The 144,179-nt window shown below is 43.7% G+C and overlaps 4 protein-coding genes and 1 long non-coding RNA gene across 9 annotated transcripts in view; 1 reads left to right on the top strand and 4 right to left on the bottom strand.

The window, feature by feature from the left end:
• Positions 1–8,384, bottom strand: part of TBATA (thymus, brain and testes associated) — a 19,611-nt gene extending 11,227 nt beyond the window's left edge. Inside the window, exons 1-5 of one of the 3 annotated variants that reach the window (XM_069979178.1) lie at positions 8,309–8,384; positions 5,504–5,568; positions 3,951–4,006; positions 772–1,019; positions 341–505 (exon numbers count right to left, since the gene is read on the bottom strand). In XM_069979178.1, coding sequence (XP_069835279.1) covers positions 341–505; positions 772–1,019; positions 3,951–3,997 — 460 coding nt within the window. In that variant the 5' untranslated portion in view covers positions 3,998–4,006; positions 5,504–5,568; positions 8,309–8,384. Of the gene's footprint in view, positions 1–340; positions 506–771; positions 1,020–3,950; positions 4,007–5,503; positions 5,569–7,453; positions 7,532–8,308 lie in introns of those variants that run through there. The other 2 variants (XM_069979177.1, XM_069979179.1) reach the window with 2 other exon arrangements.
• A 26,287-nt stretch (positions 8,385–34,671) lies between these two features.
• LOC138799450 (protransforming growth factor alpha-like) lies at positions 34,672–53,157 on the bottom strand. Of its 2 annotated transcripts, none has more exons than XM_069980633.1 (6): positions 52,890–53,157; positions 47,650–47,730; positions 44,589–44,709; positions 36,683–36,820; positions 35,538–35,587; positions 34,672–34,824 (listed from the first exon to the last, which is right to left on the bottom strand). In XM_069980633.1, the coding sequence occupies exons 2-6, from the start codon at positions 47,678–47,680 to the stop codon at positions 34,817–34,819; spliced, it is 348 nt and encodes a 115-aa protein (XP_069836734.1). In that variant the 5' UTR covers positions 47,681–47,730; positions 52,890–53,157; the 3' UTR covers positions 34,672–34,816. The 2 variants fall into 2 exon arrangements, with proteins under 2 accessions (XP_069836734.1, XP_069836735.1); XM_069980634.1 differs by lacking the exon at positions 52,890–53,157 and adding an exon at positions 52,740–52,883.
• Positions 53,074–95,983, top strand: SGPL1 (sphingosine-1-phosphate lyase 1). Of its 2 annotated transcripts, none has more exons than XM_069980631.1 (14): positions 53,074–53,277; positions 66,154–66,319; positions 67,820–67,887; positions 70,222–70,369; positions 71,382–71,461; positions 72,999–73,127; positions 76,552–76,640; positions 77,137–77,245; positions 78,160–78,258; positions 80,420–80,566; positions 81,135–81,373; positions 84,015–84,161; positions 91,915–92,035; positions 92,880–95,983. In XM_069980631.1, the coding sequence occupies exons 1-14, from the start codon at positions 53,266–53,268 to the stop codon at positions 93,018–93,020; spliced, it is 1,695 nt and encodes a 564-aa protein (XP_069836732.1). In that variant the 5' UTR covers positions 53,074–53,265; the 3' UTR covers positions 93,021–95,983. The 2 variants fall into 2 exon arrangements, with proteins under 2 accessions (XP_069836732.1, XP_069836733.1); XM_069980632.1 differs by lacking the exon at positions 53,074–53,277 and adding an exon at positions 61,642–61,751.
• A 10,586-nt stretch (positions 95,984–106,569) lies between these two features.
• Positions 106,570–116,315, bottom strand: PCBD1 (pterin-4 alpha-carbinolamine dehydratase 1). Its single transcript, XM_069979176.1, has 4 exons — positions 116,224–116,315; positions 110,240–110,371; positions 109,456–109,536; positions 106,570–107,063 (listed from the first exon to the last, which is right to left on the bottom strand). Exons 1-4 carry the CDS (start codon positions 116,224–116,226, stop codon positions 106,965–106,967), a joined length of 315 nt encoding a protein of 104 aa, XP_069835277.1. The 5' UTR covers positions 116,227–116,315; the 3' UTR covers positions 106,570–106,964.
• Positions 116,316–136,431: 20,116 nt separating this feature from the next.
• On the bottom strand, positions 136,432–138,723 carry LOC138798638 (uncharacterized). The gene is made up of 3 exons (XR_011364122.1): positions 138,479–138,723; positions 137,661–137,711; positions 136,432–136,638 (listed from the first exon to the last, which is right to left on the bottom strand). It is a non-coding gene; the product is annotated as an uncharacterized lncRNA (long non-coding RNA).
• Between the last annotated feature and the right edge of the window lie 5,456 nt (positions 138,724–144,179).

The following is a 144,179-nucleotide window of genomic DNA, read 5'->3' as shown; positions in this document are numbered from 1 at the left end:
CTCAGCCTCCGGGTCCTGAGCCCAAATAGCGTTTACAGTTAATTGCCAGCTATTCTTGAGTTTTCCCCCCCTGCTTTTAACCTTTACAGAAGGTGCCCAGTTTTTGCCGCTGTGTTACTTGCACCAAAAAAGGTCTCTGCTCCCAAGGGCCTGCTAAATCCTGGAGCCAACCCTGCATGTAAAACCTCCTGTTTGTTAAGAAGGCTACTCACTTTATAACTTTTCCCCCAGTAAACAAAAATGGATCACTGTTGTGTACTTTACAAATGTTAACTGTTATTTCAAATAAATCATTACAATTATACAGTAAAAATGTACAATATTTCTTATAATACCGTACCTGCTCCAAGAAATGGATTTATGTTACCATGTGGATCTCCTACAGGCAAACTGGGTACACCCAGGAGATTTGTTGAAATTTTGCTTTTTATCATGGGATGAGGGAAGAGGGGAGATGTCACATTCCACTCATCGTTGACAATACATATAGGGATTCCATTAAGTCCTGTTGTTAAAAAACACACCGAAATCTAGTAAAAATATGCACCAGTCATGCTGTTGTACATTTTTTGCTAGAGGGAAGCAGTAGGTAAATATATGCTTTTGTTGTGGTAACACTAACTACTAGAAAATAGTCAGACCATTGTAATAAGGAAGCCGATGTCTCATCATTAGCTCGAGCAGCATGAAAACTTGCAGCATGAAAAAATGTTTCCCCTAAAACTGCATTTTTATTTTATATGCTACAATTTTATGTCCACCAGAACATACCTTGAATATGTGTAACCCGATGAGGGTGAGGATTGTGTCTGGAAAAGAATGAATGGTGACTAAAGGTACCAAACCGAGAGTTGCTTTTAGTTGGAGGTCTCATGGCTTCATCACTGAAACGTAGTGGGGTGTTCTGAGCAAGGTTTTCCAATTTTTCAGCCAAATCAGTAACCTCTTGACTTTTAAATGTACTAGACACAGGATTCTTCAAATGTTCCATCTTTTCTTTTGCAGTAATGCGTTTGTTGCTATAATGTAATAAAACAATAGCTATTAATACTTACACAAGGCAGTACTGTGCGTATCAGCATTCAGTTCACCAAGCAGGGATACTATGCTCCATGTATGCTATGGAAATATACATCTATATCTCAATTAATGCATAAATATATTACAGCCCATGAGTGCATTGCCTGGGCATTGTGGGCAGACATGTTTATGTACTCATCTGTAGAGGTGAATGCAAATATTCCAATCTGTAATAATTTGTTGTCACAATAAATAGAAATATTAAAGCTGAAACAGTAGTAGATGCTTAGAATAAACTTCAGGCAGATGTGGTAGGCAAATCCACAGTAACAGAATGGAGCAGAGTGTTAAAGTGGCCATTGGCGGTGCTGAACTCTCCTGGGTGTGGGGAGGACTGGCGGCAGGTACTGAAGGTGTATGACCGTCTTTAAAGCCCTCAATGTTATCTCCCTTGTCCAGCTCCAAGACGTAGAAGTTGGACTTCTCCAGATTGCTCCACAAGTATGGTCCTAGTGTGGGTAGCAGTTGGTCCTCAAGCACCAGAGAGCAGGCTGAGTAGGGGTAGTCAGCAAGCCAGGTAATTATTGAGGGAGTCATTGCAGTACCAGGGATGAGATGGCTGAGGTAAATGGTACAAGGATCAGACAGACAAGAGTAAACCAAGGAACACACATGGGTAAGAAAACAGGAAATCATCAGATTTACAGAACATTGCTTGTTGGGAATGCAATGATCCAACAACGCTCAGGCAAGAAGGAATGAGTGGAATGACCTTAAATAGATGCAAGTGGATCTGGATTGGCAGAAGGCAGGCAAAGCCTAGTGGACAGAGGTGGCATTTCAGAAGAGGATGTATCTGTCCCTAATCACTAAAAACAAGTATAGACAATACATTCTCTTTAAAGGGAATCTGTCAGCAGTAATTCATGTTCCAAACTACTGACACTATAGAATAGAAGCATTTTTACATTCTGGAAGCACAGACAGATGTATGAAAGGTACCTCTCTTGGACTAAGAGCTGTCAAACAGTGTCAGTAGTTTGTAACGTAAACTGCAGCTGACAGATGCCCTGTAAGTACATAATATAGGACAAAAACAAGTACAATAACCAAATACAGAGGGGCTAGAATTTACTAGTAAACACTAATCTTACTTCAAATGGGATTTTATATGAAAAAAATAGCTAAAACTAGAGTTGGCCTAAAGAATGAAGTTTATGTCATATTGTTGTACCTTGTCTTTGTGTTGATTAATGTATAGGCAAGCTGGAGAGAGCAGCCGATGCAGAAAACATAAGAGATGTTATGTACTGAATTTTATTCCATCATTTAATTGATTATAAAACATGAAATCCAGCAGCAATGCTCTGCAGCAATATTAACCTTTTGCATTATTCATCTGGAATGCTATAGACCCTTGCACATAAATCTATATAGTCATTTTTACGAATGACCTCAGCATCTAATAAACTCAAGTCAATATCCGTTTCTTGGAACAGAACAGTAATAGGGCTGCATGGTAATATTTCAGCAACATTTCAATGAAGGCATAAACATTTAACACCATGTATAATTAAAGGGAAACAGTAAAAGTGATTATGGGTTATATTTGTAGATAAAACTATACAGAACAGACAGTTCCCAAATCAATGTTTAATCATTTTCACAATCATCTCATCAAGTCTAAATAATCTTGTTATAAAAAAAAGTATGGCTGCAGCAAGCATGGTTATGGCAATTGGTTTTCCCTAATGGGACTGCTAACCCACCAATCCCAATGTTGGAAATAACTGTCCTAGCAAAACAGGCCTATGCTGGCTATATACTAGTGATTTTATAGTGTTGTATTTAGACACAGCATTAGGGTTTAGGTCTTTAAAAGAGCACATCTCTATTTTTTTTTTTAAATGTGCCCTATTATCTGTTCCTGGCTTTGGATTCAATAGCTGCAATTAAACCTGAGCATGTGAACACACCTTTAGGGCTGTATACCTGAATCTTTGCCCCAGGTGAAGGAAAGCCTAGCGACACCTCAGATATTGGTCATCTGTAATTACAGATTTAGACCACTTATTTGCATTAGTCACACTTTTTGTAACACAAAAGATTGTGTCAATTTGTGACTGGAGGCAAATCATAAAAATTTTAAAAGGTCATGATGTACACTGACCCAATCAGCTTGCGGTTCATTCCACCGACAGAAGTTTGGGTATCCATGGATATGACTATGAAGTCAGTTCGGTTCTGATCCAATAGGGCTTGTGCACAGAACTTATCTGGCATAATCGTATCCATAGACATCCAAACAGAATGGACTGCACATCAATCAGGTCAGCATACATCATGACAAGTTTGCTTTAAAGAAGCACCTCCTAATTTTTTTTCCAGTTGGCCAGCACCATAGTGTCTAGCTCAGTAACCCACTACCAACATTGCATTTTTTGCCCTGCAGGACACTGTTCCTGTCGGCTGTGGGGCCCACATGAACCCTCTCTAACCAGCTCCATGTTTTTGCTGCTTTGAAGAGACCAGAAATCACTTCTTTGTATGTTTCTATGGGACGCTTGATCTAGCATCCCAGAGAGAAACATGCAGAGCAGTAACATGCAAGCAGCAATAAAATGGAGCTGTCAGAGACACAGGGGCCCAAGAGCTTGTCTGGAACAGTGTCCCTGAGTGCAAAAAATGCTTTCTCGGGAACGACAGTCAGGAGTGGGTGAGTGAGTGAAACACCTTGGTGCTGGTCACCCCCCAAAAAAATCTATATAGTATGTAGCGATGGTGCAAGGTACTGATATATTTACATGAATAGAACAATGCTTCACCTCCACCACCAAGTACAAGACAGTAAAACACTGGAGATCTCTTGACTTTACGTTGTAGAAAAGTTTCACAATTAGAATCTCTGTTTTTTTTTTGTCAGTACTTACTGTGTTTGACGTAAAACAGGCTGAGGATCTTTTGCCTCACCTGGCATTTTATTGTCCTGTGAAATAATAAAAAGCAAAACATTACAAGATTTTAACTGTACCAGCTGTTGGGTATATATTAAATGCGGGTGCCTATGTAGAAACACATTCCTAACGGCAAAACAAGAAAAATCTTAAAGCAAATATGAACTGATTCATATCATGTCTTCCTCTTCAACTTCTTTGTCCTCAGCAACGCCCCCAGGTGGGATTTCTCCTCTAATGCGATGTGTTCCCCCCAAAGGAGGCACCAGGACCAATTTCTACCCTGCGATGGGAAAGGACTCAACGTCAGCTAACTATCAGTACCTGTAGTTTGGAAGGGTTGTGGGTGGTTACAGGTAGCTACAGTAGGTCACAGGTGTACATTGTAATAAATTTGGCAGGTGTTGAGGCTACACCCCTCTCCACAGACAGCTATGCCCTTGGTGAGCACTGTGCAAACCTGGTAGCATTGTACACTCTTTGCCTGATCTGCACCAGGCACTGCCTTGATGAATCTCTGCCATCATGTTCAGCTTCCCCTTACGCTTTCCCATCTGTCTACGAAAGGTAGATTGCAGTGCAACAAAGCTTTCAGCTCTATTCCCAGGTGTCTACTATGGTTCACCTTATGGTGTGCCCTAGGAAACAGCTTCCCTACAAAACTGGTGCCTGCCTAATTTACTTCCCCCTAAAACTATATTTGTGAGGCAATGCAACTCCATAAAAGAGTTTCTGTAAACATTGCATATATTTTAAGTAGAAGTGAAATTTAAGGTAAAATGTGAGATAAAAGCTACACCACTTGATGCTGTTGTTCCAGACGTGTAGCCAAATGTAGTAAACTAAGAACCATATACACCACTTTACTGAGATACCTATGAAGCCAATTGTCTTACGCTTCACAGTGCACCTTTCCAGCTAATTCTGCTTTGTCCTGTGAGCCAAAAGTTACACAAAATATACTCTAAACACACATGAAAAAGTTTGGCAACTGCTGTAGCCTTTTTATGTGTCACAGAAACCAGTTCAGAATAAGTAGGAAATGTTCCTTATTTATCATTGTCAAGCTTACACAATACTTGTAGGAACACAATGAATGTTATTGTGGAAACTGTAGTGTCTATTCTAGGAAGGCATAAAGTAAATGATTTACGCAGAAATCATTGATCATTTCAAATATCTAGTAGTCCACTATTATATAGACTGACACCCCCTTAGGGAAGCCCAGTCTATGCTCCCTTATCAGCAAAATCCCCATAATGCACAGATTCTATTATTACAATTATCAGGACTCCTGGTTTTCATTTACTCTATAAGTGTTGATCTGCAGGGAGTCTGACCCTTGGAACAGCCACTACAGATAGACTATTAGTGTTTGTGGTCATGAAGAATCCAATTTATCTTATGTTAAGAGTGAAGCATATACATACTGGGCACCATGAAGTAAATATACACAATTGCTCTATTGTAGAGTTTTTCTATGTAAAATAAGTGTCAAAATTAGAACATCTATGGGCGGCTTCCTTTACCTGTTATGTGTTGCTATGCAGATGTCCTATCAATGTAGGTGAATGAGGCTTGCTTGTTCACACTCCTGTGAAACACAGAACAATAGCCTGTAAATTAGTATTTTAAAAGACAGGCAAGGTTACCATAGATCCATGCCTGGAGAGCACAACACCAAGTGAGAGTCTCAGAGGATAACAATGCTCACCCTAAACATTCATGACGTACAATGAAAGGCATTAAGTTCTCCCTCCTTACACAATATTCCATTGTCATCCATTTCCCAGTATGATTGATGTACCATGTCTAGTTTTACAGCTCACTGCATGTCGACAAAAATGAGAAAACGTGGACTACTGTTTTAGGTTATTGCATTTAGCTCTTTTCCTCACATAATATACCCTTCAGACATGGAAGATTTATGAAGGCAGTACACATTACAAGACTAGTTTTAGTTGCCTCCTCAGGTTCCAATATTAGCATGCTTCTTATTTCTGATTTTCCTTTAGAAATACAGCTAAGAGCCCTTGACTTTAAGGCCACATCTTGGATTTACAAATATGCCACCTAGATACTGCTCACTGAAATAATACTTATACACCCAAATCTTTTTTTTTCCTCAGTGGTCCTTATACTATGAGCAAAGACCTGTCTCCACTGAGGGTCCTAGTTCGTAGGGTTGCACCATCATAGTCTTTAGAGAGGCTATACTGCCTGCCCTGCCTCGACACAGCTAGTAGGTCCCACCAGTCACCACAGACAGAAACTGCCATCGTCTTCCTTGCTGCTACACCACTACCTTTCAAGGCATCTCAATTCCCAACTCCCTTGGCCGCAAACATGCAATGACCATCTCTTTGACATTACATTGTATGGAGGACTAGAGTGGAGATGGATAGAAAGAGTGACAGAGAAGACATTTAGAAGTTCAAGCAAGAACACTAATTTCACATATGATATCATTCCTGTTTATTTCACCATTAAATTTATAATCTCCTCCCTGTCTTGGTATGGGGAGGGGGGTGATGGGGAGTATATTGCCATCTTATTAAATTGGTTAATATCTTAAGTGCTCAGCTCTTTCTCATCTGTTAGTTTACAAATAAATAAATTCCTGTAATCTGCCTCCAGCCTATACGATCTTCGGGAACTTATGTTTGTCAAGTGTAATTCTTTATTTGTCTTGGGTTCTCTGTAGTGAGGTTGACAAAACAAAGATGTCATTAAAGCAAATAACTTAAGAGTTGTGAATAGCAAGTACAAATACAGTGGCCATATGCCAGGGAAAATATATGGGACAGAGACAATGGACGGCTGAAGTCGGGAGGTTGATAACACAGAGTAAAATTAGTTTTCATTCTAATAAAAAATATATTTTTAAAAGACATATTTATTCACCTATTATAAGATGGAACATGTTAGTTAGGGGCATCTAGAAAATATTAATATTCTGCCCAATATGTAATGCCCCAAACTGAAGATATGAGCCTTGTGCTTGACTTTTACCACCTGATGAAATCCTCATCTAACCAGTAAATCTTCCATTTTAGTTGACTGAGACATAGACTTATGGGCTTGTGGAAGTAACCCATGTTTATATTTGCGGCATTAGTATGGCTGGTATAGGGCACAGACTGGCTGACCTAATATCATCTCTTACATTGACCATTACATTTTGGTGCCAGTGTCAGTTCTATATGTGTTTTTTTTAATCTAATAAATCTATTAATCCTATAAGAACTCTTAAGATTAAGCATAAATCTCCCCTTGTATATTGAAATAATTATGTATCAGACACATTTAAAGTAGCATTTGCAATAATCTGTGAAAATTGTTACAAAAAGTTTTTCTCTTCACCATAATGCAACCCGAGCTTAGTCCTAAGTAAAAGAATTAATGTCTAATGAGCTGTAAATATCCTTCCCCACTAAGCAGCTATTAGCATTGCATTTGATATATGAGAACTCCTGTACCTTCTAGCTGCTGCTGCTGCATGTAGATGCTTCCTCTCTAGCAGGAGCCTGGCCGGACTTGCACAGTCACCTCTATAGAGCTGTGTTTGCATTCATGTCTCTGTCTTATTGAGACTATGTTGCTTAGTTACACTTTTCTTGTCAACAGCAGGACAACCCCCTCCTCCCCACTAAGTGCCAGTGGACATGCGTTTTGACATTGACAAAATTCCTTATTTACCTCCTGTCTGCTTAACACTTCAATATCCTTTCTGAAGCATTTACTGAAGCCTCAACTATAAACCATATGGTCTTGGTCAAGTTAACACCCAAAAAATGTTCAGGATTTACAAATATTAGTACCTCTATTCTAAGCGTACACCATAATTCCAGCTTTTGTTCATTAATATCTCACCTTGAAAATCTTATTTTCCTAGCACCCCACAATGTTTTTGCATTGGGCCCAACTTGGGAAAATGCAGAATTTTACAGGAACTCTTTGTTTAAGGCTAGATCCTAGAGATGAGTGAACCTCGAGCACACTTGGGTTCGTCTCACCCCGAGTGTGCAGCATTTGATTACTGGTACCTGAAGAAGTTAGATGCAGCCCTAGGGAGTCATAGGCTGTATCCATGTAGGCCATAGGCTGTATCCATGTAGGCCATAGGCTTTATACATGTTTTCTAGAAAGCCTTAGGGCTGCATTCAATTTATTTAGCCATACACTCAGGTTTGAACGAACCCAAGCCTGCTCAAGGGTTGCTCATCTTTAGAGGCTCACATCATAGATCCCTAACCTGCTGATAGTTAAAGTTGGATTGAGGTATAAAAAAAGGTTATATATTGCCTGAGTAAAAAATAAAAAAAAGGTGATACCTATGGTCCCTGCAGTTCATTTCAGCTCCTTCTGGTTCCCCAACTGCCTGTAGCTTTGTCCTGCTTTCGGTAGGTCCTTCCTGCTCAGACAATAACTGGCCATAGTAGTGACCTGCCGTGACCTGTGATTGGCTAAATGAGCAGATCAAGCTAACACATCTCATCTTGGAAGCAGAGAGAAAAAAACAAGAGTGGGGGATATAAATGAGTTGAAATGGAAGCTTTAGGGCATTGATATAGAACTAAAGTATAACTTTCTTTATCATTGTTACACTAGCTCCATCACTGTATAAATCTTTTTATACCAGAGTACCCCTTTAATGAAGGCTTTTGGGCATGTAGGCCTTTAATATGGGCATTTGAAACTAGCTGGAGTGTTAAAAGTAAGTTATATCTTCTTTGTATAGCCTGACCAATGTTGTTGCCTTCCTGCAATTATTGTTAAAGTGGGTTTGAGGGAGGGAGGGGGGAGGGGGGCTGGTACTTTAAGGTGGGTGGGGGGAGGATGGGGGGTTTGTGTTGTTTGTATGTTCAACAAAAAAGGCACGCTTTTTGTGTGTGGAAAATTGCCAATAAAAATGATCTAATTTAAAAAAAAAGTATGTTATATGAATAGTATGAGTGGGAATGTTATAGGAAATATTCTTCATAAATTAGATAAATTTGAAGAATTATCCACATATACATGTAAAATCCTACATTCAACATCCTATTACAAGGCTCAAATATTTTCTCCAGGAGGATGATTTGTGCTGTGTTCCAGTATTCTCTATAGTAGGGCATGTGCTGTTTGATGGGCGACGTGATCAGGCAATTAACGACAGCTTATTCATTGTCTGATTGCTGTCCCTATTACACAGAGCGATATCATTCATATATTCTTATCATAGGTCTCTAAGCTCCTTGTCTTTTATGTGCTCTGCTGCCCATGACTATACGTAATATTCTGTGTGTGGTCTGAACAGTGATTTGTAAAGAGTAACTATAAATTATTTACAAGCCTTGGCTACCATGCTGGGATGTCCATGTGAATAATGGCTGGTGCAGCACTCTGCTTCTGTCATTCCTCACGTGCTCCATTACACATGAAGGTTTGCGGACATCAAGCTACTCTTTTTTGTAGCTTAAAACACCACAGTTGCTCTTTCCTTAGCTGATCACTGTCCCTCTTTACGTTTACTCTCCTTATACAACAAACCCTGAATAAAGGCCTTGAAGGAATCCCAAACCATCTGGATACCTGCAGAGTTCTTATTTACTTGCCAGAAGAACTGTATTTCACAGTCTATTTTCCTGTCATCATCTATTATTGAGAGCCAGTGAGGATTCAACCGAAATATATAACCCCCCGGGTTTCTTCCCTCTCGTACTTGAATTGCAACTACCATAGGAGAGTGATCAGAGATAGTTTTTACTTCATAAGACATTTTAGTAACCATCCTCAAGACAGAAAAATTACAGAGAGAAAGATCTATGCGAGATGCAGTATGGTGTGTAGTACTAAAGCAAGAGAATTCTCATCTATCACCATACAGATACCTCCAAATGTCATTCCAGCCAACCTCCCGGGCAAATTTAGCCAGGGGGGATGTCTGGACGACCGATGGCCCCTGACTTGATTCTCTGTCCAAAACAGGATTCATTACCATATTAAAGTCACCATTGACTATAAGCGGGATGCCAGCCTTATCTTGCATAAACTTAACCAACGCTACTAATACTTCATATGAGTATGGTGGCAGTATATAGACAAAGGCAGTGACTATATCTACACCCTCCAGGCGGCCATAAAGAAAGACATATCGCCCCCGGTCATCTATCTTTTTTTCCCTAATTTCATAATTGATCTGCCTGTGTATACATACCGAGACCCCGGATGAATAGGAAGAGAGACTAGAGTGGAAGGATTGTGATGCCAAAGAGCGAGTAATTCTTCACACAGTATCAGGCGTGCTATGAGATTCCAACAAACAAACTATCGCGGGGAGATACCTTCTTATTCGGTCAAAAATGGCACACCTTTTAGTCGGGTCCCCCACCCCCCTCACATTCCATGTTATTATTCTAAGCAGACCCCGCAGCAACGGCCCAACCCTTCCCCTCTAGCTCCACCCCCCATCCCCCCACCAAACCCCCCCATCCCGAACCCCCGAGGGACCCACTCCACCCAACCCCCCCCCCCTACTCTGTGACCCATTCCACTTAATGGGTCTCTTAACCTGGCATACCACCCATCACCTGCCGGCACCAGTAAACAAAATTATCATGAGTGAGCGCATTGGTCAACTAACTGATCATGCCTTAAAGCCCTGTAAATCCATCCACTCAGATGCTTCCTCAGTTTTAACAAAGAAGTGGGATTTATCTTGGTATTTTACCCTGAGTTTGGCCGGGAACAACAATGAGTATTTGACACCATTAACCTGAAGTTTCTTTTTTACACCGTAAAAACTAGACCTTTTCTTTTGTGTCTCTGTGGCATAGTCAGGATAGGCTGAAATTCTAGATCCCATACATGTCCAGCTTTCATCTTTACCACTTTCCCTCGCGGATCTAAGAATGACTTCTCTGTCCCGTGAGCACATAAGCTTCAGAATGATAGCTCTAGGCCTACCTCCCTGAGGAGGTGCCCTCATTTGGATCCGGTGGGCATGCTCAACACAATAGAATGACAACAGTTTCCCATTGCCCACCGCTTTTCCCAACCACTCCTGGATAAACCTCCCTGTGTCTTGGCCCTCAACCCCCTTGGGGAATCCGATCAGTTGTAGATTGGACCTTCTAGCCCTGTCCTCCATATCAGTCACCTTATCATTTAGGGTTTTGTTACTGATCAATAGTTCGTCTAGCTCTTTCCTCTTTTTTCAAGTTCATCTTCTGTAGAAGAAATACGGGACTCTGCTTTGGAGCATCTGTCCCTGACTTTCCTTAAGTCTTCCCTAATCAGGGAAACCTCCGCCCCCACACCCTCAATCCGAGTAGACAGCCCTTCCACCGAAGAGACACATTTATTAATAGCATCAAAGATGGCTGATAGAGAGGGACCTTCACTTTCACTCATGTCCGAGCTACCACTTTGGTCCACCCTCCTCTCATGGGTGTGGCCAGAGGGGGTTTTGCCACCTTTTTTGCTAATTGCTGGCGAGGCAAGGTAGTTATCCATCTTCTCAGATCCCTTTGAACTGTCCTTATTGGGACTGACTGCCTTCTTGACTGGCATCTTTTCAGGGCTAGATGTCTCTTCTCCAGAGGAGCACCTCACTACTGATTCTTTGCTTTTACCTTTCTCTTTCCTCTTTCTTACTTTTTCTCCTGCCACCTTTCAGCTTAACCCTTTTCTTTTCCCTATTCAGAAACAGTATCAGTACAAGAAGCTCTTATACTGTGTAATAATATTATAAGGAACGATTATAGCAGGCAATTTTGAGAAGAGTAAGTCCCAATAGCCAATTCCTTGCAGACTTATGGACAGGTCTTAATTTCTAGTATGTACTTATACCCTATTTGGACAATTTTTCAGGTATTATAACCGCCAACAGACAGTGACAAGCAAAAAACATGCAAGCAGATGAATATAGTTAATTCACACAAGCGCCTAGTAGACTCCAAAGAAGCAACAGTCTAAATAGTCCATCGCAGTGTGGATCAATAAAAAAAAATTCACTGCAGCAAAGCTCTGAGCTAATCAGACTAGGAGGCCGAATGGTGAAACCGAACAGAGTACAATTACAGAGTCTTTAAGGAGTAAACTTGACAGATTCAATTCAGCCAGACAGCTCAAGTCCCTCAGAACATGGGTACACAGGGAGAGGAGCTTTGATCAGATGCTTAGTAAGGTTAGCAGCAAATGCAGCAAGGGTAAATGGCTCCTCAAGCAGGAAAGTCAGTTGTTTCCAGGTAGGTATCCAAAAGCATAGAATGTGAATAGTACAACAGTTACTGAGCTTTCAGATTACCAGAGGCTTTGCCCAATAAACATGCAGGAGGAACACACTGAGGCAAAGAGGAGTCTGTATTCTGTTAGTTATGGAGACTCAGTCTGCTTGAATGGCAAAACCACAAGTAACTTTTCAGACAGGGACAAGATGTGGGTCCAAGCTATTAGTAGGATTAATAGTGCGGACTTCACAGCCACCAGACGTAATACTGAGACACAGACTAGCTGTACTGCAGCAATCTTCAAGAGAGACAACCAGAGGAGACACTTAGCAGACTAGTCAGAGTGCAATGAGCACATCAGTTAGTAAACTTTCCCAGAACAGGAGCAGAGTAAGAGCAATAAAGACAGCCCCTAGATGCCAGATAAGCTCCTCACGCACAGCATCAAAACAAACAGGGCTTAGTTCTTAACTGCAGTCCAGGGCTATGAGCCAAGTCCTTGCTCCATAGATAACTCACTGCTCCAACCCCCTGCCCCTCATCCCATCACACCAGGGGCGTAGCTAGGGGTTCAGCCTAGGGGGGGCGAGTGAGTCTGAGTGGGCCCCCAACCGATTATGTTACCCATAGGGAACCTTGGCAGACGACAATGTTTTCTGAATAACAAAGTCTATATTCTACTACATTACTCATAGTGAATAAGGATTGAGAAAAGTGTTAGAGGCTTCTACATTTCACATATAGAACATGTAAAAATGTAAAGGGTTATCTAAGGTTAGAAAAACATTGCTGCTTTCTTCCAAAAATGGCACCACTACCTATCTATCTATCTATCTATCTATCTATCTATCTATCTATCTATCTATCTATCCATCTATCTATCTCCTATCTATCTATCTATCTCCTATCTATCTATCTATCTATCTATCTATCTACGTATCTATCTATCTATCTATCTATCTATCTATCTATCTATCTCCTATCTATCTCCTATCTATCTATCTATCTATCTATCTATCTATCTATCTATCGCCTATCTATCTATCTATCTATCTATCTATCTATCTATCTATCTATCTATCTAGACATTGTATCAGTCCCAGGGTCAGCATACACTCTTCTCTTCAGCTAGTCCATACAGCCAAGCATTAGCATGTAGTCAGCATGGACTCACAGCAGGCTCCTCTGCAAGGTATCATCAGTGCTCACACATCACAGTAGAGGGCAGCCGCATGGTGCCGGTGTGTGGGAGGAGCACGTTCACCTGGCTCCCATCATGCCTCCGTTCCTAACCATTTTCACTCACTGCCCCTCTTACCCAGGGTAATATTGGCCTATAATCATCCCGTGTAATATGGCCCTTAAGGCCCATTCACATCATGTTTTCTGTGTACATTGCTGGTATACATTGGGATATCAATAACAAAATGTGCTGACATACATCAAGGTGGGCTAGGGCACCAGGAATCAGCAACAAGCAGGGGGGCTCACTAGACCACTAGACCACTAGACCACCTGCCGCTGCACCCAGCGATTTCACTTGATCCCTGACTGATAGAGTGAGGAGGAGCTACCAGCATCCCGCTCTACCAATCACTCTAGTGGCCGCTCTCTGCTCTCTTTCCTTAGAGAAAGGATACAGTATTGAGTGTGTGTGTGGGGGGGGGGGGGGGGGGGGAGGGGGTTATCTACCAGGGGGACTACCAATGGGGGATGTCTACTAGACAAGAGGGGAATAGCCTGACTAGAATACTGATGCACAAAGGAAAGCCCATATATATGAACAGCGGTATTATCCAGTCACTGTATGCATAGTATGACATGATAATTTGTCCTGAATATACTGGTTATATTGGTAATATTTGTGTTTATATTATGGATTTTTTTCATTAACAGTAGAGTGGTATTAGTCATTATGCGGTGGTTATGGAAGTCATTGTATGGTGGTACTATCTGTTACATGTATATTGCTATTATTGGTAATATTGGTCTCGGTACATAGAATCTGCTCAGTAACACTATGGTGGTTATATAATATTCCTCCTTGTATTCTGGTATTTTTTGGGAACTGTATGAACTACTAGGTTATATACAATATTATCATTCATAGAAAATTGTCTTACTATATTAATGTTTTACGTTTATGTGTATTACTGTAACAAGTAGATGGCAATGCGCTAGGCATCTGCTAAAACACAGCGCCCAGCACCTTATGAAGAGGAGCAGTGCAGGAGGGTGCGCCATGGGGCTGTCAGCTGCCACTCTGGTGGTGTTAGCTGCTCACCATGCCCACAATAAAGAGCCGTGTAAGAGCCACCCTGTGGAGGTCCTGAAGGTTATAGAGGGGTAATAGAGGTGCATATGCTCTGTGCAGGGACTGTAGGGCAGAGTGGACATGACATGAGGGTATGGGCAGGGCCGGCCTTTGGGGTGTGGGACCTGTGCGCTTGCACAGGGCGCCTCCCTCCCGGCCAGCTAGGGGGCGCTCCTGCAGACAGAGTGCTGCACTGCACATCTAACTTAAAAATGGAAGTTAGATGTGCTGCCTGTGTGCCCCCCCCCCCAGCTGGCCGCCTGCCTCTTCCATGCTGCAGGGGTGGAGAAAGCTGAGGGAGAAGCAGAGAGGGAGAACTGGGACCGGGGAGGAGGCACAGACAGAAGGTGGGAGAGACAGCAGCTGCACGGGGGAGGGCAGACACACAGGAAGTGCTGCAGGAGACACGGCCCTCCCGGGAACAGGCAGGTGAGAGATGTGGTGCCGCTGGTACAGAACACAATCACCAGCACTGAGGAGAGGAGAAGGGCTGTCACCCGGAAATGCTGCTCTTAGCTGGGGGAAAGGTGAGCGCTGTGCTTCCTGTACATAAAGAATGACTGCACCTGTACACACCACACACAGGCATGTCTGTCATGTATCACTCTCCACAGGCTGCAGGGATGGCCTGGAATGACCTCCTCTCTGTGTTATTGAAAGACTCTCCTTATAGCTCCTTCCCCTGTGCCTGCTGCAGGGCAGCATCATAACAGTGACAGGCACTATACACTGGGGGCTGCCATGGTGTGTGATGAGGGGCCCTGTATACAGTGGAGGCTGCCATAGAATGTGATGAGAAGCCAGGACTTGGGGGGGGGGGTGTCGGGGGTCTGCTGCACAACTGCAACTCCCAGCATACTCCCAACTCCCAACAGGTATGCTGGGATTTGTTGTCCACAAGAAGGTATGCTGGAAATTGTTGTCCACAAGAAGGTATGCTGGGAATTGTTGTGCAGAGGGAGGTATGCTGGGAGTTGGAGTTGTGCAGCAGCAGCCTTCTGACACCACAACAACTCCCAGCATACCATCTTGTGCACAAACATCCCAGCATCATATCCGCAGTCAGGGCAGGGGTCATTACATTTGTATTTTTTAGCATCTCCTCCCCCCAAAAACTTTATTAAGTATTAAACTGGTATCGAATATTGGAATAAAATTCTGGTATCGTGACATAACTAGTGTGTACATAGCTCTATCTTGTGTCTGTCTGTGTGATGTGCCTATCTCTGTCGTGTGTGTGTGTGTGTGTGTACATAGCTCTGCCATGTGTCTGTCTGTGTGATGTGCCTATCTCTGTCGTGTGTGTGTGTTTGTACATAGCTCTGCCATGTATCAGTCTGTGTGATGTGCCTATCTCTGTCGTGTGTGTGTGTGTGTGTGTACATAGCTCTGCCATGTGTCTGTCTGTGTGATGTGCCTATCTCTGTCGTGTGTGTGTGTGTGTACATAGCTCTGCCATGTGTCTGTCTGTGTGATGTGCCTATCTCTGTCGTGTGTGTGTGTGTGTGTACATAGCTCTGTCATGTGTCTGTCTGTGTGATGTGCCTATCTCTGTCGTGTGTGTGTGTGTGTGTGTGTACATAGCTCTGTCATGTGTGTGTCTGTCTGTATGTGTGTATAAAGCTTCTGGTATAGCTCTGTCATGTGTCTGGTATAAAGCTTCTGCAGCAGCCACGGCCAGTACGTGCCACGGATGCTGCAGGAGCTTTATACAGTGCTCCTGGGAACCATATCAGCCCAATTGGGCTGATTGGTTCCATTTTAAGTGTCCTTTCCACTTTGCTGATAGACTGCAGATTTTCTGCACTCAGACCTGCTGCAGAAAATCCTTAAAGGGTGCCTTCACACCTACCGGATCCACAGAGGATCTCACTTCTGCGCATTCGTAGCGAGATCAGCTGCGGATCCGGTACCATTGACCCCCTATGATAGCACATACTCGCAGCGGGATTGACATCCCGCTGTCAGTATGTGCTTTAACCCCCCCGCTGCCCGCAGCCCTGCCGCCAGAATCTACCATTCTCGGCCGCATCAGTCCATACTCGGCCGCATTAGCCCATCCCCAGCCGCATCCAGTAGCCCGCCGCCGTCTGCATCCCCCATCCCCGGCTGCATCCCCCCATCCCCGGCCGCATCAGTCTATCCCCGGCGCATTCTCCCATCCCCGGCCGCCTACCGCAGCCACCCGCATCTCCGATCCCCGGCGCATCCTCCCATCCCCGGCCACATCCCGCAGCCCGCCGCCGAGAGCATACAGTACCTGCTCGGCGGCGGGCATCGGCCGGGGGTGGGGGGATGCGCCGGGGATCAGAGATGCGGGCAGTGGCAGGCTGAAGGATGTGGCCGGGGATGGGGGAATGCGGCCGGGGATGGTAGATTCGGGCGGCGGGGCTGCGGGCAGCGGGGGGTTAAAGCACATACTGACAGCGGGATGTCAATCCCGCTGCGAGTATGTGCTATCATAGGGGGTCAATGGTACCGGTTCCGCAGCTGATCTCGCTACGAATCTGCAGAAGTGAGATCCGCTGTGGATCCGGTAGGTGTGAAGGCACCCTAAAGGGGTTATCCAGCGCTACAAAAACATGGCCACTTTCCCCCTACTGTTGTCTCCAGATTGGGTGGGGTTTTAAAACTCAGTTCCATTGAAGTAAATGGAGCTTAATTGCAAACTGCACCTGAACTGGAGACAACAGTAGGGGGAAAAGTGGCCATGTTTTTGTAGCGCTGGATAACCCCTTTAAAGTGACTGTACCACCAGGCCCAGGTTGAAGCACTGGAGGCGGGCCGACCCACCCTTGGAGGAAACTCCAGCCCCACCATGACGTGACTCTATTAGAATCAATGGAACCCTATCATAGAGGCACTGGGGTTTCCTCCCACTAAGGGTGGGTTGGCCGCCTCCAGTGCTTCAGCCTGGGCCTGGTGGTACAGTCACTTTAATGTATCTGCCCTTGTATGAATAGACCCTTGGTGTGGAGGATTATGTGTGTGTCTGCATATGCTGTGCATATGTATGTGTGCTGTGTGTGTCTATCTGTGCTGTGCTGTGTGTGTATGTATGTGTGGGGGGCTGTAGTTGTGTGGGGGGCTGAGGGTGGTAGTTGTTTAGGGGGCTGGGGGTTGAAGCTGTGTGTATGGCTGGGGAGTAGTTGTGTGAATGGCCGGGGGGGGGGGGGGAGGGGTTGTTTGTTGTGTGTATGGCTGGCGGGGTAGATGTGTGAATGGTGGAGGGGTAGTTGCATGTATGGCTGGGGGGGGTAGGGTAGTTGTGTGTTTGGCGGGAGTAGTTGTGTGCATGGCGGGGGGGCCAGGTGATGGATGTTGTCTGGAGGGCTTGGAGGCTTAAGGAGCTTCATGTTACCTTAAAGGTGTGTGTGTGTGGGGGGCGCCGAAAAAGAGTTTCGCACAGGGCGCCATTTATCCTAAGGCCGGCCCTGGGTATGGGCATGCCACTGCATTATAGAGGAGGCACTGTATACAGACTTGTTTAAATGTCTGCAGGATTTTATTGATACAGCCGCACTTTCGACTCTCCCAGCATCATATTGATACATGATGCCAGGAGGACTATGAGTCAGCTGCACAGCTACACCCTCTTCAGGGTCCGTAGATCACGGAGCATGAGAATAAGGTCTTAGGCTATTGACCATGTATAAATTAACCCTTGGATTACTAGATTTTGTGGGTTGGTGGGATTTGTTTGCCAGGGCTTCTTTTTGGTCCCAGTCCGGCCCTGCTATGGCACTTTATGATGTTTTCCCCCAACACTACATCCTCCCTGTACCTACAACATAGTAAGACATCCATCAGATTGGAGTCCTGTATCCGGCTTATTGATGGACTGGAAAATTAGTTGCAGGGATCCTGCCATCTCCTGCTTGCCTATTACAAGGTTCATCAATCCACAACAACAAAAGCAAATGAGAATAGCAATGTGTGTAGTGTGTCCTGCTAATGATATGTGTAATGAGAGTGCTAGATGTATTGTCAATAGTATATGTCCATTGTATTTAATTTTTTTTTACAATTTCTAGAATACCAGCCCTTTCTTCCGGGTGCCTTGCTTAGTCTGGCCTCTCCCCATTGACCTGTCTGGCACAGGTGACCCGACAGGAGTATTACTCCCGCCAGCTTAGCTCATTGGATCACCAAAGTACACAAGCTCCCTTACCACATCAAGGTGAAGGCCATTCCACCCTAGCCCGATTACCCATCCCAACCCTTAATTTACCTGTCCTTTGCTAACATGGAGCCTCCCGGCGCCCTTCCCAGTCCAGGAACACCCCAGTACCTTAACACGGACCCTCCTAGCGCCCTTCCCAGCACAGGCCTGCCCCAGCCCCCTAATGCAGACCCTCCCGGCGCCCTTCTGAGCCAAGGCCCTCCCCAGTCTTCTTCCTCTTCTTCTTATACTTCTCCTCTTCTTCTTTATCTCCTCTTCTTCCCAACCCAGGTCCACCCCAGCCCCCTAACACAGACCCTCCCATGCCCTTTCCAGCCCAGGCCTGCCCCAGCCCCTTAAAGCGCACACTCGCGACACCCTTCCCAGCCCAGGCCCGCCACAGCCCCCTAACTCGGACCCTCCCGACGCCCTTCCCAGCCCAGGCCCGCCCCAGTCTTCTTCTTCCTCCTCTTCTTCCCAGCCCAAGCCCGCCCCAGCCCTCTAACATGGACCCTCCCGCCCCCTTCCCAGCCCAAGCCCGCTCCAACCCCTAACATGAACCCTCCCGGCGCCCTTCCCAACCCAGGCCCACCCCAGGCCCCTAACACAAACCCTCCCAGTACCCTTTCCAGCCCAGGCCTTCCTCAGGCCCCTATCGCAGACCCTCCCAGTGCCCTTTCCAGCCCAGGCCTGCCCCAGCCCGCTAACACGGACCCTCCCAATGCCCTTCCCAGCCCAGGCCTGTCCCAGTCTTCTTCATTTTCCTCCTCTTCTTTCCAGCCCAGGCCCACCCAAGCCTTCTAACGTGGACCTTACCAGCGCCCTTCCCAGCCCAGGCCCGCCCCAGCCCCCTAATGCGGACCCACCCAGCAACCTTCCCAGCCATAAATGTCAGATAGTTACTTGGCCCCCTAACATGACCATTCTCCCTCCACGATCAGTGTTCCTCTCCGCTGTCCTGTGTGCCATGGGCACCAGTAACACTTACCAGTAGATGTTCTGGGATGTATCGAGGAGCTGTGCCGTCCATCAATGGTCTGTGACAGTAAAGTTGGGTAGAAAATTGCCTCTCAGCAACCATAAGCCGCCACAAGACATGTTTACAGCTCCAGTGATCGTGGCAGTTGGTCGCCAGCCTCACCAGCCAATTCAAATCATACATTGCGTGATTTGACAATGACTTTTTTTTTGTGAAGTAGCTTTATTAACAACCAGAAACTTGACTAGTTCATAAGAAAAAGATGAGGGCACTCACCGCCTATGTGATCTTTTTTATTTCAATTCATCTCTTTGCGTGCATAAGTAGTACAGGGCATACTGGGCTTTAGCGTGGACGCCAGACACCCACCGGGGGTAACAGCTGTTTCACGCGCATGCGTGCTTCTTGGTAGAAGCGCGCATGTGCGTGAAACAGCTGTTACCCGATCTGGTGGGTGTCTGGCGTCCACGCTAAAGCCCAGTATGCCCTGTACTACTTATGTACGCAAAGAGATGAATTGAAATAAAAAAGATCACATAGGCGGTGAGTGCCCTCATCTTTTTCTTATGAACTAGTCAAGTTTCTATGTATCTAAACTCGTAGTGAGCACCAACCAGTGATCACCGATCTGTCTCTGTTCGTCCGTGGGATCCGAAAGTGTGGAAGCCTAGGTTCAGCTGTGCCGGTGGCTATTTGTCTACTAAGTGCTGTTTATTAACAACCAGTTATCTTTAGCACACATACAATGTACTGTGTAGTAGTATAAAGCTGTAAAAAGGCTTATATATTTCCCAGTGATAGGCTAGCACATTTTGCAATAGATTTTGTTGGGTATATGGTGTTTTTTTCACAATGCAGCCTGCTGTAGGTATATAATATATTATGGGTGTTTATTTACTATTTTTAAGCCTATGGACTGATGATCACACAACATTTTTTCAGCTCCATTTTGAAAATTACGTCCGTCATTTTGAGTCTAAAATAACGGATGTCATTTAACTGTCTAGCCTTTCCATTTAACAGCTGTTGGTGCATTATTCTAGTTTGGGTTACTAATTGGCCTTGGGGTGCGGTTTAATTGAAAAGTCCATTGAATTTAATAGTAAAAACGGAGAAAGAACAGTTACAAAAGAAAAACTGTGTGTGAACAACTAATAAAAAACGTCCGCTGTTTGCAAAAGACAGAAAATAATGATCATGTTAATTATTTTGACGTCTATGGTAAAAACGTCCGTTATTCAATACATTGTGTGCATTGGACTGTCTTTGCATTGACTTAAATGCATTGCCGTTGCAGTCAGTTAAATCACAGCAATAAGGGATGTTTTTTTAAATATCAAAATCGGCCGCCTTTTCTCTATTTTTGATGTGTGAACACAGATTTACTTTGTAGCTTGGACCAGCCTGATATGTGAATGCCCTTCCGTGTTGTTCTTTTTTTAAAAAAATGCTGCGCCGCCCCCAGTGTGACTATATCCCCTCCCCTCTCTGACGTGACACCATTGATTCTATTGGAGCCGCATAACAGAAAGGAGGGGATATCATCACATGGGGGGGGCAGCGGTTTAAACGCACTTGTCCTCTATCTACAGTATAGGGGACAAGTATGAGATTCTGACCTCCGTGCCCTCTGGGATCTCTAGATTTTTGCCCTGACTCCTTTGTTAAGAATGGAGCTGCAGGTCGGCTTGTGGCTTGCAGCTCCATTCATTCTCTGTGGAGAAGCCGGAGAGAGCCAAGCTCAGCACTCGACTCTTTCCAGCGGTTCCTTAAAGGATGAATAGAGCTGCAGGTCACACACCAACCCGCAGCTGCATTCATAGCAAAGCCGGTGCACAGATCTAGAGATCCTGTGGATAGGGGACAAGTAAGCTTAAATCTGAAAACCCCTTTAAACATGTTTAACGTAAACCAGACAGCAAGTGGGCCTCTACGCTCTCCAGGGCTGAATTTTATTCCCAGTCCGGCCCTGCTATACACCTTCTATAACTGTTACCTCTCCCATCTTCTGCATACACATAAATATTTGGTGGGAGGGGTATGATGCAGTCAGATAGCTCAGAGAGCAGCTAATTCCTTGTAGAACAAAGGGGTAAGGCAGTAAAAATTTATCATGCCCATCCAACTTGGGGTCTTTTTATTACGTTAGTGGTACTTGTCTTCCGTTTATTTTATTACGTTGGTGGTTCTTATTTTCTGTTTTTATTACGTTAGTGGTGCTTATTTTCTGTTTTTATTACGGTAGTGGTGCTTGTTTTCTAAATGCCTTGAATGAATTCAATTTTCCAGCAGATATGGTAAATTGGTAAATGTATTCATACCTCCTCATTACCCAACAGAGAATGATTTTGGTTTCCTTTTGGCGCTATATGTATATATGATATACAGTTTTTTTAAATAATTTGTAAGCACATTAGAAAGCATATGATGGATGCCACTAAGTAGCTTCTGTCATAGGTATATTCTGGAGGGATAAGTGGGGGAAATCCACTGATGTATCCACTGATGTATACCTTTGATGCAGAACGCAGTTTGAGAATAGCCATAATCTTTACCATAATGTACATGATAACACTTACTGTATCAGCTCCTTCGCCATACATCAGGTGTAGTATCTGAACAATGTAGAGGCACCTTTGACTTGTACAGCGGTTTCATGTTTGTTCAGCTTTACAACTTTGTTATGGCATGTCAGCACCTGAAATGTCTTTATGTGTTCCAATATTTACAGAGTTTTGTTTCCTTTATTCTAGTGACTGATCTACCAACATTACTGCGGAGAATAAACGGTCTGTAGGAGGCATACCACATGCTGAGGCGATCCTCACATACAGACATGAGAAAACAGAAAACCCAAAAATGTCCTGTGGGTATGGTGCTTCCCTTTTCCCCACTGACTCTCAGCTAACATCTGGCCGCAGCGTTTTTGAGCCAAAAAAATGTCATGCAATTCATTGGCATATTGAGTTGGGTCTGAAGCAGTGTTTGTGTGATGCATGGACATAGATACCCCACAGTGAGAGGCACTATTTATAGTCATTGCAGACTAAAGCTAGTTGAATAGAATTTCCCTCCATGCAAAGTGACTGTGTAGAACAAAGGGAGTATCAGGACCTCCACCAATGACTATCAGGACCTCCACCAATCCCTAGAATGAAGGAGCTATAGTAAAAGGCTGCGGTTTCTTTCATCTTTCTCTGGAAAGTGATGTTTCTGGCCATCCACTATTCAGTGCACTGCACTACAGCCAGCTTGGACTAATTTTTTCAGGAAATACCAATTATTCTGTAGTATTACATTTGTTCTGCCTACAGTACACATGTCAAACATGTGGACCTCCTTCTGCTGCAAAACTACAATTCCTATCATGCATGGACAGACAAAACCAATGCTTATGAAAATTGTAGTTTTGCAACCACTAGAAGGCCACAGGTTTGACGCCACCGGTCCATGGCATGTGTCTATAGCCATCACATCTGATCAAAAAACTCATGACATTCTCAAACCTTATACAGCTGAAATACTATCTTATAGAAACCATATGAAGTCAGAGGCATATGGAGGCACCACTAAGACACACTCTCCTGCCTGACTATCCACAAAACATTGTCCCGGCCTTCCAAAGCATGCTTGTTGTCCAGGATTTGTGGAAAGTAAGGTGGCATCCACTGCAGGAACAAGAAATGGTGCCCATTGGGTGTTATTTCTGAAAGTCAGAGAGACAAAAAGTGTTGTACTGAAAATGGCAACTCTGTTACATTTTTCTGGTTTCATTCAAATATCACAAGATGATATGATTAGAGCAGTCTGCATTATATCTGAGGGAACACTGACACACCAGACCTTAACAATACCGCCATACTGTGACTGGATAACACCGCCATACCAGACCTGACCAATAGCGCCATATTGTGACCGGATAACACCGCCATACCAGACCTGACCAATACCACCATAAACCCCCCCCCCCCCCCCCCCCCCCCCCCCCCGCCCAAAAGGACGCCAGATTTACTGGCAAGTGTGAAAGGAAGATGGGAGACTAAAAAAAAGTTTTTTCCTTCCCCCTGCTCCCTGGTGCTGCCCCCCTGCAAGGTTCTGCCCGGGGCACAGGTGCCTAATGGTAAATACGGCCCTGCACAAGACAGCTTGATAATATGCAGAGTAATCTAAAGTTCCCCTTTATTAAATTTACTTTGCTTAAAGTACATTATATTCTGTATACAATGATAAAAAGTGTCCTGTTCTCTCTCTTAGTATTTCTTGGCTAAGTGGCCACTACTTCTTTAGAAACATAAATCTTGTACACAGAGCATAACACAAGAGACTAGCTAACAATTCCTCTCTAAAGTGAAGTAGTGGCAGCGACAAACAGGATTTTTATTTGGATGGTTTCCAAGTACATTGGTGCCAGTGATTATGACGGAAGTTTCCCCCTCTTCCCATTCCCAACCAATTATACAACTGTGGTGATCTGGTGCAGAAATCTGTGTCCCTTTCAGTTTAAGAAAAAAACTTTTCACCAGTCAGGGTCTGGGTGTTTAAACCACCGCAGATCATTAAACAGAGCTGGGAGATGCTCTCAGCTAAAAGCCGTATTACACGGTATAATGTTCAAGGGAAAGTGAGCGCTGACTCTCTGCCAGTGCTATTACACACACAGACAGCAAAAGGAAGGAGCGGGAGCAGAGGGTAGGGATGCCCGGACGATCCTTAGATCATTCGAGTTGCCCATTGTAGTCAGCGGTGGTCTGCTGCCGCTCCTGTTACACAGAGCAATGCGTAGCAGACCTCAGCTGCCCTAATAGCGATCTTTCAGCATGTTGTAAGACCATGATCAGATGACATTTCCTATTACACAAAACGATTAACGGCCAAGCAGGGTCTACAATCGTTTCATGTAATGGTGTTTCACTCCCTGGCTCACTGTGATCTCTGTCTTAATGGAGGTGATGGGCACTTAAATTTTTCTCAAATATACCTAATGATTGGTAAAAAAATCCATCTCCATTGGTTACAATAGGAGATTTTGTACCATGTGGTTAAAGAAATGACATGTTTTTTCACATGAAACCACCCTGAAGCCCCCAGTAAAGTCAATGGTAGCTTCACGATAGGACCCCATCATACTGACCACAGCTCTAAGAAAACAGTGGTGCAACATTGCACCCCAGTAAGGTTTTTCGTCCAAATGGACAGTCTTTCGTCCAAATGGACAGTCTAAAGCCCCTATTACATGGGGCAATGAGAGGTGTGTAGGGCGGGAGAGCTGCAGGGGGGCTCTCTGAATAAACTTTAGTTCAACCGGGGAGCAGCCGATAATGGCTTCGTATAATAGGGCCTTCAGAGTTTTCCACCTATAGACATAACTTGAAGCATTTGGGCCCCAACGTAAACTCTATTAATGCCCCACATTGACTTATGATAAGTGAAATGGCTGCACAGAAATGAGACATAAAAGTACAACCTGTCTGGATGAACCAGCCACAGTACATTATGTTACAGGCATACACTAGTGGATGTACCTCTATTGATACAGAGGTCATTTCTTCTGAAGTCTGTTGTCCACTCTATTAGTCAATGAGTTTGCATGTGGTAAATATCTTGCTGCCAACCAGACACTTAATCTGTGTGCATACAACAGTTTGATCTCAGCCATTTACCCTTCCAGACTGCGGACTGTTCAATTTTCTGTTTATTAAACTAAAGATTAATGATGTGATTAAACACTAAAGCATACTATATGTGGGGGCAGACATGCGAGCAGCACGCTGAAATGTTACGCTTGTTTATTAGATAGAGACGCGATGGTGAAATCTTATACTTTTCATTTTAAAAAGGGTATTTGTAACCCTTTCATTACCTCATGTACAATGCAGGATTTATAAACCGTATAGTTCCATATTTAAATGGTATTTCTAAAAATTCAGTCCATACAATAGCCAATCTGACTCCTAACAATTTTGTGCATCATTCACTTTCCAAAGATGACTCCTTACTCTAGAAAGATAGCTATGAAATATTGTCCACTAGGAGTCTCCCTTCTGTGCAATCTGCTGTCCACTGTCTGTTGGTAGAGGAAATCCATCTCTAGTAACAGCCTCAGAAAGGCAGATTACAGGAAGTGGGGGTGGGTATTAGCACTGCTTTGTACAGGAGAGAGCAGAAACATAGCAAATGGGCACTGGACTGTGTACCCGCACCTTTGACTGTCCATGCAAGGTAAATCAAGGCTTCCCAGCAGCAGCAGCGCTTAGTGTAACCCTCTCCTTCCTTTGTTTCTGCTATTTATTTCATTTCTGCTCACAGCACTTTGCAAAGCCAGTGCATCTGCAACCCCCTCTCTCTGGCATGCTGACATCTATAGTAATGCATGTTAGCACAAATCTTCCCTCAACATAGTGCCAGCCTGTTCAGTGCTTAGAGTAACCCTTTCCTTGCTGCCTTGTTTTTTCTATGTCTGTTCATATAGCACCTTGCAAAAACCCAGTGTGTCAGTAACCCTTCCACCACATGTCATTTATAGTAATGTACTGTTTAAATCATCAGCTCAGCTCAGTGCAAGAATTTTCATTGTACTTTCAGCCGATTATCGCTCCCGTGGAATAGTCCCCTAAGGCTAGGCTCAGCTCTGCAGCATGGAGTGGACTCTGGGGCTCAATAACATCAAAGATATCTCTGTCACAACCCTAAAGGGTAACTCTAATAAAAACATGCATTTGGAAATGACGGGTATGCTTTAAGCCTTGAACATCTTAGAATATGGGAGTAAAGGTGCACATGCTCATGGAGCACAATGCAATTAAAATGCAAGGGAAGTTTTCAATAATGAAGCACAATTCTTAAATGGAACCTGTCACCCTGGGCAGCCTCCCTTCCCCCCAAACCCACCCCACCCCTGGACAAGGCCCAGCATACACACTAGCTCCTGCAAGTCACCGCTCCCGGTCACGTCGTGGAGATCTGGTCGTTGGCTCAGCTGCGTGCTCCATATGCAAATTTCACAGTGCTGTACTTCCTCAGCTTTTCCAAAGTTGTGTGCTGTGGCCCCATTTTGACAACCAGTTTCCCTCTACTAAGGTTAAAACAGACCCTATGATGTGAAAATTGAAGCAACTAGCACATCACCCTTTCTAAGACCAGTGTAGAGGACAATATAAAAGTTTGGCACCAGTAAGAAGAGAGTGCAGCACAGCCACAAAGTGAGCAGGGCTTCCTCTGCTGGGGGTGGCGGACACAGTACTGAATACCTACCACAGTATTGAATACAATAATACAATACAATAAATGCCAAGAATCATGATCCTTCAGGATGAGATAGTCGGCTGTGCTGTCAAGTACTGAACAATGAAAGGGCCGGCTGAGCAATATTCTTGTAGGGAGCGCAAAAGCTGTTGACACATGTTGTGACTAAGAAGACCATGATCAGCCTCAAGAAACTAATAATGAACCTCATGCAGGAGTAGTTGACCCAAAAGCCTGCCCAGTGAGCCAAAGACTGTACTAAGAACATTATCCCAAATGCTGATTATAATTGGCTATAAAATAGTGCCTCACCTGCTGGTCAATACGTTTCTATAGTTTGTAAATTATTAAAATAGTCTGCCAGCATTTGGGCTACTACTGGTATTCTAAGTGGTAGGCAGGCCCATTGGACTGTTAGTGATAGTGCCCCCTTCTGGAGTAATAAGAAACACCCCATAGAGTTTGCATTTTTTTATCTTTACAAATTTTATCTCACATTTTTTTTATAACATGTTTTATTAGTCAGTGGTATATACATAAGATACAGACAGTCTCCAGGTACTAAGTTATCATATAAAATAGTATATATTAGAAAAAGTCTACATTCAGTATATGCACAAATACGGTAAACATAAAAACCCTAAGGAATACAGGTTGGACAGTTTAATAATCATCTACAATGAACCTTACTAAGAGAAGATCATTAATTATTGTGACTGTGATGAAGCAAATGACTAAGACATGATTGATTATGTAAGTGAATAAAATTGGGGCAATGTACCTAAAATGTAAATAACAATATATGAGCTAACATGGCCTGTGTCCAAAAACCAGAGGAGAAACTACAAAGATATACCCACAAGGAATCCTATTTGATAAGAAGTGAGAGTTGCTCTATTTATATCATTTGGTGTTTTTCTATTATAATGCAAAGGAAGGGAATACTCCAGTTGTAGTTGACATAAGTAAGAAGCTCATTTTAATATAGGGTAATTGTCCCTTTCCAGTACTTGGCACAAATAGTCTTCACCTAAAGTAGAACATTTACATACATTAGATGGTTATAACTGGGAAGGGGGGGGATCTACTGGGTCTGTATGTAAAAGCACAAGGGGTTGTCCAGCCTAAACCTCTAATATATTCTGCTGCAGGGGCTGTGGGCGACATAAAAGTGTTGTACATTTACTCTGTACCTGTCGCAAATGCAAGTTCCCTGGCCGCCTGCTGTCAACTGTTCTCTGCCGCTGTCATCCTGCCATCTGACATAAACAGCACTATACAGTCTATGATGAGCAGCCAGTCAGAAGGGCACGTTAGCAGAAGTTGGTACAATAATAAGGGATGGGGAGACTATCAGGTACAGCAACAGATGACAAAGAAGACTATTGGGTACAGCAACAGTGAACATGGGGGTGATATTAGGTACAGTAACAGGGGACAGGGGTGACGATCAAGGTAGAAAGGGGTTAAAGGGAACCAATCACACACAAATTGGCCATAAAGATAAGGAAACGTGCTGGTACATCAGCCAGCACGCTTCCTAACCATCCCCCTGTCCCCTCCGTCCCATGAACATTCAGCCCGCAAAGTTAGTTTAATAGTGTCCCGCGCTGTATGCAAATTACCATGTAAGTAGTCAAGGTGGGCGGGCGGCTGGTCAAGTAGTCCCGGTGGGCGGGGGCTTCGTCATGTAGTCACAGGCTCCTGGGCCGCCTCCGGTGCTGTAATCACGCCCCTCCGGGCGTGTTGTAAAGCGGCTCCTGGTGACGTCACTCGGGGGGGCCGGCATTGCACGTCGGCCACGCCGACGTCTTTACTAAGCTGCGCATGCGCAGTGCAGCCTGAGAAGACGCTGCTGTACTGCACTTGCGCGGCGTAGTACAGCAGCGGCTTCACCCACTGTACTGCGCACGCGCAGCTTAGTAAAGACGTCGGCGCGGCCGACGTGCAATGCCGGCCCCCCCGAGTGACGTCACTAGGAGCCGCTTTACAACACGCCCGGAGGGGCGTGATTACAGCACCGGAGGCGGCCCAGGAGCCTGTGACTACATGACGAAGCCCCCGCCCACCGGGACTACTTGACCAGCCGCCCGCCCACCTTGACTACTTACATGGTAATTTGCATACAGCGCGGGACACTATTAAACTAACTTTGCGGGCTGAATGTTCATGGGACGGAGGGGACAGGGGGATGGTTAGGAAGCGTGCTGGCTGATGTACCAGCACGTTTCCTTATCTTTATGGCCAATTTGTGTGTGATTGGTTCCCTTTAAATTGTGTTTGTACAGTATGTGTTTCACATGTTACTTTGCTGCAGGGCTGTTCTCTTCTGACTCTAAACTCCTTCCACACACAATGGAGGAGTTCAGAGCCAGGAGAGTTGTCAGAAACCAGTCCCTGTCATTCCACACTGTGATTGGTCCTTGGGCCAAATGGGCTAAGGTGAGCAGTGGCAGATCAGTGATAAGGCTGGTTACCAGGTTACCTGGTTACCAGGACCTGTCACCACTTTCTGACGTCACTCAAAAATAAATAATAATTTTGCACAGTTTAGCGCATTCAAGTGCATGTAGGTGGGGTTTCACAACCCTTGGTGTACATATAGAATTAGATGTAATTATAGAATGAGATGAGCAACATTGAGGCAAATCTGTGATCACTTTCTGCCTTTTACACCTGTATTTTTCCATTGTAATTTCATTATGTGACAAAATAGATTTTTTTATTTTTTTACTTTTTAGTGTGTTTTCGATGTTTAGTTCTTTTAAATGAGCTGGATTTGGAAGTGACTCTAGTTCTGCATCAATAAACGTTCAGCGTTTTTAATTTCGATTAACGTCTCTTTTAGATGTTTATCACAAAGCTGACAAACCTGAACTTGCTTCTTTGTATAGAATGTCACGCTGTACAGTAGTTGTTTATTAATTACCACTCTATTTACCACACGCATAACATGCACATGACTCGATAAACCGCTCTATGCCAATGCACATAGCTTTTATAATACACCTCAAGGGGGAGGCTTGAAAGTCATGTGGCACCGGTTTACAAACAATGCCATTTGCTTACATGTTATTTAATGAATAGATGGTATGAGAGTTATACCCTGAACATGCTTTCCATCCTGACCTCAACCTGTCTAGGTATGATTGAACTTCCCCTCCCTCTACGTCTGCAGCACCTGAGTACAACACCTAGCCGATTGTCTTGGCACTGTAACATGAAAAAATATATATATGAACTGGTGCCAGAAAGTTCCAGAGACTTGTAATTTACTTCTATTAAAAAATCTCAAGTCTTCCAGAACTTGTCAGCTGCTGTATGTCCTGCACCACGCCATTTCCTGCAGGACATACAGCAGCTGATAAATACCAGAAGACTTGAGATTCGCAAACCACCTTATTACAATGGCTAGAAAACTGTGTGTCAGAGTATGTCCTAAACTTATGCAGATGTTACTTCCCACAAAAAAGAGCTCCAAGTCATGGACAGCCAAGCTCGCTGGGATCTTTTTAGTTCTAATCTTACAGAAGAATTACTGCAGCAAAAATTGTTCAGTAAAGTTTTGAGGACCATGGCAAAGAGTTCAGGGTGTTAATTTGGCTTCCAAATGCCCCAAAGCTTAACCAATCCACATCTCTGAGATGGTGCAGAGGTCTTGTGGAGTCCATGCCTGAGGAGTCAGAGCTGTTTTGGTAACAAGAGGGAGCCCAGTTATTGATGGCCTATCCTGTGAATAGGCTATCAATATATTTCCTCTGGGGCTATTCTTTATGCTATGTCTGAAAGGATCTTGAAAGTGTTTTCTTGCTTTTGTTTTACTGTGTGTAAACATAGCCTAAGAGTAGCGAATTCAAAGCTATATGTATATATATATATATATATATATATATATATATATATATATGGTTCAGGGAAGAAAAAGAGTGCTGCACCTCACACCTATGGCTGATACTAGTACCTCTCGGCTGCATAAAAAACATCAGAATTCTGTATGCGAATTGATCAAGCCACACTGCCCCATGTACGGCGTGCAGGTATCTGATACACATGGGTCCCTACACTAAGTCCACACTGTGCCAGTCAGCGACCACCACCCCCGCAGGCGTGCACAGTCAGGGACGGGAGGCCATGGAATGGCCCTGCAACCCCCATGCCACAAGACCAGACCCAAAAATGCCACACCAAAACCCAGCCTGCACCACCGGCGGAGGAAGCTGCCCCCAAACAGCACAAGTCTGGATAAGGTATTGCACTCACCATAGCTATCAAAGATAGAATGCGACAGACAGGAGGGATTAAAACCATGAGCACTCAAGTGTCTCCTGCTAATTGCGGTCATGTGGGTCTCACCAGGAGGAGTGCAAAACACGGAGAAAAGAGAGAAACAAAATACGGTTCAGGGAAGAAAAAGAGTGCTGCACCTCACACCTATGGCTGATACTAGTACCTCTCGTCTGCATAAAAAACATCAGAATTCTGTATGTGAATTGATCAAGCCACACTGCCCCATGTACCGCGTGCAGGTATCTAATACACATGGGTTCCTACACTAAGTCCACACTATGCCAGTCAGCGACCACCACCCTCGCAGGCGTGCACAGTCAGGGAAGGGAGGCCATGGAGCGGCCCTGCAACCCCCATGCCACAGGACCAGACCCAAAAATGCCACACCAAAACCCAGCCGCTGACCGGCACAGTGTGGACTTAGTGTAGGGACCCATGTGTATCAGATACCTGCACGAGGTACATGGGGCAGTGTGGCTTGATCAATTCACATACAGAATTCTGATGATTTTTATGCAGCCGAGAGGTACTAGTATCAGCCATAGGTGTGAGGTGCAGCACTCTTTTTCTTCCCTGAACCATATATATATATATATATATATATATATATATATATATATATATATATATATACTAGAAAATGTACCCGGCGCTGCCCGGGTATAAAGTTTCAGTCTGTTAATAAAATTTATTCTATTATTCTGTTTATGTAAATTGTAGCTTATACACATTAGAAATAAACTAAACACTTCAAACATCCATCCTGTATACCTGTAGTGTATAGTTGGGGGGGGCTGTATATCTGTAGTGTATAGTTGAGGGGGTCCTGTATACCTGTAGTGTGTAATTAGGGGGGATTGTATACCTGTAGTGTATAGTTGAGGGAGGTCCTGTTTACCAGTAGTGTATAATGGGGGGGCTGTGTACCTGTACTGTATAGTTTGGGAAGTACTGTATACCTGCAGTGCATAGCTAGTAGAGGTCCTGTAATATATAGTTGGTGAAGGTGCTGTATACCTGTAATGTATAGTTGGTGGAGGTCTTCTATACCTGTAGTTTATAGTTTGAGGGTCCTGGATACCTGTAGTGTATAGCTGGTGAAGGTCTTGTATACTTGTAGTATATAGTTTGGGGGTCCTGTATACCTGTAGTGTATAGTTTGGGGGTCCTGTGTACCTGTAGTGTACAGTTTTGGGGTCTTGTATACCTGTAGTATATAGTTGATAGAGGTCCTGTATACCTGTAGTGTATAGTTTGGGATCCTTTAAACCTGTAGTATAGAGTTGGTGGGGGTCCTGTATACCTGTAGTATAGAATTGGTGGAGGTGCTGTATACCTGTAGTATAGAGTTGGTGGAGATCTTATATACCTGAAGTATATAGTTCGGGGGTCCTGTATACCTGTTGTGTATAGTTTGAGGGTCCTGTATACCTGTAGTATATAGTTGGTGGAGTTCCTGTATACCTGTAGTATATATTTTTGGGGTCCTGTATACCTGTAGTGTATAGTTTGGGGTCCTGTATACCTGTAGTATAGAGTTGGTGGGGGTGCTGTATACCTGTAGTGTATAGTTTTGGGTTCCTGTATACCTGTAGTGTATAGTTTGGGGTCCTGTATACCTGTAGTGTATAGTTGGTGGAGGTCCTGTATACCTGTAGTGTATAGTTTTGGGGTCCTGTATACCTGTAGTGTTCTGTAGTATATAGTTCGGGGGTCCTGTATACCTGTACAGTATAGTTTGAGGGTCCTGTATACCTGTAGTATAGAGTTGGTGGAGGTGCTGTATACCTGTAGTGTATAGTTTGGGGTCCTGTATACCTGTCGTATATAGTTGAAGTTCCTGTATACCTGTAGTGTATAGTTTTGGGTCATTTATACCTGTAGTATAGAGTTGGTGGAGGTCCTGTATACCTGTAGTGAATAGTTTGGGTCCTGTATACCTGTCATATATAGTTGGCTGAGGTCCCGTGCACCTGTAGTGTATAGTTTTTATAGTATTTACCATTAGGCACTCGTGGTCTGCCTAGGGCAGCACCTTGCATGGCTGCAGCACCAGGGAGCAGGGGGAAGGAAACAACTTTTACATTTTTTTTATTTTTCTAGTCTTCCACCTCCTGTTCAGACTTGCCAGAAAATCTAGTCTTTTCGAAGGGGGGTACGGAAGTATTGGTCAGGTCTGGTGTGGCAGTGTTATCCAGTCACGGTATGGTGGTATTGGTCAGGTGTGGTATGGCGGTGTTATCCAGTCACAGTATGGCGGTATTGCTCAGGTCTGGTATGGCAGTGTTATCCATTCACAGTATGGCGGTATTGGTCAAGTCTTGTATGGCGGTGTTATCCAGTCACAGTATGGTGGTATTGGTCACCTCTGGTATGGAAGTGTTATCCAGTCACAGTGTGGCGGTATTGGTCAGGTCTGGTATGGCGGTGTTATCCAGCCACAGTGTGTCGGTATTGGTCTGGTCTGGTATGGCAGTGTTATCCAGTCACAGTGTGGCGGTATTGGTCAGGTCTGGTATGGCAGTGTTATCCAGTCACAGTATGGCAGTATTGGTCAGGTCTGGCAGTGTTATCCAGTCACAGTGTGGCGGTATTGGTCAGGTCTTGTATGGCAGTGTTATCCAGTCACAGTATGGTGGTATTGGTCGGGTCTGGTATGGCAGTGTTATCCAGTCACAGTGTGGCGGTATTGGTCAGGTCTGGTATGGCGGTGTTATCCAGTCACAGTGTGGCGGTATTGGTCAGGTTAGGTATGGCAGTGTTATCCAGTCACAGTGTGGCGGTATTGGTCAGGTCTGGTATGGCAGTGTTATCCAGTCACAGTGTTCCGGTATTGGTCAGGTCTGGTATGGCGGTATTGGTCAGGTCTGATATGGTGGTGTTAAATGTGAACTCTGGAGCTATTATCTACCAATCTATCATGTTGCTAATTGGGGAGTGAGGATGGGGTGTCCTCAGGTTTAGTGCTTAGGGCAGCAGCAGCTGGTACTACGGCCCTGTATACATGTACTGTATAGATGGAGTAGGGGATCCTGTATACATGTACTGTATAGTTGGAGTAGGGGGTCTGCCAGTTATTTCTGTGGATGTTGTGAGGCAGCTGCCCTAGCAACCATTGCTCCCTGTGAAAATGAAAGTAGTAATCCTATTGGTTGCTAAGGCTCCCAACTGCCGTTTACTGCTGGGCAACTGCAGCTAATTATGTGACCTGTGTGTGCAGTGTGGAGATTTTCCCATTCATCTCTATGTGGCGGTCTTCTGCATCCCCCTCCCCTCCTGTACATCTTTCGGGGACGGGACCTTCGCTCTAACCTTCCCGGGCACCCAATGTATCTGCCTGCCAAATTTGGGGTCAAACGGTTCAGGCGTTTGGAAGTCTATATGGGACAGACAGACAAACAGACAGACTTTCATTTTTATGATAGATATATATATATATATATATATATATATATATATACACATACATCTGGTTTATACAGTAATGATGTACAACACTATACTTTATCAGTGGCTCTTTATATATAGAGATTCAAATAAATATAAAATGTTGTTACATGAAATATAACTGATAAAGCTATAATCCTCTGCATTTCATTTGTAGAAGAACACTTTTAGTGGAAATCCTCGCGTTCTTTTTCAGATTTAAACATCTATGAAAAAAATAAATAAATTATATAACACAGAAAAGTAAGTCATATATGCATTTTTTAAGACCGTTGGGTCAGTGGCTGGTTAAATGTACCCTGGGCCACAGGCTGTCCACCGAACCTGCCCCCCCCCCAGTGCACAGGCACACTGACATGGCCAGCTTGCTTGCATCAATGCACCCTCTGTGCATCCCCTATATGGTATATGGCCCCGTGTAGTCTCCCTTTAGTAGATGGCCCCCAGTGTAGGCTCCCCTACACAGTAGATATCCCTCTGTGTGGTCCCCCTTTAGTAGATGGGCCCCTCTTGTGTAGTCCCCTTACTGTAGATAGCCCCCTCCTGTGTAGTCCCCCTATTGTAGATGGCCCCTCCTGTTTAGTCCCCCTATTGTAGATGGCCCCCTTCTGTGTAGTCCCCTATAGTACATGGCTGAGCTCCTCTAAAGTAGATAAATATAAAAAAGAACAAAAAACTCTTCTCCAACACACTCCTCCATTGCTTCAGTTTGCTGCGCTCTCCTTTAAGGTGCATGCATAATTCAATAGAGCAATCACCCATTCCTGAGATGGCCCTGCAGCTGCACATGACATAGGAGCCCATCAGATGTGCTGCTGCAGTGACTGTTGAAATTGCAAAAGTCAATTTATACAATTTTTCTATGACACTTTGCTGCACATAAAGCATTGAATTTTTTAAAGTCTAAGCAAAAACTTACCCAGAACATCAATCTTTATTAGTTCATTCTGTGGCGTTCTTCTACATAAACTATAAAAGTAAATTCAGAAAGACAATTCAGAATTTAATTTGTCAGAAGGATTGGTACAAATGTCAGCGCTCAAGCACAATGCTGCCTTAGGCCTCTGTCTAACCTTCCAGCTTACATCCCAGTAATATGGTGCCTAAAGTGTAAACAGATCTACTCTATTGTCATATGTCCAATTCAATAGTCTGAAAGAATAAAAGGTATGGCCTTCTATAGAATATATTGCTATTGCTATAGAATATTCCTCTAATATGTGCAAAATAAGTGATCTGAAACTCTCCAGCCCACCCACACAGTCCGTACTGAATCCTACCACTGTGTTTGGTTTCTGAAAATCATTTAAATATTCTAAATAATTTGTTATGCAACATATTCACCACATCTGAATGTGGCCATAGAGCTGTAGGTAATCATGTGACTAGTCAACTGAATATAAACAGAATCAATATAGAAAATATGGAAAATATAGATCTCCAAAGTAAAAATCAAACTTGGCCTGCCAATGTGTTGTTGATGTTGACACCCAGGACAGAAAGGTCTTGTGCCTGCTGCTTCCCCTTTCCATGACCCTCCAGCCTTTAATCACCCTATGGCCCCGTTCACACTGAGCCGTGCTCAGTGTCCTGCTTTGAGTGAATGAGAGGGTGCGCACGCGTCCGCTTCCTCCCCTACCAATAAGATCTGTGTCTCTAAAAAGGGTGGTCCTATAAAGTTTTGTAAGACCATGTATACACCAGGGCTGTGCCTTAGAGATGCCGAAGTCTGCCTTTATGAAATGTATCCTTAACAATTGGGAGAATGAGGCGGGAGAAGACCTCGGTAAGCGCACTCTTCTCCAAGCTCTGTGTCACATGATATCAGTCAGGCTCCATAGAATTACATAGGCAATCAGTCGGAGCCCAATTGATCATGTGACACAGAGCCGGGAGAGGATCGCACTTACTGATGGGTACATGTCTGAACACTATTTTGACATGCCTCTATGACATGTCAAAGATTTTTACAAACGACAGTGACAGTTTAACTTCATAGATATTTTTCAGATAGTGATATTATAATATACAAATTCTGGGAAGTTAGATGGAGGCTATACTTACTAAATGCCAAGACATATGCTGCCGCTCATGGTTAGTGCAACCAGAAGTGCTGCTGCCAAAATAGAGTAAGGGTCACCAGTCATCATCTGCAACAAATCCGTTTTCTGGCATCTATTGCCAATGTAACCTTTGAAACATCTAAGAAAAAATATATGGAGCAAAACCCAAAAACAGGATGTCAATAAATGACAGGGTACCTAAAGATTATTTCACTATTTGTACAGTCATGGCCAAAAGTTTTGAGAATGACACAAATATTATATTTTCACATAATCTGCTGTCCTCTGGTTTTTATGTGTGCTTGTCAGATGTTTTTATCACATACAGAAATAAAATTGCAATCATATTATGAGTTACAAAAGCTTATACTGACAGTTAGAATGAGTTAATGCAGCAAGTCAATATTTGCAGTGTTGACCCTACTTCTTCAGGACCTCTGCAATTCTCCCTGGCATGCTCTCAACCAACTTCTGGACCAAATCCTGACTGATAGCAGTCCATTCTTGCACAATCAATGCTTGCATTTTGTCAGAATTTGTTTTTTGTGTGTCCACCCGTCTCTTGATGACTGATCACAAGTTCTCGATGGGATTAAGATCTAGGGAGTTTCCAGGCCATGGACCCAAAATCTCTATGTTTTGTTCCCTGAGACATTTAGTTATCACCTTTGCTTTATGGCAAGGTGCTCCATCATGCTGGAAAAGGCATTGTTGATCGCCAAACTGCTCTTGGACGGTTGGGAGAAGTTGCTCTTGGAGGACATTCTGGTACCATTCTTTATTCATGGCTGTGTTTTTAGGCAAGACTGTGAGAGAGCAGATTCCCTTGGATGAGAAGCAACCCGACACATGAATGGTTTCAGGATGCTTTACAGTTGGCATGAGACAAGACTGGTGGTAGCGCTCACCTCGTCTGCTCCGAATAAGCTGTTTTCCAGATGTCCCAAACAATCGGAAAGGGGATTAATCAGAGAAAATGACTTTACCCCAGTCCTCAGCAGTCCACTCCCTGTACCTTTGCAGAATATCAGTCTGTCCCTGATGTTTTTTCTGGAGAGAAGTGGCTTCTTTGCTGCCCTCCTTAAGACCAGGCCTTGCTCCAAGAGTATCCGCCTCACAGAGCGTGCAGATGCACTCACACCTGCCTGCTGCCATTCCTGAGCAAGCTCTGCACTGCTGGTAGCCCAAGCCCGCAGCTGAAACACTTTTAAGAGAAGGTCTTGACGCTTGCTGGTCTTTCTTGGGCGCCCTGGAGCCTTTTTAAACAACAACAGAACCTCTCCCCTTGAAGTTCTTGATGATGTGGTAGATTGTTGACTGAGGTGCAATCTTTCTAGCTGCGATACTCTTCCCTATTAGGCCATTTTTGTGCAGTGCATTGATGACTGCATGTGTTTCTTTACAGATAACCATGGTTAACAGAAGAGAAACAATGATGCCAAGAACCAGCCTCCTTTTAAAGTGTCCAGTGGTGTCATTATTACTTAATCATGACAGATTGATCTCCAGCCCTGTCCTCATCAACACCCACACCTGTGTTAATGAAGCAATCACTGAAACTATGTTAGCTGTCTTAAAGGCAGGGCTGCAATAATGTTGAAATGTGTTTTGGGAGATAAAGTTCATTTTCTAGGCAAATATTGACTTTGCAAGTACATGCAAATTGCCATTTTAAAAACTGAAGCAGTAGACTTTGTAAAAATTAATATTTGTATCATTCTCAAAACTTTTGCCCATGACTGTACATTGTTATGGGAGCTGCCATATTGCCTGGGCTGTTATAACAGCATTTAGTGACATGCTTTACGGCAAGACTCACGGGCATGGACAACAATAAAGACTCTTTCCCCTTGAGATGAATGTGAAACATTACTGAGAATGCTCTGTGACCTTTGAAAAGGTCATTCCACAGGGAGCTGCTATTGTCTTGTATTGATGCTATCTACTGGTATCACATAATGCTGTACCGATCAGTTTACAGCAGACTCCTCTTATCACTATAGACAGAACAGAAAGTCCCAGCTTAGTTTTAGCCCCACTGGTGAGCATGAAAATTGCAATATTTCTAGTATAATTTTATATTAAGTAGAGAAAAATAGAAAATTTGAAAAAATGTCACCTAAAATTCTAAACATTTAACATAAAATAATTATTCAAACAATATGTTGTTTTCTTGTGACACATTCCCTTTAAAAATCTCCAGTCTTCCGATACTTATCAGCTGTTGTATGTCCTGCAGGAAGTGGTGTATTGTTTTCAGTCTGGAGAGCAGGAGAGAATTTCTATGGGGATGGACAGTTCCTGACATGGACAGAGGTGGCAGCAGCGATCAGTGTCAGGATGGAAAGAATACACAACTTCCCTTTCGTCCCATTGGCATCACAACGATAGGGGTATTTTCGCCCCTGCGAGCCCCTGGGACGAAGGAATTTTTAATGAAAACAATAGTAAAGCTTTATTAACCCCTCCTACAGGAAGTATAAATAAGCCCTTCCCCATAATCACATCAGTCTTTTTTTCTTCGCCTAAGTATAGCCCCTAGGGACCTTGCTCCCTCCTATTATTATGCTTGTGGGTTAATGATACCTTTGGTATCTTAGAAGGACCGGGACCTCTGTGCCCGTTCTTTTCTTCTATACAGGTTCAGCGGAACATCTGTGGCTTGCAGGTGGAGGATACCGGGTCATTTTGGTATCCTGAAGCGCGACCGCCATCTTGATTCAGAGCTGTAGCGGTGCGCTGCGTCTGCGCATGCGCCTGCGGTTCACTTGCGTTCCACCACCGCGTCGGAGCGACGCAGCGTCGTGACGTCATCATTGGGGGCCGGAACTACACGCGGAGGCGGTAAGCTGATTCCTAGTCAGTTAAAAGGTGAGCATTCACCAGGAAGGACTGGGTCTGACTTCTTGTCCTACCTACGATCCGTGAGAGGTGGTTTTTGTCCTCAGACATTGCCTTCTCAAGCCTGCGTTGTCTTCGGTCTTTCTGCATATACAATTGATTGTAAGTAGTACTCTGCTGCCATCTAGTGGCCTTATTGAATATGACACTCTTACAGGTTTTTTCAGGCTAGGCCTGTTATTTATATTAAAATATTTTCCTATTTATGGCATAATTTATATTTAGATGTCGGCTATGGAGACTAGCCCATCAGGAAAGAGGACATCCAAGCGTAAACATCTAGCTTGTGTGGACTGTGAAAATCCCCTGCCGGATGGATATGAATATCGTACGCACCATCTTCTATCAAAATAAGGTTCCAATTTGACATTCATATGTTATGTTGATATATATGTATATATATTACAGTACGTTGTACGTCATGTCGCCCAAAAAATTCCGGTGAACCCGATACTCAGGATGTGGTTATATGGGTTAAGGATTATGTGGAAAAATCACTTGCTAATAGAGATTGCCGCCATAAGAAGAAATCTAAGCGTAGCATTTCTCCGTCAGTCTCTCATCCTGTGAGTATGTATTACTTAGGAGGATTGCAGGGATAGTTTTTTATCCCAGCTGAGAATATCTCTTTTTTCTACCCTAGGGGTCAGAATTTAAGGTGATAGATGAGGTTGGTTCTTCCTCCTCATCTGATTCATCTTCACCTTCTGAGGATGAGAAAGAGATTTTCAAGGGTTATTTCCCTATGGACAGCATCTACAAGCTACGCAGAGCTGTTCAGGCTGAAATTCACCCTGAGGAAATTGAGGATGGAGCCTCAGCTTCGAAAAAGCCGAGGGCTTTTTCGATCGGAGAAACGTCCATGTCTATGTTATATACTGAATGGAAGAAACCGGAAAAAGCTCCGGTTTTAAGTAAGAAGTTTAAGACCTTGTATGTCCTCAAGGAGGATCAATGCAAGGAATCGGCTGATCCTCCCAAAGTAGATACTGCTATAGCCAAGCTATCTAAGAATACGGTTTTGCCTGCTGATGACGGTTCTAATCTAAAAGATCCAATGGATAGGAGAATCGAAGTACCTTTTAAAAGATCCTACACGGCGGCAGCTGCCCAAGGGGCAGTTGCTATTTCTGCTTTTGAGGTATCCAGAAGTCTTAGATGATGGCTAGCTAAGGTACAGGAGGATCTCGAGTCCGGAGTGAACTGGGACAAGGTCCTCCGTTCATTTAAAAGGGTCAATATGGGAGTTGACTTTTTATGTGATGCAGCTTCACAGGAGACTCGCCTAGCAGCTAAGTCAATGGCCCTGTCAACTGCTGGTCGCCGTGCCCTATGGTTAAGACCGTGGGTTGGCGATTCTAACTCCAAATTCCAGCTATGTAATTTGGAGTATCAGCAGGGCCGGTTATTTGGCTCCGAATTAGATAAGATCATGGAAGAGATGCCGGACAAGAAGGGGAAATCCTTACCCCTTTCTTATGTTAGCGGATCATACAAAAGGCCGCGGGGATCCTTTCGTAGAGGCAGATCACCTCAACGTGGAAAGAGCCGTTACCAGTCCCGAGGAAGAGGAAGGTATTATAATAGAAGAGGTACCGGCAAGCAGCAAAATAAGGATTCTACCAAAAAAACGGACTTCTGACGCCAGAAGCGTACCTGTGGGAGGTCGTCTTGCTCTGTTTCTTCCTGCCTGGAAAAAACTAATAAAGGACGCGTGGGTTGTAAGCATTATTCAAAGTGGTTATGCGCTTCCTTTATTTCTCCTTCCTCCCCCAAAGTTTCTGGTGTCTCATTATTTAGGTCCAGTAAAGCATCCCATCATGGAAAAGGAAATTTGTCACCTTCTGGATATAGAAGCTCTAGAAGATGTTCCTCTGTTGGACGTCGGTCTGGGAGTCTACTCTCCAATTTTTCTCGTGCCCAAGCAGTCCGGAAAGTGGAGGCTTATTATCGATCTGCGTTACTTAAACAGATTCATGATAAAGAAAAAGTTCCGTATGGAAAATATCAGATCCGTAAAGACCATCCTTCAGGAGGGCGACTTTATAGTATCTATAGACCTCCAGGACGCGTACCTGCACGTTCCTATTCTGCCAGCGCACATAAAATATCTGCGGATTGCCATTCAGCTGCACGGGAAGGTAAGACATCTTCAGTTCAAGGTTCTTCCCTTCGGCATAACTTCAGCTCCCTTTGTATTCACAAAGGTGGTGTCGGCCATGATGGTTGTCTTCAGACTTCAGGGAATAAAGATCATTCCCTATCTAGACGACTGGTTGATTATGGCTCAGACTCAGAGTCTTCTGGTGTCTCAGCTGAATTATGTCTTGGACATTCTTTAGCAGCTAGGCTGGCTGATCAACCAGGAGAAGTCGGAACTGATTCCATCCAGAGTAAAAATTTTCTTGGGCTTTATCATAGATTCCATGTAGATGAAGCTGTTTCTATCAACACCCAGGCTGTTGAGGATACAGAGGGGTGCCCAGTTTCTTATTCCTCAACGTCAAGTGTCTCTTCAGACTCTAAGGAGATTCTTAGGACTCCTTTCGTCAGCCGCAGAAGCAGTTCCATGGGCATTATGGCGGATGAGGTACCTCCAGAGAGAAGTCCTGACTACCTGGAACCGGAGCCTGGAAGATTTGGAAACACTACATGTTCTATCTACAGAAACCAGACAGTCCCTAACCTGGTGGAGAGAGGTGAAGCACGGATCTTCCATAATCGAACCCCAGTGGATCACAATAACTACGGATGCATCAGGTTCGGGATGGGGTGCACATCTAGCGGAGTATGTGAAGTCGCCTCTACTTTTCAGGGAGGTAGAATCCATATTCAGATGGGCGGAACCCCGAATTGCCAGATTATCTGCTCTTCACATAAGAGGTATTCACAACACCCTAGCGGATCGTTTGAGCAGGGGATTGACGGTTCCAGGGGAATGGTCGCTTTCAAGGAAAGTGTTCCTGCAGTTAACCCAAAGATAGGGAATTCCTCAGATAGACCTCATGGCATCAGTAAACAATGCCAAACTGAGGAGGTTTTGTTCCCTATATACGGCCGACAATCCGACGACGGTGGATGCAATGTCAATCCCATGGAACTTCCAGATGGCATACATATTTCCACCCATCTCTATGATACCCAGAGTTCTGGTGAAGATCAGACTGGATCAGGCCTCGGTGATCATAATCACGCCGTTTTGGCCGAAGAGATCGTGGTTCACCCTGCTCATGAACATGAGCAGGGGCGAGTTCTGGAAACTACCGTTACAACCCGATTTGATATCCCAGGGACAGCACCTGTGCCAGGACCTAGTCAGCCTCAGCCTCACAGCCTGGAGGCTGAGAGGACCTTATTAGGTCCTGAAACCTTCTCTGAAAACGTCCTCCGAACATTGTCCCACGCACGTAGTGATTCCACGAACGCTTCGTATGCTCGTATTTGGAGGATATTTCAAACCTGGTGTACATCTAAGCAGTTGAGCTCTGTTTAACCCTCTACTCCTCAACTTCTTGAGTTTCTTCAGGAGGGATTTGACAGGGGTCTAACACCAGGATCCATTAAGGTCCAAATAGCGGCCTTTTCTGCAAAACGTGTCGGGGAGCTTCAGGCTCTTAGATCGACAGCCCCGTACATCATTTTCTCTGAAGACAAAGTGATACTAAGATTCTTACCAGGGTTTTTACCCAAGGTCGCTTCATTTGTGAACATTAATGAACCTATTGTTCTTCCAAAGTTTTCTCCTTCAAATTCATCCCAGCAGGATGTGGATGTTTCCCTTCTAGATGTACCTAGAACTTTAAGAATTTATTTGAATAGAACAAATTCTTTAAGGAAGGACGAGAATTTGTTGATCCTATTTTTAGGGAAGAACAAAGGGAAGAAAGCTTCTAAGCCTTCCATATCAAGATGGATATGTGAAGCCATCGAATTGTGTTATTCTTCCGCTGGAAAATCGCCTCCCTCCTTTACTAGGGCACATTCCACTAGAGCTGTTGCTTCTAGTTGGGCAGAACGATCCTTGGTGTCCCTAGAGAACATTTGTCAGGCTGCGTCTTGGTCATCCCTATCTACGTTTGTGAAACACTACAGACTAGACTCTAACTTTGCTGCTAGAACGGCCTTTGCTAGGTCAGTTCTTAATGCAGCTATGACGGAAAACCCACCCTCTGGGGATAGTACTTGCTAGTTCCCCTATCGTTGTGATGCCAATGGGACGAAAGGGAAGCTAAAATTATTGTGTTAATTTGTTTTCCCTTAGTACCATTGGCATCACAAGTCTCCCTCCCTGTTATGTTTTCTTGTAAATGACTGATGTGATTATGGGGAAGGGCTTATTTATACTTCCTGTAGGAGGGGTTAATAAAGCTTTACTATTGTTTTCATTAAAAATTCCTTCGTCCCAGGGGCTCGCAGGGGCGAAAATACCCCTATCGTTGTGATGCCAATGGTACTAAGGGAAAACAAATTAACACAATAATTTTAGCTTCCTGTAGGACAACCAGCAGCTGATATGTTCTGAAAGACTTAAGATTTTTTTTAATATAAGTAAATTACAAATCTCTGATCCTTTCTGGCACCAGTTGATTTGAAAGAAGAAAAAATCCCTGCAATATAATCAAAAGAGAAATCATGCATTACTTGATGCCAATATAAATTCCATAGGCTGGGTCCTCAGGAGAGAACATTACTGGCTACATTATTCCCATTCTCTGACAGCACTGTGCAAATACTATTTCCTGTGACATCACTATGTTCGTCATTCCTGCACTGAGAATAATGTAATTATTATCCCTGTACTGTGACATCACTATCTCTATTATATCTCTATGTACAGATGAATCATTACTGTATGTATTATTTATGTAATGTGACTTGTGGTTATTACCTATTATCCCATTACCTCCACCTATGACTGAGCATTACTCCTATCCAGTGGAAGCACTATATGGGGCAGACGTAGTCAAAGTAGAATTTCTATTCTACCAATGTTTGTACATACTTACATGCAAGAAGCTGTCCATTCTGATACCAAGAATCGGCACGTACCATGGAAACAAAAATGGGTGTATGTATCCGGACATTCAGCAAACAGAATCTGGGATGATGCAGTAACCACAAAAGAAGCTGTAAAGTTTGGAAATAAGTTTACAAATGAAAATACAATTTAATAGCCTAGAGATGGAAACTAACTGTAGAGTTAACATAGGTAGGTAGAACACTGGGCCAGGTTATACTACAACCTGCTGTGCAATGTACATTGTTAGGTTTATTTGTGATAGAATAAGGATTCCATTTACACAGAGAGATTATCTGACAGATTATCTGCCAAATATTTGAAGCCAAAGCCAGGAATGGATTTAAAAAGGTTAGAAATCTCAGTCTTTCTTTAAAGTCTGTTTCTGGCTTTGGCTTCAAATCTTTGGCAGATAATCTGTCAAATAATCTTTCTGTGTAAATGGACCCTAAGAAGATCTAATCCCTAAAATCAAAAATGCCTAGCAGATACATGCTCATCTCTCATTTACGGCTACTCATAGTGCACTGTCCTAGTCAGACTAGCTTCCATAAATAATTACAAGTAGATGGCTTCACTTGAAGAGTTCTATAAGGTTAGAGAAAATATGACATCGCTACTCTTGACGTGTGGTCATGTCTGGTATTGCAACCTGGCCTTATTTATGAAAATCGAAATTTTCAGTGAAAACAATCCATAGCTTTCAAACGGCATAATAAGGCTATGTACACACTGCGTAAGAGACCGGCTGTTCTGTGAGCCGTTAAGCAGAAGGACAATCGCTCTTATCTTCTCCCCTGGGCCCCCCTCCTGTACGGGCCCCATAGCAACTGCCTACCCTGTCTCTATGGTAGCTATGCCACTGTATATTACCATCAATGGCTTTATGGCCCAGATTTATCATTGTGTGAAAAGCAATAACTGGTGCAATTTGCTCATAGTAACCAACCACAAGCACTTAACTAGCAAAGTGATCAAGTGGTAACGTGAAGCCTTCGCTATGATTGGTTGCTATGGGAAAATTACAGTTTTTGTTTCAGTCACTAGTGCAACCAAACAGTACGCAAAGTTGGATACTTGGCTGTATAGCTAGAGGTATAACCAGCAGGAGGAGGGAGATTGTGATCCTGCTGTTTAGAGCTCTAGTGAGACCACATCTGGAATACTGTGTCCAGTTCTATTGATGCTATAGAATGGGTCTAAAGATGGGCTACAAAAATTTAACATAAAACAAGCTAGGAAAAATGTATCTGTATAGTCTGGAGGAAGGAAGGGAAGGGGGGGGGGGCATGATCAAAACCTTTAAAGTGAATGTACTACTAGGTGCATCGCTTTTTTGTTTATGAACAGACAGAAGCTGGCATCAGGGATGCCGGTGCTGCAGTTTTTTTTTTTTTAACCATGGTCCGATTCCCGCACACGGCATTGGTCTATCACCGAGCACAGGCCAGGCATGAAGCGCCGGCCCCCACTGTGATAAAACCCCTCTGTGATGCAGCTCCATTAAAATCAATGGAGCCGTGTCACAGAGGGGAGATCAACCCACTCGGGGCCAGCAGGCTCGACTCCAGTACTTAATGCCCGGCTGGTGCTCGGTAATATGTAATACAGGAGAATTGGGGCGTGGTTAAAAAAAAAAAAGGTTAATGTAACCTTTTACATGAACCGTGCCGTGGTTAATGTAGAAAACAAAAAAGTGATGCACCTAGTGGTACATTCATTTTGAGGCTGGGTTCACACTACGCATAAGGGCCAGTTCACACGGAGTAAAACTGGCAGAGTTAAAAAATGAAGATCATCCGGACAGTATTGCAGTACCGTCTGGATGATCAGTAACACTTTCACTGTTAGGGCCAGTTCACATGGAGTAAAACTGGTGGAATTCTTCGCCGCGGAATCCCGCCAGCCTCCGTGTCATACTGGCTGTCTATGGAAGGCTGGCGCGCCTCCTCTCTTTGCGCCTTTCCACTCGGAAGAATTGACATGACATTTCTTCTGCGCGGAGAGAGGAGGCGTGCAAGCCTCCCATAGACGGCCAGTATGGCACGGAGGCTGGCAGGATTTACTCCATGTGAACTGGCCCTAACACCGGCCGTTCTGTGACCCGGCCTGGTCAAAGAACGGCTGGAGTTACTGAAGATCATCCCGGCCGGTATTGCAGTACTGGCCAGATGATCTTCATTTTTAATAAATTGGGATGCTGGCGCATCATTGTGCGCTTGCATCACAATTCACTGCTGCACACAATGGAGCGTGCGGCCGGAGCACATGTTCTGTGCGGCCGCTATTCAATTAAACGGACATGTCAGTTTTTCGTGCTACCGGTTAGAATCCTGTCAGGAACGTATACTATGGGGGAGATTTATCAAAGGGTGTAAAATTTAGACTGGTGCAAACTGCCCACAGCAACCAATCACAGCTCCTCTTTCCTTTCACCAGAGCTGGAAGCTGAGCTGTGATTGGTTGCAGTGGCCAGTTTGCACCAGTCTAAATTTTACACCCTTTGATAAATCTCCCCCTATGTGTATACACTCCAGCCAGGATTCCATTCATTTACATACACAGTATGTTTTGATTAAATCACGGCTGTTGTTGCAAATTGCAACAATGGCCGTGATTTATACAAAAAAAAACGTTGTGTGAACATACCCTTAAACATAAAGGCTTAAATAAGGTTCAGGAGCTGAACACCACAACAGGAGGACGCAATCTGAGCTTAGTTGGGGTAAAATAAGAAGCAACATGAGAAAATATTACTTTACGGAAGAAGTAGTAGATGCTTGGAACAACCTTCCAGCAGATGTGGTTGGTAAATCTATAATTATTGACTATATCACCTATCAGATCCCTCCTGGCAGCTGTCAGACCCTTGACAGAATGCTGCTACTATCTCTATGGGACCAAGAGAGCAGTTATATACATAGTATATAGCTGCAGAGTTATGTTACTTCTCATCACACTGCCTGCCTCTGCAATGTGCTGTGAGTAGTGAGCCTGACATTGCTCTCCTCTGTGTAAGACATACAGTAATGGAGAAATGAATACTCAACCTGCAATAGCAAAAATGACCATTCCAAGCATGTTTGATGGGTTCTTTAGATGGAGAAACAGGTCTGCATGCAAGGTCTAACCTAAGTGATAGAAAAGACTGCAATTTGGTATCAGCTTTGTTGCACTTCCTTACATCTCATAAGATCTCTGCTTGCTGTCATTGAATGGGTACCTGTTTTGTCCCAGGGTGATAGAACTGGGCATACATACTGGTGAACAGCTGGTATCAGAGCTGTGGACACTGTGGGAGTAAAATGAGAGACCCCACTCGATGACAACAAGCAGATATTCTAAAAACCCGAAGCTCATTTGCAGAAAGCATGGCTTTGTTTAAATATTTGATGATATACCAGGCTTTTTTACTTATACATAATGTATTAATATTTTCAGCGTCTAGACAGGGTTATTATAGCTGCTCACTCCCAACGTACAAATATTTATTTAATATGCATAAAACTTCTATACTTTGGGGGACTCAAAATGTATTCATAGGGATTCCCATTAAGTGGCTAGCCTCAAACTTTCCCCAAAGAAGCAACGATTGACAATCTCTATAGCAGTCATTAGAATCATTACTTGTAGATCCTGATTTATACCTAAAAAATTGGAAACTAATATTGCATAGTGTGCACCTACTAGTAGTACAAACCATGCAGTATTTTTTATCTGTACAGAGCATTTTATCACTAAAATCAGGAACACTGACAACTCTGAAGCACTGAACGTATGGTCCTTATCAGTCCTTACACCCTCCTAATTGTGGGTTTGCCTGTTGCATAAGGAATAAGTGGGAGGCGCTCGGTAAACACCTTGAAAAACCTGCTGGGTAGAATCCGGTGAGCAGGCAGTAAGTGTGCACTGGGTTACTGTGTGCTCACAACTATTATTGTTTATAAGTGCGACAGAATGTAACCTGCTGATATCTCTCCGGGTCACTTACACCAACCTAAGCTTCTATGCCATTGTCAGGAATACACTTTTTGGCACTATGTAAGTAAAAATCAGGTGTAGTCTTTACTTTGGTTCCTAAATGGGTTACCCATAGGGTCCATTTACACAGAAAGATTATTTGACAGATTATCTGCCAAAGATTTAAAGCCAAAGCCAGAAATGGATTTGAAAGGAGGAGAAATCTAAGGCTTTCCTTTATGACCTGTTCCCTGTTTATAGTCTGTTTCTGGCTTTGGCTTCAAATCTTTGGCAGATAATCTCTCTGTGTAAATGGACCCTTAGGACAGGCCATTAAAGAAGAAGTACGGCAAAAATGTTTTCCCTGCACTTACTACTGCATCAAGGCTTCACTTCCTGGATAAAATGGTGATGTCACGACCCGACTCCCAGAGCTGTGCGGGCTGTGGCTGCTGGAGAGGATGATGGCAGAGGAATGTTCAGTGTCCCTCCAGTGCCCTGTGTCCCTCAGTGTCCCCCTGCCATCATCCTCTCCAGCAGCCACAGCCCACACAGCTCTGGGAGTCGGGTGGTGACATCACCATATTATCCAGGAAGTGAAGCCTTGATGCAGTAGTGCAGGGAAAAAAGTACTTAATAAGCATTTCCTGTAATAAGAGTATATTGGTGATTTGTATAACTTTTGGGAGGCAATACAATACTTTAATAAAAAAGTTCGCCAGACTTCTCATTTAATGTATTACGACAATGGTCAGACCCATCACCAGTCAGAAGGGGTCATTTAATTATGCATATTACATTTACTCCATTGTAAAAACTTGGGCAGAAGGATGAAGTAGTCGCATTCCGAGGCACCTGCAGTGTAGGAAACTGCGACACACTGCAATGTATATCACTGCGTTACTTAGCAGGTAATACAGTTAAGGATCAGCAGTGCCTAAGGGGAACTGTAACTCTTGACATCTCATTGTAACACCTTCCTTCTCCCATCAAAACCTTCAACATGTCAATATCACATGACAGAAGTTTGTGTGATAGTTGGAGCTTTGACTGATAAACATCAAGAGGGAGTCAAATACGCTTATCGGATTTATGAGGCCCTCATTGCCTTTAGCTGGTCCTACAGCTCCTTTATTCTGGGGGTTTGCGAGTGTCAGACCCCCACCAATAAGTAATCCGCTTTACTGACTTGCCATATAAATAATCATATAATGACACAAGTGTATTACAGTTTATTGTGCATGTTCTCATAGGATGAAATCCATGAGGAGTCTTCCTGACATTTACATAATCCCATGTTTTATCAAAGCAATGAGCACATCAAAGTAACAGATGGATGGGGTGAGGTCCCATCACAGCGGGGTACTCTTTCATGGGAGATTCAGGCACTTTGATTGAATGGATAACAGTAGGATTACGTATCTGCATATTGCTTCCTTCTGATCTCTATGGCATTAAAATAATAGGAATAGAACTATGATGGAGCTCTTAGTGCTCAATGGAGGCAAGTGTCAGTGTGTGCATGTGTGCGTTTGTGTGTATATGCACTGACAAAAAAAATAATGCATTAGAAGTTGTTGGAACTGAATAACACTTTGGGGGACATTTATTAAGCCAAAAATGTGTATTTTTTGGCGGAAAGGGGCCAGCTCCTTCGCAAATGGCCGTATTGCAAATAAAATATTCGCATTTGCCCACTTTCCACCCGGTACGCCAGGGGGGCGGGAAGGGGGTGTGGAGGGGGCGGAATGGGGGGCACGGACTCAGAGTCCGCTCTATTCATCATTTGGTTTGCAAAAAAATGGTCAGCAAACCTACTCCAGATCTGAGCTGGCGTAAGTTTCCTGGCAGTGCGCCTCTACATAAATCTCCGCACTGTCAGAGCTGCGGGGACATTTTTAAGTCTGGCGCAGAAAACGCCGGACTTAATAAATGTCCCCGTTTTATGTGTGAATGTAAAGATGATACATGTAATTACAATATTATAGCTAAAGGATAAGTTTATTGTGTTACACTGTACAATTGTAAGGGCTCTCTAGTAACCAGCTGGGCCACCCCCAGCCTGGATATAAGATGAGATACTTGGCATCCAGCAGCACATGTACAGATGTTGCAGCTGGACCTGTAGATCCTGCACATTTGTAGGTTGCTGAAGCTGGCGTCCCATCTGGTCCCATATATGCTGTATTGGGGATAAATCTGGTGACTGGGCAGGCCAAGGAAGTGTTACCATCTGGTGGTGACCGTCCTGGGAATCCTCTGTGTGGGGGTGAGCACTATGATGAAAGATGCCTGTTGGAAGCCCTGCCATGAGAGGCAACATATGTGGCCACAGGATGTCCTGTATATATCACTGAGCTGTTAGAGCCCTATTATACAGAGCTACAATATGTGATAGAGGCACAGATCAGCCAAAGAGTGCGCAAACTTACGGCTGATCCTCGTCCTTCCACAAGGTGCATCTCTTCCTGTAGTAGCTGATGCGCGCCAACACTTAATTGAAGTGAGAGCTAACAATGTCCATGCAGCATTGCCCGCACGATTATCAAGCTATGTAACAGGCTCAGTAAGTGAGCACCAATCTAGTTGATCGGTGCTCGCTTACCCCTCACACTGGGCTGGCTAATATGGCCTTTCGCACCCCTTGTTTGACTACTAGGAACGACCGACTGTCAAATGCAATTGATCCCCAAATGATAACATCAACAGTTGGAGTAGTGTTTCGCTCCATAGCAAAGGCAGGATGGAAGCCCGACCATGATCAGATCCCAAACAGAACTTAGATTCACTAAAGACAATAAGGTTCTATAGCAGCCCAGTTACCGATTTACAACAACGCTGCAAATGAAGGTGACACTAGGCAATGTGACACCAAACTTTCTTCTGATAAACGCATGGAAATGATCCAGGCAGAGACGGGTGTGTAGTAAAGGTGCCACATGTGTCTAGATAATGGACAAGGAAAATCTCTCTACTGGTGGTTCGCCTTGTGTGCCCTCATTTAAAGACTGCTCTCAACACCTCCATCTATATGCTGTCATTAAAACAACTATCCTGCTTCTTCCAGTCCAATGATGGGTCCTCTCTCAAAGTTTCTCAACTGGGCAAAATGTCTTTGAGTTTCTTGTATAGACATATCTAGCAGTCACCGATCTGATACCATGATACACTACCTAAAAGTAGCCTCTGAGAGCCTTTCTATAAGGCGCAAGGGGTGGGGTGTTACTTTTATGCCCTTTTGTGATAAGAACTTTGCTTTGGCTGGCCATGAAGGGGATTATAGTTTTGCAACAGCAGGAGGTTCCCTGAAGTTCCCTGTCGCTAGAGCGGCCCTGTAATCATTTACATATGGACACATAACTGTGCGGCGAGTTTTGCAGCCATACCACGCTTCTATCTGGAAGCCTTATTTCCTTTGGCGAGAAGTGTATGTAATATAGATACGGGGTCTAGTACGCTTATGCTTCAGCAGATGTGTCGAACTCAGGTCCTCCAGCAGTTTTAAAACTACAATTCCCATCATGCCTGGATAGCCAAAGCTAAAGCTAAAGCTTTGGCTGTCCAGGCATGATGGGACTTGTAGTTTTGCAACAGCTGGAGGGCCTGAGTTTGACACCCCTGTTCCATAGGGTCGGGGATATAACTAGCTGGTCCATGCAGTTTCAGTCACTGGGCCCCTCACCCAGGGGCGGATTACCTTTACCATAGGCCCCGGGCTGTTCACCAAGCCTGGGCCCCCCTACCCCACTGTAACTATGGCAGCAATAGCCTGGCGTTCATAGTACAGGATAGATAATGTCATGATGTCCTGATTTGTGCAAAATTGCCATAAAAAAACTGTGATTTTTTTTTTTGCAAATCATGGCGGAAGTGTAGTCAGGAGACAGTACACCACTGAAAGTCTTTTTGGGTGGTCATGGGCCCCCCAGGAGCTCAGGGCCCCGGGCTGCCGCCCAAAACGCCCGTATTATAATCCACTACTGCCCTCACCCATCAGATGAAGAGGGAGAAGTGACCCCTGATGTGACTGGAGGGCCCCATTCATCCTCTATGTACATAGCTGAGCACTGACACACACATATATGAAGAGCTTCGCTCCCTCCGGGGACATTTCATGGTTTTCATGATGGCTCAGCTAGTTATCCCCTATCTTATAGATAACTTATCACAGTGGGATAACCTTGGTAACTCTGCCTGGTCCTATAGTGATACATATGCAGCTAGTGCAGGGCTGATTTGTCAGTCAGGAATCTGGGACAGCCGGGTGGCTGCTCAGTGGACGGTCTGATTCATAGAAGCCTGTGCGATAAAACTATGATCAATTAGTTACTTGTGGACTGATCCCTGTCCGATCACCAGGCGCAGATAACATGTACAGCAGCCATGCACTTCCGTCCCTCCAGCGCTAGATGTCGCTAAAATCTGCAGTCGTTATTAACCCCCATTTGCGCGGCCTTGCGCCGTTGCTATGTGTGATGGCGTCGTATCTAAGCGTAAGACAAGGACAGGCGGCGGCCGCACACACGCCACTTCCGGCCGGCTGGGATGGAGGAGTGGTGAGGGAGCAGGAGGAGCTGGAGGAGCCGGCTGGCAATGAGCAGCACAGCTTTAAATCAAGGGAGCAGAGCGGCCCGGAGATAGGCGACCGTCCCAGCCGCTTCCCTCTCCTGTCACCAGTCACCGACTGTCCTGACTGACGCCCCGACATGGACGGACAGGTGAGACCACTCTCCTGCAACTGGTCACTAAGTGGGGAGCATGCTGGGAGTTGTAGTTTTACTTTGTTTTGAACGCTTTAAAGGGATCTCACAATAGAATGTTATTAGTAGTTACCATGTATTGATGCAAGGTTATTGAAGACAGGCTTGCTGGGAGTTGTAGTACCCGGTAGAGTCTGTGGAGGTTACATTAGGGCAGTAGTGTGGAATAAGTTCAGGCTCCATTGCAGTGTTATCTGTGGGGGGCGCTCCTCTATGTTCTATTGTGATAATAAAGTATCAGCACCTTCCCCAGCACAGATGGGGCCGTGTTCTCATTATATTTCCCCTTACACCTTTATCAGTTACTCTTCTCTATGGAGACCCCAAGAGTACGGGGAACATGGGCACCCAGACGTCCACAAGGAGACCATGAAGATCTATACACAAGTATCCTGCAGGGGTAGGTGGGAGTATATGGCAGCGGACCCCCCAGCACTACATGGTGACCCTGATACTTCTTCTCTGAGGAATAGAGAGCAGCCCCTAGGTGACCGGCAGCTGTCATCATAGGACCTGAGGATACAGGCCGGGCTAATGGGACGAGATCTATAAGACAGTGGTTATGGTCCCCAGATAGTGATCCAGTGATTGTGTTTTGTTCTTTATTTTTAGTAAAAGAATTGTTCGATATTTTATATACGTGGATGGTTGTGTAAGATATTTCAGCTCGGCCAAATTCACTTCAATGGCTCTTAGCTGCAATACCTGACCCAGCCTGTAGATAGTTGTGTTGCTGTTTCTAGAAGAGAGCTGCCATGTTTTTTATTTTTCTTTCTAATTTTAGACACTTCCTTTAAAGGGGTTATGAAGGATTAGAAGAACATCAACCTTCTTCTTCAAAAGCTTGTCTCCTCAGGTTGTGCGTGGTATGACAAGTTGGCTTCATTCAGTTTGTGGAATTAAAGGGGTACTCTGGGCTGGGGTAATTTTTATTGTATGGCCGGGGAGGGGGCGGATATAGAAGCCACCGGTCACTTACCTCCTCGGTTCCAGCGCCGGGTCCCAGATCGCGCCACCCCGTTCTTCCATCCTGGTCTGAGCTGCGGCATGAGACATGACTCCTCAAGGCAGCCGAGCCATTCAGCAGCCGAGGCGGGACTCCGCTACGACAGCTAAATGGCTGAGCTGCCTTGATACGTCACGTTTCATGCCGCAGCTCAGACGAGGAAGCAACAGCCGGATGGGAGAACGGGGGGAGCGCGATCTGGGACCCCGCGCTGGAACTGGGGAGGTAAGTGACCGGCAGCGTCTATATCTGCCCCCTCCCCGGCCGTAACCTACAAATGACCCCAGCCCGGAGTACCCCTTAAGGCTGTGTTCACACTACGTATATTTCAGTCAGTATATTTCAGTCAGTATTGCAACCAAAACCAGGAGTGGATTAAAAACACAGAAAGGATCTGTTCACACAATGGTGAAATTAAGTGGATGGCCGCCATATAACAAGAAATAACTGCCATTATTTCAATATAACAGCCGTTGTTCTAAAATAACAGCAAATATTTGCCATTAAATGGCAGCCATCCACTCAATTTCAACATTGTGTGAACAGAGCCTTTCTGTGTTTTTAATCCACTCCTGGTTTTGGTTGCAATACTGACTGAAATATACGTATTGTGTACGCAGTCTAAGGCTGGGTTCACACTAAGTATATTTGAGGCTGTATATTTGAGGCTGTATAGCAACCAAAACAAGGAGTGGATTGAAAACACAGAAAGGCTATGTTCACATAATGTTGTAATTGAGTGGATGGCCGTCATTTAATGGCAAATATTTGCTGTTATTTTAAAACAACGGCTGTTATATTGAAATAATGGCAGTTATTTACTGTTATATGACGGCCATCCACTCAATTTCAACATTGTGTGAACATAGTCTTTCTGTGTTTTCAATCCACTCCTGGTTTTGGTCACTATGAGGACCTGACTTGAGGACCAAATACTGCCTGAAATGTACGTAGTGTGAACATAGCCTAAAGAAGCAATGTCTAAGTCTGGATAATGCCTTTAAACTGTCATGGTCGTTTGCAAAAACTTTTGACATGTCACAGAGATGTCTAGAAAAAAAGTTGTCCGGCAGCATCCGGTAGTGGCCACCGTGTATGTTGTTTTGAATAAACCCTTGCACTTTGCACTACCGGATGATGTCGGACAACTTTCTGGATGCTATATGGTCTGCGGACCTTCTGTCGTGCAACCCTACTGAAATTACGGCGAATCTCTACACTCGGTGCTGTTGGACTATTTGTTTGATGATATGTCACTGAGATATGTCAAAGCTTTTGATTGGTCCAGGTCTAAATGTTTAGAGCCGTGGAGAGGACTGCGCTAAGTGTGATCCTCTGCCGACTCTGTGTCACATGATCAGATTGCCTGCCTAAGCCTGACTGATATCACATGACACGGAGCCAGGAGAGGGTCGCGCTTAGCGTGGTCTTCTCCCCGCTCATTCTACCAATCAATATGGGTCTGAACACTCACCCAGACCGATCAAAAATGTCAAAAATTTTTACAAATGACAGTGACACTTTAAGGGAAACAATACAAGACTTGTCTGTCAGCTGTCACATTCCATGTAGTGGCATCACGGTAGATACATAACCAGTATCCAATCAACGTTGATGTTATGGGCAGCGTTACATATGGTGGGCCAGTTGTTTAAGACTTCTTCAGCATTTTGTGTGCCCACCTCCAGGCTGACCCCATAAACAGATCACCTATAATGTCCTAGTTGCACTGAGCGGTCAGGTCCCCATTGTATGCAAAGTCACCGGGCAGGTTTTTCTAGCATACATCTGGTCTTGTTGGCTCATATGTTTTTGTTTTGCTTTTAGGATGATTTATTCCAGTTCTTATGATTTGTCAGTGCAGAATGCGGTCTGTGATCTCACTTTACAAACTGGTCCGACAGCACAATAATAAGTATAACTTTGTATCCACCTGTCCATCTAGTCAATAGGCCTTGTATAGCAAGACACCCGCAGACGTCTCCATTCATTTTACCAGTGCAGATTTGGAAGTGAAAGCTGAGATCTGATTGGCTACATTCTTTGTTTGGATACATAGGTGTCATCCCCAGTGTAGAGAAAGAGAGAGAGAGTAAGCTTATAGTATAATACACATAGGACTGCTCATTGCTTTGATATCTGTGGGGGAAGATTATCTCTCTCTGACTGAAGGCATTCATTAAGACTAACCAATTCTACAGAGTGATTCATGCCCAGTGAATCTGTAACATAGTAGGGATACCAACCATACGGTGAGATGTCCAACTGACTGCCAAGCAAGTTTAGATCACTTTGTTTCACGTTAGGCTGCATTCACACGTTCCGTGTTCTGCATGTAATGGACCCCCTCTCCACCCGCGCAGCATCTGTAATTCGATGCTGGGAGTGGGGGATCTGTATGCATATTGTTGCTTCATTACAGCGCGCCGCATATGCATTCAGTTCCCCCGCTCCAAGCATCTAATTACAGATGCTGCCCGGAGGAGGGGGAGTCCGTTACCTGCATTCCATGTCCGTGTTCCATGCAGATTACATGCACATACAGCGGGCGTGAGGAGCTGCCTGGACTATCCTAAGATCTTCCGTCCTGCCTGTTGTAGTCAGTCGGTGGTGATCTGGTACCGCCACTTCTATTACACAGGGTGACGTGCAGCAGACAATTTTTATTGTGTGATTTTTCAACCTGTTGAAAGACCATGATCAGCCGCTGTACATAGTGCATGTCTGCTGATCGTGGTCAGTTGCGTTTTTGCCACAATTTTGATAGAATCTTGGAATAAAAAGTTCCATCGGTTGTGCAGTTCATGACAAAATAGCATCAAAATAGCGTCAACTACGCATGATTAACCCTTTAAAAACGCAACGTGTGAACATAGCCTCAGAAGTAGATATTTCTACAGGACCGGTATAAAGAGGGCACTGAGAGCTATAAGAAGGGTGGGCAGAGGAGGAGGAGCTATATTGCCAAGTGGTAGTTTGCCCATGACATTTGAAAGGGGTTGTCTCAGGGAATATGGGTATTATAGAGGGGGGCATAGGGAATATGTACATGCCTGACGGGGTTCCCTACTCGAGGACGATCCATGAGCTGACGGACGGGAGCACTTTATTTCTTTGAAGACTTTTCCCCCTTTGCTTTGAGCTCGATCAGATAAAGTTGCATTTTGTGAACACCTGCAGTATAAAGGTGCTGATAAACCAGGGATATCACTTCCATCAGGACTTTAATCCTTGGTGGAAGTTCTTTGCTGACCTTACCTTTGCCACTATTCACATTGGAAAATAATGTAGAGCTCATCAACATTATCTATAAGAGACGTGTTCTTGAGTTCATCTGTGAATTCTTACCAATTTCCTGCATGTCATTTTCAGAACGTTCTGTTTCTTAAATATTTCTTATGTTCCTATCAGCAGCGTGACTTCCTCCTAAGTTGTGGTTACAAGATGAGGACTGGAGCAGACATGTCTGTATACCCCCCCCCACCACCACCACCTCTCTCCTCTCATGAAACCTTTGAAATCAGCATTTGGGGATGTCTCAGAATACAAGCAGAAAAGTCCCAATTGCTGATTCAGCCTTGAGCACTGAAGAGGTTTATCCTGCCTCTAATGCATCTTATTTCTCAAAGTAGACAAACACATGCGCTGCTAAGTTTTTAGACTTGCAACGTCTTATCTAGAGGTAACATGACTCAAATATTCTATCATTCTTCAGCAGGTAATCCTTCCATCACTTGCCCACCTTACTTTATGTTGCGCCTACAGTCCGCACCATCCATGAGGGAGGTCCGGTTGTGGAGATATGTTACTGTCATTCGTTATTTCATTGGCCATGTAACCCCCCACTCGTTTGCATAGACTGAGATGTTGCAGAACTATGTCTATTTATATATTGATGAACAGGGTAATAAATATCACATGATAAAGTGTAAATACAATAACAACGTCCTCAGGATTTTTCCCTAGAATATTATAAACATTTGGCATTCTCCTGCAGTACAGGTTGCCTCGGATGCCAGAGCAGGGCCCGGGGCAGGTTAGCATGTAGGCTGCCTCCTAAAAGTAATGTAATGTAAAAGAGCAAAGTCAGGCAGCTAAAGGTATAAAACATCTATTACTCTTATGCACCTCCCACAGTACACTGCCAGCACTCTATTCTGCCCCAGTGCTTTTGTTTGCTGGCTTCAATAATATCTTACCTCTCCTGATGACATTCTGACTTTTACTATACATCCCCTCTTACCAGGTGGCTTTATTTCCCTTCTGGTCCCACTGCTCACCTATGTGACTGGTGACTGTCCTAGTTCCATACCAACTGCTGTTTGGACTCTCATTAAGCATGAAACCATATCCAGCCCACGTAACCATTGTGGCAATAGGTCAGTCATGAGCAGGGGCGTAGCTAGGGGTTCAGTCTAGGGGGGGTGAATGAGTCTCAGTGGGCCCCCAACCGATTATGTTACCCATAGGGAACCTCAGTAGATAATAATGCTTTCCGAATAATAAACCATGTAAAAATTGAAGGGGTTATCCAGCATTGCAAAAACATAGCTGCCTTTTTTCCAGAAACAACGCAACTCTCCCCCAAAGCTTGGATGTGGCAGTGCAGCTCAGTTCCACTAAAAGAGAATGGAACCAAGTTGTAATGCCACAAACAACATAGAAGAAGCTGTGGTGCTGTGTTTGTTTTCTAATTAGCCATCCATCCATTCTTCTCTCTTTATCTCATATCTATCTGTCTAATATCTATTGAGCAACATGAGGACTACACCATAGCTGATGGTCAATAACAAAATAAGCAACACCCAAAGGGCAGTACCAATAGAGTAAATGTATAGTACAAATGGTGGGAAGTAACAATAAAAAATCCCATGCAGTTCAAGGCAACTATACTAAATAACCTATATACAAAAAAGCCAGACTACTGCAACATAACTAAATAGAATAATTACTTTACTAATTCATAGAAACAATACATAACAAACAATACATTAAAAATGTAGGAGAAATCAGCCCCGATAATCATGGTGTACAGGGTATATGAGAGCAGCCAATTTATGCCTCCATGTAGTATTTAGACCCAGTGTTAGCCCTCATATAGTTTGCAGGGTCCCTCTATACTCTCATTTAGTAAAAAGGCCGGCCACCCTCTATAACCTAACATAGATTATCCCCCTTGTTCCTCTGTATAGAAGATAGACCCTCCCTGTGCAACCCCATATAGTAGTGATGCCCCTCTGTACCTTCATATTGAAGTTCAGCTTCTCTGTGCATCCATATAGTAGTTAGGCCTTCTGTGCCCCAATATAGTAATTATTTCCCTCTGTTTCTATGTAGTATTAGTTAGGGCCCTCTGTGCCCTCATATAGAAGTTAGACTCCCCTCTGTGCATCTATTTAGTATTTAGACCTCTCTGTGCAGGCAATTCCCCCCCCCCCCTCTACCAAAAGGTAGTATCCTCCATGTAGGCATCACCTCCAGCACCATCTCATGTAGGTAATCCCCCTGGTATGTATTCCCTATGCAGCTAACCCTCTCCCCCAGCAGTAATCTTCCCGGTAATCCTCCTGGTGGTTAGACACCCCCACCACCACTGTGAATAGGCTGTACCTCCAAATTAGGTACCCCCTTTTCAGTTAGCCAGCACATCCCATACCCCAATATACACAAACACACATTATTGACACAGACACTGACACACAGCACTTAAAGCTCAGTCTTCTCCCCCTTCCTTTCTATCCGGCTGCTCTTCACACTGTAAGGTTGAAGACCTTCCGGTCATGTGATCGGATTCTTCACCCTTTTTTCTCTCTATGCAGGTCCTGCTCCTGTGTCTTCTGATGTTCAGCACTCACTATAGTGAGCATACTGAACATTAGAACACTGGGCCCCTCTCCCTCTCTAGGCCCCTAGAGGCACTGTGGGCCCCGGCACTTTCCCAGGTAAGCCCTGTCCTGATGCCGGCCCTGAGCCCCACCCACCCACATAGGTCTCCTCCTCTATAACGAAGGGAAAAATGCCATACTTACCTGCTGTGTGGTTGCAGTACTGTAGTCTTCTGATGTCAACTCTCTCCCTACTCTGTGAGCGCATGAGTGACATCACTCATGTCCCACAGCTCTAAGGTAGGGAACGGCCTCTTGTAGCCACAACAGTGAATGGCAGGGTGGAGAGCCAATGCTCTCCTCACCTTGTCAATCACCCAGCTGCATTAAACTGTATGTTCTCTTTCTATACAAGCGCATACAGTAGCCGTGTGGGGCCCCCAGGAGCACTGCTTGCTGGACAGGGCCACCTACAGCCAATAGACATTTGTTAAGTCTGTCTGCAAAAGCAATAGCTGGCAAACTGGCAAAATCTTCAGTGGGCCGCCTACCTGTGTGGGCCCGGGAGCGGCCGCCCCCTCTGCCCCCACCAAATTACGCTACTGGTCATGAGTGTAAGTAGTGTAACCAAAGTCTGTGCCCCTCTCTTTTATTAGAAAAAAGCAGAGGAGAAGGGCGCTTCTGGGTGCGGTATGTTAGATTTTTCCTGGGGGGAGGGTGTGTGATGTCAATAGTAAAGACACACTCTCCTTTGAGTGTTGTGCTATTGCCAGGCATAACTCTGTTGCCGCGTTTTAATAAATAGTATTTTAGAATATCCAGCCTTGCAAGCGTGGTCTGTATACCGCTGTGCACATGTAGCGGTTCCATGTTTGCCTCTTTTTCCATATGTGCACCTCTCTAGGAATATTGGTGCTCTTTTTTTCTACAATAAAAATGGTGGATATGTATCAGAACAAGTGCAAGTAAAATGCACAGAATCTGCCTATTGTAGTACCTAGTCAGATTGTTTCTTCATTATAATAAGGATCTCTGTAAACACAGAGCCGTCATCTGCCAAGTCACAGTAGGCAGCTGCTTGACTCCTCAACGTCAGCATATGAGCATTACTATAGTATGTGCTGAATTATGTCTTCTGGTACTTTGTATTGCTTTACACCTGGTTCCTCTCATGTCAGCTGAACAGGAAGCATAGCCTGTACAGATGCCAACTCCACATAACAGATGGGTGGGGGTGAGTTGTGTTGTCTACAACTGGTAAGCAGATGATGGTGGTGCACTAAATTATTTAAATCCTGTAGCATAACTAAACAGGGTTACAGGCCATTTTACATGTTGTTTTCATGATGGGGGTAAAGGAGACCAAAGAAGACAAAAATGGGCATCCAGCCTAAGTTCCTGTACAATGGAAGGCTTATGTCTATGATTAGCTGTCACTGTGTCATACTTGTCTATCCTCAGTCACCCGCTGGTCTTGTTGGGGCTCCTGTTTATTGAGATGGGACACTGCTGTGGCCAGTGATTGGCTGAGCTGCTCTAAGCTCTCATCTGACAGCAGGCAGCAGAGACAAGCAGCAGGGGACCGGCGGGGACTCGGGTAGGTAAGTATCTTTATTTATTTTTTTTAATTTCAATTTCCCTACAGCCTCAACTGGAATAAAGAGGTGTTTAAAACTTGTTACCCAGATGGACGAGCTATGAGCTGACTTTCATTACTTGCATAGCCATAGACCTTAGTATGCCACAAGTATGCTGTGATATATGTTTGAATACCATTGGCAAATCTTACGTGATCATGTGTTTTAAACTGTATAGGAGATCACAGCAAACTGCTATTCCTTATGTAGTAGGCCAACTCATTAAAAGTGTATCGCACACCTTAAGCATTTTTACAGTTATGGCTATGGTTGCCACCTGCTTTCCTATGTCTATAGAGTGACATACCTCTGTCTGCTGTGGTATATGTGCAGGTTACATGTCTGATAGAAGCCTGAGACGTGATGTGAACAGCGCCATAGTTCTACGAAGAGTTTGATCCCTCAGTCTTTTGTATTTTTGTTGTGTGCGCTGTAATTTACAGAGTGCTGTTATCTTGGTTATACAAAGATTTTCTCATGTTATACAAGATAAGATGGAATTACAAGTCTTCCATATATCACATAGCAGCATTTGGCAGTCGGTCACTTGTGGAGTAGAGCCAGTTTACTAGTAAACACACAAGTACTGTAAGGCAGATTGGATGGAGTTCTGTGTTTATATAAATATGAACAATGTATATGTCTTAATAGTCTTACTTGTAATGAAATAGTGAGGTTTTATCTTTTGCTTATCCCAAAATAGAGGAGACCAGATGTTCATTCTGTGGTTCCTTTACACTGGTGGTAGACAAAACATGTCATGTAACTGTCTTATGGGCAGTAGTAAAAGTAGGGGTGCATAAATGTTGGCTACAAGTCTTCATATGGCTAAGATGCCTATACCTGAATGAACTTAAACCAAACAATTTTGTTTGTGAACCAGTCACCCACTAAACTCTTAAGTACAGGTACAAGGTACATGGAACTGTCTGAGATATAGAGTGAAAGGCGAGGGGACAGTAGAAGGGGAGACAAATTTAGGGAATGTAATCATGTGCCTGAAGAGATTAGTTTTTAAAGCATGCATGAAACTGAGTGTTGGGTATGAATCTAATGTCTTTGGAAATGAAAGGTTCTGATTATGGAAAATGTTAGTAAGACTATTAGCAGAACGTAGAGCACGGGTAGGATGGTAGGTGGAAATGAGGGATGAGATTATGGGGGGGGGGGGGCAGAATTGCGGAGCGCTTTATGGGTGAGGGTGAGAAGTTTGGACTAAATTCTGGATTTAAAAAGAATGTGTCAGAAAATGACTTGTTTAAATAATGTTTTTATGTTAAACATATTTAAGAATTTTGGGCGAAATTTCTTCTAACTTTCCAACCAGTGCAGTGACTGGCACGGGGGGGGGGATGTTAGTGTAATGGCTGGAGAGGAAGATGAGTGGCTGCCGCATTCAGGGTAGACTGGAATAGAGAATGAAGGACCAATTAGTTATAGTAGTCAAGATGAGACTGGATCAGGGTAACCATAGGAGTCTGAGCTGGATCAGTGGTAAGAAATGGAATGGATTCTGGAGATGTGTTTGAGGTGTAGGTAACAGGAGCGTGCAAGAGCTTGAATATACGAAGCATCAGGTTGGTTAGAGAGAAAAATTGAGTTTGAGAAATAAATAGACACTAGTGGTTTGTAGGAATGCAGGGGTGATATTATGGGAAAAGGTGTATAGCTGGTTGTCATCAGCGTAACAATGGTATTGAAGACTGAATCTGCTGATGGTCTGTCTGATAGGGGCTGTATGGAAGGAAAAAAGGAGGGGACCCAGGATTAATCCCTGGGAACCCCAACTGTAAGTGGTATTAGAGAAGTAGAGCCAGAGAAGAGAAAGCAGAGTCCTTGAGGCTAAGAGAGTGGAGCATGAAGTGGAGGAACAAGGGTTGTATGGTGTCAAACACTGTTGAAAGATCTAAGAAAATCAACAAGGAGTAATTTCTTTGTGACTTGGCCTTCAAGAGATCGTTTGACACCTTGGTAAGAGCTGTTTCAGTGGATTGAAGGAACCGGAAGCCAGCCTGTAGTGTAGGAGGTTGATTATAGAGTTATCAGAGAGATTGCAGGTTAAGTAAGAATAGACCAGATGTTCCAGGAGATTTGAGACTGGTCAATAATTAGATGGACAGGATGGGTCAAAAGATTTTTTTTATCAGGAGTGGAGTTATTACAGATTGTTTGAAGAAGAAAAAGATACCAGAGCTGAGGGAGTTGTTGAATTTTTTTTTTTTTAGTTAGGTCAGTAGTGAAGGCAGGAGAGAGTGACTGGATGAGGTGAGGGAATATGGTCACTAGGGCAGGTGGAAGGACAAGAGGAGGAGAAGAGCTTGGAGACTTCTTCCTTTGTTACTGGATCAAAAGCTAAAGGGCCTATTACACGGGTCGTTTAGAGGAGCAAACGAGTGGTCTCAGCGCTTGTTTGCTCCTCGTTCCCCGCTCGCTGCCGCCGCTATTCAACGTGGCTGCAGCGAGCGGGTGAGTGCGGGAGTGGCGGCGGGGAGCTGCGGGGGGGCTGCTCGGAGGATCGCTGATCGTCCGGACAGCCCATAGGATATAGCAGCGTCTACTGCCGATGCTCCTATTCAACGGAGCGACTGCAGCAGATCGTTGCTATATCACATGTTGAAAAACAAGCGACTGCAACGATCAGCCGACATGAACGATGTCGGCTGATCGTTGCACTCTATTCCACGGGACGATTATCGTCCGTATCGGCCGAATACGGACGATAATCATTCCGTGGAATAGGGCCTTAAGACAGCTTGGAGAAGAAGCCTGGACAGGTAATGTATGATGCTGCAAGGACATCGGTAACGATAATTGGGCCGTGGAATAGGCCCAGTAAACGAGCGGCGATCTAGAAGATCGCAGCACGCTTACATCGTTGATTGGGCCCTCCTCGGCCCATGGAATAGGACCCTAAGAGTGTTGGAGAAATGGGAGGCGATGAGATCTATGGGACTGGGAAGTGATGTCAGCAAAAAGTGTCCATTTTTAGATTTGAAGTAGGAGGCCAGGTCTTTAGCACAGAAGTCAGTGATGGGTGTGTGAACTTTGGGCTTAAGAATGGAGGCATTTTTGATTGTTGGACATTGAAAAGATAAGGGAGGTGAAGTAGGTTTTTTTTGGCGATAGGAAGGGTAGAGTGAATTTATAGTGTAGGAAGTTTCTGAGGGTCTAGATTTCCACAGATATTCAGCAGTCTTAGAGCACCGCCAAAGAAAACCAAGTTTTCAATGTCTTCCAGGGCTGCTGGCACCTGTGGCAGAGTGTGCGGAGAGTAGGGCGGGCTACAATGTCTAAGGTAGTTTTAGGGAGTTGTGGTAGTGTTTGCCCGGCAGGAGAGAGATTGGGGACAGTGAGAATTGTAGGTAGTCTGAGCTGGTGAGTGTTGATGCCAGACAGATTTCTCTATATGTATGGGGAAGGAGTGTCAAGAGGGGGATGTTTGTGATAGAGAAATAGAAATGGTTGTGGTCTGATAACTCAGATCAGTCTCACAGCTTGAAGAAATGCCTGACCTATTACATGAGCCTGTGTATTATCTTATAAAATTGCATGTGTTAACTCTATTTATTTATTGTTATTTTAAAACGTTTTTTTTCCACCGGTGCCCCTAACCTTTTGTACTTTGGATCAAAAACAAAAATCTGTTATCTGAGTTGCTTCTGACCTTTTTTTGTATACTTGGCCATCAGATGTTTTGCCCTTTTATCTTACTTTCTGCAAACTGCCTTTAAAAAATAACAAAAGTATGGCTAAGGGTCCTATTTGATGAAATAATTTTTTGTCTTCTCCGTTCAACAATAAACGATTGCAAACTAGCGCTTTTGGGAACGACCTAAAATTGTTCAGCATATGAGTATGTGCACACTACGGAATCGCGACGGAAAACCCGTCTTGGATTCCGCAGCTCGCTGACTGTTGGCTGCGCACATCTCTGCCCGTCCCATAGACTCAATTCTATGAACGGAGAGCAGTAGTAGGTACATGTACCCAAAAAATCTTTTAAGGGAACCTGTTACCACTTTCATGGGGGAAGTTTCCAGTGTTTCTGCCTGCACCTGTTATACCTCAATAAGAGGTTATGTCTCTTACATAGTTGCACAGATTGGCTGTGGTCAGTGTTTCGGGGAGCTCGTATCTATTCCCTAGTTCCTCTATTTCCTGCTGTGTATACTTGGCACCCGTTGGTGGTCAGAGGAACCTGCCCTGTACAATCACAGTACATCTATATTGTGGCAGAGCAGGTAGCCTAAAGTTTATACTGAACCTTAGCTTACACAGTTAGGTGACATGGTGATTGTACCCTTCTGTGCAGAATTCTGTGCATTTTTAGAGTTTTCTCATCATACATACTTTTCTTTTTTCACAGAAAGCCCTCATGGATTATAAAGAAATTGCTCTACAATATGTGCTTGACGTTCGAAGCTTTATAAACGATTCCCTCAAAGAACTTGAACCATGCCATCTTATAGCACTGACATTTGCCTCCACATTGGTGGCAGTATGGACATATAACTTTGTTTTCCAACGAGAGAGTAAGTATTTCATTAAGCATTGCAGTGAATACAGTCTCCACGTATGTTATATCTTCATCTGTACAATCCAGCACACTTAAAGTAAACATGCAGCAACCCGAGGATAAAATATTGGCTAAAGATTTCTTTAAAGTGTCCAAGACTTGTACCGATCTACACTCCACCCGTTTTTTTTTAAACTTTAAGAGGGGAGAAGAGGTGCTGCAGCTGTGGTCCTCTTCCGCTTTATCTCCCAAGCGGTACGGGTCTTGGCACTCAAACCTGGGCCGATCAAAATATTTGACATGTCAAAAGTTTTTTTATAACGACAGGTACACTAAACCAGATGGATACTTATGTTATTGCACCGTATCTGCCTAGTCATTTGTGATTACTTATATCTTTATTACAACCATACTAACTATATAGAAAATAACTAAAAGAAATTAAGAGGAGAGGATTATTTTTTAAATGCTATTTTAAGAGACTCCCTGTAGCGACATCTCTGTACAATAGGTGCCATTATAGCAGTGATGGGGGATTGTAGCCTACTAATTTTAGAGAAATAAAATTCATCTTCATGTGAAGCAGAATACGCATGAATATAATGAAAATTAAGACATAACCTCATTCAAGTTGGGACGGTTGCAGAGAGCAGTAGTAGATATACTACTTGTTTAGCTCCTATGTTGGTGACTTGTTATCTCCCCTCATTGTTTATAACCTTTGTTTTAGCAAAGAGGAAATATCCGCCCTTTTCCTAACATCTGAGAGACTCACAGCAAGCTACCTGTGTGAAAATTGCATCATATAACTCTCATTATTCAGCCCACAAAGTGCAGAGCGCTGAAATATCTGAATAATAAATGGGGATCGCTCTAACAATGCCAGGTTGTGTTCTACTCACATAATGGGCAATGTGGGTTTGTGTGTATTAGTTGTCTATATATATCAGTACAATAACTACAGTTAAGTTTAGCTTTGTAGAATTATTTTCTCAGTAAGGGCACGTTCATACTTACCGGATCTAAATAACTGAACTCGGCATCAAATCTGCTGCGGATCCTGTAGGTGTGAACGCACCCTTAAATTATCATTAGTTACCTTTAGGACTCTAGTGACATTACATTTTGGAGTACTTTATATAAAGATTCAAATTTTTTTTTTCCAGTAGATGGGTTCTCGGTACATATTCCCGGAAAACCACTTAAATAACTTTGTATATATTTATAATATATTATAAATACATAACATAATATTATAACATATAATATGGGCTCTATTGCTGTCCTTATTTTTTTTTTTAAAGGCATGTAGGGGGTCTGTTAGGAGATTTGTGCTGCCTGAACCATGGGTGGTGTGAAACCTCAGCAGGCGGCTTTGTTACACTACATTGAAATGCTGCGGCTGTGGTTCGGGCAGTATTGATCTCCTGACTCTTTTTGAATCCTCTTACATACTTGGTAAGGATGCCATGCATAACGTTTGTTTAAATCTAATTTATTGCATTCTTCATACCAGGTATAACATCCAGATGTAAGAAGCAATTTTTCCGCATAGTCAGAAGATTGCCGTTCATAGGCTCTAAGGTAAGTAACAGCAAGACTAACTTTATAAGTGTCTGTACAGGGAGGATTGTTATCTGTAAGACCAGTGCACAGCAGTTTTGTGGTAAGAATAGGAAGCTGCATTGTTACTTCACACGATCAATCTTACTAATACCAGCTCTTTACATTAAGTGACTTCACTATCACGGGACTCTCCATCTTCTCTTTTACATGTCTGGTTTGCTCAGCTGTGTTGCAGTTTACTTCAGGTCATTGTACTAAAGGAGGCCATAAAGGGTGAAGTCATGTCTGCGTCTCTCTTCTTTGTATCGGGGTAGGCATCCAGGGAGAGGGGATGATTATATAGGAGATCAGCTGTCATAACTTGGTTATTTTACAAAAATAATAGTAATCCATAATAATGAACATAAAGATTTTTTTTTTTTTTCTTTTTGGTTAGTTCCGCAGGCCAGATCCTTTTTCCCCTGGGTGTCTGCTGTGAGGGTAGAATGGGGACACCACCATACACGTTAGATTTGGTTGATTTTCCTCTATTCTGTGTGATTGGCTTATTAGCTTTTCCCATAGTGCTTGGCTTTATTATCAAGGGCCGGTCATGCTTGTTTACCGAGATGCTGACTTGGCTTGTTTGAGCAAATTCGATGTGTTGCTTTTCCCAGTGTTCAGGTAACCTACAGTTATATGTAAACCATCTGACTATAAGTGCAACCTGTCTTTTTTGGCATCCATAGTCTTATCTGTGGCCACGAGGTCTGCTCTTGAGTCTACAAGGCATGTTTATTAATAGTCTGCACATATGCATGTTTACAAAGCTTGGGGTTGGTGACAGTCATGTGCCGTTTTTTCTTTAGATGTTGAATAACTAGAATATAGGGTCCTTTCTAATGTTTGGAATATTTTGGAATAGAGAACTGATGCTTGTCAGAAAATAAAAGGCTCTATAAATATTGTTGGCCATGGTCAAAGATTGCCCCCTTTATCTTTCTACCCATACACACAAATGCGGTATAATCTCTAACTGCACTTTACACCTTGTACCCACACATGCTTGTAAACCTGCCTATTGCCTCCTTGGATGATTAGTGCCCTAATAACCTGATAAGATAAGTGTAGTAAAGTATCTTCTATCTACGACATATTGTCAATGAAGCAGAGATAGGAATATCATGGACTGAAAACTGTATTGGTAAATTCATTTCATACGAAATGTACACCTTTACAGTCACATCTTCATTTCTTTACCCCATAAAAAATGCAAATATAAACTCTTTAAACAGTCTTCATCACAAACCTGATTATATATATATATATATATATATATATATATATATATATATATATACACACACACACTGGTACCTTGGCTTTAGAGTAAATTGGTTTTAGAGCTTAAATTTTTATATTTTTATCTCTCCCCGGACAGAGTTTGCTGCTATACTGCGCCCACATCTGCCCTGCTCAATCCTTCATGCTTCCTGCAGTCTCTGTCAGTCCTTGTGTTTCCCATCCTCTCCATTACTGTACAGTAACTTAAAATAGCACATATTCTGCTGTTTCTTAATGTTTGTTCCATTTTTTTTTTATGTTATGTCATGTTATTCAGAATAATAAATCAATAATATTTTTGGGGTGTGGAACCAATTGCCTTAATTTCTTATGGGAAAATTTGCTTTGGTTTAAGAGCGGATTTGGATTACAAGCATGGACCCAGAACATATTATGCTTGTAATCCAAGGCACCACTGTGTGTGTGTGTGTGTGTGTGTATATATGTGTGTGTGTGTGTATGTGTGTGTGTGTATATATATATATATATATATATATATATATATATATATATATATATATATTATAATATAAAACCTCCCAGTAGCAGACTTTGAGTGTGCTCAAGCCAGCATCACTGCTCTTCCTCCATCAGCCACAGTCTCCTGCTCTGTTGCTTGCTTGAAGACCGTAGTTGGCATAAGTAGAAGCAGTGCTGCCGGCTGTAGCACTGCTTTTATATTCATGACGTATAGCCTGGTTTACAAAACTGTTTGCACAGATGTCTGCTTTTTGAATTGGCAGATTGTTAAAAAGCTACTGATTCTGTCTAACATTCATACCTGTATGTGTCCATGGTAACAGACTACAAACATACTTTGTGTAGTTTTACTTTGCAGTCGTACTGCTCTCCATATATCCTAGAAGAGCAGCTTGTATATTTTGACATGCAATATGCAGTAATAATATTGTAATATTGAGCAGGACAGCAGTAATATTGTACTCTTGTGGCTTCCGTATTTGCAGCTGCATTGTATCTATTACAAGGATGGTCACAAGTCTAAAATCTTTTTTTTCTTTTTTTGCACAGATCCAGAAGGAACTGGATAAAGCTTTGAATGATATGGCTCATCGACTGTTAAGTGCAAAAGATGGAATGACCTTCGTGAAAATGCTCCCGCGCAGTGGACTTAAGCAAGAACAAGTTATGGAGAAGTTGAAAGAATACACTGCTCTAGGTAAAACCCACAGAGCACTAGTCATAGAATGTTTGTTCCTAAATTAAGGAAAAAGTGATCCCAAACAAATCCCATGCTTTAAGGGTTCTTAGGGCTCTTGGCAAAGCATGGTGATAAAATGCCAAAAAATAGGAATTCAGAGTCCACAGAATCTGAGGTTATATTATACGGTTTTATTGTGACTAGAGATGAGCGAATTGGTCATCTTAACAAAGCAAAGTGATTTATTTGATCAGCGCTCCGCTCATCAAGCCAACTGCCTTTCAGTGCTGCTCCGTTCCTTGCCACTCCTCCCAGGATGCCGGGAAAAGCTGGATCTATCCTGAGAAATGTCTTCCAGTTTCCCAGGATTGGATGCAGCCTTTCTACGACACCCAGGGTGGAGCAGCAGGAAGCTAATCAGCGCTGAAAGGCAGGCGACATGATGAGCGGAACAACCAGTGAAAACTGTGCTACATGAATGGGACTTTTTCATTTCTGGCATAAACTAAATAAAAAATTTTGTTTGTTGAACTTATCTGGGGTCTGTGTTTCCTTCCAAGACAATTGTGCCACCTATCTACTTTGTTTATTCCAATGCTAAATATGCAGGTGTTTGTAGTGTGCTGCATTGTTTAAACAGGAATATGTCCCATAGTTCATACTAAATTATAGTGCAAATTAAATTTTAAATCCATGTCACAGATTGACAGTCTTTCTCTGAGGAAAACGCATAGCTAGAAAACAGGTTAGCTCCATTGAATGGGTTTAATCGACGTCCAAAACCACAGCAAAATCTGCAGCATAAAATAGGGTGCATACTTTTTTCCATCTGATGTGCTGCAGAATATAAAGCCGAAATCTAAGTGCGGAAAACTGAGCAGAAAAATACTTACACAATGTAAGTATTACATCGTTGTTATGTTGGTCTTTTTCACCAGTTTATGCTTCCCTTAGATATGGCATAAACCTAGTGACAGATTCTCTTTACCACTCTTATAGTACATAGTACAACAGATTTGTTATGTTTCAGGTGAAGTATCTTGGGAACAAGGCAAAGTGTCTGGAACGGTTTACAGCGGAGATGAGAGGCTTACCCAGCTTCTGGTGAAGGTAGATATAATCAAAAAGTTATTATCCTACGAAAGATAACTTTTATCTATTTGAGAGTGCCTTTTTGTACTAGGTGGGCTAAAAATGTATAAAATTATGCACCAAAATCCTGACATTTGTAATTAAGGCTAGGGCCAATCTGTTCGTTTATCATATATGTCTTATGAAAAATAAGGATATAAAAACGGATGCAGTTGTATGCCATCTACCAGGATCCGTTTTCCATTGACTTGCATTATTAAAAAAAATAGAAACTAAGCATTTTTAGACCCTTTTTCAACCACATTTTTCTGTATGTTAAAAGTAAACATTTAGGCTATGTTCACACTTTGTAAGAGACCGGCCATTTTGTGACCTGGCTGGGTCACAAAAGCGATCGCTTCATTGTGTGAACGAACAGGGTTTCCTACCGCCGCAATTTACTGAATTGTGGCCGCAGAAAACGGACATGTCAGTTGTTTGTGGCCCGGCATGGGATCCCGGCCGGAGCATAAACTATGTGTATACGCTCCGGAGGGGATCCCATAGAGGAATAGGCAATGTTCCACGCTACATAAAGTACCGCCGTTGTTGCCGATGGCAACAACGGCCGCACTTTTACGTAGTGTGAACATAGCCTTAAAGTGGATCTATTAAACAGGAAGTGGTTATGCAGCGTGGCTTTAGCCTTAAGTAAATCTATGAGTAATGCATTGTAAAATAATAAAACTATTACTTTTACATATACTTTCTTGGGGTGCTGCTGTTTGTTCTACTTTTTTACCTTTTTCATGTAAAACATCCAGCAGTTTCAGCTGTTAAATACATGGCAGCTGCATAGGAAATGTAGTATTAATTGGGTGGGTGACTTTATAATACATGGCCATTCTGTGACTGCACGAGAGGCAGCCAATAGAGGTAAATTCCTGATATATCTCTACAACTTTCATATTAACTGGCATTGTACTGTAAGGACCTTTCTCTTGTAATGACGTTTGTTTAAAGAGCCTGTCTGCTTGAATTCACGTTACAAATTGCTGACAATGTTATTCCAGGAGGCACCTAGTACCATTCATTTAGATGTCTGTGCTTCCATAATATAAAAAAAAATGCCTTTATTCCCCTGTGCAAAGTGTTAGAAGTGTTCCCAAACCTCTGAATTACTGCCAGCTAAAAAGCAGGGAAAGACATAAGAGGTGGAGCGAGTAGGCACTTGCAGAAGATCAGGAGCTTGGAAATGCCTCTCTGGCACTTTACAAATGTAGAGAAAAATGCTTTTATTCTCCTGTGCAAAGCATAGAAGGATACATGAAAGGTATTGTGATTCTCCTACTAGTTGCAGATGAGAGATTCACTGAGAGCCTCCCAATGCTACAGAGAGTATGTACTGTTACCCAATGTTTACTAAAAACGTTACTAACATAGTTGTATACTGCACACATTTGACTTGTATCGGGGGAAACCAAAAGATACTTTTCAATGCATGACATATTTCTATGCATGATTATGTGTTAAGATTGATTCTGATCCAATTATGGTAATTATCTATGCTTTTTAGGTGTATGGAGAGTTTGCATGGAGTAACCCTCTACATCCTGATGTTTTCCCCGGTGTGCGTAAAATGGAAGCAGAAATCGTAAGAATGGCATGTAACCTTTTCCACGGTGGCCCTGAGACATGTGGAGCAGTAAGTCCTGGTACACAACTTTTGTGCGGAATTTAATGGCAAATAAGGTTTATAGCTCTGCAGTTACTGAGTCAGTAGATTGTCCATGACTTTTATGCACCTCTGTGTGGTGTACACTCCTTGGCTTAGTTACTTTGGCTCCTACACATTTACACTTTTCGATGATGATCCATTATTTCACAAATGTCTGTAAAGACTGCATTGGTAAAAGCTTATTTTTTATAAACTAGCGGCAGTGGCATGAACACTGGAATTTATTGATTTAGAGGTGTGTCCCAATACTTTTGTCCATGTAATGTATATAGCATGGTCTCTATCCTTTTGGCAACATTCTTAACAGCCTAAGAATGCATGTGGCTAAAACCATACCCTATGGGGGAGATTTATCAAAGGGTGTAAAATTTAGACTGGTGCAAACTGGCCACAGCAACCAATCACAGATCCTCTTTCCTTTCACCAGAGCTGGAAGCTGAGCTGTGATTGGTTGCTGTGGGCACTTTGCATCAGTCTAAATTTTACACCCTTTGATAAATCTCCCCCTATGTGTTCAGTAGTAGCTGCCGGATGTTGTTGGGGTTAAGCAACATCATTGCGCTGCTGTTGGTGAACGTGTGGTGGCGGGGTTTCAGCTGCATGCTTTTATAGGTAAAATCGCTCATAATAGTCTAAGGGTCCATTTACACTGAAAGATTATCTGGCAGATTATCTGCCAAAGATTAGAAGCCAAAGCCAGAAACAGACTATAAACAGAGATAAGGTAATAAAGGAAAGCCTAAGAGTTCTCCTTTTTTCAAATCAATTCCTGGCTTTGGCTTCAAATCTTTGGCAGATAATCTTTCTGTGTAAATGGACCCTAAGGCTAGGTTCACACTGCGTTTTTGCAATCCGTTTTTTTGCAAAAAACTGATGAAAAAACGGATGCATTTGTGTGCATCCGTTTTGATCCGTTTTTCCATTGTAAAAAAATGGATCAAAATGGATTCGTGTTTTTTTTTTTTTTTACAGACACAAAAACGTAGCTGACACTATTTTTGTGTCCGTTTAAAAAAAAAAAAAAAAAAAAAAAAAACGGATCCGTTTTGATCCTTTTTTTTTTTTTTTTTTTTTTTTTTTTTTTTTTTTTTACAATGGAAGTCAATGGAAAAACAGATCAAAAGGGATGCACACAAATGCATGCGTGTTTTTCATCAGTGTTTTCCAAAAAAACAAATGAAAAAACGGATTGCAAAAACGCAGTGTGAACCTAGCCTTAACCATTAAATCTACATTTTCTCTTAGGACACTATTAGTTGTGATTTAGTAATGAGCGAACTTGCTAAAAGCACAGGTTCGGCTGAACCTGATCACTCAGCATTTGAAAACTAGAGAAGTTGGATGCTGCCCTAGGGAATCCTGGAAAACATGGATACAGCCTTAGGTTATATTAGGGCTGCGTCCAACTTTTCCAGTTGCTGGGAGTCAAATGCGGAGTGTTCAGGTTTGGCCGAACCTGAACGTTCAGCAAGTTTGCTCATTGTTAGTTGTGATCTGTATATGGAGCTGGTGAAAGGTCACAGATTTTGCTGGGACCCACCTGCATCTGTGCGAAGTTTGGTAACGTGCCAGAACCTCCTCTACTTGGAGACATTCACCACTATGAAACATGAGCCTGTTAATTCCCAAGGTTCCTGCTGTATTTGCAATGCTTTTAGTATTGCTTTACCTCAAATACAGTGTTAAGAGTTCTGCTGCAATTCCTTAAACGGACACCTACGTTGAAGAGAGTCCATTGCACTTGGAATCATATGTTTCTAGTGTTTAGTGTGTCTGCACAAGGTCGTGGTTGGATTTGTTTTGTACTGATCAGAGAGCACACAGGAAGTCGGCCACAGCTGAGCTCTGCACAAAGGGCTCTGCTTTACTGTATATTGTCTGCAGGGTATTGAGCAACCAGCACTCAGCAGATTATTTCATAATGTCTGTTACATGAGTTCAGGTTACATTTTACATGTTTTTCAGACAGTGGGTTGTCCTAGTTGTTGTGGGATGCAGAAAAAAATATCTTATTTGGGTGGTATACGTATAGTACCAAAACATTCAAGAAAATGTAGGCATTTGATCTGCAACTACAGCTCCCAACAGTAATAACATTTTTTACACCAGTAGAAAACCTGCATGCAGGCCAAGACTAGAGCAGGGCCCCTCTTTTCTCGTCTTTCAACAAAAACATAGTCACCCATCTCTACAGTGACAGCCAACCATTTCCCGAGATGGGACAGTGCCACAGCCAGTCATTGGCTGAGCGGGCTGTCGCTGCAGAGACCGATTTTTAATGTGATGACTAGGATTAGCAGGGGAAAACCGGGGAAGCATAGAGAGGTAAGCATAGTTTCTTTATTATTTTCTACATACTGACGTCGAGTACCCCTTTTAAAGGGAATTTGGTCGGGCCTGGGTTCTGACAGTGTGCTGTAGGTGACATTCCCCTAGTGAGCATGGTACCTTTTGGTAATTCATCTGTGGAGTGGATTATGCTCTTTTTGGGGTCTCCCACTGTAAAGAAGAGTCAGAGGACAAATGTCACCAGTGACCTCTGACACTGGCTCTTGACACTGGCGCATTCATGAACCGCAAAAATTGCGCCAGCGAGCAGTAGGCCGGGCAACATAGATTATTTATGAAGAAGAGGGAGGAGAAAGCAGTGGTGAGGTGTGTCAGAGTGTAGCACAGACGCGGAGCCACAACCAATTACCAAAACGTGCCATGCTTACTACGGGAATGCTACCTACAGCCCTCTGTCAGGACCTCTGGTGCCCTTTAAAGCAAGGGCTGCATGGACATCGCTGATGATACGGCAAGGGCTGCACAATCATTGAGCCGTCTGATAGGGTCTGTAAGCGAGCGCTGATTTATCAGCTCAGCACTTGCTTACCCCATGTAATAAAGCGCTTAGTGACACCATTTGCAGTCTCCTTACTTAATAATCCTGCATCTTTTTACTGCAGACACCTTTGCTTCACCCAAGCATCGACAATACTTTGGTTTGGCAATACATTACATGGTAAAATGAAAGATACTATGCAAAACATACAACTGGTCCCACAAAGAACAAGCTGCCATATGGCTACGTCAACAGGAAGGTGGAAAAACTAAAATTGGCTGCATTATTAATGGGTTAATCCCTTGCCATAACTTTATATAACTGTACCACAAGGGCCTTCTTGTCATAGTGATTTCATGATTATTACCATTTAATCAACAATGGTGAGAGGGATCACATACACAAATATATTCACATACATTGGGGTGGGCCCCTCGGCATCCTAGTCTGATACTGCCTGTGTGACTAGCGTCAGAGCATTACATTGACATCACTTTGATGGATTACTTAATAAATGCGGTCTTGTTTTTTTTTTTTTTTTTTTTTTTCCTTTTCTTTTTGCAGGTGACATCCGGAGGAACCGAAAGCATTTTGATGGCCTGTAAAGCATATAGAGATTTGGCATATGAAAGAGGAATAAAGTACCCAGAAATGTATGTATTATGTTTTTACAATAATATATTGCTTTGCTTGCACCACACCCCTATAGTACATTTTAAAGGGTTATTTTGGCAGTACAAACAATTTCATGGGCCGACGTGTAAGTGGAAGCAGGGGTAAGCATTGGGGACTGGAATCATTTAGAATAAATGTGGTACTGCCAGAATATAAGCCAACATCACACAAGCTTCACAGGTCATGAGTATTTCCTTTTATGACAAAAAAAAAAAAAAAAAAATATGACTCCAGATACACAACAAGGGTTGTGTGTTTGTGACCACCAACTGTATTAAGCAGAGTGCACCTACCTTTCAATGAGTAGTGCAGGTAGGGTGAAGGATCAGGCACTACAATGTTTATGGGCACCCTAAGTACGTAGAGCTGATGAGAAAACCCCTTTATTTTCTTCTAAAGACTTTCATTGTAAACCATTGATGTCACTTTCATTTTAGAAATAATGTGTGAATGTAAGCATATGTTTTATTGCAGCGTTGCTCCAGTAAGTGCCCATGCCGCATTTGACAAAGCTGCTCATTATTTTGGAATGAAGATGGTACACATTCCCCTGGATAAGAAAACCATGAGAGTGGATGTGAAGGTATTTCATTTTTTTCATAGTGTATTAATAGTTTTTAGCAATTTTTATTGGATTGAAGCAATACAAAAATTAAATGTATTGATTTGCAAAGTTGTACCTTCTTCCTGTTTTGGTACAGTTCACAAGATTTAAATAAATCTATCGAACCTGTACAGAAGGAGTAAATTTTTATTTTACATTCAATTAAGTAGATAACATTAATTTCATTGGCATATGATTTATAACGTGTCAATTTAAAGGGGTCAGACCATTGGGAGCCCAGCAATCTCTAGAAAAGGGTGACCCAAAGCTTTCACAATAAAGCAGAGGTTCACATACTCGGTCATCACTCTGTTAATTGTTTAACGCACTACGAGTGGTGACGCACTACCATAAACAATAGAACCACGGTTGAGCATTTGCACAGACGCTTCTTTCAGAAAGGAACTTCGGGGGCCCCATTCTTGGGATCATATGAAGGGGGGGGGGAGGGTGACCAGGGCCCAACAGCTGTGGCTAAGTTAAAGGGCAACTCCAGCTATTTTTTTTTGTTCCAAATCATCTGGTGTCAAAGTGCCAGAGAATTGTAATTTACTTCTGTAAAAAAAAATTCAAATCTATCAGCTGCTGTATGTCCTATATATCTACGTCTATGACATACAGCAGCTGGTAAGTATGGGAAGACTTGAGATTTTTTTATAAAGGTAAATTACAAATCTCTGGCATTTTTTGACACCAGTTGATTTGAAAGAAAAAAAATTCTGGAGTTGCCCTTTAAGTTTTCATAGTATGGTTTAAGACTGAGCCACAAAAGGCTATATTATCCTCCCCAAAAAGCCTCTTGAAATGTTGATATATACCATATAAGTGTAACGTTTGTACAAAATAGGTTACCTCCTGTAGTTTATTCACATATGTATTCAATTTTACTACAGGCTATGAGAAGAGCTATCAATAAAAACACAGCAATGCTGGTTTGCTCTGCTCCTCAGTTTCCACATGGTATTATCGATCCTGTAGAAGAGGTAGCTAAGGTAAGTACCCCTACTGTATTGAAGTCTAAATAACCTCTGTAAAGGTTTATTAAATACGAAAACACTGATTCCTTTCTAAAGCCCTTAACATATATGATGAGCAGGTGTGGGGAAATGCTGCAAAGTTAAAGGCCTTTTACATGAGCTGACTCATTCAGGAGTGTTGCTAGTAACGCTCCTTGGGTCGATAATTGGCACATGTAAAAGTGACATTGATTAGCCAAGGAGCCAGAAAATACCAGATCCTCAGCTGATCGCTTCTTTAGTTCAAGCTTCGTTTATCACCATCAGCTGTCTATCTTCCTGTGTAAACATGATGTGCAGCTGATGGTAAAGGGAAACTGGGGACACAAATATATATGCATATATCCGTGCTGTCAGTATACAGATTACAAGCAGTGCATGTTTGCCTTGCGCACTGCTTGTGATCTTGCAGATCCCTGGTTCTCCCTCCTCTGGTTGCTTATGTATCTTCAGAGAACAGGATGGGAGCCAGATTAGAAGCACATTTTCTGCTTGCTGTGCCAGGGGGGTGGAAGGGGGGGCACAGACTCTGGGTCTGCTTAATTTTCACTCCGCAAATTAAGGAAACACTGGTGCGCACGGGATATATGTAGAGGCAGTGCGGCTCTACATAAATCAGCGAAGTGGCGGCGATGCGGGACATTTTTAAGCGTGGCGCAGAAAACGCTAGACTTTAATAAATGTCCTCCTTTGTTTTCTTCTTGGCATTGGCTGTCTTTGGGGTGGTAGTTCTACTGCAGAATACATTGAAAGCTAGACACCCCCCTGATAGTATTGCATGATAGATAAGTAACTGCCTGTATTTCTTAGCAGTGAGGACACCATTAATCCTAACCAATCCTTAACAAAAGCAGCTCCAAACTTGCAAGGAACCTCCATATGCTTTACTGTTGCCTGCAGACATTCATTGGTGTGTCATTCTCCAGTTCTGTGAACACACTTAGGCATATGCTTAACATTTTGACTCATTAGTCCAGAGCACCTCTCACCATTTTTTTTACACCAGTTCCTATGTTTACCTGCATAGATGAGTCACTTGGCCATGTTGCAAATTTGCCAAAATCCTTCTGGCTGCGGTTTTTACATAAATCACTTCTAGACACACATCTCCAAACAGTAATAGTGTGTATCTGGGTCCTGCTAATTCTGAGCTGGTGGCACTGCTAGACATCGCATTTTAAGGAGAAGTTTGTGTGATGTATCTTTGATCAGTTTCTTTGGCTGATCACTGCATCTACAGTCCTTAACACTACTCGCACATCTACTAACCCCAGTCTGCTTTAAAATCTTTGCCTAGAAGGGACCTTCCTTATTTAATAGATCTACCTGTGTCTTGTTGCTGTGCTTTCTTTTGCCATGTTGTGTGACATGACATTGCCCACAACCTCATCTTTGTAGCAGAGTTTGGCTGTTCCTCACCCAGTTTTAAGCCTCCTGAACAGCCGTTTTACCTTACATATAAAAAATTATCATTATTACCTGTTATGAATCATTGCTTAATCATTCACCTGATTATAATACAACAAAATTGCTGACTGTACCTGTGCAAGTATACCTAGAAGAATTTTTTCAGATATGTTGAAGCTGTTTTCTCAGTCTTTAAAATGACACTGTCATCCCCTTTTTGCATTCTGACTTGCAGATTATGCTAAGTGGGCGAGGCTTCATGCCAACCACACCACTTAACCCTGCCCACGGCGTCACCGTTGGCCCCGCCCCTCCATGACGTCATAGGCACATAGGGGCCTATGTGTCGATGACGTCACGGAGGGGCAGGACAACCAGTGACTCTATGAGCGGGACTAAGTGGCACTGTTGTCGGGAAGCCTCGCCCACACCACAAGCACCATGACGTATGATATAAAATAAAGTATGAAAACTGGTAAACTTAACCATTACATCTGTGTAGAGAAGTCAGAATGCATAAAGGGGTTGACAATGTCACTTTAAGTTGGTTTTAGAAATGTGGCTACATAAAAACAGTAAGGAGGATAACAGAGCTGACAGACATATTTTGCACTGACCACTAACCAGAAAGTGTATCATTTTTAAAATCAACTTTACATGCAGGAAAACCCTTTTAAAAGTGAAATATAAATCTGTGGTTTGTTCTTAATGCTCTGTTCTTTTACTTTAGCTGGCACGGAAGTACAAAATCCCACTTCATGTGGATGCATGTTTGGGGGGATTTCTCATTGTCTTCATGGAGAAAGCCGGTTTCCCTCTTCCGCCATTTGACTTCAGAGTCAAAGGAGTGACCAGCATCTCAGCAGACACTCATAAGGTATGATAGCCAAGTGAAGAGCATGGAAGGATTCTGGGATTCCTGCTGATCATTGGCAAAAAGTCCCACTGGACGTACTTTACTTTAAGAATTGAATGTTGCTGTACACATGAATAGGCTATTCCACCATTTTAGAATTATTTCCATAGTGCTAGACCTGTAAAGAAATAAAGAAAAGCAAAAATAAAAGTTGCTTCCCTAGCCCTGATTCCCCCACAGGACCTACTGCAGCTCCCGTATTTTCAGCTGCTATTCCTGTACTGCTCCAGTCTTCTGCTTGTTTCAGAGATAACCGCTCACAGCAGGACCAGTGGCTGCAGCCGTGTACTGTCTTGGCTAGTGATTGGCAGAGTGGGTACGTCCTGCTCTGAGCACTCATCTCTAAAACAAAAGAGGCGTTGAGTGTAGGAAACGTGAGTCGCAGTGGTCTGTGATTAGAAAGGTATAGCCTTTTTTTCCCCTTCCACTCCTCTACTACAGCCCTACAGCAATGATACTCTAGAATACGCCCTTAAGTGACCATGTATAGTTTACATCATGATGGCTATATTTTCTGCTTTCTTTCTAGTATGGCTACGCTCCTAAAGGGTCTTCAGTAATACTGTATAGTCACAAGGACTACAGGCATTATCAGTTCTTTGTCACTTCAGACTGGCCAGGTGGGCTCTATGCATCTCCCTCTATAGCTGGTTCTCGACCTGGTGGGATTGTAGCTGCTTGTTGGGCAACAATGATGCACATTGGAGAAGATGGATACATTGAAGCCACCAAGAAAATAATTTCGACTGCACGATTCATCATAAAAGAGTATGTGAATTTGTGTTCAAATTTGTATTAATTTAGTCACATAAATTATTCATTTTTTCTTAATCCTTTGGTCAACAACAAGACCCCACCAGTGACCGAATTCTAATGTCTTGTTAAAAACACATTTTGGGGCCATGTCACCTGTGTATCTCATGCAAAGAGAAAACTAATACAAAGAGGTGCTCCTCGAGTGCACCACTATCAGTGCTCACAAGGCAGCACAACGCCGCTGGTCGCAACAATTAATGCCTTGGAGCAAACCGGACGTAAGGCTGAAGCATAGTTCCTCTCGAGCGACCAAACTGCTTTCCTAGGTAGATCCACATACAAAAATTAAGCCCTCTGCGCATTTCCAACGATGATTCCAAGTGGACATACAGACAACACATTTATGAGCTGTGCCAGCCTAAATTTAACATTTATTCATGAATAATTGAGACCTGAGGAAGGTGCTAATATGTTTCCTAGTGGTTGTTGGAATTAGGACCAGAAATGTGATTTGTTTTTGTATGTGGATCTACCTGTATATCTTGTAATACCTTTGTAAATGTATTCCGATAAATACCGCAGTGTACTAGCTGCACACCCATAAAGTTTAATGCACCAAACCTAGTCTATTAGTGACTGTGTGTGTCTTAGTTTTGCTTAGTCTGTGCCCTTGAAACAAACAAAACATAGTCACTAGTAGATTACATTTGATTTATGACTTGCTGTATAGATTTGAATTCCTTTTTCGAGGTATAATGACGACTGGCCCATAATCTAATGTAAATGGGATCTTAAAAGAATAGCACCAGCATTGTTGGCACTGTATTAGAGGTACATTTGACCTTCTTGTGCCCTGCGCTATTAGACTCTCTTGGTCATCGGTTTAGTATTGCCAAACCTGCTTCTAAATTTCCTTTAGGGTAGCTTCACACGTACCGTATCGCTGCGTTTTTAACGCTGTGTTTTTTGGTGCGATTTTTATTTTTTTTACATGCGTGTGTAAAAAACGCAGCGATACGGTACGTGTGAAGGCACCCTTAACCCCTTAGCGTCCCATGACGTACCTGGTACGTCATGGTGCCGCGGGGGGTGTTCAGAGCGGGGTCCCGCCGGCACCCCGCTCTGAACGGCACCGATCTCGGCTGCAATCTGCAGCCGGGCAGTGCCTCTATTAGCCGGCGCGGGTCCCGTTGCCGCGCCGGCTAATTAAGCACTTGAATGCAGCTGTCAAACCTGACAGCTGCATTGAAGTGCTTTGTACTGCAAGTCCCTGGTGTCTAGTGGGGCGATCGCAGAGGGCAGACCCGTTCTTCTGCCCATGCCGGGCCTCAGCGTCGGAATGACGCTGATTCCGGCTCGGCAATAGATTGCTATGGCCTGCAGCAGGCCATAGCAATCTATCACAGATTACAATGATCTTTGCTGTGTATATACACAGCATTGATCTCTATATACAAGTCCCCAAGGGGGACTTCTAGTTTGTGTAAAAAAAAAAAAGTAAAAATGTGTTTTTATTAATAAAAAATCCCCTACCCTAATAAAAGTCCAAATCACCCCCCTTTTCCCATTTTATAAATATAAATTAATAAATAAACAAATAAACATATTTGGTATCGCCGCGCACGTAATCGCCCGAACTATTAATTATTCACATTCCTGATCTCACACGGTAAACGGCGTCAGCGCAAAAAAATTCCAAAGTGAAATATTGCGCATTTTTGGTCGCATCAAATCCAGAAAAAAATGTAATAAAAAGTGATCAAAAAGTCGTATTTGCGCAATCAAGGTACCGATAGAAAGAACACATCATGGCGCAAAAAATGACACCTGACACAGCCCCATAGACCAAAGGATAAAAGCGCTATAAGCCTGGGAATGGAGCGATTTTAAGGAACATATATTTGTTAACAGTGGTTTGAATTTTTTACAGGCCATCACATAATATAAAAGTTATACATGTTACATATCATTGTAAGCGTAACAACTTGAGGAACATATATAACATGTCAGTTTTACCATAGGGCGAACGGCGTAAATGCTAAACTCCCCAAAATCAAAACAAATTCTTTTTTTTTTCAATTTGACAGCGCAAATGATTTTTTTCCGGTTTTGCAGCATATGTTATGGAAAAATAATGCCTTTCATTACAAAGTACAATTGGTTTGCAAAAAATAAGCGCTCATATAAGTCTCTAGGTGAAAAAATGCAGGCGCTATGGACTTTTAAACATAAAATGGAAAAAGCAAAAGCGCAAAAACGAAAATTGGCTTTGTCCTTAAGGGGTTAAAGGGAACCTGACATGTTCAAAACTGCTGTTAAATCAAGGAGACACATGGTTACCATTCATATACATAGAAAATTGCTTTTATTGTTTAGTGCCATGGGGCTTGAGAAAGCCTCTTTGACACTTTGCACCAGAGAATAAAAGCATTTTTTTAACATTCTGGAAAACTAGACTGATAAATGAAAGGTAACCTGTGTCTTCTTGTCAACAGAATTACAGCTGACCGATTCCCTTCAATTGGTGTAGATGGTCTATATGTGCCAACGCTATTAAACGTTGAGTGAGCGGAGTCTTTTTATCTTTTTCGACGATTACTGTCATAAAATATGGTTTCACCTATTGTATAATTATTTATTTTTTTTATTCAAGGTTGCAGAAAATGAAAGAAATCTTTATTTTTGGGAATCCTGAGGTTTCAGTGATAGCACTTGGGTCACACGTTTTTGATATCTATCGTCTTTCAAACTCTTTGACAGCAAAAGGCTGGAATCTGAATACACTCCAATTTCCATCAAGGTAAGTGATTTATTAAAAAATACACCTGTATCATGAATGTATATTTCATTTATATTTAGGGGAAAGAGCATTTACTTTGGTTGTCATACAAAGTGACCAGTCCCTATAGGCTAACTTTCCTGGTGTGAACCTGGCTTAATTGGGTTATCTAGACAGCAGAAAAGGTCTTCTGCTCTCCGGCGCCCCCACTTCCTCCCTCCGAGACAAAATGGGGGTGATTGATAGCTGTCCAATGTTGGCAATGCCGCTATGAAATCGGGCAGATGTTGGACATTGGGTTACGTGTGTTTTGTCCTCACACAATCCCTGCGACGTGCTCCCCGCCCCCCTTTCTCCTCGAAAGTCATCACCAGGGACAGTCAGAGGGAGGAAGTATCGCACCGAAAAACAGGCAAAGTAGTACCTTTTTCTGCTCTCCGGATAACCCTTTTAACTCTTCCAGCCATTACTATCTATTCATCACAAATTGACTGTTGCTCAGGTCCTTACACTTTTTCTTCCCATTTTTCTTGCCTCAAACACTAACCTGCTCCCTAATTTATTGTCATGGCAGATTGGTGCTTAGGCTAGGTTCACACTAAGTTATTGCAATCCAATTTTTTAAATCCCTTTTTTGCAAAAAAAAAAAGGATAATACAAAACGGATGCACTTATGTGCATCAATTTTGATCCGTTTTTATATTGACTTCCATTATTAACCCCTAGACGATCCTGGCGTACCCGTACATCCCTACACCCTGGTGTCCAGTGTGTGTGTGTGTGGGGACTTTGTCGTGGAGGAGCGGTCCTCGTGTCTGGCACGGCCGGGTTTCTGATCCCGGCTCTGCACTCTATTGCTTTCGGCTGCAGCAACCAAAATCAATAGAGTGCCTACCTCATTGAACTATGCAGTATATTTATACTGCATAGATCAGATCACTGTGCTTATACTAGAAGTCCCCCAGAGTGTAAAAAAAAAAAAAAAAAAAAACTCCCCTAATAAAAGTTTGAATCACCCCCCCCTTTTCCCATGTTATAAATAAAAATAAATAAATAAACAAACATGTTTTATATCGCCGCGTGCGTAATCGCCCAAACTATTAATTTATCACATTCCTGATCTCACACGGTAAACGGCGTAAGCGCCAAAAAATCCGAATCCAAAAAAAAAATGCAAATTTTTGGTTGCATCAAATCCAGAAAAATTGTAATAAAAAGCAATCAAAAAGTCAAATATGCACAATCAAGGTACCGATAGAAAGAAAGAACACATCATGGTGCAAAAAATGACACCTCACACAGCCCCATAGACCAAAGGATAAAAGTGCTATAAGCCTGGGAGTGGAGCAATTTTAAGGAACATATTTGTTAACAATGGTTTTAATTTTTAAAAGCCATCAAATAAAATAATACATGTTACATATCGTTGTAATCGTAACGACTTGAGGAACATATATAACAAGACAAGTTTTACCCCAGGGCAACGGCGTAAAAACAACCCCCCCCCCCTCCCCACCCCCAAATAAAAAAAAAATAATAATAATATATATATATTATGATGTCCCTGGACGTCATGCTTTCCCTGCCTCCCCCCTCTGTCCCTAGGTGAGATCGGGCAGCAGGAGGAGGCTGTGTCACACAGCCTCCTCCTGCTGCCACCGCCCGGAGGGGAGCCGCGCTCCCCCCCCCAGGCAGTTAACCCCATAAACGCCGCTGTCAATGCGACCGAAGCGTCTATGGGGAGATTCAGTGTCCCCCGCCGATCGGGCGGCGGGGGGAGGCTGCAGAACGCTGCCTCCCCCCACCGCCACTCAATGTGTGTCCCCTGGCCCCCTCCCCTCGTCCCCCGATAACGGCGGATCGCCGCTACTACCGTTTTAGCGGCGATCCGCCGGTACCGGGCATTACCGGCGCCGCCGATAGCTTTCATCTCCCCCCACCGTGAATCCACGGTGGGGGGGAGATGAAAAATGTCCCCTCAGACCCCAGATCAGCCCCCCGATCACCCTACCCGGGCGGCCATCAGATCCAAGATGGCCGCCCCCATCCCTGCGAACAAACTATGTTTGTTCGCAGGGATGGAAATGAATTAGTGATCAAAGCCCCATGCTCTCCGCCACCGGAGGTAGCGGAGAGCATGGGGCAGTGATCGGGGACCCCCCCGTGTGGTCCCGGAGCAGGCGATCGGCGGTATATACTATATACCGCCAATCGCCTGTTCCCAGTGCTGATCAGCACTTTTTATCCCCTGTCACCATAAATCATTGGTGACAGGGGATAAAAAGTGTCACCGTGCCCCCCCCCCCAGTCGCCCCCCCACCCCCCCAGTCACCCCCGTCCCCCAGTCACCCCACCTTCCCCACATACGTTACCTGATCCACGGAGCTCCGTCCTCCTCGACGTCCAGGCTGATTCTGAAGTGCGCATGCGCTCCAGAATCAGTTATCTCAGAAAATTTAAAGTGCCAATTTGGTTTCTGTCACTGAACTATGATTACTGTGATAGAAAATATCTCAGTAATCATAGTAATACAGTGAAAATTAATGTATAAAGTACAAAAAGTGAAAAACATACAAAGAAATAAAACACACAATTTTTATTATAGTAATAATTGCAGTTTACTCCCAGATTACCCCTAGCCCCCCCAAATTACCCGTAACCACCGCAGGTTGCCCATATCCGCCCCAGATTGCACGTAACCACCGCACGTTGCCCATAACCACCGCACGTTGCCCATAACCACCGCACGTTGCCACTAACCGCCGCACGTTGCCACTAACCGCCGCACGTTGCCCATAACCGCCGCACGTTGCCCATAACCGCCGCACGTTGCCCATAACCGCCGCACGTTGCCCATAACCGCCGCACGTTACCCATAACCGCCGCACGTTGCCTGTAACTACCCCAAATTGCCAGTGACCCCCTCCAGGTGGTCCGTAATCAGCCCCGATTGCCCGTAACCCCCCATATTGCACGTAACCACTGCACGTTGCCTCTAACTCACACACGTTGCCAGTGACCCCCTCCAGATTGCCGTAACCACCCAAAATTACATGTACCCACCCCTGATTACCTATAAGTACTTCCGTTTATCCGTAACCACCCCAGATTGTCTGTAACCACCCCATGTTGCCCGTAACCACCGCAGATTGTCTGTAACCCCCCCAGGTTGCCCCTAATCACATGTAATTCCCCCCAGATTGCCTCTAACCACCGCACGTTGCCCCCGACCACCGCACGTTGCCCCCGACCACCGCACGTTGCCCCCGACCACCGCACGTTGCCCCCGACCAGGTTCCCATCCCAGATTACCTATAAGCACTTCAGTTTATCCGTAACCACCCCACGTTGCCCGTAACCACCGCAGATTGCCCATAACCACCCCAGATTGCCCATAACCACCCCAGATTGCCCATAACCACCCCACATTACCTGTAATCTAATTTTTTTATTGTATTTTAGTAACTGCGCTATTCTAATAACATTACTAGCTGCGGTTTTGCTCCAGCAAATTGGCGCTCCCTTCCTTCTGAGCCCTGCTGTGTGCCCATACAGTGGTTTATGCCCACATATGGGGTACCGTTGTACTCAGGAGAACCTGCGTTACAGATTTTAGGGTACATTTTTTTTCTCCCATTCCTCGTGAAATTGAGAAATTTTAAACTAAACGAACATATATTGGAAAAATTCGAGTTTTTCATATTTACTGTCTTATTTTGAATACTTTCCTCTAATACCTGTGGGGTCAAACCGCTCACTGCACCCCAAGATGAATTCTTTGAGGGGTGCACTTTCCAAAATGGGGTGACTTTTGGGGGGGTTCTCTTCTGCGGACACTACAGGGGCACTGCAAACGCACCTGGGGCTCAGAAACTTCTTCAGCAAAATCTGAACTGAAAATGCTAATTGGCGCTCCCTTCCTTCTGAGCCCTCCTGTCTGCCCATACAGTGGTTTATGCCCCCATATGGGGTACTCTTGTACTTAGGAGAACCTGCGTTACAAATTTTGGGGTGCGGATTCTCTCATGTTCCTTGTGAAATTGAGAAATTTTAAACTAAACGAACATATTATTGGAAAAATTCGAGTTTTTCATTTTTACTGTCTTAATTTTAAATACTTTGCTCTAATACCTGTGGGGTCAAAATGGTCACCACACCCCAAGATGAATTCTTTGAGGGGTGTACTTTCCAAAATGGGGTGACTTTTGGGGGGGTTCTCTTCTACGGACACTACAGGGGCGCTGCAAACGCACCTGGCGCTCAGAAACTTCTTCAGCAAAATCTGCACTGAAAATGCTAATTGGCGCTCCTTCCCTTCTGAGCCCCGCTGTGTGCCCATACAGTGGTTTATGCCCACATATGGGGTACCGTTGTATTCAGGAGAACCTGCGTTACAATTTTTGGGGTACTTTTTTTCTCTTTTTCCTTGTGAAATTGAGAAATTTCAAACTAAACGAACATATTATTGGAAAAATTCGAGGTTTTTCATTTTTACTGTCTAATTTTGAATACTTTCCTCTAATGCATGTGGGGTCAAAATGCTCATCCTACCCCAAGATGAATTCTTTGAGGGGTGTACTTTCGAAAATGGGGTGACTTTTGGGGGGATTCTATTCTGCTGACACTGCAGGGGCACTGCAAACGCACCTGGCGCTCAAACTTTTTCAGAAAAATCTGCATTAAAAAAGCTAATTGGCGCTCCTTCCTTTCTGAGCCCGGCTGTGTGCCCATACAGTGGTTTACGCCCACATATGGGGTACTGTTGTACTCAAGAGAACCTGTGTTACAAATTTTGGGGTGCAGATTCTCTCATGTTCCTTTTGGAAAGGAGAAACTTTAATCTAAACATATATATTATTGGTAAATTAAAATTTTCGATTTTTTTAAGGCCTAATTGTGAATACTTTCCTCCAGCCCCTGTAGGGTTAAAATGCTAATTATACCCCTAGATTAATTCTTTAAAGGGAACCAATCACCCCGAAAATCAATGTAAAGACAAGGATATGTGCTGATAGATCACCCAGCACACTTCCCAAATATGCCCCTGTAACCTCTGTGCCCCCCTCAATGAGACAGTAATCTTACTTCTTGTCACGCGCTGTATGTAAATTTTTGCTAACTAGTCCGGGTGGGCGTATGTAGTCCTGGTGGGCGTATGTAGTCACGGTCCGTGGGCGTATCTACTCACGGTCCGGGGGCGTATGTAGTCGCGGTCTTCGGCTGTAATCACGCCCAGAGGGGCGTGATTCGGCGGCTTGCGGTCCAGTGACGTCATCCGGCGGCTTGCGTTCCGCGTCGCGGCCGCGCCGACGTGTTCGGGAACCCGCGCATGCGCAGTACGTCAGCGTCGTCTCCCGCCGTACTGCGCATGCGCGGGTTCCCGAACACGTCAGCGCGGCCGCGACGCGGAACGCAAGCCGCCGGATGACGTCACTGGACCGCAAGCCGCCGAATCACGCCCCTCTGGGCGTGATTACAGCCGAAGACCGCGACTACATACGCCCCCGGACCGTGAGTAGATACGCCCACGGACCGTGACTACATACGCCCACCAGGACTACATACGCCCACCCGGACTAGTTAGCAAAAATTTACATACAGCGCGTGACAAGAAGAAAGTAAGATTACTGTCTCATTGAGGGGGGCACAGAGGTTACAGGGGCATATTTGGGAAGTGTGCTGGGTGATCTATCAGCACATATCCTTGTCTTTACATCGATTTTCGGGGTGATTGGTTCCCTTTAAGGTGTCTAGTTTCCAAAATGGGGTCACTTATGGGGGTTTCCAGTATACAAGCCTCCTAAATCAACTTAAAAAAAGAACTGGTCCCTAAAAAAAAATCAGTTTTGGAAACTTTCACAAAATGTGATAATTTGCTAATAAATTTCTAAGCCCCATAACAGCCTAAAAAAGTAAAATATGTTTCCCAAATTATGCCAGAATAAAGAGCACATATTGGTAATGTGATTTAGTAACTAATTTATGTGCTATGACTTCCTTTTTTAGAAGCAGAAAATTTCAGAAGTTCACAAAAAACACACAAAGTAATGACCAAATTTTGCCACTAATATAAAGTGCCATATGTGACGAAAAAACAATCTCAGAATCGCTAGCATACGTTAAAGCATCACTGAGCTATAAGCGCATAAAGTGAGACAGGTCAGATTTTGAAAAATGAGCCTGGTCATTAAGGCCAAAACAGGCTGCGGAGGCAAGGGGATATATTAATAATTATTAATTAATAATTTATTTATTTATTTTTTATTTACCGTATTTTTCGGACTATAAGGCGCACTTAAAATACTATGGTTTTCTAAGAAATTGTAAGTGCGCCTTATAGTCCAGTGCGCCTTATATATGGACCGGGACAGCTCCGGCCACCATGGCGCAGATATGCTGCTGAGCTCACATCTCCCAGCCGCACAGCGCAGCGCTCCCTCACCTGGACTCCCGACCCATGGCTCCGCAGGCCTGTCCTGCTGTCCCGCTCTCCCTTTGTAGCGCTGTACCGCTCTCCCTGCTCTCCGCAGCCTGGATACAGGCTTCAGGCATAGATTTTCATTCAATAGCGCCACCTAGTGGCCAGAGGTTATAGAGCAACACTGTACTGTACTGAGGCTCCTAACTATGGTGGCCACAATGCTCCATGCAGAATTCTGCCAACGGGACTCGCTGGCAGAATTCTGCCTATCCTGCATGATGCATTACGGCCACCATAGTTAGGAGCCTCAGTAAGTACTGTGATCAGCAGTTGACTTACGTTTTTCGTCAGTTCAAACTTATACACTATAATGCGGTGCGCCTTATGGTCTGGTGCGCCTTATGGTCTGGTGCGCCTTATGGTCTGGTGCGCCTTATGGTCTGGTGCGCCTTATGGTCTGGTGCGCCTTATATATGAACCTAGATGGCTTAGCAGGCTAAAATTGAAGGTGCGCCTTATAGTCTGGTGCGCTTTATATATGAACCTAGATGGCTTAGCAGGCTAAAATTGAAGGTGCGCCTTATAGTCTGGTGCGCCTTATATATGACCCTAGATGGCTTAGCAGGCTAAAATTGAAGGTGCGCCTTATAGTCTGGTGCGCCTTATAGTCTGGTGCGCCTTATAGTCTGGTGCGCCATATATATGAACCTAGATGGCTTAGCAGGCTAAAATTGAAGGTGCGCCTTATAGTCCGAAAAATACGGTATTTTTATTTTTTTCAATTTCACCACACATTTAATTTTTATTCAGCCAGTCATTGCAAAGTACAATTAGTGGCGCAAAAAATAAGGGCTCGTGGGTTTCTAGGTGAAAAAATGCAACTGCTACGGCCTTTTAAGCACAAGGAGGAAAAAACGAAAATGCAAAAATTTAAATTGGCCCTGTCCTCTAAGGGTAAAAAAAACAAAAAAAAAAAAAACAATTAAAACTGTCCACTTTTTTTTTTAACATGCACAAAAATGTAGTCTACCTCATTTTTGTGTCTGTTAAAAAAAAACTTTTTTTTTTGTTTTGTTTTTTTTTTAGAATTGAAGTCAATGGAAAAACAGACCAAAACGGATGCACACAAATGCGTTTTTTTGCAAAAAAAGTTTGAAAAAAGGATTTCAAATAACGTAGTGTGAACCCATCCTTATTCATCGATTTTTTTTTTTTTTTTTTTTTTTTTTTTTTTTTTTTTTTTTTCTTGCTAGTTTTGTATTTCTGTGATATTTTTAGTAAATGCGTGTATTGTGTTGGGAATGTGCTATCCCCTGCAGTGTGGATGCTTATTTTCTGTCTGTTTCCTCTCAGTATTCATATATGTCTCACGATGCTGCATACAAAACCTGGAGTAGCACAACTTTTTGTGAAGGACGTCCAAGAATCTGTGTCTGTGATAATGAAAGATCCTGGAGCCAAAACTACTGGAGTGGTAAAACCTGACTTTGTTTTGTATCATATGGGAATTTGTGAAGCATTAAAGGGTATTTCTGGTATTTATTACCATCTCCCTTACTGATGAGCTGATGGAAGGGAACAGGCAATTGGGTGAATGTTGTGGCTATTATCAGGCACAGCCCCATATATTTTGTTGCAGTTGGGCCTAGTCCTGCTGCTCAGTCTCACTTAATGGAATAGATCTGGGCTACATGTAGTACCAGGCACATGTGCCACAAGGTTTGCAGAGCTGTACCTTCTTGTTGGGTTAGGTGGGATTTACTTGACTCTGTTTACTCAGAGAAACGTCTGCATGGCATTTCTGATGCAGGTTGAAATTCTGCCCGAAGAACTGACATGAATTCTTGAGGCAGAAATCTTTAGCATTAATTTATAGTCAATGGGAGTTTGTAATGGTGTGTTTACACAGGGAGATTTATCTGACAGATTTTTATTGCCAAAGCCAGGAACAAACAATAAACAGAGAACAGGTCAAGGAAAGACTGAGATTTCTCCTCTTCTCAAATCCATTCCTGACTTTGGCCTAAAAAATCTGTCAAATAAATCTCTGTGTAAGCACACGGTAATTCTGCTTTATTTCAGCAGAAAGTCGAGCAGAATTTCAGTAAGGAAATTTGCAAACTTGTCAATTTGCATTTGCATACTCTGGAAAACGCTATTGGTTTCCTGTTATACCCCAAGTGCCCCCACTCCACCTAAATTATGAGATGGTAGTTTTTAACATCACAGGGTGGGCACGTATGAAAGTAAAATCTTGGTAGAATCAATTCAGGAAATGCAATTTTATACATAAATATATTATATGTTCTCTCTTTTAGGGTGCAATATATGGGATGGCTCAGACGATTCCTGATAGGTCCTTGGTCACGGAAATTTCCAAAGCCTTCCTGGACTGCTTGTACCTCACAGAATTACCACCCAGTCCCAAACAGATAAATGGCTCGTCTGGACATCACTAGACATAACTACTTTCCTCAAGGCGGTACTATTCCCTAGGGCAGCAAAATCTCATGGAGAGTGCTTTTTAGTACTTCATACTCATTTTCACTTTTAAGGGACTTGTCTCTTTGATTTTATATATATTATATACAAAATATATTCTATATAAATTCCCAATCAATAAGGTACTAGTTGCCTAGAATATTCTTCCTTTCCCACAGATTGCAAAATGTGAGTAATTTACGTGTCTCGCAAGCTCCAAGAATTGTTGGTAGCAATGTCTGTCCCTCTGATATGTTTATCTATGTGTTCCTGTCTGTTCATACTTAAAATCATGTCTATTTCACAGTTGTGATGTCCGTGCTAATACTCAAAAAACGCAATGTAAATCACTTGAGAAGAACATGATTCATTACCATCCTATGTTGCATTTCAGCGCATTTATTATGTTCTGTTATCAATATTGGCAATTGCTATACTTAGTGTCACTGTCATTATAACTTTCAAAACCTAAATCAACAGCAGTTGTGAAATAAAGCAAATTTGCAATTTACATTCATTATTATTTCATTTTTTATTTTTTTTTTAGTTATCATGGAAAACATGGCACTTAATGCAGGAGGTCCCGGCTCAATGCATCTGTCTAGCAAATGAAAGTCCTGTGTTTCCCATAATAACTATAAAAAAATGAATGTAAATTGCAAACTTTCTTAATGATGTCCCCTGTTGATTCAGATTTTTAAATTAAAAACTACAGTGACATTTTAAAGTGATATTGTCACCCCCTACCCATTACTCTATGTGCAGTTCTCCATACCATCCACAAGATTAGATGCTGCACATTTGATATATACCTGTATAAATTGCGTCCGTGTCGACCCTCTGCTGTAATATCCCTTCATTTCATCTGTGGACAGTGTCAACTAGGCGGGGCTTCATGACAGTTGAGCCCTCTTCCTAGCCAGGAGGTGTGGCCCAACTTCCATGAAGCCCCACCTAGGTGACATTAACTGATGAAATGAAGTGAGAGGGGATGTGGTGGTGACAGGATTACTTTAAAGATGTGAGCTTCCAATGTACTTTGATGACTGGCTCCACAGATCTTTATAGTCACATTGCTTAGTTTAAGAGTGCATTTACACATACAGGATCTGCCCTGGCCCAAATATCTGAGGGGGCCCTAAACCACCTAAGACATCTGTTTTATAAATGACACGTGCTGTGGTCTTTTTTTTTTAGATTTTACATTGGAGCCAATGAACTTCATGTTATGCCCCTGGTTCTTTGTAATTATTAGGTTGTTTTAAGCATAAAACATAGTGAGTGGGCAGATGGGTGGCTGCTTCCAGCATTACCCCATCCTATCATTGACTGACATTTGTTCCCTTCTTTGGCAAAATAGTGTTTTCTCTTTCAAGGGAGCAAGGCAGAGTATTGGTCAGCGCAGTCATGAACATGGTGACAGGTACCCTTTCAGTAACCACCGCAGTAGTTGCAGACATGTAACTGCCTGAGTCCACCGGCTCTTGCTTGATCTCTGATTAAATTTTCTTTTTTTTTTAAATGGACAGATTTTCTATCAGACTTTTATGTATTGTTTACATCTTAATTCACGAGCATGTGGTTGTCCTCTGCTACCTCCACCCATTACCTTTATAAAATGACCTTCATTGATCTTAGTTTGTCTTATGACAAACATTATAATAAGCACAAAAGGAGGCGATTATGCTGCTAAATTGGAGACAGGTGCAACCATGGAAAGGTCTGTGCAGCATGTGATCACTACTGCAAAAGCGTGATCTCTTCTGTCACTAGGAGCTTCACAGCAGAATGACACAGAAAGAAGTGAAATGTCACTACTTTATCCACATGGTCCACCACCTAAGATGCGTTGGTTGGTGGCTAGCTGACTGTTCATTGGTGCTCCAAAGGCAGTGTTCATGTTAAAGGCCAATATCCCATATGTCACTCTAATAGTTGTATAATATGATCCATGTGCAGCCTTATGAAATTGCGCACTCCAAATCTGTATTGTTAAACACTTTGTGGCAGATAGCTGTGGTGCTCTCCACATGTAGTTGCATTTTATGCAATGCTTTTGTGCGCTGGGTATGCATTGTGTAACACAGGGTTTCCAATTTCGGAGGGGACATTGGTATAGTCTTATACTATTGAGACATTGCATGAATCCTAATCCCGACATCAGAGGGCGCCAATTCAGATAATTTCCTTTGTGTTACACACAGTAGAACCAGTTGTTTTAAGAAAGGGAATTTGTACATAAGTGTATTTTCCCTGTTTAATAGAGGGCACTTTAAGGATGCTCTTATACACTGTCTATTAGGAGAATGGAAAATAGGGGGGTTAAGTAGTTAGAGGTAAAGCACACTGATGTTAACTATTATCTAGATGTTGAATTTGGGTAAATTCCTATAGAAAGATTCTAATGGTAAAACCGTACATCTATTGTTAGTTACCATATGTTTATGTGCATGTGCACAATGTCAATTTTTAGCCACTGTAACATTTTTGCTGTGCATCGGCTCAATGAAGATGAACCTGTTGCCTAGTAGATGGACTACTAAACCTGCATGGTGACTTCAGACAAGCGCAAACCACACGGGGAGAATTACAAAGTGGCTGTGAACACTGGGCTTAGCCTAGCATTGCTCACTGGCTGTACACACCGTAGCAGATTTGACACCTTATTGGATAGTGTAGTCCCCTCTGCACTGTAGATGTTGAAGCCATGCTTGCCTTTAGGTACTTTTTAAAGCTGGGATCACATGCTACAACTGTGAACGTGCAGATTTTAAAAAAATAAATAAGATTTTACAGAGGGAAATCCACATTTAAATCCCATATAAATCTGAAAAAAGGCATTTGTAGTAATTAAGTCTGTCAGTTATGTGTGTGTGTTTTTTTTTTTTTTTTTTTTAAACGCATGTAAGGGTACAAACCCACTTGACGTATTTGCTGCGTGAATCAGTCTTAAAAATAAGCAGGCAAAACGCAGTTTGGCTTTATACAATTGTTCTGCGTTAAAATACGCAATTGCGTATTTTTGAAGCGTGAAGCTACATGCGTTTTTCGCACAGGTTGTTAACAACTGATGCTTTGCTAACAACAAGCTTCACGCTTCAAAAATACGCAATTGCGTATTTTAACGCAGAACAATTGTATAAAGCCAACCCGCCTTTTGCCTGCTTATTTTTAAGACTGATTCACGCAGCAAATACGTCAAGTGGGTTTGTACCCTAAAGGTCCTTTTAGACCTAACTATCTTCGTCCATCAGCGAGAAGCAGTGCCTGTATTGCTATCGGACCCACATCCCCTGTTCATACTTTGCCACAGTACAAAACATGAGATCAGCCGAGGATCTGGTGCTTTTCCATTTCTTGGCTGATCGCTGTCACTTATATATGGGCCGTTTCTAGCAACCCTCCTGACCAATAATTGGCCCATGTAAAAGGCCTAATCACATGTTGCTGCGTTATCATGGTGAAATTGACTACAAGGCCACATAAAGTTTTGCAAGCAATCAATAACCCTGCGGTTGTGTCTTATTTTTGCTGTAGCAACCACAGTCATTTATAATAATGCTATTAATTTTAATTTTAGAATGTCATTTTGCTACTTATGTCTTTCTGTTTATAGCTGTTCCTTTCTTTCCCCTTAGTATTAACCTTTTAATTTTCTAATACACTGTATACTGTCATTTAAATAAAATGCCCTAGGTTTTGTTTGTTGTTTATAATAATAAATTAAGACTTGTAGAAATTGGTCTGCTAAATGTCAAGTGCCTTTTATCACCTTGTAGGTGGTTGATTAATTGTAATGTAAAAGAATAAAATGCTTACATTTACTACTGTACAATGTTATTTTTTTTCCTGATCAATTGTCATGATCAAATGTTTACAAAAAAGGAAAAAAGAAAAGTGTCAGGCCTGAACATAACAAACATTATTATTATTTTTTTTTCCAGTTTTACTGAAAAATTTCAGATTGCATAAAGCAAGTTTAGAGATTAGTAATCTTATGAGTACATGTCATTGCGCTTTCTACAGACTTTGCATAAATCAATAGATAATTGCATACAGTTAGCATTGTAACTTAATAGATTCTCGGCTGATAATGTCTTTACAGCAAGCTTCAAAATTTATCTTTCTTAGCTGCACATCATGTTGTGTGGCTGATAAAGATAAAAAGAAACCAACAGCATGAATATGCACATATCTGTGCGGTCGGTTTCCAGATCACAAGCAGTGCATACTTACCATCAGGGCTGCTTCCAACTGTCCCATCCTCCATCTGCTGCTGTATCTTCAGGCCCCCTCCTCCAGAATGACTGACGACTGGACCTTAAGATATAGGATGGGAGAGCTGGTATACTGGGTCACAAGAAGTGAAGAAGGTAAATAAACACTGCTGCTTGTGATATAGAAACTGGCAGCACTTATATACATATCTGGGCTGTCAGTTTCTATGGCTGCACAATGGATACTGAGATCATTTGTGCAGCCCTGCCACTCGATTTGCTGTAAAGGCACTGCAAACCAGCACCGATCTCGCTGAGTGCTCATTTGTGGACAAAACTTTAAATGTAAAAGACCTAAGGCTACATTCATACAAATGTGCATCAGTAGTGCTCCGTGCTTCACAAACCACTATATTGAAGATAGTGATCTGTGCCGCAAAGCAGGGCTGTGGAGTCGGAGTCGTGGCTGGCGTCGGAGTTGGAGCCAGCTAAAATAAATCTTTAAACAATTTAGAATTAAATTTCGATATGAATTTTACAAGTTTTGCTCATGAATATACATTATGAGCAACATTCTTATAGGACACTGGCCCTATTACATAAGGGTGGACAGGGATTATATCAGTAATAAGACACTGGCCCTATTACATAAGGGTGGACAGGGAAGATCAGTAATAGGACACTGGCCCTATTACATAAGGGTGGTCGGGGAAAAGTTGTCGGTCACTATTTGGCAGTTTGTTTCTGAGCTGGTCCATTGTGTGAGGGGAGATCTGTGCTGTTGTCTTCCTGGATGCTGGATGATTGTATATGAGCAGCTGTGTAATATAGAGGAGAAGGAGAAGACATAAGTAGTGTAGCAGTAACCTCTGTCCCCAGTGTGGTGTTTTCTCTCTGGGAGAAGATTGTGTGTGTTTTTCTTCAGTGTTCAATGGCTGCAGCTGTGTGTGTGCTATGGCTTCAGTAGACACTGTGTGTGTGTGTGTGTGTGCTATGACTTCAGCAGGCTGTGTGTGTGCTATGACTGCAGCAGGCTGTGTGTGCGCACACTATGGCCGCAGCAGGCTGTGTGTGTGCGCGCGCTATGGCTGCAGCAGGCTGTGTGTGTGTGCGCGCTATAGCTGCAGCAGGCTGTGTGTGTGCTATGGCTGCAGCAGGCTGTGTGTGTGCGCGCTATGGCTGCAGCAGGTTGTGTGTGTGTGTGTGTGTGTGCTATGGCTGCAGCAGGATGCGTGTGTGTGCTATAGCTGCAGCAGGCTGTGTGTGTGTGTGTGTGTGTGTGTGTGTGTGTGTGTGTGTGCGCGCGCGCGCTGTTGCGTGCCCCCACAGTGACCTTCTATATCACTGTGTGACCTCTATATCACTATGTGTGACCCCCTGTATATCACTATGGCTGACCTCTATATCACAGGTATTGGCATTGTTAGCAGTGTTTCTTCAAGTATGGTGAATATTTAGTCAGAGACATAGGAGACTGTCAGCAGGAAAAGGTCACCTGCTCCATCTAGTCTAGTTCTGAGTTGTTCAGGACATGAAGGCTGGAGACTGGCTGCATCCACTGCACACACAGGAGAAGGTGCTTTATATGTTTCCTTATTCCCTCAGAAGTTGCCCCAGGATCATGTAGGACATTAGGGAGAAGCTGCTGAGCCAGTGTGATAAATAAACCCCCTGGTATATGACTGGCCATTTATGAAGGAGTCTGAGTCGGTCCTGATAAAATTCAGGAGTTGGAGTCGGAGCTGCAGCTTACCGACTCCACAGCCCTGCCGCAAATGCAGGCTACACGATGACCTGCCTTTTTACTAGTGTATTTTTTCTTTTGGAGCCCTGTACAGACGTGTGAATGGACCCATCGAAATAAATATCTTGGTCCTGTGTTCTGTCCGCTATCGTGGACAAAACTACGGACGTGGGAATATGGCCTAAGAGGAGTTGGGTGTTTATGGTATGTAGGTTTCTGTATGGGAGTGAGGTCAGGGTGTCAGAATGAGGATGAGAGTTATTGATTAAGAAGGTTGAGGTCTGAGAGCTAGATGGAAAACTTAGTTTAGTGAGAAACAGGACAAAGTCTAGAGAAGACGATGTTCAGGGTATTCCCATCCTTGAGAGACTCAAGAGAGGCCAATGGAGAAAGTTAAAGGGATTATCCAGCGCTACAAAAACATGGCCACTTTTCCCCCTACTGTTGTCATGATGCTGTTTAGCAGCTCCTCTTTCCCATCTCCCTACCTTCCCCAGAGGTCTGTGTGTGAGACAGCAGTGCCAGTGATTCTGTGGGGGCAACAGTGCAGTGGGACCCTGTTTAACTAAGTATTAAACATGTCCACATTTAGCCTACAGTACATACATAACATATATACGGTACACACAACCAACAATACATACAGTATACACAACTTACAGTATATTCATAACACAGTATACACAACTTACAGTATTTACATAACATACAGTATACACATAACTTACAGTATATACATAACATACTGTATGCACATAAAAGTCCAATTACAAAGGGATTATCAGGCAGATATCTCCCTGTGTAATAGAGACAGCAATCAGCCAACTTGTGAGCAAACACTCACTTGTCTGCTGATCACTGTCTTTCAACATGTATAATAATCTGCTACTAATCGCACACCTGTCCCTGTAGTGATGTGTGGCCAATAGTGATGCACAATGCACCAAAATATCAATACTACTATCAATATTACGGGCAAAAAAAAACAATTCGGTACCAGGAACAACTGCAACTCCCAACATACCTTGTTGTGCACTACAACTCCCAGCATACAGTACCTTCTCCACAAGCGCGTATGCTAAGAGTTTTAGTGCAAAAGAAGGTATGATGGGAGTTGTGCTGGGAGGCTGCTGCTGCAGAACTGCAACTCCCAGCATACCTCATTGTGCACTACAACTCTCAGCATACTTCCTTGTGCACAACATTTCCCAGCATACCTTCTTTTGCACTACAACTCCCAGCATACCTCTTTGTGCACAAGGGGCAGTGGCGGATTAAATGTGCCCTGGGCCCCGGGCTGTCCACCTGACCTGGGCCCCCCCGGTCAATCCTCCCAAACTGCCCACATTATACTCCGCTACTGCCCCCCCCCCCCTGCCCACATTATACTCCGCTACTGCCCCCCCCCCCCCCCCCCCCCACTGTCCCAAATAAACACTGCCTGCCTCTCCTCCCTGCTGGCCAATAAACAGAATGTTTGGTCCCTTGCTGCTACCCCCAGTAAGCATTGTCCACCCCACCTCCACTGCCCCCAATAAACATATTGCCACTTGTTCCCCCGCTGTTGCCCCCAATAAACATATTGCCACCTGGTTTCCTGTTTTTGCCGCCCCCTCCCCCCCAACGGCAGCACAGAGGATGTCAGGAGAGGAGGGTGCTAATCCTATAGGAGCGGTCACAGCAGCACAGAGGATGTCAGGAGAGGAGGGGGCTGATCTATAGGGGAGGTCACAGCAGCACAGAGGTTGTCAGGAGAGGAGGGGGCTGATCTATAGGAGAGGTCCGAGCAGCACAGGAGAGGAGGGCGCTGATCTTATAGGGGAGGTTGCAGGGTCCCAGCAGCACAGAGGATGTGAGGAGAGGAGGGTGCTGAGCTTATAGGGGAAGTCACAGGGTCCAAGCAGCACAGAGGGTGTCAGGAGAGGAGTATGCTGATCTTATAGGGGAGGTCGCAGGGTCCCAGCAGCACAGAGGATGTCAGGAGAGGAGGGTGCTGATCTATAGGAGAGGTCACAGCAGCACAGAGGATGTCAGCTGCCCCCCTTATAGATGGTCCCCCTCTGCCCCCCCCCCCTTATAGATGGTCCCTCTTTCCTCTGCCCCCCCTTATAAATGGTCCCCCTCTTTCCTCTGCCCACCTTTATAGATGGTCCCCATCTTTCCTCTGCCCCCCTTATAGATGCTCCCCCTCTTTCCTCTTCCCCCCTTATAGATGGCCCCCCTCTGCCCCCCCTTATAGATGGTCCCCCTCTGCCCCCACCTTATAGATGGTCCCCTTCTGCCCCCCCTTATAGATGGTCCCCCTCTTTCCTCTGCCCCCCTTATAGATGGTCCCCTTCTGCCCCCCCCTTATAGATGGTCCCCCTCTTTCCTCTGCCCCCCTTATAGATGGTCCCCCCTCTGCCCCCCCTTATAGAATGTCCCCCTCTGCCCCCCCCTTATAGATGGTCCCCCTCTGCCCCCCCCTTATAGATGGTCCCCCTCTTTCCTCTGCCCCCCTTATAAATGGTCCCCCTCTTTCCTCTGCCCCCCCTTATAGATGGTCCCCCTCTGCCCCCCCTTATAGATGGTCCCCCTCTTTCCTCTGCCCCCCTTATAGATGGTCCCCCTCTTTCCTCTGCCCCCCTTATAGATGGTCCCCCTCTGCCCACCCCCCGTGCAGATAAAAAAAAAACAACACAACTCACCCACCGTCCATTCCCCCGTCGAGCCTCTCTCCTTCTGCAGCCTCCGGCTGATGTGCGGCTGCCGGGGGTGTCCCGTCCTATCCCCGACAGCGCACATCAGAGAGCTCCCAGTGCCCCGGAAGTCACAGCCACAGGCACACAGGGAGCTCTCTGATACGCGCGCTGCCGGTGATAGGACGGGACACCCCCGGCGGATTATAATGTGGGCGGCGTGGCATATTATAAGCTGCCACTGACAAGGGGGTATGCTGGGAGTTGAAGTGCACGAGGAGGTATGCTGTGAGTTTCCGTTCTGCCGCAGTAGCCTCCCCACACAACAACAACTCCCAGCATACCTCCTTGTACTACAACTCCAAGCATACCTCTTTGTACTACAACTCCTAGCATACATCCTTGTGCACAACAACTCCCAGCATCATAGCCGTAGTCTGGGCGGGGGCATTATATTTGTATTTTTAAGCCTTTTTTTCAAACTTTAATAAAGTATCGAACTGGTATCGAGTACTGAAATAAAAAAAAATGGTATTGGTATTGAACTAAAAATTCTGGTATCGTGACATCCCTAGGGGCCAACAGCTGAATACAGCGAAACGCTGCATGAACATTGCTAGCAATGATTGATCATTGAGTAGTGTACTTGGCTCAGTAAGCGAGCACCGATCGAGGAGTGAGGGTCTTGCCTTGTAATGTTGTAATGCAGTCTTAAAGGGTTACTCCGGACATGCTTACTCTGTATGGAGCTCAGCTTCTGGAGGTCTGACATCATGGCATGCGTTCCAGCGCCACCATTCTGTGCCGTGGTGTCAGCTGCAGAGAGCGTCTCTTGCTTCAGGCTGCGCTGCCCTCCTCTTCAGACACAGTACCGTGCCATACCCTTGTTATAAGCAAGAGTACAGCCAACAGAGCAGCGCCATACTATCACTTATTGCAAGGCTATGGCACAGTACTGTGTCTGAAGAGGAGGGCAGCGCAGCCTGAAGCAAGAGACGCCCTCTGCAGCTGACACCACGGCACAGAATGGTGTCGCTGGAACGCATGCCATGATGTCAGACTTCCAGAAGCTGAGCTCCATACAAAGTAAGCATGGCCGGAGTAACCCTTTAACCCTTTGAGGACCAGGCCCAAAATGACCCAGTGGACCGCGCAAATTTTGATCTTAGTGCTTTCGTTTTTCCCTCCTCCCCTTCTAAGAGCTCTAGCACTCTCAGTTTTCTATCTACAAGCCATGTAAGTGCTTGTTTTTTACAGGAATAGTTGTACTTTGTAATGGCGTCATTCATTTTACCATAACATGTATGATGGAATTCCAAATATATTATTTATGAAGATATAAATAGGTGAAATCGTAAAAAAGAATGCAATATAGTAACGTTTGGAGGGTTCCTGTGTCTACGTAATGCACTATATGGTAACAGCGACATGACACTATTATTCTATAGGTCAGTCCGAACACAACCATATGCAGGTTACACAGATTCTCTAATGTTATATATATATTTTTTTATGAAATCCTTTTTTTTGGCAATTAAATATTAATAAAATGGGCCTATTGTGATGCTTATAACGGTTTTATTTTTTCACCTATGGAGCTGTATGGGGTGTCATTTTTTCCGCCATGATCTCTAGTTTTTATTAATACCATATTTGTGAAGATCGGACGTTTTGATCACTTTTTGATTTTTTTTAATATATAATGTAACATAAAATCGGTAATCTGCGCACTTTTTCCCCTCGTGTACGCCGTTTACCGGTCGCAATGACGCTTGTTATATTTTAATAGATCGGACAATTACGCACGCTACGGTATATTATATGTTTATTTATTCATTTTTATATGTTTTATTTATATAATGGGAAAGGGGGGTGATTTAGACTTTTATTGGGGGCGGGGTTTTGGGGTAGTGTGTTAGTGTTTTGAACTTTTTTTTTTTTACACTTTTGAAGTCCCTTTGGGGGACTTGTACATACATTAGTTTGATTTCTACTCTGATGAATGCTATGCCATAGGCATAGCATTGATCAGTGTTATCGGCGCTCTGCTCATTGAGCCTGCCTGTGCAGGCTCAGTGTAGCAGATCGCAGATCGGACCGCATGGAGGCAGGTGAGAGACCTCCAGCAGTCCGTCTCAACGATCGGGACCCCCGCAGTCACACTGCGGGGGTCCCGATCGGTAAGTGACAGGGGACTCCCCCTGTCACTTACACTTAAACGCTGGGGGTTTAAGGGGTTAATGACACGCGGCAGCGCAATCGCTGCAGCGTGTCATTACCGGTGAGGTCCCGGCTGCTCACTGCAGCCGGCCCCCACCTCCTATGAAGCGCGCTCCGCTCCGGAGCGCGCTTCATAGCGGGAATAACACCCATGACGTAAGGTTACGTCATGGGTCGTCTGGGGACAGACTTCCATGACGTAACCCTACGTCCAGGGTCGTCTAGGGGTTAATAAATCACTATTTTCCATGTGGCATTTTTGTTTGCGATGTTTTCTCCTTTTACTGGGTGTCAGTTTCATTTTTTTTGGTGTTGTTTCAGCTAGTTAATAGCATTTTTACTCCCATAGACTGACATACCATGTGTAAATGTGTGGGGCCATATTTTTCTGACATATAATAGAAATCCTTGAATAACATAATTAAAAGATCATATGACAGAGAAAAACACTAAAAATCACCACAAAAATACACATACTAAGGCACGCCACAAAACTGCATAAAAAGGGGCAAAGATAAATATTTATTTTATTACTTATTTAAAAAAATGACTGTGTCTCCAAGGCCAAAACTAGGCCTTATCTACAATGTTTTCAAGTGTCAATGTTGTTTCAAAAAATGTCATATAGACATATCAAAAGTTTTGATCGGTGCGGGTCTGAGTGGGGAGAAGTCACACTCAGCGCAGTCCTCTCCTGGGCCATTGTCACGTGATAATTTTTACTTTTCTAACCGGCATAGAACGGGGGGTGGACCACATGGCAACACGGTACTCTTACCGCTTGTTTTCACAATCTGTCCAGGTCTGAGTGATCAAAACTTTTGACATGTCTCTCTGACAATATCAGAAGTTTTTTTAAATGACCGTGACACTTTAAAAATTAAATAATGCAGAAATATTTTGCACACTAGTATGCTTCCACTGTGATGAATGTATTGATGGTGTATATTTTTAAATCGTTGTCCTTTAAAATAAAAGAAATTGCAGAGCAGCAGGGTGGTTTAAAGGGAACCAATCAGCTCAATCAGGCCGATACGGTTCCCTGAACTGCTGTATAAAGCCCCTGCAGCAGCCGCAGCATGTACCGGCTGCAGCTGTATACCCGAAGAAAAGGACTTTAATCCCCGGGCGCATGACAGGCAGAGACGGGGAGGTAGTCATCTGGGCTGTTCCCCGCCCTTATGTAGTCACCGCTCTCTGCCTGTCAGCATGTTCGGAAAGGATGAATGACAGACAGAGAGGTCCTTTACTGTCCTATGCTGTGCAGCAGGGAACCATATCAGCACAATTGTGCTGATCGCTTACCTTTAAGCCTGCATACATTATTATGTGCTAAAAGGTGCATTCATATCAGTGAGGCCTACAAATGATTAGGTACTAGTTCCATGAACAGTTAATATTGGGTGGGCCCTCAGGATCATTTCCCCTGGTGGGCCCTAGGTGGTCCAGTCCGACCCTGGTCTGCGCCGTAATAGCGCTAATCCCGGCTCTGCACTCTATTCCCTTCGGCTGCAGCAGCTGAAAGCGTGCCTATCTCACTGCAGTATTACTATACGGCATAGATCTCAATGAGAGATCAGTGTACTTATACTAGAAGTCCCCCAGGGGGGCTTCTAGTACAAGTGTAAAAGGAAAAAAAAAAAAAAAAAAAATCTCCTAATAAAATAAACATGTTTTATATCACCCAACATATTAATTTATCACATTCCTGATCTCGCACGGTAAACGACGTAAGTGCAAAATCCCAAAGGGCAGAATTGCACATTTTTGGTCGCATCAAACCCCCAAAAAATTGTAATAAAAAGTGAACAAAAAGTCGCATATGCGCAATCAAGGTACCGATAGAAAGAACACATAATGGCACAAAAAAAATTACACCTCACACAGCCCCATAGACCAAAGGATAAAAGCGTTATAAGCCTGGGAATAGAGCAAAATCAAAATAGATATTCCTCCAGGATATTCCATAAGTGTCATTTAGATGGCAGGACCTGCATTTATCTTCAGATTTAGGGCTCCTCCTGGCTTTTTTATGCAAAGTGCCTGATTCTGCCCTTTTTGGCTTCCCAACCGGGGAGCCCTCAGTCTTAAGGGTGTGTGACCCACAAACTATGGATATGATATACATGTCCCAGTTCGGTATATTTCTTTAATAGTGGCAACTACTTAATTAGTGGTGGTGGGTTATCTCGACTTATCCGATTTCCTTACCACTCTCCTCCATCCCACTTACTCATACAATGCAGGGCCAAGGGAGGTAATATTTGATTAAAGTGTAGGGAAAAGGTGGGGAAAGTGCAGAGCCTAAAAAGTTTATCTGGGTTTCTGCAGAGATTAGTTCTGGTTGAAAGAAGTCTTCATGGGGAGCAGAGCCAGATGGAGAAAGAAGGTAAAGAGAACGATTACAGTAAGATGCCCTTGTGCGGCTGATCTCTGCAGTCAGGTGGTCAGTATGCAGGTTAAAACAATGATTAATTCTTGGGACCGCTCGTATAGGAATATCATTAAGTACCTCTCATTCATTGCCCTCTTTTCCCCTACTTTAGAGAGTGGACCATTCTTTTTTTTACTGAAAAGCTAAATCTATAATATGCCACAGATAAGACTGGGGGTAAAATGTTGTGGAGAAACCTCTTTACAATACTGGAAACTAATAGTATTAGTAGTAATAATTATTGTTTTCTGTTCATGGCAGAAAAATAAGGGATTTATTAGCATTTTGTTACACGTCACACTGAATAAAACAATAAAATATTCACTATAAAAAGTCTAATAATACTGTTCTGCATATAGAGACAATGGCTGTAATAAACACTTTGCTCATTCATGAGCCGGTAGATCCTACAGTCACCAATACACTGAGAATGGTGTGGCAGTACATCCAGCAATCTGTTGTGCTTCTAACAATAGGGTCATAATATTTCAACCATCTAGAGAAATGCTACCATTATATGCTTGACAGAAATTACTGGGTATTTCCATATTAACGCACAAACACACTCAAGGTGAATGACTTTTGCTTTGGTAGGACATCTAGTTGCAGGGCAGTGCTGCCACCTATTGTTAAGACAGAGTGGCTGCAACTTGTTCGATAAAGCTGGCCAGGTTAATGTCCCTCTCGGAAAGGCCTCCACATTCATGAGTGCTCAGGGTGATATGAACCTTAAAGACACAAACAGAAGTTATATTACATTAATAATGTAATCTTGATGGCAATTTAAGTTATGGAAATGCTTTTATACATTAACACTAATGGTATCAAATAAAAATAATCATAGTCATTTTAGTGTCCTACATGTACATTTCTTTCTGCTGGTTTACTCCATTCCTTGGGTTCTAGTGCTGTCTGTAGTCCACAGCTAGGCAAAATCTATGGACTTCTGATGCTTACATTACTGCAGTTTTGGATGCAGATTTGCACTATTTAATAGGGTTCATCCAGTTCCTGGCTACCCAAGGCCACCTATTGATTTTTTGTGACATGTATTTTAAATGTGCAGCAAATAACACATGCACACTGCAACTGAGTGCTAACTACAGTGCATATTCCTTTTGAAAACTATATGATGCATATTTAAATTTTTTTTATGCATAGACTGAATACACAGACCGTGACAGAGTCTGTGCAGGTCCTCTGCCTGTTGTACCTGTTTCAAGGTGAAATCTTATACTGATGCCTACCTCTTATTCCTGGCCCTGTACATGAAGAGCCAACCCCATTAACCTGTATGGAAATACATTTTACTTCAGATGTTTCTGCAATAAATCTGCTCCAATATGAATGACCGCTTAGAGATCTGGAGTTGTGCCAGAATAGGCAAAACACCTGAATTACCAGCAGTAGCGTAATTTGGTGGGGGCAGAGGGGGTGGAGGGGGTGGCCGGGCCCACTGAAGATTTTGCTAGTTAATGCTGTCCGCAAAAACTATTGCTAATACAGACAGACCTAACAAGTGTCTATTGGCTGTATGTGGCTCCTGGCCAGTGCTCCCGGGGGGCCCACACGGCTACCAAATGTTGTGTCTGACCATTTAGCTGTATGCGCTTGTATGCGCTTGTATGCAAGGAGAACATACAGTTGAATGCAGCATTGGCTCTCCACTCTGCCAATCACTGTTGTGGCCACAAGAGGCCGTTCCCTCCCTTAGAGCTGTGGGACATAAGTGATATAACTCGTGCACTCACAGAGCAGGGAGAGAGTTAGGCTGATAAGATGCTGAAAGTGGGGGAGAACTGTACTGATATGCATGGCGTTGTAATGACAGCACCACACGCAGCTGATTCATTATAGCGTTGCACATATCAATACAGTTCTCCCCCCCTTTTAGCATCTTATCAGATGCTGTCCGGGTGGGGGAGACTCCGTTACAGGCATTTCTCGTCCGGAATATGGGAATACAGCCTTAACATCAGAATACTACAGGACTGCAACTGCACAGCAGGTAAGTATGGCTTTTTTTCCCCTTAGTTATAGAGGAGACCTATGTGGGTACGGCTAACTCCTGGGAAGGATGTTATCTATGGGGGTTGGGGTTCGGGATATGCTGGCTAACTGAAAAGGGGGTACTTAATTTGGAGGTACAGTCTACTCACAGTGTTGGTGATGGTGATGTATAACCACTAGGAGGATTACCAGGGAGATTACTGCTAGGGAAGGGGATGGCTGCATGGGGAATACATACCGGGGGGATTACCTACATGAGATGGTGCTGGAGGGGATGCCTACATGGAGCATACTATCTGCTGGGGGGGGGTTGCCTGCATAGGGAGGTCTAAAAATACTAGATAGATGCACAGAATGGAGGCCTAACTACTATACGGATGCACAGAGAAGCTGAATTTCAATATGAAGGTACAGAGGGGCCTGACTACTATATGGGGGTGCACAGGGAGGGTCTATCTTCTATGCAGAGGAACAAGGAGGGATAACCTACTATGTTAGGGTATAGATGGTAGCCTTTTTACTATATGAGAGCACCGAGGGACCTTGCAATCTATATGAGGGCTAAAATTGGGTCTAAATACTACATGGAGGCATAAATTGGCTGCTCTCATATACCCTGTACACCATGATTACCAGTGCTGATTTCTCCTACAATTTTAATGTATTGTCATGTAATTTTTCTATGAATTAGTAAAATAATTATTCCTTTTAGTTATGTTGCAGTAGTCTAACTTTTTTGTATATAGGTTATTTAGTATAGTTACCTTGAACTGCATGGGACTATTTATTGTTATTACCCAGCATATATTTACTCTATTGTTACTGCGGGTATACCCTTTGGGTGTTGCCTATTTGGCCATCAGCTATGGTGTAGTCCTCATGCTGCCCAATAGATATTAGACAGATATGAGTAGTAGAAAATACCTTTTATTATTCAGAAAGCAGTGTCATCTACTGAGGTTCCCTATGGGTAACATAATTGGTTGGGGGCCCACTGAGACTCACTCGCCCCCCCCCCCCCCAGGCTGAGCCCCTGATTACCAGTCTTAAAAGTGCAGATTTTCCTCTCAATTAAAATAAAGCCATAACATTTGATTATTATTTTATTACCTTGTTGTAAACATTAAACCATTCAGGGTGGTGATCTAACTTTTCAGCTTGTAATGCAACTCTGGTCATGAATCCGAAAGCCTACAAAACCCATGCATAAAGGGAATGTATTAGTATTAGATTGAAAAACTTGTTTTTGTACATATTTATTTTTATAATGAATTGCAAGAATAACACATCTCATAAACCTTATGACAAAGGCCAGTAATCCATCTTTATTTTATAGTGGGTATTCTGGTAACAACTAGATAGATAACTGCTACTGCAAAACTGAGCACTTGAGTATGGCGGTCCCATATAGTTTAAATAGAGTGGAAAGTGCACATTCTGTTCACTATATCCAGAGACTCCTGTTCTAGTTATGGTGAGAGTCCCAGCAGTAGACCTTTACAACTATAGCCGTTATAACCTATCCAGTGGATCGGTGGTTATGTGTTATTACAAGCATACTTGTTTTTCATGTAAGTGATACATGGACCACTTAATATGTGTAGCAATTTTAGATCCTAAATAAAAATATTACATAGTTATTATGGTTGAGGAAAGACACATGTCCATCAAGTTCAACCAAGGAGAGGATGGATGCAGGGAAGGGGGATATACAAGGAGAGGATGGATGCAGGGAAGGGCACAGATGATGATAGGTTCTAATTTGGTCTAAGAACTTGTCTAGCCCTGTTTTGAAGACCTCTACTGTTTTTGCTATGACCAAATCCTGGGGTAGACTGTTTCAAAGATTCACAGTTCTCATGGTAAAGAAGCATTAAAAATAACCTGGCCTTACCCTGTTGAAGTCCTTGAAATGGAATTCTTTGTAAATAGCATCTCTGCCATCCAGTTCATTCCAACCAACTGCCCTGAGGTTAGGCAGGAGCTGCTCTCGTTCCTCTCCACTGAGTCGGTGAGCCTTTCCTGCCTTACAACAAAGACATTTTTATATATATATGGTATTCTTCCTGTTTTATTGTATAAAGTGGATCATAAATTAGATATTATCTATTGGACCCAATTTCCCTGAATGCTGGAGACTAAACATAAGCGTATTGCTATCCAACGAGCTTCCGAACAACTCTTTTGCCCCCTGTTGCAGCCTGATCATGATATAAAATAGGCCTTATATGCCACATTACAGTGCAGTACCGGATACATTTTCTGCATCTTTACACTTACAACAAGTTATCCTTAGATAACATGACTTCATGGAGTAGCATGGGCTTTAAAGGGGAACTGACTTGCAGCTAAAACTGCTGCCAGGCATTACTAGTACAAGGAACATACATTAAAGACCCCCAGTGTGACAAAACCCTCTCCCCTCTGTGACATGGCTCCATTAATATCAATAGAGCCACATCACAGGGGATATGGTCAAAGTGGGGGGCGGCTGGCCTGCCCCCAGTGCTCCGAGCCGGGCCAGTGCTTAGGAGAAGACCAGCGCTGAGCATGGGAAGCAGGCGGCCTAGCACTGTACCTGATGGTACATTCACTTTAAAGAGTTACCTTAGTCTGTGAGGAGGCGGGGGGATAGCAGCAAAGGAAACACTGTCACAACTGACCGATTAGACATATTAAAAAAAGATAACTCATTAATGCATGTCTTTTGTATTTCTAATGCCTGGCAGTGGTTTTAGCATCACCTGAAAAAGCATTATCAAATTGCCAACAATGTTACAGAGGTCTCGACAAAAGAATAATATTAATATCTTTACTTTTGTGACCCAGGCCTTTAAACTTACCATTAATACTCTTATTCTGCATTGAAGTGTCACAAAGGCGTGTCAAACCGCCCATGCCTCTTACCATTAATACTCTTATTCTGCATTGAAGTGTCACAGAGGCGTGTCAAACAGCCCATGCCTCTCTGACACTTCAGAGGAGAACAGAGTGGTTTTCCCAAGATTAAAGGCATGGACAGCAGAAGGTAAGATATTACGATATGACACTGTTGGCACATCGGTAATGGTTTTGCAGGTGACAAATGCACTTTAGGGTCCATTTACACAGAAAAATTATCTGCCAAAGATTTGAAACCAAAGCCAGGAATGGATTGGAAAAGAGGAGAAATGTCAGGCTTTCCTTTATGGCCTGATCTCTGTTTATAGTTTGTTTCTGGCTTTGGCTTCAAATCTTTGGCAGATACCTTCTGTGTAAATGGACCCTTAAAGATTTGTAACACAAAATGTAGATTTTTCCACAATAAAGATGTGTAAGAATAACCAGCACTAAATGTTTTGCCCAATAAAATTAAGAACTAAATGAGATTCATGTGCACTATGTCAGTATGTAGTGTGTCCTGACAGTCTCCGTCTATTTCAGTCATTACCTAAATGTATGAGTCTTCCATCTCATGCCTATCCTACAGTTCTCTATGGTAAATTAAAGTAAACAGGAAAAGGTTACACACGAGCACATTGTTCATTTTACTGTGAAGCTCAATGAAATACGTCTCTGTATCTTGGCAACCAGATGATGAGATAGATACTGCTCCATCGCGGCAATGAAGGTTGAATACGGTGACTGAGAACTGTGATTAAAGAGGATGTCTGGCTAGTTTATTTTATATTAGGATTTCTTCCCTTGGTTACCCGGGTGCCGTTAAGTGAAAGAAAATATATCACAGGTATTAACCCTTCTGGAACCATCAATTTTGGGGCTTCTATAGCCACTGTCATTACAATCATAAATCACAAGTGTAAGGGAATAAACTTTGGAAAGGAGGGACTTGAAAGAGCCAGAGACTACAACAGTGGTAACAGTATTAGATCTCCTCCAGTGCTAGAGTCACAGCTAAGGGTCCATTTACACAGAAAGATTATCTGCAAAAGATTTGAAGCCAAAGCCAGAAACAGACTATGATCAGAGATCAGGTCATAAAGGAAAGCTTGAGATTTCTCCTCTTTTCACATCCATTCCTGGCTTTGGCTTCAAGTCTTTGGCAGATAATCTTTTTGTGTAAATGGACCCTTAAGCTATGTTCCCACAGCATATCTTTTCGTAAAAGTACAGCCATTGTTGCAATCGGCAACAACGGCCGTACTTTGTACAAAAAAACACGCTGCCTTATCTTCTATGGAATCCCGGCCTAAGCGTATACACATAGTATACGCTCCGGCCTGAACAGAGGCGGATTAACTTTACCATAGGCCCCGGGCTGTTCACCAAGCCTGGGCCCCCCCACCCCACTGTAACTATGGCAGTACTAGCCTGGCGTTCATAGTACAGGACAGATAATGTCATGATGTCCTGATTTGTGCAAAATTGCCATTAAAAAAAAGATTTTTTGCAAATCATGGCGGAAGTGTAGCCAGGAGACAGTACACCACTGAAAGTATAAGTCTTTTTGGGTGGTCATGGGCCCCCCCAGGAGCTCAGGGCCCCGGGCTGCCGCCCGAAACGCCCCTATTACAATCTACTACTGGGCCTGAATCCCTCGCGACACTGCAAAGAACTGACATGCGGCCGCACGCTTCATAGTGTGCTGTGAAAAGTTCTGATGTGGACGTGCTCAGATGCACCCACATCAGAACTTTGCAGCGTGAAAGATCATCCGGCCGGTACTGCAGTACCAGCGGGGATGATCTTTTCGGAGACCGGCCGTTCCGTGACCCGGCCAGGTCACGGAACGGCCAGTCTCTTACGACGTGTGAACATGGCCTTACTCTGCTCAGTACCCAGTCCCACCCAGTGAAAACTGTCAGCAAGACTATTGTGAGCATTGAATGCATACACAATCTAGGCCACGCCTGTTGGGCACAGGCTGCCAGTTTAAAATTTGTTTTTCAGGACAATAACTGCATCACCTGCCGAACGGACCCCAGGACAATTCTTGGATTAAAAGCAGAAATCCAAAGGTACAAGTGGGGGGGGGGACAGATTGTGGGTACAGAGTCGCTTTAAGGAACAGAGGACCTTTTTTCCCCCACAGGTTTTTCCCTTCCCCCCCATCGTCTTCCTCAATCTGTCTCTGTTTTATTACAGAATATAATCCACAACTTTAAATGTGGCTACTACAAAGTCAAACCACATGTGATTTTCATCTTCATTTTCATCATGGGCTCAACAATAACTTCCAGACGTTTCCCCTTGTGTTTCACATTACATTTAGTATTGAGCAATGTTCATTAAACCAGGCCAAGCAAACTGGTTTTCTTCTCATCCCTGACCCTGAAACACGGTATTAACCGTCTCATGTCCATAGCTCACACCTCTTTTTACACAAAGGTCTTTTATTTGTTGGAAAAATGTAAATACACCTCACTAGGAGTAACAGAAAATTCTAAAGTGTATAGTAACCAGTACTTGACATACGCCAACTAGACCTGCTGCAGTATAAGTATAAATCCCTTTTGACGGGTTTGCCAAATGGACAGGGAATGGACACGTAATTAGACCGTAATGTGCGAAATCCACTGCGGATCCAGTGTCAGTGCATCCTTATGAGAATACATACCCACAGCGGGATTGACATTCCGCTGTATGCAAGTTAACCCTCCAGCCGCTGGAGCATACAACACCTCCTCCCCGCTCCGGCTTGCTTCAGGGGTTCTCGGCAGGACGTCCTGCTCAGCCAATCAGTGCCGCCGGCGGGGCAGCACACTGATTGGCTGAGCGGGACCAGCAGACGCCGGGAACACCCGAAGCAAGCCGGAGCAGGGAGGAGGCGATGTATGCTCCGGCCGGCGGGGGGGGGGGTTTAACATACTCGCAGCGGGATTGACATCCCGCTGCGTTTATGTATGTATTCTCATAGGGAATCCGGTCTGTGTGAAGGCACCCTAACAGACGAAATTGCTACCGATCCAGCAGTGGGCTGACATGACAGGTACACTTTAAGGCCAAGTTCACAAAGGGTATTTTTTCATTAAACGCCCACTGTTGCAGATTGCAACAAAGGCCATTGTTTAATGACACTGCAGCACTACATTTTGTGACAATCTGGGGGCTGTCTAGCCACTGACTACACATTGCAGCTTCCCTAGCTGACTTTCTGAGCCTACTGCTCCACTTGACCAGGTACACTGGTCTTAGGGTACAAACCCACACACCGTATACACAGCAGATACGCAACAAATACGCAGCAAATACGCAGCAGATTTGTTGGTACAGATTTGATGCTGTGTTCAGTTATTTAGATATAATCTGCTGCGTTTTTGCTGCGTATTTGTTGCGTGTTTGCTGCGTATCGCAGCAGTAAATACGCTGCTTATACGGTGTGTGGGTTTATACCCTTACCCAGACTTCTTGTCTGCAGCTCCCACAGGCCTATCACTGCCTGTGTTCTCCCACCCTGGGAGTCTTCACCTGGAAAGCTCTGGAGTCTCTAATAGAGCTCCACCAGGTGGTTTCAGAGCCTCATTAACTCTAAGGCTGGAGTGGAGTATCTGGACCAGGAGCTTCACCTGAACGCCAATTCCCACTCCAGAGGCACAGTACTGCCTCTTACAGCCCCACCATGCTACTATTTGTATACACTATATACACTGCAGCCGTAGAAAACTAGACTTAGATTGTGTGCACACAATGTAAAGTATGGCATCCTGGCCATACCTTACATTGTGTGCTATGGCTAATTGGAGTGTGGGCACACCTGAATGTGCCCGCATTCCAATTAAACTAAAGGGATGGCAAACACCGGCCGTGTCAGACAACGGCCACTGTTCGTAGTGTGAACATAGCCTAAAAAAAAATTGGGAGTGTATGTACGATGCCACCAAGTGGCATTCATGGTAGATATAAGGTGGAGGAATAAATCTGGTAGTTCCCAAAAATATACCCCAATGAGACACTGCAAAAACACAGTGTGAAAAGAGCCTGCTAAAAGCTGCTTTGAGTGATTTTCATAAATGTATTGGGTCTGTATCTTGCCATTGCGGTGAGCTGTTAAATTTCTCAGTTTTTGAGTGTTTGCAACTTCAGCCATAGCAACGTGCTCCTGCCTAGTGTGAATAGTGTTCTAGGAGAGCTAACCAAATCTGTCTTTTTCTGTGAAAAGAGCCTTAGGGTATTTGCTTTGAAAATGTAAGATTTGGTGTGGAATTTGAAATTTCAGGAACATGTCTGCTGTGTGTAGATGAGATTTGTAAATCCCATTTCCTATGCTACTTCTGTAATCTGCTGGTGCTGCACATAGACTCTGGATCTCTCCATTTACATGAAAGTATCTTGTTGTAAGTTGTACATATTTATTTCTAGGCAGTGTACAACAATTGCTTCCAGGCCCATCATGCTATGAACCATATGGTCACATATACATGACTGGTAAATAAACTGAAGTCTGTACTAATACTCAGGCCAGTGTACATGGTGAAATCAGTCTTATTCCTCCCTTCTGTTTATTGGTCATTAACTATTACCCACTCATTCCACTTGGAAATACAGTCTGTGTGTACACAACAATCCCTGTTTTATGTAAATTTATACTAAACAAAGGCACAGTGTGTTCTCTCCCCCTCTAGATGTAATATCAGTAATACAATCAGAAAAAATAAAATTGTCATCTGTTTCCCTTATCAGAGCCATGTAAGTAGACAGCGTTCTTTCTAGTCTCTTCCATAGCAAAAATAGAAGAAAAGTCAGGTGAAGTTTATATCCCCAGCCTTATCATGCAGCAGCGCTCTCTGAGCTGTTCATTAACTAATGCACTTTGACTTGTGTCTCTTCCATTCCCTCCATGTGTCAACTACAACTGCTCAACAACAGAAATATATCCTCCTAATATAACATACAAAATACTAATCAAAGCAAATATAGTCTATTAAAGCATCTCCTTACCATGTCTACACAAGGGATTATCAACTGTTGCCTTAGCTGCTGAGTCTGTCACTTGCTGGAGCTCAGCTTCTGCTTCCCAGCCTGGCTGTTTAAGAGGAGGAGGAGGAGGAGGAGGAGGAGGAGGAGGAGGAGGAGGAGGAGGAGGAGGGGATTGGAAATCCGCCCATTGCAAACAAGCAGGGCTGAGCCTCAGTGAATGCACTGACAAGCATAGGGTGATTCAGCACCAGTGCTTTCCAGTGGATGGAGCTGGTAGCCATGTTAGTGTAAATGCTTGTCAGTAACCTGGTTAATAATTGTTGGATGAGATGAATACAGTGTGTGCTGCTGACATATGCCCTGTGTCTATATATTCGCAGGACCACATTACATCACTGTGTATGCAGTTTAGGGCTATGTTCGCACAACCTGCTGCAGATTTCACACAGCAGCTTTCTTACCATGGATTTTCTGCTGTGAATCTGGTGCTGCAGGCTATGCTCCCACATAGTGTTTTTGCTCAGGATTTTGGTCAGTATTTTTCAACCAAAACCAGGAGTGGACTGAAAACACAGAAAGGATCTGTTCACACAATGTTGAAATTGAGTGGACGGCCGCCATTTAATGGCAAATAATTGCTGTTATTTCAAAACAAGCGCAATTGTTTTAAAATAACGGCAATTTGCTGTATTAGTACCATTAGTATTAGTATTCCCCAGATGGCAATTAATCAATACCGACATTTTTAACCAGTTTTTTTTTTTTACATTTTTCTGTAAGCTTTTAAATTTTCTACTTTAGTTTTGAAAGTCATATTATGGGACCTGAATATGCAATCCTAGTTATATTTCCACAGGATAGGAGACAAGTAAGAGGTTCGACCTCCGTACCCCCTGGCGCACATTGCACATGACTGCAAACAACAATATGAACTCTTTTGTGGTCATCACTTTCACTATTTTCATTATATGGGATTTTTACATGTTCATGTTTTACCCTTTTAACAACTTTGTGGCAACTTAACCCTTTGAGGACCAGGCCCAAAATGACCCAGTGGACCGCGCAAATTTTGATCTTAGTGTTTCCGTTTTTCCCTCCTCCCCTTCTAAGAGCTCCAGCACTTTCAGTTTTCTATCTACAAGCCATGTAAGGGCTTATTTTTTACAGGAATAGTTGTACTTTGTAATGGCGTCATTCATTCTACCATAACATGTATGATGGAATTCCAAATATATTATTTATGAAGATATAAATTGGTGAAATCGCAAAAAAGAATGCAATATGGTAACGTTTGGGGGGTTCCTGTGTCTACGTAATGCACTATATGGTAACAGCGACATGATACAATTATTCTATAGGTCAGCCCGAACACAACCATATGCAGGTTACACAGATTCTCTAATGTTATATATTTTTTTTAAATGAAATCCTTTTTTTTGGCAATTAATTATAAATAAAATGGGACTATTGTGACGCTTATAACGGTTTTATTTTTTCACCTATGGGGCTGTATGGGGTGTCATTTTTTCCGCCATGATCTCTAGTTTTTATTAATACCATATGTGTAAAGATCGGACGTTTTGATCACTTTTTATTAATTTTTTTATATATATAATGTAACATAAAATCGGTAATCCGCGCACTTTTTCCCCTCTTTTCGTGTACGCCGTTCACCGTTCGCAATGACGCTTGTTATATTTTAATAGATCGGACAATTACGCACGCTACGGTATATTATATGTTTATCTATTTATTTATTTTTATATGTTTTATTTATATAATGGGAAAGGGGGGTGATTTCAACTTTTATTGGGGGAGGGGTTTTGGGGTTGTGTGTTAGTGTTTTTAACTTTTTTTTTTTTACACATTTGAAGTCCCTTTGGGGGACTTTTACATTCACTAGTTTGATTTGTACACTGATGAATGCTATGCCATAGGCATAGCATTGATCAGTGTTATCGGCGATCTGCTCATTGAGCCTGCCTGTGCAGGCTTAGAGTAGCAGAGCGCCGATCGGACCGCATGGAGGCAGGTGAGAGACCTCCAGCAGTCCGTTTTACCGATCGGGACCCCCGCAGTCACACTGCGGGGGTCCCGATCGGTAAGTGACAGGGGACTCCCCCTGTCACTTACACTTAAACGCCGCGGTCGCGCCGCGGTCGCGGCGTTTAAGGGGTTAATGACACGCGGCAGCGCGATCGCTGCAGCGTGTCATTGCCGGTGAGGTCCCGGCTGCTCACTGCAGCCGGCCCCCACCTCCTATGAAGCGCGCTCCGCTCCGGAGCGCGCTTCATAGCGGGAATAACACCCAGGGCGTACAGTTACGCCCTAGGTCGTCTGGGGACAGACTTCCATGGCGTAACTATACGCCCTGGGTCGTCTAAGGGTTAAAGGTGAAGTCCTGCGAAAATTTTTATTAAAGTATTGTATTGCCCCCCAAAAGTTATACAAATCCCCAATATACACTTATTATGGGAAATGCTTTTAAAGTGCTTTTTTCCCTGCACTTACTACTGCATCAAGGCAGTCACAACCCGAGAGCTGTGCGGGCTGTGGAGGCTGGAGAGGATGATGGCAGGGGAACACTGAGGGACACTGGGCACTGGAGGGACAGTGAGCATCCCTCTGCCATCATCCTCTCCAGCAGCCACAGCCAACACAGCTCTGGGAGTCAGGTCGTGACATCACCATGTTATCCAGGAAGTGAAGGCTTGATGCAGTAGTAACCACAGGGAAATAAACACTTTATGTGCATTTCCCGTAATAAGTGTATATTAGTAATTTGTATAACTTTTAAGAGGCAATACAATAATTTACTAAAAAATGTCGCCGGACTTCTCCTTTAAGGTGTCATGTGGTCCAAAGTGTTAAAATAGCAGCTGCTCAGCTGACTGAGATGTTGCATTGCATTCAGCACTCCATACAATACAGTAGGTTCTTCTGAAAAGGTTAATGAGTCAATGAGCCAGGTATATCTGTGGAGAAGAACAAAGGCTCTGCATAAAGGGGGGCATAATTGATTGGCCTACAAACTTGTATCCACCCACACAAACTCTTCACACAATAGGAGCAAACTTCTTTCAGGCAGCACACAATTGTTGTGTCAGGAAGAGTTATAGGTACAGCCACAGAGCGTCCCTGGCCATGTGAACTTTTACAGTGCAGAGGTTCTGCAAATACCTCACTCTTCAAATATTGTCTCTCCTTATCTTGCTGGCTGTCTGCAGAACATTGCTTTGGAAAATATAGGAATTCATTTCCAAAACCATAGAGAAAGAAATTCCTTTGATGCAACTATAAGCAATGGCTGTGTCTAAATCAGTGACAGATAATCTATTACTAGATAGATAATCACTAAATATTGAGCATGTTGTTTCTATAATAGACAAAAACATCAAAATCCTACTGTGCTTTCAGAAAATAGCAGTAAAACAGCAATGTTACAGTGAAAGTATACATTGTGTGAAGACAGCCTAATAATACGCAAGCTACCCCATACAGCAGGGATGGGGAACCTACAGTTCCCATCATGCATGGACAGCCTAGTAGTTTTGCAACTGTTGGAGGGCCGAAGGTTCCTCGTCCTTGCTATACAACTTATAGATTTACATGTATAATAGATGCAATGTACATGCACAATTAGTAGCTATAATATGTAATAGTCCCAATGGTTCATGTGACTCCGCTGATCTTAAAGTATCACTGTCGTTTAATTTTTTTTGCAGAAATCAGTAGTACAGGTGATTTTAAGAAACTTTGTAGTGGGTTTATTAGCTGAAAAATGCATTTTTTATCATAAAAAAGCAGTTTGAAGCTCTCTCCCCTGTCTTCATGGTTTTCTATGGAGAGGGGAGGGGTGGAGGGAGATGAGGCACCAAAACAGGACAACAAAGAGTTAATTTACAGCTACATCACGGGCTATCTCCTCTGAAGTCAGCCCTGACCTCTCTGACTTCTAAATACCAGCTTTCATACAGCTCCCACTGTGTAATCCTTTGTTCTCTGCTGGCGACTTATCTGTTTCCTCCCTCCTCCTCCCTCCCCTCTCCATAGAACAGACAGGGCTCGACTGACGTAAAAGAGTCGAGATTTCCTAAAAATGAGCAGTGGATGAGAGAGAGGAGAGAAGGGGGGGACACCTGGGAAAGGTCTTTTTGAATGCAGATAATGGCATATTTGCCTAATAAATCCAAATACAAAGTTTCTTAAAATCACAAAAAAAAACACAGTGGCACTTTAACTATACTTTCTCAATGTATTAAAGGGAACAGTGAGTATACAGCTAAACAAATGTGCTGATACATCGCCCAGCGCACTTCCTAAACATATACATGTAACCAGCATCCTTGCCCGGTATAACCTGCATACTTACTTTTCTGCGCTGTATGTAAATGCGGGCCTAGTCATTTGAGCGATGTCTGTGGGCAATCTTGTCAGCACTCCGATGTCTTCATTATGGCGGACATGCGCAGTACAGCAGCATCCTATCTGTGCTGTACTGCACATGAAGACATCGGCGTACTGGCACAATGTAATGTCACCTCTTTGTAACATTGCTGGTACAGTGCTGTCAATCATGCCCACAGGGGCGTGATTACAGTGCTGGTACACCAGGTTAGTGTTACTCCAAAGTAAGTTTGCAGTTCATACCGGTCAAAGATGCTGGCTACATGTATATGTTTGAGAAGTATGCTGGGTGATGTATCAGCCAGGGGCGTAGCTAGGATTAAAGGGGCCCCAAAGCAAGAAAAGCTGTAAGGGCCCCCCCTCCCCGCACAGCACAAAGCACAGCATATAGGAGGCTCTTATCAACCGCCTACCCTGCCTACCCTGTCTCTATCACAGGTCTTCCCAGCAGGTTACCTAAGCACAACAGGCAGCAGGTCATAGATGGAGGATGCGAGCTGCTCCTCTGAGACACCGTCCCAGGGTGGGGTTGGGAGGGAAAAGATTGTATATTGTAGTTAGCCCCCCAATAGAGCCCTATATACTATAGTTTTTATAGTTCCTCTCATTAGTGCCCAATATGGTAGCAAACTCCTTCCTGTACTGCCCCATATAGTAGTTACTCCCCCAATAGTGCCCCATATAGTTGTAAGGCCTCCCATAGTGCCTCATATGGTAGCCAATCCCCACCATAGCACTCCATACGGTAGCCAATCCCCCCAATAGTGCCCCATACAGTATCCAATCCCCCCAATAGGGCCCCAGATAGTATCCAATCCCCCCAATAGTGCTCCATATAGTATCCAATCACCCCAACATAGTGCCCCATATAGTATCCAATCCCCCAATAGTGCCCCATATAGTATCCAATCCCCTCCAATAGTGCCCCATATAGTATGCAATCCGCCCATATAGTATCCAATCCGCCCATATAGTGCCCATATAGTATGCAATCCGCCCATATAGTGCCCATATAGTATGCAATCCCCCAATATAGTGCCCATATAGTATGCAATCCGCTCATATAGTATGCAACCCCCCCAGTAGTGCCCTATATAGTACCCCAGTAGTGTCACATATAGCATTAAATCCCCCAATAGGTCCCCATATAACATACAGTGCCCCCATCAGTGACACCCGCCCATCTCCCCATCCCCCGCACTTCCCCCAGCAGAAAGAGAAAATAAAAAACAGCAACTCATCTGTCCCCGGTCCCAGCAGGTCCTCTCCTGGCAGAGTGTGCACTCCCATCATCCTCTGGTGCGGGCAGCGGGAGACAGAGATGCAGCCTGTATGGGAAGTGTCCTGCAGCCTCTATACTGAATTATAGAGGCTTCAGGGACACCCAGCACAGTCAGTGTCTCTGTACCCCGCTGCCCGCACCGGAGGATGACAGGAGTGTGTGCTCTGCCGGGAGAGGAGCTGCTGGGACCGGGCACAGGTGAGTTGCTGTTTTTTATTTTTCCCCAGGCTGGGAGAGAAGAGGAGAGTTATTAGCAGTCACAGCGCTGCCAGGCAAAGTGTCTGGCAGCAGGCGGGCCTCTCAATCTGGCGGCCTCTGATTGACAGTGCCACCAAAGTGGCCGCGGTGCTGCTAATTAATTTTACACATTATTAGCAGCCTTGCCGCGGCCCTTTGATTCACTGGGGAAATCGGCCCGGGGGGCATATGCCCCATGGTTGGCCTCTGCCACCGGATCGCCCTGTCACAGTCCGGGGGGTGGGGGGTGGAGCGTGCCGGCGGATCGCCCTGTGACAATTCGGTCACACTCAGCACTCACCATTAGGACACCATTAGGACACTGCACCCCCGGGCCCCATAGTGACTGCATACCCTGCCCCCATGGTAGCTACGCCAGTGGTATCAGCATGTTTGCTTAGCTGTACACCTCTTTTTTGCTGATTGGTTGCCTTTAAGGAAGGTCAAATCCCATTAACCCTTTAAAACATATGCATAGCTTGATGCTTAGATGATGGGATAAAATTACAGTAATGTGGGGCCCACCGAGCACCGTTGGTCATACACATTAGACTTAGGTCAGCTAAACTGGCCGACAATCTAATGTATATGGGGTGCTCAGCTGATGTTTGTTCAGCATATGTAAAAAAGTCTTGAGCATGTTGAATTTCAGCAGGCCTAGTGCGTTCTTCTCAAGGGAGATGTCTGGCGATGATTTTTTTCTTTCTTTCCTTTGGAAACATATGCATGCTCAGCTGAAAGTAGCATACACACACATGGGGAGTAGAGAATAGCAAACGTCAAGCATGCTCCTGTTGGTCCGAACCTCAGCATGTGGCACTCGATTACCGGTGGCTTAAAAAAATGGATGTAGCCCTAAGGCTGCCTGGAAAACATAGATGCAACCATAGTCTGCATTCATGTTTTTAGGACTCCCTAGGACTTCATCCAACTTCTTCAGACACCGGTAATCAAATGCTGCACGCTCCAGTTCACTAATCTCTAATAGGGAATTCTTCAGGAATAGGTGTCACCTTAAAGAGATTATCCAGGATTAGAAAAAAGCCACTTTATACTCTCTCTACTAATCTACTTTCCTGCAAAAACAGCTCCCCCTTCCCCCTTTCCTCAGGCTGTGTGTGGTGTTACAATTCCGCTACATTCACTTCAATGGAACTGAGCTCAAAACCACACCCAAACTGAGGTCAGGAGGGGTGTTGTACCTGGAAGAGAGTTGTCATGTTTTTCTAAGACTGGATAACCCCTTTAAGAGTATGTTTACACGATCAGAATTTCTATAGAATTTTTTCGCAAAAAAGAAAACTGCACAACAAGTTCGTTTTCAGGGGTTTTCTTTGACAAAAACAGGTAAGCATCTAAAATAAATAAATAAATTAATTAAAAAAAAAAAACAGCACTCTGTTCATCCCCCCGAATCTGTATACCTAGCCTCCAGCAGTGCTATATTGACACAGGACCATTGCAGCCTGTAAGTGGATGCAACACAGAGACCACAGACGTGTTGCCAGGGGCTTGGTACGGTTACATTAGGTTAATAAATCCCTGGATCAACATCCTATCACCAGAAGTCTAGTGCCCATAACTAGTAGCATTAAATCAACGTGCATCCAATCAACGTGTGCGCTACGGCCCGCCGCAGCGCACCACGCTCCCGGTCTCCGCTGATTGGAGGAGCACGTCCGGGCCCTACAGGCGGCCAGTAGGTGAGGCGGACAGCAGCGGCGACCTTCTCGGAGGAGATGAGGAGGAAGGGGGGGGGGGTGAGAAACCTGGGGATGGGGGAGACAAACAGGAGAAAACAATGGGGGAGAGAAACCTGGGGATGGGGGAGAGAAACATGGGGATGGGGGAGAGAAACCTGGGGATGGGGGAGAGAAGCATGGGGGAGAAACAGGGGGGGAGAGATAGGGAGAGAAGCATGGGAGAGAGAAACCTGGGGATGGGGGAGAAACAGGGGGGAGAGAAACATGGGGATGGGGGAGAGAAGCAGGGGGGGGAGAAGTTTGGTGGAGAGAAGCAGGGGGGAGAAGTATGGTGGAGAGAAGCACGGGGGAGAGAAGCACAGGAGAGAAGCAGGGGGGAGAAGTATGGTGGAGAGAAGCACAGGAGAGAAGTAGGGGGGATAAGTATGGTGGAGAGAAGCAGGGGGGAGAGAAGTATGGTGGAGAGAAGCATGGGGGAGAGAAGCACAGGAGAGAAGCAGGGGGGAGAAGTATGGTGGAGAGAAGCACAGGAGAGAAGTAGGGGGGAGAAGTATGGTGGAGAGAAGCATGGGGGAGAGAAGCACAGGAGAGAAGCATTGGGGAGAGAAGCACAGGAGAGAAGCAGGGGGGAGAAGTATGGTGGAGAGAAGCACAGGAGAGAAGTAGGGGGAGAAGTATGGTGGAGAGAAGCACAGGAGAGCAGCACAGGGGGGAGAAGAAAACAGGCCCAGTTTTCACACTGAGTGAGTATAAATACATTTAGAATCTATATTATTAACTATATGTATAAAATGTACTGTTTTAGTGTCATTTTGTGCCATTTTGGTTGGTGGTGTGCCCCGGGATTTTTTAAGTATAAAAAGTGTGCAGCGGCTCAAAAAAGGTTGAAAATCACTGCCTTAGAGAGAACCAGGGCAATTTAAATTTTTGCATTTTCGTTTTTTCCTCTTTGTGCTTAAAAGGCCATAGCAGTTGCATTTTTTCACCTAGAGACCCACATGAGCCCTTATTTTTTGCACCACTAATTGTACTTTGCAATGACAGGCTGAATTTTTTCATAAAGTACACTGCAAAACTAGAAAAAAATTCAATGTGTTGGGAAAGTGAAAAAAAAAAAGCATTTCTTTTATTTGAAGGGTTTTTGTTTTTACGATGCTCGCCCTGGGGTAAAACTGTCTTGTTATATATGTTCCTCAAGTTGTTTTGATTACAACGATATGTAACATGTATAACTTTTATATTATCTGATGGCTTGTAAAAAATTCAAACCATTGTTAACAAATATATGTTCCTTAAAATTGCTCTATTCCCAGGCTTATAGCGCTTTTATCCTTTGGTCTATGGGGCTGTGTGAGGTGTCATTTTTTGCACCATGATCTTTACTTTCTATTGGTACCTTGATTGTGCATATGAGACTTTTTGATCGCTTTTGATGTGAATTTTGCACTTTGCGATTTTTTTGGCACTTACGCAGTTTACCGAGCAAGATCAGGAATGTGATAGTTTAATAGTCTGGGCAATTACGCACGCGGTGATACCAAACATGTTTATTTATTCTTTTTATTTATTTCTTTTTATTTATAACATGGGAAAAGGGGGGTGATTCAAACTTTTATTAGGGGAGGGGGCTTTTTTATTAATAATGAAACTTTTTTTTTTTTTTTTAACACTTATACTAGAAGCCCCCCTAGGGGACATCTAGTATAAGCACACTGAACTCTCATTGAGATCTATGCTGTATAGTTATACAGCATAGATGAATGAGAAAGGCACTGGATTGCTTCCGGCTGCTGCAGCCGGAAGCAATCAAGTGCCGAGCCGGGATCAGCGCCATTCTGGCACAGACCCCGGCCCGAGCCGGATGTGTGGATCGTTCCTTCCCACTAGACACCAGGGATGGGCTGCAGTAAGTAATCGGATGCAGCTGTCAACTGCATCGGACCGTGCCCGCTAATAGCCGAGGTCCTGGGCTACGAGCAGCACCCGGGACCGTGGCAGTTCAGAGCGGGGCCGTCGCACGGCACCGCTCTGAACATCCCTAGGCGGCCCAGGATGTATGGGTACGCCCAGGGACGCCTAGGGGTTAACGCGCATGCATCATATGTCCTAGGGGGAGTTACACTGGCAAAGTCACTGGTAGAGAAGGATCTGGCATAGACCCTCAGGACAGAGATATAATATTACCACTTTATAAAGCATTGGTGCTTAGGTAATTATTGGTGGGTGCTGGGACCAATTAAAGACATTTACATTATTTCCTATGGGAAGACACTGTTCAGTCATCAAACTGCCTTCCGAAACCAATTAAGGTTAAGAACAGAGGTACCACTGTATATCGGTCTTCTCAGCTCCTCCACCTCTATAATATGATGCCGATAGCTTAGGTAGCCATCCTTCTGGTGACAGGTTCCCTTTAATTCCTACATAACTCTGGGATGGATGCCATCTGGACCTAGTGATTTGTAGATTTTAATGTTTTTAAAATCCAGGTAAGATTTATCTCGGCAAAATGTAAAAATCCAGGGGTGGTGGGAAGAAGTTATAACCTACCAATCCCGGAGCCCCTGCAATGTAGTGCTGATGCTCATGGTCATCCACTGGGCTTCTGTAGCTCCTGATGATGTGATATCATGACCCGGCTCAGAAATGGCTGCTCAACCAGTCAATGGCACCCTGCTGTCACTGACAGGCTGAGCGGGTAGTTCCTGACAGGTCATGATATTTCTCGCGTCTCGCAACCTATAGAGAATACTAGCACTGTTTTGGGAAAAAAGGACCCCTTTTTGTAATCCAGAAAATCCCTTTTTAAATGGATATTCCCATGTCATAAAAGAGCCACAAACAGTGGCATAGCTATAGGGGTCGCAGCGGTCGCCATGGCGACCGGGCCCATACGCTAGGGGGGCCCGCACGGCCCCCCTTGCCACTTGTCTCTGAGCACTGATCGCTTTGATGTTCCGCCCGCACAGTGAGCGGGCAGAACATTAAAGCGATCAGAATACAGGAGTAGGACCTGTCAGCGTCCTCCTCCTGTATTCCCTCCCATAGGCCACCGGCACTTCATACCAGCAGCCTATGGGACGCCGGGACGTGACCTCTCCGGCAGGCGTGATGATCATCACGCCTGCCGGAAGTCCCGTCCCTGCGGCTCGCAAGATGGAGCCCGAAGAAGAGGAAGAGCTGCTGCCTGCAGCCACAGCGCAGATTAGGCGAGTATGATGTTTTTTTTTTTTAGGGGCACCTCTCGGGGCATTATTAGTATATGGGGGCACCTCTGGGGGCATTATAAGTATATGGGGGCACCTCTGGGGGCATTATTAGTGTATAGGGGCACCTCTGGGGGCATTATTAGCTCATGGGGGCACCTCTGGGGGCATTATTAGTTCATGGGGGCACCTCTGGGGGCATTATTAGCTCATGAGGGCACCTCTGGGGGCATTATTTGTTCATGGGGGCACCTCTGGGGGCATTATTAGCTCATGGAGGAACCTCTGGGGGCATTATTAGTTCATGGGGGCACCTCTGGGGGCATTATTAGTATATGGGGCACCTCTGGGGGCATTATTAGTTAATGGGGGCACCTCTGGGGGCATTAGCTCATGGGGGCACCTCTGGGGGCATTATTAGTTCATGGGGGCCACCTCTGGGGGCTTTATTAGTTCATGGGGCACCTCTGGGGGCATTATTAGTTCATGGGGGCACCTCTGGGGGCATTATTAGTATATGGGGGCACCTCTGGGGGCATTATTAGTATATGGGGGCACCTCTGGGGGCATTATTAGTATATGATGGCACCTCTGGGGGCATTATTAGTATATGGGGGCACCTCTGGGGGCATTATTAGTTCATGGGGGCACCTCTGGGGGCATTATTAGTATATGGGGGCACCTCTGGGGGCATTATTAGTATATGGGGGCACCTCTGGGGGCATTATTAGTTCATGGGGGCACCTCTGGGGACATTATTAGTATATGGGGGCACCTCTGGGGGCATTATTAGTATATGGGGGCACCTCTGGGGGCATTATTAGTTCATGGGGGCACCTCTGGGGGCATCATTAGCTCATGGGGGCATCTCTGGGGGCATTATTAGTATATGGGGGCACCTCTGGGGGCATTATTAGTATATGGGGGCACCTCTGGGGGCATTATTAGTTCATGGGGGCACCTCTGGGGGCATTATTAGTATATGGGGGCACCTCTGGGGGCATTATTAGTTCATGGGGGCACCTCTGGGGGCATTATTAGTATATGGGGGCACCTCTGGGGGCATTATTAGTATATGGGGGCACCTCTGGGGGCATTATTAGTTCATGGGGGCACCTCTGGGGACATTATTAGTATATGGGGGCACCTCTGGGGGCATTATTAGTATATGGGGGCACCTCTGGGGGCATTATTAGTTCATGGGGGCACCTCTGGGGGCATCATTAGCTCATGGGGGCATCTCTGGGGGCATTATTAGCTAATGGGGGGAACCTCTGGGGGCATTATTAGTATATGGGGGCACAGCAGGGAATCCTACATACGGGGGCACAGCAGGGGATCCTACATACAGGGGGCATCCCACACAGCGCAGTTACTTTGGGAGCCTACAGGAGGGAGAAAGGAAAGGAAGTTGCTAGAAATGTGCAGAGCCTAAATTGTTTGTCTCGCAGGTTCTGAAAAGATGAAACGTATCTGGAAGAAATCATCATGGAGGTATGGGCCGGATGGAGAGGAAAAGGGAAAGTGATGCCTCAGATCAGAGAAAACGTCACCTGTGAGTCACTGTATGACACTTTTCTTATTTTGTAGAACATCATTTAGTAGGGGTGCCCCGAGGTGACAGCTACTACATTATCTGTACTCAGAGATATCACTGTGTTATCTGTGGTGTTACATAGGACTGCAGGTGACTACTACATTATCTGTACTCAGAGGGATATCACTGTGTTATCTGTGGTGTTACATAGGACTGCAGGTGACATCTACTACATGATCTGTACTCAGAGATATCACTGTGTTATCTGTGCTGTTACATAGGACTGCAGGTGAAATCTACTACATTATCTGTACTTAGAGATACCACTGTGTTATGTGGTGTTACATAGGACTGCAGGTGACTACTACATTATCTGTACTCAGAGGGATATCACTGTTATCTGTGGTGTTACATAGGACTGCAGGTGATATCAGGTGACATCTCCAGGTTGCAGAAGTTCAAACTTCATCGTGCCCTGCTGACAGTTTATTATGGGAGTTGTAGTTTTGCAGCATGTGGCTCTTCAGGTTGCAGCACTACAACCCCCATAATTTCCAGCTGGCAGTTTATGATGAGAGTTGTAGTTTTTCAGCTGGAGAGTCAAAGATTGGAATACAATGATTAGACAATGACACAGTACAGTCCATTAATTATAGGGGGCAGTAGTGCAGTACACGAGGTGAAGGCAGTGGCAGTGCATTAGAACATGGTGGCACATTAGAGTAATTGGATATAACGTTAGATATGACTTTACTTGATCGGGTGAGATGGGGGGGCCCCAAGCTAACATTTTGCACCAGGGCCCATCAACCTTTAGCTACGCCCCTGGCCACAAACATATCCAGCCATTTATTCATTCTTTCCCTGCCTGGATACTGTGACCAGTGGCTCCAAGGTAAGGAGGAGGTTAAAGCAAATCTGTACCAGCTGCCACCCACCACAAACCGCCAGTACCATTCAATACCCCCCAAGTGTCCCTCTTTTGAAGGGACAGTCCCTACTTTTGACCCAAGTCCTTTTGTCTCTCTTTTTTCTTTACATGTCCCTCTTTTTGACCTAGGAATTAGATTTGCATTAATAAGCCTTTTATGTTCTAGAAAGCATCTGGTTTCTTACTGTATAATAGACCCAAACTTACATATTATTTTATCATGTGGTGCAAGTTTGTTCCTAAAAATTGTTATATTCAGATGAATCATGAGACATTATGGCCCTTTTGATACATGCAGTTCATATGGCCCCATACACACATATGTAGGTAGTACGGATCCCATTGGGGCCATAATCCGTGTCACAAAAAATGATAAAGCCATTGTGCATCCGTGTTACCTATTTGACAGTGGGTCCCTGCAAATGTTGACAGTTACTGACACAATATATAATCCTGTCCACAGTTACAGACAGGGTTACTGATGAGCAAATGGGACCTAAGGACGCAGTCACACATACAGAATCGGCTGCAGACATCAATATAACTAAATGCATCAATCTGCAGCAGATCCTGGATGTGTGATTGTATCCTTGAAATGAAAAGTATAGAAATGTCTGTAAAATTTTCCTAGAGCGAGCCACAAATGTCCCTCTTTGGCTGTCCAAAAAGTTGTGAGGTATGCCTTTTCCTAGTCTTCACTATGTCATGTCTGGTCCTAGGATCTGCCTTCTTTCTGGGGCCAGTATTAAGGGGTTGGTTTTATTCCAGGGGAGGGGAGTCAGTAGGGCTGGGTCTAGAGCATCCATGCCCTAGGCTTGCAGCACCTTTTTACCTACCTCCATCCAGCCCAGGGGTATGCTGATAAAGAAGAGAGATGGGGAGTGAGGCGCAAACAGACATCTTTGTGGGCAACCTTTCATTCATTGCCTATAGGATTTGCAATAGATAGTTGAGCGCTGTACTTGCACTTATCCCGTATGTTGTGGGGAATAAGTGTTAGTGGTGGGATCATACAACTCCTTTACCTTCTTCAGCAGTTTCTTCTTTCTTTGGGATTGAACCAGACTCACTAGGTTTAACTTGCCACCTAAATTACCTAGTTACCTTTCCGTAACCTACTTTTTTGTGGGGTTCCAAACACTGTATTTCAGGGACATACTGTATCATGTAATTTGCCATTTTTTATATACTTTGACCCAGTTATCTAACCATCACAATTTGGTCTTTAATAAATTTACCCAAATTACTTCCTAATTTTTCCCACTTTCATCACAACTTAAAGAAATGACCGTTGACTTGCTGCCTACCTATCAAACTTTTTGACATTGTCATTGTAGTAAGAGAAACTATATAATTTACTTACCCTGTGAGTTGTTTTAAAGTTTATGCTACACTGTGCTGACTGCTTCTGTCTCTACTTTGTTCGACAACAGTGACATCTAGTGTTAACAGTTAGTTTTACAGCATTAGGCTATGTCCACACAGTAAAATAAGAGCAAAATATGACAGCAAAAGGCCACGACCACACGTCTTTTTTTGGACGCCTGAATGCTGTTTTTCGGACGGTTGTCATTTTGAAATTGAAAAACAGATGTTGTGTGGTCATAGCAAAATAGATATAAAACACAGTTGTATTTTGAATCTAACAATCTGCTCTATTAAAGTTTATAGATAAACAGACGTCCATGCACACATTGTAAAATATATAAATAAATAAATATATCTCAGTCTTTCCTTTATGACCTGATCTCTGTTTATAATCCATTTTTGGCTTTGGCTTCAAATTTTTGGCAGATAATCTGTCAGATAATATTTCTGTGTAAATGGACCCTAAGTGCTTGGTGGTGGTTTACATCACACTCAACCCCTATCTCCCCCGACATCATCTGTCCATCTGCAGCATGCGGTGGGTATGGCAGACAAGAGTATGAAGTATATGGCAACCATTACCCGTCCCTTGGGGTTAATGAGTACCATCCTCGGCACCTTTCACTCTCCCCCATTCCTAAATGTAAGTCTTTCACTAGCTGCCAACTGTCTGAAAGCTACAACCATTTATGATCAGTTAATCCATGATTGTATTACGCCTTGTTCATCAAGTTTTTTATTGAAATATCCATTTATTTCCTCAATTTTAGAAATAGGGTACCTTTAAAACAGAATGCACTAGGATCCTGTAACCTCCTTTTGCCATTGACTTCTAATTAAAAAAAAACAGGATTCATCTGGATCCTGCTCTTAAACAGGTCAGAAAAAAGGAACCTAAAGATCTGTTCAATGACTGTAATGACTGGAAAATAACTATACTGGGATATACTTAAAGATAGAGCAGAAAGGAGGGGAGGTGGGGTATGCATTTATGTTAGGGAGGGTAATACATATAAGGGTTTGCATGCAATCTAAAGATGCCTAGGGCCCTGCAACACCAGCTCTGTATCTCGTATTTTATCATTGTCCTATTCTACTTTGTCATGTCTTTACATGGTGCTTTATAAACGTTTATATTTGTTTTAGATGTAATGCCTTTCCAATATATTAAAATCATATATGTCACGACACTGCAGGGAGGTTCCAGTCAGGAAAGGGGCGGGGAGGACACAGACGATGAGCCCTGAACCGGTCCCGCCCACTGTCCCCTCCTACTTGCCTTGAACAACCCTAGGTTAACTACAGTAGCGGTCTTTGGCACCAAGCACCCCAAGCAATCGCTTGGGGCCCCCAACATCCAGGGGGGCCCCCATGCCCCGCTCTTCTCTTGTGCTCAAGACTGCTAGACAGGGCCGCTGCCCCGCTCGCTGCTGTGATCTGAACTGTAACTATGAGCACTCGTAATGAGCACTTACAGTTACATGTAGCAGCAGCACTGACTGGGCGGCAGCCATTGGCTCCCTTCCTGTAAGTCATCACATCACTGGAGCATCTGCGCCAGGACAAGGGGAGCGCAGTCTCTTGTGACCGCAGGGAAAACCCTTGCGGCCACAAGAGTGAAGAGAAGAGATAATGCCCGGACCCAGGTGAGTATAAGCGTTTGTTTTATTGTGTTATATACTATATGGGAGGGGGAGCACACAGGGGCCTGTGTAACTGGGGGAGCGCACAGGGGGGTCTATATAAATGGGGGGAGCACACAGTGGGGCTATATAACGGGGAAGACACAGGGGGGCTATATATAACTGGGGGAGCACAGAAGGGGGCTATAGACTACTGGGGCTTCACAGAGGGGTCTATAGAGTACTTGGGTTAGCACACAGGGGGGCTATATACTACTGGGGGAGCACACAGGGGGTCTATATACTACTGGGGTAGCACACAGGGGGTCTATATACTACTGTGGTAGCACACAGGGGTCTATATACTACTGGTGGGGCACACAGGGGGTCTATATACTACTGGGGGAACACACAGGGTCTATATACTACTGATGGGGCACACAGGGAGTCTATATACTACTGGTGGGGCACACAGGGGGTCTATATACTACTGGGGGAACACACAGGAGTCTATATACTACTGGTGGGGCACACAGGGGGTCTATATACTACTGGGGGCAGCACACAGGGGGTCTATGTATAACGGGGAGCACACAGGGGGTCTATATATAACTGGGGGAGCACACAGGGGGTCTATATATAACTGGGGGCAGCACACAAGGGGTCTATATATTGCTGGAGGAGCACACAGTGGTCTATATACTACTGAGGGAGCACACAGGGATCTATATAATACTGTTGGAGCACGCAGGGGGTCTATATACTACTGGGGGAACCACACAGGGGGTTTATATACTACTGGAGGAGCACAAAGGGGTCTTTATCCAAGTGGGGGAGCACACAGGAGGTCTATATGCAAGTGGGGGAGCACACAGGGGGGCTATATACCACTGAGGGAGCACACAGGGGAGCTATATACAAGTGGGGAGCACACAGGGGGTCTATATAGTAGTGGGGGAGCACACAGGGGGCATATGTAACTGGCGGCAGCACACAGGGTATATACGACTGGGGGCAGCACACAGGGGGTTTATATACAACTGGGACAGCACACGGGGTCTATATACTTTTGGTGGAGCACACGGGGGGCTATATATAACTAGGGGAACACACAGGTGTCTATACACTACTGGGGGAAGCACACAAGGGATATATACTACTGAGGGGAAGCACACAAGGGGTATATACTACTGGCGGCTGCGCACAAGGGGTATATACGACTGGGGGCAGCACACAGCGGTCTATTGTTGTGGAGTGCGTGTCGAGGGGGGGCCCAGACATAACTTCGCTTGGGGCCCCAGAAATGCCAAGACTGCCCCTGGTTAACTACGGGAAACTGGGCGACAGTCCCTAACATATAATAAGGAGGAGACATCAAACACGGTCAAAACAAACTTACAAGAGGCATAGTCAGAAAACCGGGGTCAAACCAAACCGGCAGCAAAGTACAGAATCACAGCCCATATATCTATATATTACCCATAGTCTGCAGCTACTTTGACTGGCAGGATGACCTGCCAGTCATGGAATACTGCAGTACAGCTGAAATATTCAAATTCCACACTGGGCGACACGGACCCACAGTGCCTCTCGTTGATGGGGATGCCGTCGGGTATCCATGATGTCAGGAGGCACTGGCTCAATAGGAGGGAAGCATTCCAGTAGCACTAAGCTACCGGGGCAGATTCCTGAGAGTACAGGACGGTGCTCCATGCTAATGTTCCCTGCTGTGCCCTCTATATATAATGATGCCCCTGCTGTGCCCCCATAAAGTAATAAGGTCTCCTGCTGTGCCCTCCATATAGTAATAATACCTCCTGCTGTACCCCCATATAGTAATAATGTCCCTGCTTATACTGTGCGCTGAAGTGTGGGTTAGCAGCACCTGCGGTAAGGAAGAGTACTGCCCCCCCATTCCCAATGCCTCTAGCATTGAAGTTAACCCTTCAGTGGTGCTTTTGTGGATGTAATTACCCAGGTGATGCTCCTGGCAGCTGTTGTCCACCCCCCAGTAATGCCCCTGGTAGCTGTAGTCAACCCCCAGTGGTGTCGTGGTAGCTGTAGTTATCCCCCACCCCCGGTAGTCAGTGCCAAATAATATAAACAACAATTATCCCCCTGGTAGCTATAGTTAACCCCCCAATCCCCAGTGGTGACCTGGTAGCTCTAGTTAACCCCTTTCCCCCCGGTAGTCAGTACCAAATAAAGACTATAGCCATTCTGGCTCACAAGAGCTGGCAGGCACTGCACTCTCCTATCGGCTATCGGCTGCCCGACACAAGAGAGCGATGTGCAGGGGCCGCATCAGATAAATCTCTCTGTGTAAACGAACCATTAGACATAAATTGTACCCCTCTATCGGTATCAGACACAATATTTTTTCCTCCTTGTGTTTAAAAGGCTGTGGCGCTTGCATTTTTCAACTACAGACCCACATGATCCCTTATTTTTTAGAACATCAATTATACTTTGCAATGACAGACTTAATTTCTCCATAAAGCATGCAGCAAAACCGGAAAAAATATTTGTGCGTTAATATAGATAGATAAATAGATAGATAGATAGATAATGCTTGATAATGGTTCTGTGAGAGAACTGAAACGTTGCATCCTGTGTTTTTGCACATTTTTGTAATAAACCACTACCTTTTTTCACCTTATGCTGGAGTGCTTTGGATTTTCGTGTGATAGATACAGATGTAGCCAGGGTTAACATGATCCCTGACGCAACAATTGTGTCAGGGAGCTGTGTTAAGTCAATTAGAGTGTCGAGTTAAATGCGTCATTGTGATCAAGTTAACACAGGCTACATCTGTAGATAGATAGATAGATAGATATCGTTTCTGCGATCTACATACACCCTTGGATCAGGGTGATACCGCTGGCACCCAGCATTCATCTAGTTCTGAGTGCCGCACGTTTTTGAAGAGTCTGAATATGGATCCTAATGCTGGCACCATACCCAATCTTGAAGCAAGTCGTCACATTTCTGATACGAAGCACACACTTGGATCGGGATACTCTGAATCGGAGGTAAAACGAATAGTGGACAGGTTACGAGGGGACACCAGTTTTCTGCGTGCTCCCACTCTCATAAACATTAAACGTGAATATGAAACAGAATCCAAAAGACTAGTAGGACTGGAATTGCATATAGATACGTTGGGGGAATACTACAAGTCATCACGTATACCACGGGGGATGAGATCTCATTTAAAACCCACAGTATTAACTACCAACATTGATTTCAAGAATCGATTTGAACAAATGTCCAACGAATATGCTCTTAACATTATACTGTTAAACATTGACTATCTACAAAAGGACATGGACTTGTTGTTGATAAAAGTGGAACAGCTTGACAGCACTTTAAAGAGCATGATGGTTGATGACGAATATAACAGATACATGATTAAACACAAAGGGCCACATGTATCATCCGGCGAATGGATGATTTTCGGCGGAAAGTGCCGATTTGCGTCTTTTTTTAAGCAAAAATGGCGGATTTGCGAATAAAATATTCGCAAATCGGCACTTTCCGCCGAGTTCGCCAGGGGGTGGAAAGGGGGCGGAAAAGGGGCGGAGAGTGGGCGGAACGGAGGGCGCGGACTCAGAGTCCGCGCGATTTATCATCCGTTCCGCCAAAATTTACGCCGAAAACCTACTCCAGTCCTCAGCTGGCGTAGGTTTTCGGCGGTGCGCAACGGCGCGCACGGGATTTATGTAGAGGCAGTCCGCCTCTACATAAATCTCCGTAGCGCCGGAGCTGCGGAGGCATTTTTACGTCCGGCGTAAAAAACGCCGGACTTAATAAATGCCTCCCAATGACTTTTTGACCAAATTTCGCAAAGAGACTGAGGAGACTAAACAAAGGAAGTGGCATAGAGATGAAAAAGATTATCTTTCTGGTAACATTTACAGTTGGAACACCCAGAACTTCATGAACAAGAAAACGCGTGGAGACAGAGGTCCCAGTGTGAACACGTTCACAGACTCACCAACACCAGGTGCAGCTTTTTTAGGTCAGCGCAATCGGATCCCCTCAAAATCAAGCGGCCAACCCGACGCGGAGGCAAGAGGAGACGCCGATACCGGAAAATCTGCTTCGGCCAAAACACCAAGAACTCAGGTGACTCGCAAATTCCTAGAAAAGAGGAAGGAGGACAACAAGACCAATTGATAGATGGACTTAGAGACCGCGAGCCAGACACCACAGTGGTAAATATCTCTTCTACTAATTTAACAGATATACAAATGCATGTGTTAAGCAAAGGCTTGTCATTTTGTCCAGATTCACCAACAAGATGGTTCGATATTGAATTGGACTTATATTTATTTTTCAGGAGGATTAAATTAAAAATCTGGAGTGAAACTGTAAATTTTGCCAATGTATCTAATACACAATGTGAACTTGCAGCTGACGACCTAGATTTATTTGTGAAAAGTGATTTTGTCCCGGTAGTTACATCTCATGCCTTAGAAACTTATATCACCTCTGTGAAACGTGACATAGAAAACCTCAAACTTAACACACCATCTGGTTTTCTGAAAAAACCTAACCTCACATATAATGAGAACTTAGCTCTAAAACAATTGAGTGATAATGTGGAGATTACAATAAAACCTGCGGATAAGGGGGGAGGCATTGTGGTCATGAACATCACACAATATAAATCTGAAGCATACAAACAGTTATGTTAAACAAACTGACAGGAATACTTTGCTACGATTCGAGTCAACCCACCCCCCTCAAATGAAGCGCAATTTACCCAAAAGCCAATTTCTCAGGGCCAAGAGAATTGTTTCAGAAGATGAGAGATTAGAGGCAGCTATGACTCAGTTAGCCAACAATTTTTGCGAGAGAGGGTATCCTAAAAGATTAATTCAGCAGCACATGGAATTTACCAGTCAACTGGACAGAACTGAACTACTAAGGGACAAACCAACAACCACTAAGGTTGAGAGAATTCCATTTGTTACCACATATAATTCTCTCAGTTCAGACATAGCCAAAATAGTTAACAGACATTGGCACATCATTCAACATAACCATCAAAATATCGAGGGTCTCAACAGAAGACCACTTATGTCATATAGAAGAGTCAAGAACATTAGAGATATGGTAGTCAAGACTGAAGTAGCAAACATTAGAGCTCCATCACTTACCTTTTTGGGTCCTCGATCCACTGGTTGCTTCCCATGCGGTAATTGTCTCAACTGCAAATATGTACAGAAAGGTAGTCAATTCATACATCCACAAACAGGCCAATGTTTTAAAATCAATAAATTCATTAATTGTAATTCCGAGTTTGTGGTGTACGTTCTATGGTGCCCCTGTAATTTACTGTACGTAGGAGAGACCACATATGATGTGAAAACTCGGATGACACAACACAGATATACAATTCGTAAAGGCAAACAGGATCTCCCAGTTCCTAAACACTTTGTGGACAGTGGTCATAGGGAGAATGACCTCAAAATAATGTTTATTGATCAAATTTTACCCCCAAACAGAGGTGGTGACAGGGTAGCTATGTTGAAACATAGAGAATTACAGTGGATCTTTCGTTTCAACTCATTGAAACCCAATGGACTAAATGTGGATTTTAAAATCTTACCACGATATTGTAACCAAAGATGAATATATTTATGTCTATAGAGATATTATATCTCTACAGCTGTTCAGAATAGTGAACCAGGTATTTACATCAGTTTAGCAATTTAATGTTTACTATCACACTTTAGAATTTTAATTCATATGTTAACCTGTGACCGTGTTGTTTTTCTCCCTTTTTGAGTATTGTGAACACACTTATATTTTATTATATTGTTTTCATGAACATTGATTATAAACTTAATATCATTTATTACAGATCTCATTATTGTCAAGCCTTTCTCTCGGATCGGAATAAAGTTCCTCACCAAGTATGACCTTGAATTCACTATGCAATAACAGACATCGTTTTTGAGGTAATCGTCCTTACATCGCCAGTAGGATACAGCACATGATGACATATTCAGAGCCGTTAGCTGGTGAGCCCCCACAGTGACCCATTGTCGTTCAAGCTTCAGATCCTGTTGCGAGGACACAAGATCCAGCTTCCTGTTGCATACAGAGAGGGAGATCTGTGTTAATAGGTTGGACTCTCAGCTCAAAAAATCGGCAGTGAAAAAAACATTGTTTCCGTGACATCCTACTTAGGCTCCAATGCCTAAGATTTACTGTGGGCATGAGATGGACGCCGAGGTTAATCTGGTTGCATAGCAACCTAGGACGCTACACCTCACTTCACTGCTTTCTATAATATGGCCGTGCGCTTCATCTTAGCGTGCGGTTCAACAAGATGCACTCCATGTTCCAAGGTCACACTATGATGTGGGTGAACTAAATCCGATCCGAATTGATTCTCAGCAACATGTAATCTTTTCTTCTTTCACTATACACTGTTTTTATTTATGGAACCGAGATTGTTCCCTTAAATCACAAAAATGTACAACATATGTTGGATAAGTTATGTTTGATTATGCTTCACATGCTTTCAGCTAGTCACGTCACTAATTATTTAATCACGTATGCTATTTAAATCATGTGTGTATGTGTGTTCACTGAGCTTGAGAAAAGTCCACATAGAAGGACTGAAACGTCGCTACCACTGTTCCGAGTGTTTTTCTTTATGGAATAAACTATTCACGATTTCTTCACCACAAGACTGGCGTGCTGCAGTTATATCGTTTCTGCTAGATAGATAGATAGATAGATATATATAAGAGTATGTCAGCAGCACAAAAATTCTGGTGAAATGGGTGCCTGTTGCAGTTCCAACCACGAACTCTTAAATATTGAAGTAGATTCAACGGCACTCCAGTATGTAGTGAAATAAAAAAATTTGATTTATTCCAGTGTTCAAATCGTACACAGCACAGCAATCAAAAGATTGCTGTGCTGTGTACGATTTGAACACTGGAATAAATCACATTTTTTGATTTCACTACATACTGGAGTGCCGTTGAATCTACTTCAATAGATAGATAGATAGATAGATAGATAGATGCAATATGTTTTATTTCGGGAAGTTTTGTGTTTATGCAGTTCATTCTATAGTAAAACTGACATTATATATGTTCCTCGAAGAACTGCAAGAGAGCACATCCACTCGTACATTTTTGGTGCTACCAGGGCTATAGGTTACCATAAAATCAAAATGAGTAAAAAACAAAGCCTCCCAAGATTGTCTGGGTGAAAGACAATTGGCGTTATTAAGGTAAAGCAGGTTTTAATGGTCATTGATGATCATAATTTTTATGTTTGCACCCCTTGAAGTGTTTCCACTCTTCTAACACCCACTTAATAGTTAGGAGTTCTCGGTTTCTCACATCATAGTTACATTTAAAGAGGAAGGACTTCCTCGAGAAGGAGGCAACAGGTTTTAAATTACTGAGGGTTTTGGGACCTTGGGAGAGGACCACTTCAGGCCGTGTAATAGGACCCTAAGAAGATGTGTCTCTGCCAGACTCACATGATCTACTTTGGAGTAGATGGCACCTAAAGACAGCAAAAAACATTCCAAACTACTCCACTTCTCAGCTCCAGGAGGAAGCTTTAGGGCCCAGGCTTGGGCATCCCCCTGCAAAAAAGACATAACTATACAAACCATCTTCTTTTCTGCGGTGAAGTGGTTAACCTGGAAACACAGGCAACATGAAGGTTCCCTGAAGGTCTCAAACTTAGCTCAGTCTCCAGAAAACCTATCAGGTTTTGGTATTTTAGGTTTTAAGGCACTAACAATGACCCAGCAATATAGGCTTTATTTTGGCTCATATATATATATATATATATATATATATATATATGTATATATATATATAGGCTCAGGAATACATTGCATCCTGGAAGATGTAGTATTCCAGCTGGGATCATTTGTAAAAGTTTTAATCCGGGGCTAGGAGCAGCACAGAAAAGTACGAAAGGTGTCAATTGGTGGGGAATCGGCGAGTGCACCTATGTGTTTTTGCTTCACCTTTATTCCTTTGATACCAAATGGTCTGCCTTCGGCTAAATGCGTCAGGACAGACTTGTCCCAGCAGTAACGGATCGGTCAGCTGATTACTGACTGATTACTAACTGCAGAGGCACGTCAATCTTGGAAGTTGGGGCGGGAGTGTTCAGCTGGGATGCCCAAGACAATGGGGGAGCATGGTTAAGTAAGAACAGGATCTTTATCATGTTCTATGCAAGGACAGGAATATATATATATATATATATATATATATATATATATATATATATATATATATATATAATAAATGGCAGGAGTACCCCTTTAAAGAAATAATGCTGCATATTTTATTTTGATTAAAAAGTAGATAAATAATGCAAAACTCTTTTGTATGTAACCTAAGAATGACTCCCCATGTCCACAAGGAAGATGAAGAAATCAATATCTACTTATACCTCTCAATTACATCCTTGTGTGCATCATGTATTTTGCATGTGCTGTGCTGTGAAGGTATTTACCCATATTTCAGAAGCAGACTCTTATGCTGATACAGATCAACTTCTATCAAAGATTTTTTTAAGATCTAGGATGGATAACTGCCAATTTTATGTATTTATATTGTTATCTACATTTGGTTCTTTATTCTAAAAATATATGACTTTAAATTAGTAAAACTGAAGACAAAATGTCAAAGATTGGCAAGTGCATGGGCACAATGCTATACTGTGTGGAAGGACACAAAACAAATATAGGGAAGAAAGTTACATTTTATAAAGCAGTTTTCTGGTCATAGTATTTTTTAATGGACTCCGGGTGATGTAAAAATAAGAACTAGGCATACTCATCTGCTAGAGCTTGCGTTCTGATGGCATTGAGTCCTTTTGGAAGTCTGCTTTTTTCAGCTTCCTATGACATTTTGTTCAGTAAAGAAATTGCTATGCTGGTAATAATCCTTTATTTACGTACAAGTGCGTCTCAAGTGCGTGGAGAAAAATTACACGACACCTCATATAGGGTCAAAGCAAATCTTACTGAATAAAAGATGGTAAGCAGCAGATATCTTTAAGAGGGGCATGCCCCCCCCCCCCCCCCAGATCCATATCATAGTTTCATTGGCTAAGGAATAAAATTATAATTCACTAGGGATGAGTGAACTTTTGAAAAGTTCGGTTCGGGTCGATCCAGCGAACTTTAGTGAAGTTCGGATTCGTACAGACCGAACCTAAAACGAACCTATCTATAATGGCTGAATAATTGCAGCTACAATAGTGAGAGTCTGATACGGTATAGTTTAATTTAGTTGCAGTTGCTATTACAATGAAAAAAGTGGAAAAAATCAAAGTGCAAAAATAGTGTAAAAAAATCAAGCCAAGGTGTAAGTGATTACATGGGACATAGGACACAAAGTTCCCTGGACCCAGTAGGGTGAAAAACAAGCGTTTAACAGTGGAACCAGCAGCAATAATAGTACTGTATTGGACCCAGTATGGTTAAGAACAGACAATTGACGGAGGAGGAGGAGGAGGCAGTAGCACTTGATTGCACCCAGCCCAGTATGGTTGAAAAGAGACTATTGGAGGAGGCGGCACCACTTGATTACACCAAGTCCAGTATGGTTTAAAAGAGACTATTGGGGGAGGCGGTACCACTTGATTGCAACCAGGCCAGTATGGTTGAGAACAGACTATTTGAGGTGGAGGAGGAGAAGGAAGCAGTACCTGATTGTACCCAGGCCATTATGGTTGAGAACAGACTATTTGAGGAGGAGGATGTTCCTCCCTTTGTGGACTACAACACTTCCCACTGTTAGTTGACCTTGGGTCAGCCATTCATTTATCTCCTACCTGATGGTCCGGAGGAGCTCCTGCCCACTGTTGCTCCATTCACCCAGGCTCACAAAATGGAGGAGCCTGAGAGCACTGGGCCTGACATCATTGGTAAGACACCGGGGCAGGTTGGACTGCAGTCCAAGCGGTTCAAGGGATTATCCATAATCTCTTGCCTTCTAGTCACCTGCAAGCCCCACTGGGATGTCAGAACCTCACCCTGTATATAGTGTGAGACACTTTCTGGAGGCGGGCAGTCGACTGTGTGTTCAGAGAAGAGAAGGATCGCAGCAGGCATTTAGTGTTAGGCAAGGAGAGAAATAAAGTGATAGAAATAGGGACAGAGAGGAAAGAATAGAAGGGTACATTGTGGGAGGTTGTCTGTGGGTGCTGTGAAGCCAGTGTCCACTCAAAACAGTCTGTGGGTGCTGTAAAGCCAATGTCCACTCAAACCAGTTTGTGGGTGTTGTGAAGCTAGTGTCCACTCAAACCAGTCTGTGGGTGTTGTGAAGCCAATGTCCACTCAAACCAGTCTGTGGGTGCTTTGAAATAAGTGTCCACTCAAACCAGTCTGTGGGTGTTGTGAAGCCAATGTCCACTCAAACCAGTCTGTGGGTGCTTTGAAATAAGTGTCCACTCAAACCAGTCTGTGGGTGTTGTGAAGCCAGTATCCACTCAAACCAGTCTGTGGGTGCTGTTAAGTCAGTGTTCACTCAAACCAGTCTCTGTGTGCTGTGAAGCTAGTGTCCAAAAGGTCTTGCAAAATTATACCATAAACTGAGAGAAGTGGTGCAAGAAAAAAAGGTTCATTAGACAGGAAATGGAGGAGGACATTGGGGAGCTCAGAGATGAAAAATGGAATAGAGTAATATAAAAGAGATTTCCCCAAACGTCAGCCACAGGATTTTTCTATTTAATATAGTGAGAGATCTATACTATACTCTGAAATTTCCGTTTAAAATGAAAAAGAAGAACACCTCGGAATGTGTAAGATGTGACAGGGAGCAGGCTGGGTGGTCTCACCTGATATGGTATTGTTTGGACAAAAGTATGTAAGCAAATGGAGGTTAAAGTAGGCATAAAAGGTCCTTTTGGTCCAGCAGTGGGTCTACTAAGGGAAGACCTACAGTACGTTGGGAAGAAAGGAAGGAAGGAAATGAATAGGTGTTTTTATCGCAAGAAATAATAATAATTAAGAAATGGATGTCATCGCTCCCACTGTGTGTGTATAGCGGAATGTGAAAAAGAACTAAAGAAATATTTAGAAGGTATTTTTTTTTTTTTTTTTTTTTGGGGGGGGGGGGGGGGGATTAAGGTTTGTTCCTTCTCTAGCTGGGGTGGTGGGATTTGGGGGAAAATATGAAAATTAAAGTAATTGTGAAATGTCATAATTTGTTATTTATAAAATGTCAAAGTAATGGATATGTATTTAAAGAATTTTTGGATGATAAAGAAGAAGTATAATTAAAAAAAAAGTATACTCTGCTGATCACCAATGTCCACTGTTCTTAGAAAAAACTTTGATGATGCATGGTGTAGAACAGGTGCAAGTCAATACACAGCTAACCTTGCCCCTAGAAAGGAGATCCTGTGTCTACAAAGGGAGGGGGGAAGAAGGAGCAGTGTATTGTCAGAGTGGACACAGAGACAATTGGGGAGATTTATCAAACATGGTGTAAAGAAGCCCCTAGCAACCAATCAGATCCCACCTTCATTTTCCAAAGAGTCTATGAGGATTGAAAGGTGTAATCGGATTGGTTGCTGGGGGCAACTGAGCCCGTTTCACTTTACACCATGTTTGATATATCTCCCCCAATTATTTTAGACATGCAGAGCGGGTTAGCATGAGAAAAAAACAGGGA

This window comes from Dendropsophus ebraccatus, chromosome 8 (genome assembly GCF_027789765.1).
Source record: "Dendropsophus ebraccatus isolate aDenEbr1 chromosome 8, aDenEbr1.pat, whole genome shotgun sequence".
Lineage (NCBI taxonomy): Eukaryota > Metazoa > Chordata > Amphibia > Anura > Hylidae > Dendropsophus > Dendropsophus ebraccatus.
The sequence above is the reverse complement of the archived record's forward strand: the minus strand, read 5'-3'. Positions and strand labels throughout refer to the sequence as shown.

Excerpts from the sequence above, each read along its gene's own strand:
- LOC138799450 (XM_069980633.1), bottom strand. The coding sequence starts at position 47,680 with ATGCTTGGAATGGTCATTTTTGCTATTGCAG. Across the intron at positions 44,710-47,649 it reads GGTCATTTTTGCTATTGCAG|CTTCTTTTGTGGTTACTGCA; the intron begins GTTGAGTATTCA and ends CAAACTTTACAG. Across the intron at positions 35,588-36,682 it reads AGCATATGTCTTGGCATTTA|TTTATGTAGAAGAACGCCAC; the intron begins GTAAGTATAGCC and ends TTACTTTTATAG.
- SGPL1 (XM_069980631.1), top strand. Across the intron at positions 66,320-67,819 it reads CTTTGTTTTCCAACGAGAGA|GTATAACATCCAGATGTAAG; the intron begins GTAAGTATTTCA and ends TCTTCATACCAG. Across the intron at positions 92,036-92,879 it reads GAGCCAAAACTACTGGAGTG|GGTGCAATATATGGGATGGC; the intron begins GTAAAACCTGAC and ends TCTCTCTTTTAG.
- PCBD1 (XM_069979176.1), bottom strand. Across the intron at positions 109,537-110,239 it reads ATTTCAAGGACTTCAACAGG|GCTTTCGGATTCATGACCAG; the intron begins GTAAGGCCAGGT and ends TGGGTTTTGTAG. Across the intron at positions 107,064-109,455 it reads GGTTTAATGTTTACAACAAG|GTTCATATCACCCTGAGCAC; the intron begins GTAATAAAATAA and ends TGTGTCTTTAAG.